Here is a 122,587-nt window from a genome sequence, read left to right as displayed (position 1 = left end):
AGTGGCTCAGAGCTCTCTCCACCCTGCGATCGCTGACGCCACCAGCTGCCCATGCGTCCCCCTCTCCTGGTGCCCCACCCCGCAGCGGTCAGGCTCCTCCCACGGTGCCGGCGCGCCCCTGTCTCCATGGCTGGAAGTGGTCAGAAGGCCGGCACGGGTGCACGGGGCAGGGACGCAGCCTGGGCAGGGACGGCACAGACGGGGGTTCACAGTCTCCCCACCCCCTGCTGCCTTCTACGCGTTCAGTGTTGTAAAAGCATGCCCCGCCCAGCACTGCCCCTGCTGTGCTACAGGGGAGCTGACCCCGGGCTCTGGGCCCAGGCCACGGGAGAGGCCAAGTGCCCCCACCCAGCCCCAGGCTCCAGGTCTGGCGCCTGCTCCTGGTGGCGGCGTGTGTGGCTAGTGTCTCTGCCCCAGGCAGGCAGTTGGTGTGGGGGCTTCTATTTGCATAAACCGGGGGAGGGACCGGCTGCAAAAACGCGGCGCACATGCTCTGAAGGCTTAAAATAAACCCCGGCTGGGCAGCAGGCCAGCGCCGGGAAGCCGTGACTCCCCGTGGTCATTCCAAAGTCACGGTCAGCTCTCAAGACCTCTCAGTGGCCGCCCGGCGCGGCTTCTGAACTGGGCACGGAGTCTCCGCTGGGCGTCCACTCTGCCAAGGCGGGCACCCAGCGTCCCCACCTGCTCTGGGAGTGGAGGCAGCGTGGGGAGGTGGGGAGCCAGCGGGGATGCACCGAATGCCACCGCCTCCCACATGCCACAACACATACGCCACAACACACATCCATGTACGTGTCAACATGTACATGTCACATGTACATAACAACATGTACATGTCACAATACACGCCACAATGCACACACAACACATGTCACAACATGCACGCACAACACACGCCACAACATGCACACGTAACACGTACATGTCACAACACACACGCCACATCACACATCACATGTCACAACACATATGCCACAACACACATCACAACATGCACACATCACAACATGTACATGTCACAACACACGCACCACAATGCGCACACGCCACAACAGCCGAGATGGTCAGTTTTCTTTTGTGGGCACAGTCGTCCCTCGGTGTCCACGGGAGGCTGTCCAGGACCCCCAGGGAGGTAGACTCTGTGGATGCTCGGGTCCCCCCACATCCTGCCTCCCTCCTGGTGACGTGAACGCCGGGCAGACAATGGCCACGCAGTACTGATCAGCGCATCACGCGGAGACCCTCAGCGCACTGCTGGCTCCTTCCCGCACTGGTGTGAGCCTGCCGCGAGAGGCCAGGTGCGCCCTCGAGCCGGCCAAGCCCGCGTTCCTCTCTCTGAGGCAGGGCTCCCGACCCCTCTCTCCCAGCCAGGGACCCCTGGAGTGTCCGGTGAGAGCCCCTTGCCAGGAACACTCCCAGCTGCTGGCAGGAAGGGCCCTGCCCACTCGGGATGGTGGACCGCCCCACGCCACGTCCCGGGCCTTCATCCGCAAGGCTCCCAAGGCAGGTGGGGGCTCTCAGCAGCAACCGTTCCAGACTATCGTCTCTGAGAGCAGCCAGGCCCTGGGGATGGAGAAGGCCGGGGCCCAGGAGCCCCCGTGTCCTCCCCGGTCCCTTCCCAACGGTGGCCTGAGCAGCAGGGGTCCCTGGGGTCCCTGGGGCAGGGAGGCCTAGGCCAGACACGGCTCAGGTCACAGCCGTGCCAGGAATCAGCGAGCCCCTGAGCCTTTCCCAGAGCCAGAGGGAGGCAGGTTTGGTAAGGAGACACAGAAGCTTCCAGAACGTTCTAGAAGGACCCCCCCCCCCCCCCGCCTCCCAGCCTTGGGCTGTCTGGCTTGCTCTCCTGGACCCCGGGGGTAGAAGTCCACACCCCTCAGTAAAACTTGGGCCCTCATTCTTATGGCGGGGGTGGAGGGGGGCAGACTGCGCTTCCTCCACATCCACACCCCCCCCCCGGAACAGGTGCCCAAGGAGTTAGGAGAAAGTTGGGTCCCAGGCCCAGCCAGCATCCCGCCCGGGGCTCCCCAGGCCCTTCCCTTCATTATCGGTCTCTCGAGTGACGCCCGAGGCCACTGTGGTGTCAAAGCCACAGCCTGGCCCTCCTCTGGTGGCTAAGTCCCTGCAGGGGGCTGAGGTGACCACATCGTCCGGGCCTGGCTCTGGGGACCCAAGCAGCGCCCTTGGAGCTGATGGCGTGGGGACCACAGCACGGAGTCAGCCGGTGGGGGCCTGGGGAGTGAGCGCCTGAGGAGTCGGCCTCCCCGTCCACACCTCCACTACGCAGTCCCCGTACTGAGGCCACCCAGGGGACCGCCTGCCCGGCCCCATGCAGAGGTCCCCGCCGCCTGTGGCTGCCGAGCACGGAGCAAGACACGAAGTCCTAGGTTTGCTTCCGCCCTGGGGAGCACACGACAGACGCTTCCAACCCCGAGACCCTGAAGGTGAAGGGGCACCCCCACCTGCCAGGGTGCATGGCCCAGCCCCCAGGGGAGCTCAGGAGACCCTTCCTTTCAGGGGAGGCGCCCGGTGAGGCAGGCGCCACGTCCCTCACTGGTGCGGCTGGGGCTGGGGCTGCTCCAGCTGTAGCTGGAGACCCCAGCCCCCCCGCAGCCTCAGCTTCTGGCCCAGGGCGTCTGTGATAAGAGCCAGACACTGCTTCTCTAGGGCCACCCCAGCCACCAGCCGCCCACAAGGCTCCCAGCGGCCCTCCTGCAGCTCTGCGGGTCCCCAGGTCCTTGCTGTCACTCAACCCAGCCTGCCTCACACGGAGCACACACCGAATGTCAGATAGACAAAGACAAGGGGCGGCCGTCCCCAGCCCTGGGCCTCCTCAGGAGGAGGCTGACGGGCTGGCAGGGCTGGGCAGGGCTGGGCAAGGGGGCAGCAGCAGGACCCTCCAGGCAGAGGCTGGGCCCAGGCGCGGGCCAGGCAAGGCTGCGTCCAAGAGCAAATTCAGAGTCTCGCCGGGAGCAGCCCAGGTCCCCAAGGTGCTGTGGGCTCAGTCCAGGGAGCAGCCCAGGTCCCCAAGGTGCTGTGGGCTCAGTCCAGGGCCGTGGACTCCAGAGGCGGCTGAGCCGGAGATGGGCAGCTGCCACAAGTCAGAAACCACACGTTAAACTCGAACCCGTGCACACTGGCAGTGCGCGTGTGCGGCTGAGCGGGTGTCCTGGTGTGCGTGTGTCTGGGGGTGCACTTCTGCCCTCCCTCCTGGGTCTGTTTCTGCCTGTGTTGCGTCTCCATGCGGCTGTGTGGCCGAGCGTGTGTGCATCCAGGTCGCAGTGTGCGCGACTGACAGCGTGTCTGTGTAAGAGCGCCGGTGTCACTACTTGAGGGCACTGTGATGTCCTTGTGCATGTCACTGTGTCACTATGAGAGTCACTGTGTCTCCATGTGTGTCACTGTGTCACAGGTACCATGTGTGCCAGTGCACGTGTCACTGTGTCACCATGCGTGTCACTGTGTGTCACTGAGTATCGTAACACCGTGACTGTGTCAGTGTGTCACTGTGTGTGATTGTATGTAGACCTGTCAGTGTGTCACCGTGTGTGCATCACTGAGCACTGTGTGTCAGTGTGTCACTGCGCACACCCGTGTCCATGTGTCTCTGTGTGTGTGGCTGTGTGTATACCCATGTCAGTGTGTCACCATGTGCATACCCGTGTCCATTTGTCACCGTTGTGTGACTGTGTATCAGTGTGTCACCGTGTGTGTGACTGTGTGCAGACCCCTGTGCATGTGTCACGATGTGTGTGTCACAAGCACCGTGGGTGTCCCTGTGTGTCAATGTGTCACTGTGTGTGTGACTATGTGCATACCCATGTCTGTGTGTCACCATGTGTCACCAAGCACCATGGGTGTCACTGTGTGTCACTGTGTGTGTCACCGTGTGTGTGACTGTGTCAGTGTGTCACCGTGTGTGTGACCTTGTGCAGACCCCTGTCCATGTGTCACCATGTGTGTGTCACTGTGGGTATCACCATGTGTCAGTGTGTTACTGTGGGTGTCACTGTGTGTGACTATGTCACTGTGTGCGACTGTGTCAGTATGTCACCATGTGTGTGACTGTGAGCAGACCTGTGTCCGTATGTCACGTGTGTATCTGTCACTGTGTGTGACTATGTCACTGTGTGCGACTGTGTCAGTATGTCACCATGTGTGTGGCTGTGTGCAGACCTGTGTCCGTATGTCACGTGTGTATCTGTCACTGTGTGTGACTGTGTCAGTGTGTCACTTTGTGTGTGACTGTGTGCAGACCCCTGTCCGTATGTCACTGTGTGTGTCCATCACTGTGGGTGTCACTGAGTGTCACTGTGTGTGTCACCATGTGTGTGACCTTGTGCAGACCCCTGTCCGTGTGTCACCATGTGTGCATCACTGTGGGTGTCACTGTGTGTCAGTGTGTTACCATGCGTGCAACTGTGTGCAGACCCATGTCCATGTGTCACCGTGTGTGTGTCACTGTGGGTATCACCATGTGTCAGTGTGCCACTGTGGGTGTCACTGTGTGTGACTATGTCACCGTGTGTGGCTGTGTGCAGACCTGTGTCCGTATGTCGCATATGTATCTGTCACTGTGTGTGACTGTGTCAGTGTGTCACTTTGTGTGTGACTGTGTGCAGACCCATGTCCGTATGTCACTGTGTGTGTCCGTCACTGTGGGTGTCACTGAGTGTCAGTGTGTCACTGTGTGTGTGACTGTGTCACTGTGCCACCATGTGTGCATCACCGTGGGTGTCACTATATATCTGTGTGTCACCGTGTCACTGTGTGTGTGTCACCATGTATGTCACCGTGTGTATACCCATGCGTGTGTGTCACCATGCGTGACCTCTGGAGCTGCAGCGCCTGGCTGAGAGGAGCTCCCCTGTGCACACCCGTGTCTTGTGTGTTACCATGTATGTCACGGTGTGCATATCCATGTCTGTATGTCACCGTGTGTATACCTGTGTCCGTGTCACCCTGTGTCCATGCGTCACCGTGTGTATACCTGTGTCCATCACCATATGTCACCGTGTGTATACCTGTGTCCGTGTCACCGTGTGTATACCTGTGTCCGTGTCACCGTGTGTCCGTGTGTCACCGTGTGTATACCTGTGTCCATGTCACCATGTGTCCATGCGTCACCATGTGTATACCTGTGTCCGTGTCACCGTGTGTCCGTGTGTCACCGTGTGTATACCTGTGTCTGTGTCACCGTGCGTCACTGTGTGTATACCTGTGTCCGTGTCACCCTGTGTTCGTGCGTCACCGTGTGTATACCTGTGTCCATCACCGTATGTCACCGTGTGTATACCTGTGTCCGTGTCACCCTGTGTCCGTGCGTCACCATGTGTATACCTGTGTCCATCACCGTATGTCACCGTGTGTCTACCTGTGTCCGTGTCACTGTGTGTCACCGTGTGTATACCTGTGTCCATGTCACCGTGTGTCCGTGCGTCACCGTGTGTATACCTGTGTCCGTGTCACCGTGTCACCGTGTCACCGTGCGTCACCGTGCATGGCCTCTGAGCTGCAGTGCCTGGCTCAGCAGGAGCCCCTGTGCTGCAAACGCCCTGCAGGAAGCTGAGGACGAGGAGGGGAGGGGCTGAGGCGGCAGCAGAGGCCCCGCCCAGCAGCAGAGCTGAGTCCCGGGGGCACCCAGCATGGGGGGGGGGCTGTGGCCCACCCTGGAGGGCTCTGAGCCAGCAATCCGGGAGGAGTCACCGGGATAAAAATGCAAACCTCGTTGCTCACAGAACATCACTTGCAGCTTGAAAGCCCTGGTCCCCCGTTGTCATGGAGTTGACGAGCAGATGAAAGGGACCAGAATAAACCCCAAGAGCTGTCTCCCCCATCTCGCCTCCCTCTTCAGAACATTCTAGATGAAGAACACCCTAGGCCTTCTCTGAGCCCAGCCACATGGCCGACAGGCTGACAGCCCTGCCCTCCTCACACCGGCACCAAGAGCAGAGGACCAGGCCCTCCTGGGAGCCAGGGACCGGGGTTGCCGCAGGGGAGGGCCAGAGGGCGCTGACCTTCCTGTCCCTGGTTCCCGTCACTGTGCGGCCCAGCCTCCCCCCGGCCCCGGCCCCGAGTGGTTCCAGGCTCTCACGAGCTGCCCTGGGCCTGGGCTCCCCACGCTGGGCCTGTGTCCCTGATGGGCCCCGCCCCAGCCCTCTTCCTGGCACTGGAGGACGGGCCGGCAGGTCCCTTCCTGCTGGTCCCTGCTGACCCTGCAGCCCGCACTGCATGGCGTCACCCCACATGTCACCACGTGTCACCGCTTTCTCAGCCACAGGACCCACGTGTCACCAGGGGACACTGGGCTCACAAAGCTGCGGGTGGGGGCAGAGGAGAGCGGCCCCCTGACCTCTAGGTCTCTCTTGTGGGCAGCAGGGGCCTGAGGACCTGGGTGTCACCGGAGCCTCCCGGGCTGTGCGTTAGCAGGGAGCGGCGTCAGGAGCAGTCAGGACTCGAACCCGGGCACACCAACATGTGCTGCGGGGATCCCACATGCATCCTAACCACTGTGTCAAGTGCCCGCCCCCAGGGACGGCTCTGATGGGGGTGCAAGGGCCACGTGGCCACTGCTGCTTACGGTGCACACACTTATGGTGGAACGAGCCCATGAACAGCCCCCCCGTGCCCCTCCATGCCTCGGCAAGGGCCCCCAGACCTGCCCCGAGCAGACCCGGTGTGTTGCGCACAGAGGGAGTCTGCATTGCCCTCACTGTGGGCCTGGGGACCCGAGCCCCTGAACGCATAGGAGTCGCTCTCAGGAGCGGGCAGGGCCGGAAGCTCCAGACTCCAGACCCCCGCGACGGGCTCTGGGCCAGGAGGCAGCCGACTGTGTTCCCAAAGGGAGCCGGGGGTCTGGGAGTCGCCAGCACGGGGCATGGGGGGCAGTGCCTGGAGGAGCCGCAGGAAGTCAGTGGCACGGAGAAGGGAAGAACATCTCTGGGCAACCCCAAGGAAACGCCTCCTAGGGCGCTCAGGACAAGGAGACACCAACAGTGGCCAGCACCGTGGCTCGGCAGGTTCAGCCGGCATCCCACGTGGGTGCCGGTTCAAGTCCCGGCTGCTCCACTTCCGATCCAGCTCTCTGTTATGGCCTGGGAAGGCAGTGGAGGATGGCCCAAGTGCTTGGGCCCCTGCACCCACGTGGGAGACCTGGAAGAAGCTCCTGGCTCCCGGCTTCAGCCTGGCCCAGCCCTGGTTGTTGCGGCCATTTCGGGAGCAGTATGCGGAAACGCTCTGCTTTCTCTCTCTCTGGACCTCTGTCTTTCAAATACATAAAAAATAAATCTTAAAACAATGTTTGAAAAATGTGGAGGAGCGAGGTGAGGAGCCGGGCACAGGTCCCTAAACTGTCCCAGGACTTTGCCAGCAAGGAGGCCGCCAGACAGGGCCCCCGACCTTGGACGGAGCCGTGAGCTAAACCTAGTTGCATCCTGACTCCCAACAGATGCCCCCTCCTGCCCCCTTCCTCCCTCTGCCCGCCGAGGCCCGAAACCCACGGTGGCCGCGGCTCCCAGCGCCCCGGCCCACAGCCACACCATCAATTATTCAGCGGCCCTTAAAAGCCCAAGGAAACCGAGGCGGGCTGGGCTGGGAGCTGCCGGACCCCCCACACACACACACAGATATGGCTAAAAAGGGTAAAGTGAAGTCTAGAGAGAAGCCGCCACAGTCTCTCAGCACCCCAGGGTCCCAGTGTGCTCGCGACCTGGAGGGAGGGGCCACTATGACCTCTGACCCCTCCACTCACTTTGGCTCCAAGACAAATGCTCCGTGGAGCCAAAGGAGAGCTTTTGCGGAGCACCCCACCCCACCCCACCCCCACTGCGGATGTCTGTAGCACCTGCCCCCGCGCCCACCATGCAGCGTCCTGCCCTGGAGACGGTGACAATTCACTGCCGCCTTCCTTCTCCCTGGCTCTGCCATCAGCGTGTGCCCCCCCATCCACCTGCCCCGCAGTGGGGGCCAGAGGGGAGCAGGTCCTCGGGACACCACGGCTGTGCAGAGGGACACAGTGGGCCAGGGAGACCTCGCGGGACTGCAATGGGGGGAGACACGCCCACTCACCTCCCTCCCTCTCAGCTCCCTGTGGACTGGGTGTGTTTCCCGGCCGGAAGTCAGAGGCTGCGGGGCCCCTGGTGTGGTCAGCCTGGGGCAGCTCCCCAGGACACAGGCAGGGCCACACAGCCTGATGGTGGAGGCGCCAGGATGGGTTGACCAGAGACACCTGCCTAGTCCCAGCGTCGGGGGGGGGACTGGGGACACTTTGATGGCTGACAGGCATCCACAGCTCTGACAGCTGGATGCTGCGAGTGGCATTTATTGGGTCAAGGCAGGCGAGGGTGAGGCTGGGTCCAGGTGGCCACAGCCGACCAGCTCTTCCTCCATCTCTTGCTCTTGTCGCCATGGCCGTCACGTGACAATGGTGCTGCGCACACACAGCTGCCCCAGAAGGGCTGGGCGAGCTTTCCAAACAGGCACCCACGGCCACCCACAGCCACCTCCCCGGGGACACCCAACCGCTGGGGACCGAGGCCTCCACCCAGCCCAAGGTCACCCAGCAAGGGAGCAGCAAGTTCTTCAAATTCCTCCTCCTCCGGGAAAGCCGAAGCCCATTAAATCCCTAAAGGGCATTAGCAGGGGACGCACACCGCGTCTGGGTAATCCTCCAAACGATTAGCACTCAGCCGCGATAAGCTCCTTCCGCCACCGCCACCCGCCACCGGAGCCACCACCTCCCGCGCCCCACCTCCCCACGCGCCCCCGCCGGCCTGAGCCCCTCCACCGTCAGCCTGGGCATCCGGCCCCCACCAGCCTGCGCACCCCCACCAGCCTGCGCACCCCCACCAGCCTGTGCACCCCCCACCAGCCTGCGCACCCCCCCACCAGCCTGGGCATCCCACCCCCACCAGCCTGCGCACCCCCCACCAGCCTGGGCACCCCCCACCAGCCTGGGCATCCCGCCCCCACCTCCCCGCGCACCCCCGCCGGCCTGAGCCCCTCCACCGTCAGCCTGGGCATCCCGCCCCCACCAGCCTGCGCACCCCCACCAGCCTGGGCATCCCGCCCCCACCAGCCTGTGCACCCCCCACCAGCCTGCGCACCCCCTCACCAGCCTGGGCATCCCGCCCCCACCAGCCTGCGCACCCCCCACCAGCCTGGGCACCCCCCACCAGCCTGGGCATCCCGCCCCCACCAGCCTGGGCATCCCGCCCCCACCTCCCCGTGCACCCCCGCCGGCCTGAGCCCCTCCACCGTCAGCCTGGGCATCCCGCCCCCACCAGCCTGGGCATCCCGCCCCCACCAGCCTGGGCACCCCCCACCAGCCTAGGCATCCCGCCCCCACCTCCCCGCATGCCCCCCGCCGGCCTGAGCCCCTCCACCGTCAGCCTGGGCATCCCGCCCCCACCAGCCTGTGCACCCCCCACCAGCCTGCGCACCCCTCACCAGCCTGGGCATCCCGACCCCACCAGCCTGTGCACCCCCCACCAGCCTGGGCATCCCGCCCCCACCAGCCTGGGCATCCCGCCCCCACCTCCCCGTGCGCCCCCCCGCCGGCCTGAGCCCATCCATCGCCAGTCTGCATGTCCCACCCCCACCAGCCTGTGCGCCCTCCGCGGCCTGTGTCCCTTTGCCAGCAGCCTGTGCATCTCGCCAGCCGCCCCAACCCCCGCCAGCCTGTGTGCCCCCCCCGCCCCCGGCCTGAGCCCCTTCGCCCCCGGCCCCGCCAGCCTGTGCGCCCCACGCCGGCCTGAGCCCCCTCCACCGCCAGTGCCCTCCGACAACTTGCGCCCGCCCCCCGCCCCCCCCCCCCCGTCCCGCCACCCCGTGTCCTCCGCCGGCCTGCTCGCCCTGGCCCCCACCCCTTCGAGGGCCTGGGAGACGAGCAGCGTCACCCTGTCATGTGGCTAACAGGCCGCTGACTGTGGCGCCCACAGACCTCCGCGGAGTGGTGACAGCTCCGGAGGGCGCCTGGGGACACAGGTGTTCTTGGTGGGGGGGGGGGGGCAGCAGCAACAAAGTCACAGGCTCTGGACTGGGGTCAGCCCCGGGGCGAGGGCCCACCACGTCTTCGCGTGTGCACGGAGGTCCCTGCCCAACGCCTCATCCCCTGCCGGCCCCAGGGCTCCCACGGAGCTGGCACCGGCAGGCCCTGTCCAGGCTCTTCCCCGCAGCAGGCAACCCTGGGCCGCCCCAGTCCTAGGGAACACGGGGTTCTTCAGAGCGTGGGGCCAAGGAACCCGGTGCAAGTGGAGCCCGAGGCCCGCACTGGGCAGGTGCACAGCCTCGCCCGCGCCCCCCGTGCCTGGGACCGATTTGCTCAGAGGAAAGGGGGGAGGCAGGGAGCGCGAGCCGCTCCGGTACTGGTGGGTCCGCTCGGTCCTGCAGACCCGGCCTGAGCCCCACAGAGGGTGAGCGCCGGGCCCGGGGCGCACAGCCCCTGGCGGCGGCTGCTCGAGTATTCTCAGCACTCGGGAACAGATGGCTCCAACTCCCACCCACGGAAGCCAAACATTTTCCCTGGTTACGGCGCTAATTGGCTCGCAGGCCTTCCCTTGTAAACAGAGAGTACAAAGGCGCCTGTGCCCGGCGCGGCTGCTGAGTGAGCCTCACGGCCCCGGACGCCCGAGACGGAGCCCAGGGAAGCCCCCAGGTAGGGCCCAGGTAGGGCGTGGCTGGGGTCCAGAGAAGGCCGGGAGGACGGGCACAGGCTCAGGGCCCCCACACTCCGGGGTCTGGGCCCCACTCTGCTGCTCCCAGGCCCTCTGGCATCAGTTTTCTTATCTGTGAAATGGGCGTGCTGATTCTAAGGGAGGGAGCCCAGAGCGGTTGTGCGGGCGCCCAGCATGGTGGGGGCCGCCTCATGCAGACCCCATTCCCACCAGCAACAACACCCACAGGACAGAGCGCAGCCCACCTCCCCAGCCTTCAGAGCTGTGTGGCCGCAGGCGGCTGCTCTCCCCTCTCTGGGCCTTCTCCCTGACTGTGAAGTGGGCTATCGCCCAGTCCCCCTCGGAGGCCACACTGGGACTCCGTGCCAGGGTGCATGACGTCCATCGAGTGCCTAGAAGTCATGGAAGGCTTCCTGGAGGAGGCACCTGTGGTGCTCACAGCTCAGGGACTCATAGGGGCCGGCCCTGGGGCAGCGGCTGCTTCAGGGAGGGGATGGGCAGCGAGGGAGAGGAGGTACTGCAGGCCCAAGGCAGGGTGCTGGTGTGAAGGTGCGTGGGAGGGCTTGGAGCTGCCCGGGAGAGAGGCAGGGCGGGCAGCAGGGCCAGCACCAGGCCCAGGTCCCTGGAGGCTCCCCTGCCCGCCCGCCCCCGCCCGGCTGGCCCACAGCACCTGGTAATGAAGAACTGCTCCAACTAAAAGTCCTTGGAGCCAAGCCAGGCCTCCAGCACTGCCCGCAGCCCGGGGGAGTCTTTATCTTGCCTCTGCCCTGGGGGTGACCAGGGGGCTGGCTCAGAGCCCCCTGCCCCAGAAGCCTGACCTGGGTACGGTTCTTCGCTCCCAAGCCCGGGGGCCTGGGGGTGCAGTGCAACCCAGTGGGATGGACAGATCTGGGGCGGGCCCCGCACTGCTCGGCCTCGCGCCGTGACTGGGGCGAGCGCCCGCACCTCTCTGAGCCTGGCCTCTGCTCCAGGACAGGTCCCCCTCGCAGAGGCCGCTGCCCCCCACCCCCGGGCCGGCGCAGAGCCAGCTCGATGGGCACCGCACCGGCCCGCCCAGCCCCAAGTCCCCGCCCTCCCAAGAGAGGCCTGGGCTGTTTACTCTATTTGCCTTTTGCATCCAGATTGGGGAGAAGGCACGTTTTCCCCTATGGTGCCCAGATGGAGGGGCCGGCAGTGCCCTGTCAGGCCCGCAGCGACCCCAGCTGACCTAGCCCGTGCAGCACCGGACAGGGGCTTCGTCCCCTCTGGGCCTGGGGCTTCAGCGGGCAGCTCTGCCCAGCTCAATGCTGTAGACTTGGTCCCAGGTCCACCCTAGAATAACCAACCGCTGGGAATGTGTCGCCGTGACCATGGCCGGGGTCCAAGGACCAGACATACTGTCCCCTGGGGACTCCCAGCCTCACCCACCTCACCGCTGGCCTCTTCTCTGGACAGTGGGTCCCTGCAGGAAGGGGGGCAGGTGGCGTCCGGGCAGCCCACGCCCTGCACCAGGAGGCGGAAGAGGGGGAGAGCCGCGCCCTGCCGCCCCCCGCCCCCCTGCAGAGGCCTGCGGACCTGGCCCCCGCCCGCCCGCCCGCACCCATCTCTGGCTGGCCAATGGCCGCGGGGCGGGGCTGCTGGGAAAGAGGCTAATGGGCTGTAAGTTAATAAGCAGGGAATAAATCAGGCTGGAGTCCGCAGGAAGCAGATGGCACAGCGCCGCGGCCTGGAACAGCCCCGCCGGAGCGTAGCGGGCAGTGGGCAAGGGGAGGCGCGCCACGGGGCCCCCAGCCCCACCCCTCCGCTGCACGCGTCCCCTCTGCAGCTGCCCCAGGCTTCTGCCAGCCCCGCCCCCCACCGACCCACCTGATTCTTTTTTCCCAAAGATTTCTTTATTTTGAAAGTTGGAGTTACAGAGACAGAGGGAGAGAGGGGGAAGAGAGAGAGAGAGAGAGAGAGAGGTCTTCCATCCACTGGTTCACTCCCCAGATGGCCACAGTGACCATGCTGGGCCCAAGCCAGGAGCCAGGAGCTTCTTCCGGGTCTCCCACGCGGGTGCAGGGGCCCAAGCGCTGGGGCCGTCCTCCACTACTTTGTCAGGTGGATCAGCAGGGAGCGGAGCTGGCAGGCACATGGGAGCCGGCGTCACAGGTGCGGCTCAGCTCTCCGTGCCACAAGGCCGGCCCCTCCAGGTTTTGGGGACAAATTTTACAGAGAAATGCATGACTCTTTGGGGGACTCTGGCGCCCGTGTCAACCAAACTACAGTCAAGACGTGGAGCGCCCGGTCGCCCCGGTGCGTGCCTCCGGCCCTGCCAGGTGTCTCCTCCTGAGGTTGGCTTTTCCTGTGTCAGACGCTTCTGCGCACCGTTCTTCCCCATGTCTTTCGCACTGGGCACAGGGCCTTTGCGATCCAGCATCGTTGCGGGCGCCGCACGTCCCCTCTGGGCGCTGCACCAGGCCGCGCCCTCCAAGGGTTGGTGGCGCCAGCAGTGCCATTCCCCTGAGAACACTGAAGAGGCCCAGGGTGCTGTGGCTGAAACAGGACCCCACGGTGCCACGGAGCCTCTGCTCTGGAAACAGCAAAGGCAGGGCCAGGAGTCCAGCACAGCAGCTCAGATGCCACCCTTGGGGCGCCCACACCCCCAGCAGAGCGCCTGGGGTTTGAGTCCTGACTCTGCCCGCTGATGCACACCCTGGGGGCGCAGAAGATGGCTCAAGTCCTTGGGTCCCTGTTAACCACCTGGGAGACCTGGATTGAGTTCCTGGCTCCTGGCTTCAACCTGGCCCGGCCCTGGCTGTTGCTGGCATTTGAGGAACGAAAGCAGCAGATGGAAGATCTCCCTGCCTCTCTGTTTGCCTTCCACAAAAAAAAAAAGGATAAGGGGCCAGTGCTGTGGCATAGCAGGGGAGCGGTTCGAGTCCTAGCTCCTCCACTTCCGATCCAGCTCTCTGCTACGGCCTGGGAAAGCAGTGGAAGATGGCCCGAGTGCTTGGGCCCCTGCACCTGTGTGGGAGACCCAAAAGAGAGGTTCCTGGCTTTGGATCAGCCTCTGACAACCTCGGGGGCCTTGTCCCCCGGCCAAGGACACACAGGAGTCAGCTCAGAGGGGCGTGTGGATGTGGCGCCCACCAGTGAGGCATCTCACGATCCCACACACGGGAAGCCCACGGAGTTTTTAAAGGAATCTTACCAGCTGGCACTGGGCAGGGCCGATCCTGAGTTCCCACCCGTGGGGCCCAAGGCCTCCCCTCCAAAGTGAGGGCGTGGAGGAAAATGGGGGGCAGGAGTCTCTGGGCTCGGGGCTGTGTCCCCATGGGCACTGAGAAACCCAGAGCGAGAAGTCGAGGGAGACAAACAGCTCTTGGGACGGGAAAGGGCGCCCCGGAAGCCGACCGCAGACGCTGGTGTTGCTGTCACTGCTGTGTTGGAGCACGTGAGGCCGGTGATGACTAGACAAGTGGCTCGGTCCTGGGGGTGGCAGCCCCCCGCCCCCACCGGGCCCCTCCCGAGCCCCCTGCCACCACGCCACGGGCAGGCGGCTCTTCTCCCAGGGACGCGTGCCCACACAGGGAGGACGGACATCCATAACCAGAGTCCTGGCCGCTGGCCGCAGGGCCATTGCTGGCAGTGGCAGTGACGCAGGCCTGGCCCAGGGCCCGGCCCGCCCTGCGCCCCACAGAGAGCGCCCTCCTGGGCCCGCCCTCAACCTCCCCCCACCCAGCAGCCTTGCCTGTCGCCAGGGCGGGGCAGGGTGCCAGCCCTTCTGCTGCTTGGGAGTCCCTCCGGCTCCCTTTGCAGGGAGTGGCCTGGGGTGAAGCTGAGGCTTCCCACCCCGGGGAGACAAGGATCCCAGCAGGCCCAGGCCTCTCTGACCTCAAATGTCTTCCAAAGGCTGGGCCAGGCTGAAGCCAGGGGCCCAGCACTCTGCCCCGGTCTCCCCTGTGGGCAGCAGGGGCCCAAGCTCTGGAGCCCTGTCTCATCGGCTGCTTTCTCCGGCGCATTAGCAGGGAGCTGGATTGGAAGCGGAGCAGCTGGGACTCGAACTGGAGCTGGTATGGGATGTTGGTGACGCCGGTGGCGGGTTACCCTGCCGCACCACAACGCCCACCATCATCTTTCTAACACAGACACTGTGCCTCTCTGAGCTCTGTGAGCTGCAGGCAGGTAGCCGGGGCATCCCCGTGAAGCACAGGTTAAGCTACCCAGGGCCTGCAGCTGGCATGGAGCCCCAGGCCGTGGGATGTGACGCTGGAGAGAGTCCCCCCAACCCGTCTCTGGGGACCACAGGGCTGTTCCTGTGCACTGAGTCTGCTTTTAAAAATATCCCTCGTAAACATTTGGATGTAGATGTTGAACATTTCTGATTAACACTATTCCGGGGAAACCTCTCTTCTAAATTATCAGAGAGAGAGAGGTCTTCCATCCGCTGGTTCACTCCCTAGATGGCTGCAATGGCCGGAGCTGGGCCAATCCGAAGCCAGGAGCCAGGAGCTTCCTCCAGGTCCCTCATGGAGGGTGGGGGGAGGGGTACGCAGGGACCCGGGGCCTTGGGCCATCTTCTGCCGCCTTCCCAGGCACATTAGCAGGGAGCTGGGTAGGAAGTGGGCAGCCAGGGCTCCGCTGTGGGATGCCAGCCTGCCAAGCTGCCCCACGGGTTCTCTCCCTGTCCCACGCATGGCTACTTCCCCAGAAAACCACGCAGTGGAAATGATCTCCAGGATTTCTCCCCAGTTCCTGGAGCTGTCCTTCCTCCTCGGTTTCCTTGGGTCTTGCAAACGTGACAGGCCTGTCCCGTCCCCCGTCCCCCCGGGCATGAGCGACACTGCCGAGTGGTGTGTCTGGGGTACCGGCTCCTTGCAGTGCTTGGCTGTTCCCGTGAGCCCGTTCTATATTTAGAATTAGAGATTTTTCTGGTCCACGGGATAAGCATGTTTTGAGGCCAATTTACTTCCAGAAGGTTGCTCGAATTTACACTTGCACCAGCAAAGGGGTTTTAAAAACTGAGGGCCTGGGGCTGGCGCTGAGGTGCATCGGTTTAAGCTGCCGCCTGCAGCGCCGGCATCCTGTGCTTAAAACAGGTTTGAATCCCGGCTGCTCCACTTCCAATCCTCTTGCTTGTTAATGTGCCCAGGGAAAGCAGCAGAAGATGGTCCAAGTGCTACCCATGTAGGAGACCCAGATGGAGTTTCTGGCTCCTGGCTTTAGCCTGGCCCAGTCCCAGCCATTGTGGCTATCTGGGAGAGTGACCAGCGGATGGAAGAGCTGCGTGTGTGTGCGTCTCTCCCTCTTCCTCTGTAACTCTGCCTTTCAAATAAATACACGAATCTTTACCAAAAACAACAACAACCACCTAGGTTCTCTGGCTGGGGCTCTCCACGGCCAAGACCACCTGGGGACTGGTTTCTGTCCCCCGCCCCCAGCCTTTTTCCTCCCCTCCCCCGTCTGTTCCCAGCCTCTGCCCTCTGCCCAGCGCACCCTGACCACAGGCGCCTCTCCCAGGGGCCCCCGCTGCCCACCTCCGTCCCGTCCATTGCACACCCTTGAAATGACAGCAGGTGGGGAAAGGGACCCCGAGGAGTCCCCTGCCCTTGGAGCAGAGTCTTGCTGGCACAAGGGCCTCGATGCCCTTTCGAAGATGCGCCACTGGCGCACTCCACAAGTGCTCAGCCTGCGCACAATTCAAACAACTATTTGGCGCCTTCTGTATCCCAGGCACAATACTGGGCCTGGAGGAACCAGAGGGCACTGACCCCAGCGATGGGCTGAAGCCACCCTGGGGCTCCCTGGACGGGACGAAGCCGGTCTACTGGACAGCAAGGAGGGGCATCCAGGTGCGGCCGGCAGCTCCTGGCTGACCCCACTCCGCAGTGCTGTCGCAGGGAGGCCTGGCCCAGCAGGGACACAGCCCCTCTGGTGCGCGCACCTGGTTCCCGACCTCACCTTGTGGCTGGGTCCCTTCGCCCATTTCGCCTCTCCTGCAGGAAACGCTCCCTACCCCGAGACCTGGCTGGCACCCGCCACGCATCGCCTCCAGTCCGCCAACCCCTTCCCATCCTGCGAAACTTTCCACCGCGGCGTCATCCGATGTACGGGCCAGGGAGCGTCGGCCTGGGCAGCGAGGCTGGGGGTGGGCAGCAGAGGTGGCCTCCTGGGGTCGCCGGGGACCTCCAGGCAGCCCCTGCCTTGGGGAACCACGCATCCAGACCTCCGCCAAGCCGGTGCGGGTGGGGAGGGGGAGGGACGGGGGCGGAGCCGGGGCGGGGCGCGGGGGCGGAGCCCGGGCTGTGCTCACAGCCGCCGCCGCCGCCGCCGCCGCCGCTGCGCCCCCCGCACACGCTCGCGGACTCCGGGCGGGCGGACCCGGGCACCGGCGGAGGACGCCGGCCGCGCCCGGCCCGAGCCGCGCGGGAAGGGGGAACTCGGGGGCGCGGGATCCGTCACGGGGCACGGCGAGGGCGGGGACCCCGGCCGGAGCCGGGCCGAGGTAAGCGGGACCGCGGAGGTGCGGGCGGGGCGGGCACGAGCCGGGCGCCGGGAGACGCCGGCGGGGACCTGTCGGAGCCTTTGTCTGCGGCGCGCGCGGCCCACGCGCCCCTCCCCCTCCCCACCCCTCCCCCACGTCGTCCCGCCCTCCCACGGCCACGCGCTTCCCTGTCCCGCGTCGGAGCGGCCAGGACCCCCGACCCCGGCGGCGAGCGCTGGACCCAGACCCGGGCACGGGGACGCGCCGGTGGCCCCGGCCTCCCGCGCCGCCTCCTCCCGGGCGCGCCTCGGGGGTCCTGCCGCCTGAAGTTCGTGCCGGACCCCCTCCGCCAGCTCCCTCCGTCCACAGCCCCCTGCCCCGTTCTTGGGGAGGCTGCTGGAAGGGGCGGACCTGGACTCGGGGGGCTGACCTACGCCTGGGGGCGCAGGCCTGGGACCCAACTTTGCCACCGCCGCCGCGCGGACAGGGCTGCGAGCCCCGGGAAGGCGCGGGAGCGCAGGCCGCGGAGGGCGCCAGCCCGGCCTCACGGGCCCTGCCCAGCCCGTGGCCCCCGCCTTCCTCAGTGCCCTGGGACCAGGGGGTGGCCCGGGAGCCCCTCGTCCCGCCGAGGAGAGCTGGGCCGGCGGGGAGCCCCGGCTGCGGGAGAAGCAGCGGAGCGGGGCCTGGGCAGGGGGTCCGGGGGCGTCCAAGGGCGTCCCGCCAAGCGCGTGCGACCGGGCAGAAGTGCGAGTCCCTGGAGGACGCGCGGGCCACCTTCCACACGCGCTCCCGCGGCCGGGACCAGACGCCGTGCGTCTCGGCACGAACCTGGGGCCCCCTCCACCCCCGCGCAAACGGGAACAGCCCGGCCGGGCTCTGTATTAGCGCAAGACCTTGGACTTGGCCAGTCCAGCACCCTCTGACCCACACATCTCAGGTAGCAGCTTGTGCAACTGCTGAGCACCTACTGTGTGCGGCCACGCCTTCCTCCCGGCCACCTGCCCCTTGCCCTCTTCCTCTGCAGGCCGCCCCACAGTGAGGTGGGGAGGCCCACTGGGTGCCCCAGGGCAGAGAAAGGCCCTGTGTGAGCGCAGCCCCTGGGCGTTGGGGGGGGGGGGGCGGGCGTGGAAGTCCTGACCTTTTCATTAAAGGGAGACCCAGGAGGGAAGGCTACGGCCCTGCCCAGGCTGCAGCCTGCAGTGGAACCCCGACCCTCCCCAGGGGCTCAGGCCAGCAGTGTGGGTGGCACTGCCTGTGTCCCTGGCGGAGCCGGTGGAGTCACGTCCTGCCATGATGCACCGGCAGCCACGCCCCAGGGGATGAAGCCCCTCCGGGCAGGAGCCCTCACTGGACACATGCCAGGCCTGTGGGGTTCAGAGGCCCTCCAGGGCCCAGCTCTCGCCTAGCGGGGCTCCTGGGGGCCATGGTTCTGCAGCTGCCCCCTGCCCCCAACCCTTCCTGCTGGGGCTGAAGCAGGGGCCCCTGGGTCTCCAGACCTCTGGTGACCCTCCCATGTCACCCAGTGACTCTTGGGGTCAGGCTGGTGTGTCCGTTCGACAGAGGGCAGTGCCCGAGGCGGGCCCCCGTCTCAGGCGAGGCCAGCTCTGAACCGGGTGCCCCAGCTCCAGCTGCGGCAAGAGGGCCAGGGAGAGCCTGGGTCAGCAGGCCCAGGGCCCAGGAGGAGCCCGGATCTCTGCTGGCTGGTCGCGGGGTGCCGGTCACCTGGACAGGGCAGAACTTCCCCGCCTACCCCAGGTCCTGGATGCAGGGAGAGCTCTGGGCTCCCAGGCCCCAGGGAGGCACCAATACAAACTTGGCAGCAAGCTAGAATAGGGGGCACCCCGGGCCCAGGAGGAGCCCCGGCGCGGTCCGTGGTCAGCACAGCCCACCTGGGGACCGGGAACACGGTCAGCCAAGGCAGGGGGGCTGCAGGAAAGGGGGCCCAGGAGACGGGCCAGGTGCAGGCGCGCTCCTCCCCGGTGCTCCCGGCACTGGGGAAGCTGAGGACCACACCTGGCGCCCCCTCATCTAAAAGTCCCTTTCATGAACGCGTGTCCTTTGGCATCAGATAAATCAACCGATGTTGTCAGAGCCATCGACTGGTAAACGTCTTAGGGGAGAGCCAGACTCCCTCCCTGCACACAGCGGGCACTGGCACCGTGGGGGTGCCTCTCCACTAGGGAGCGCTTACCCCTGCCCTGCTTCCCCGGGGGAGGGGGGCGGCGCTTCTGCATCAAAGCACAAAACACTGAGATGAGACCAGAGGAAGGACTTCCAGGACGGAGGGAGGGCTGTGTGGCTGCGCGAGTCACGTAGACCTGGGTTCAGGTGACCAGAGTGGATGTCATTCGCCCCCAGCCGCACCCCTTCCTCAGCTATGGACACATGAGACAACGCAGGCCCTCGTGCCCCGCGTCCCGCAGTGTCACCTGTCACTTCTGACTGGCCTTCCACCTCCAACATAGTCCCCCACCACACCCCTTTCTCCAGGTGCCCACAGCCGCCACCCTCAGGCAGGCCAACGTGGTTGCATCCCGCAGCACCTCTGAGCTGCACCTCCTGCTGGCCAGGTCCCTTCCCCACAGCAGGGCGGGGGTGTCCTCTCGCCCCAGGCTCCCTCTCCCCCAGCACCTGCTCTGCTCTCCCCACAGCGCCTGCCGCCATGGGCTCCCTGCGGAGCCAGCGTCTCCAGGAGCCCGGAGTGCCGGGCACGTGGGAGCGGAGCCTGGGCGCCGGCTGTGGCTTTGACAGTTTCCCGCTGGAGGCCGCTCAGGGCCAGGGCGTCAGGGCCAGGGCCGTGCCAACTTTCACGGACTCGGGTGAGTGCAGGTGCGGGCCAGGTGTGGGTGTCCCAGGGCCACGGGGCCCCAGCGGAGGGCAGGGGAGCGTGGGCAGGACCTGTCGGGATGGGACCCCACTGGGGGCTATGGGTCCCACCCAGGTCACTGGGTCTGCTGTGCCCAGGGGGCAGTGTGCTCACTGGTCAGCAAGTGGATGGGAGAGCAACCCGGGGAAGGGGCAGCGCGGGGTTCAGAGACCTGACTTTGAGCCCAGCTGTGTGGCCTGGGGCAAGGGGCCAAGCCAAGGGCGGGGTGCGGCTCCCCCAGGCTCGGGCCGCACCCCAACTCCATTCATCTCCCACCTCTCGCCCTTCTTCTCTGACTCTGTTTGTTCATCGGGGAGGGGGGATTCTGGTCCTCCCCTCAAGGTGCTGGCGCCCACCCCAAGCACACTGCTCCGGTCGATGGGGCCTGTGAGTGACAGCTGTCCGTCAGGCAGATGAGCGGCAGGGGGCGCTGCTGTGGGCCTGGGGGCCCATCTGGGGTCAGTCCTGGTTGTGAGCAGTGGTGATTTTAACTGTGCTGGCCATGGTGACATGGCTGGATCAGTCAGGGTGGAACCCGAGCAACAGCACCAGGGGGAGGCGGGCAGGTGGGCAGGGAGGTATAGACAGACGGTGTAGACACCACACCGGTTCCTGGAATGTGGGGCTGGCTGCACCCGTCGTTACCCATCCTGCGTGGCGATAAGCAAACACCCCCCACTGGTGCCTCACACCCACAGTTCTGGACGTCTGAGGACACAGCGCTGCCTTCGGGGACAGTGACACAGTGGTGGGACTGGGAGGTAGGCGGCTGGCACAGGCAAGAGGAGGAGCCCCATCCGTGCCAGCCTGCCGCCTGGGGACCCGAAGTGACAGTGGGGACGCTCTCCTGGCAGAGAGCCAACCCCGGCCCCGGCCCCCAGCCCCCTCCGCGCGGCCAGGCGGTGCACGGTCGGCCAGGCAGCCAGAGCCTGGGAGCCTGGTGGGGTCACGGCCCTCCCACTCCCCAAGGAGTCCCCGGAGGCGGGGCTGTAGCCTGCAGACCCCTCCCCAGCACCGACTCAGCTGGCGGCGCCCACACCCCGTGTCCGGGTGTCTGCTCAGGTCTCAGCACTTCTGTTTCCAGTCCCGCTCCCTGCTCACGCATCCGTGGGCTTGGGCCCCTGCCGCCCACGTGGGAGACCCCAATGGAGTGCCCAGCTCCTGGCCCAGCCCTGGCTGTTGTGAGCATCTGGGAAGTGGGCCAGCCAATGCAAAGTCTATCTCGCTGCCTTTCAAGTCGATGACAATAAATATTAAAAAAAACTGATGGGTGGGCATTTGGCCTCGTGGGGAAGATACAGAGTAAGACCCCGGGCCCCAGACGGCAACGTCCGGGTCTGACGGCCCCAGCTCCGGCTCCCGCTCCCTGCGAATGCCCCCCCCGGGAGGCAGCAGGTGACGGCTCGTCCCTGGCACCCCCATGGGAGATCTGGACCACGCTTCCGCCTGGCCCTGCCCTGGCTCTGTGAGCGTGCGTAGAGTGGACACTCACTCTGTCTCTCGAATAAAAAACACCAAAAGGAAACTTGAAAAACGCCCACCCACGATCCTGCGTGCGGTGCACATCACCGTGGCCGCGCGAGCCCCCAGCTGGCGACAGTGCCCAGGGCTCCCACCCTGCCCCCGAAGACGCACGGTGCTCGCGAGGTCCCCCTCGGCGCCCTGCGTCCCACCCGCCTGCCTTACCATAAGGGGTCAGGCGTGGGCAGCAGCTGGGCCTCTGTCTCTCACACACGTGCATGTCAACACAGAGAAACACGCGAGCTCGTGGAAAGATGCCATCCAAGGGTGACCTCACGTTGGTTTGAGAAAACGGAATTCACGCCCAACTTTCCCGGCGTAGGTATTCCCCTGCGCGTGGGCTGCAAATTATTTCTGGCACCCAAACAAGCTGACGCGTGGGCTGCCTCCTTCCATGGGTATGTGGGGGCCCTCCCCCACGCGCGCTCGCAGCCACTGCGGTCCTGCCCGGGTCCCCTGGGGCCGTCAGCAGGGCCCTCGACGACCACTGGCCGGTTTTCGCCTCCGTGCCGGGCAGGGCTGGGCTGCTGCGCACTGGCTTGCACTGAGCCATTTCAGTTTTGGGTTTGCGACGCAGAGAGAAGAGCAAGCTCCCATCCGAGCAGCCAGGGCCGGGCCGGGCCGAAGCCAGGACTCCATGGGGGTCTCCCACGTGGGCGGCAGGGACCCGGTCCGTTGAGCCATGGCCCCTGCCTCCCAGGGTGTGCCCCGGAGGCAGCTGGAGTGGGGAGCCCAGGCTGCCCCTTCCCGGCCCTGGGCCCCGGGCGTCCTCGGAGGCGCTGCCCTGCACAGTCCACTCTTGTTGGCCGCCGGGGGCCGGGTGGCCTGCGGAATCCGTGTCTCCGAGCCCTGCCTCCCCCGGGAACCAGGACCCCCGGACGGGTGGAGCCCGTGGGCGCTGCGCTGATGGCGGCCCTGGGGTGGCAGTGGCCGCCGTGGCGCGTGGGCGCTGCCGGGGCCGGGCGGCGTGGCCCTCACCGGCGTCTCCCGGTTTAGTGGTGGAGGAGCCGGTGCCGGATGACCGCTACCACGCCATCTACTTCGCGATGCTGCTGGCCGGCGTGGGCTTCCTGCTGCCCTACAACAGCTTCATCACAGACGTGGACTACCTGCACCACAAGTACCCAGGTGCGCCCTCGCCCCGCGCGGGACCGCCGGGCCGCGTGTCCGCAGCCAGGGACCGCCCGAGCACCGCTGTTGGCCGCCCCCCCCACCCCGCAGGGACCTCCATCGTGTTCGACATGAGCCTCACCTACATCCTGGTGGCGCTGGTGGCCGTGCTGCTCAACAACGTGCTGGTGGAGCGGCTCACGATGCACACGCGGATCGCGGCCGGTACGCACACCCCACGCTGCAGCGCTGCCCCGCCCCCACAACGCACGCCCTGCCCCGTAGCTCCTCCCCACGCCGCAGTGCTGCCCCGCCCTGCCCCGTAGCCCCGCCCCACGCAGCAGTGTTGCCCCGCCCCGCGCAGTAGCCCCGCCCCACCACCCCAAGCAGCAATGTTGCCACGCCCCCACAGCCACGCCCTGCCCCGTAGCCACGCCCCACCCAGCAGCGCTGCCACGCCCACAAGCCACGCCCCGATGCCCGGTGCCTTGGGGGCTTGTGTGGCTTCCCCTGCCCAGGACCTCTGCCCGGGCGCCTCCCTCTTGCCAGGGTGCTCTGCCCTCGCCTTCCTCCCCAGGGTACCATCCAGCTTCAAGGCCCTGCTCAAGTAGCGCCTCCTCCAGGCAGCCTTCCAGGGTGCCCCCTCTGACCTCTAAGGCACGCCCCCACACACAGGCTACCTCCTGGCCGTGGGCCCCCTGCTCTTCATAAGCGTCTGCGACGTGTGGCTGCAGCTCTTCTCTCACGGCCAGGCCTACGCCATCAACCTGGCCGCCGTGGGCACGGTGGCCTTCGGCTGCACAGGTAGGGACTGGGGGCCGGGGCGGGCTGCACTGTCCCCCGCAGAACTGTCCCATGCCAGCCTGCTCGTGTGCTGGTGGCTCACCGGGTCATGTGCTCACACGTGCACACACCATGCCTTCACACGCATGCACACTGCATTCCCCACGCGCACACGGCACACGCTGCACATTGTGGGTTCCGTCCCACTTCCGCGGAGACTTGGCCTGTCCACCACGGCCACGCAGCAACACGTGGCCTCTTGTCTGGCGGAACAAAGGCTGGGGGGCCCTTCGGACTTCTGGCTGACCCCCACCCCCACGAATAAGGGATGTCGTCTCTGCCTGCCCGGCGTTGGCCCGAGCTTGGGAATGACCGTGGCCGCCCCCAAGGCGGGGTGGGCACTGCCTGGCAGGCAGCTGCTGCGCGGGACCCCCATTTCTGGTGACAAGGGGTGTCTCACAGTTCCCCTCTCTGTCTCAAGTGCAGCAATCCAGCTTCTATGGGTACACGGGGATGCTGCCCAAGAGGTACACGCAGGGGGTGATGACGGGCGAGAGTGAGTATCGGGGTGCCGGGCTCCGGGGCTGCTTCCGGGAGCACCCTCGCTGTGCGCCCTGGCCGCGTGCTGGGCTGGGCAGTGGGGGCTGGGAAGGGCTCTTGCCCAGAGGGGCCATGCATGCACACGCGTGTGTGTGGCGTGTTTCTGGAGTGTGCGATCCTCTGGGTGGGAGACCCTCTCCTGCACCCTCCAGCACCAAGCTCCCCCCGGGCCCCCCACCCCACTGGGCACCCCACTTCACCGGGCAACTTCTCCCATGCGTTTCTCTCGGGCCACACTCCCACTTAGACGAGCACAGGCCAGGGACCCCAGGGGCTGTGCTCTGCCTAGCCCATTAGGAGGTTGACCAGTTGTCACTGTCTGGCCCATTAGGAGGTTGACCAGTTGTCACTGTCTGGCCCATTAGTGGGTTGACCAGTTGTCCCACAGTGACAGTGTGGGGTGGAGTGGGTTGTCAGGGTGGGGTCAGTACACTGATTGGGGAGGGGGTGTTCATGCCACCCAGGAGCCCTGCCCTCCCCAGGGATGACCCCCAGGACCCATGGCCGCCTCCACCTGGCACTTCCGTGGGGACTGTTGGTCACGGTTGGACATCCTGTCCCCCCTCCCTCTAGACCCCATGACCAGTTCACGGGGGTGCCAGCCCAGTGCTTCCAGGGGCTCCCCAAGCCCCAGCTGCTGTGTCCTGCAGATGCCACGCTAAGTGTCCCCTCCCACACCTGCACACGCACCTGACCCCGTGGTCTGCCCCAGGGAGGCAGGAGCTGTGTGCTGTCCCCAGAGGCCTGGCAGGACCGTGCCAGGCACACAGCAGGCGCCAGATAAAAGGCTTGGGTGTGTCTGTGTGCAGCCCAGGGCGGGGCTCCCTCGGCGGGGGTCTGGGCCTGGCTGGGAGGCGAGGTGGGGGCGGGGCCGGCCCACGCGCCCCTCACCCGCAGGCACGGCGGGGGTGATGATCTCGCTGAGCCGCATCCTCACCAAGCTGCTGCTCCCGGACGAGCGCGCCAGCACGCTCATCTTCTTCCTGGTCTCCGTGGGCCTGGAGCTTCTCTGTTTCCTGTTGCACCTGCTAGTGCGGCGCAGCCGCTTCGTGCGCTACTACACGGCCCGGCCCCGCGACAGCCGCCGCGCCGGCCTGGGCTACCGCGTGCACCATGACGTCGCCGCCGAGGACGTACACTTCGTAAGTCCCGCGGGCCCTAGACGGCTGCCCTTGGCGGTGCCCGGCGTGGACCCGCGCTGTCCTGGGAGCTGGGGCGCCCCCTGGGGCCGGTGGAGCCGGGGAGGCCAGGCTGGTGCCGGCGTCAGCAGTGCACACCCACTGGAGCGGGTGCCGCGCCCACGGTGGTCCCCGGGAGGCAGGGGGCTTCTGGCTGAGGCCTGACGCCCAGGGGGGTCGGGGGCGGGGAGAGCAGCACGCGCAGAGGCTGTGGGGGCCCGGGGTGCCCGGCGACGCTGTGGGTGAGCGGTCGCAAGCCACTCGGGGTTTGTGCGAGCGAGGGGGCTGGAATCCGAGGGGCTCCGGAAAAGGGAGAGAGGGGGTGTGTGTGCATACAGCAGGCGCTAACTAGAGGCCTGCCCGGCCGCACCGCTCTGCCCGCCCTCCAGGAGCACCCAGCCCCGGCCCTGGCCAGCGGCGGGTCCCCCAAGGACAGCCCGGCCCACGAGGTGACAGCCGGCGGCGGCAGGGCCTACGTGCGCTTCGACGTGCCGCGGCCGCGAGCCCAGCGGAGCTGGCCCACCTTGCGAGGTGAGCGCGGGCCGGGGCGCGTGCGGACGGGCCCCGGGCGCCGTCCCCACCCCTGGCCCTGACTCGGCGCCGCCCCCAGCCCTGCTGCTGCACCGCTACGTGGTGGCGCGCGTGATCTGGGCGGACATGCTGTCCATCGCCGTGACCTACCTCATCACGCTGTGCCTGTTCCCCGGCCTGGAGTCCGAGATCCGACACTGCGTGCTGGGCGAGTGGCTGCCCATCCTCCTCATGGCCATCTTCAACCTCTCGGATTTTGTGGGCAAGGTGCGGGCGGGGTCCCGTGCAGGGTCGGGGGGCGGGAGAGGAGTGGGGGCAGCCCAGCTGTACCGCGTGCGCCTTTGGAGCGCAGGGCCTGCCCCGGGGGTGGACCTCGGGTGGATATGCCACACGGCTGCTGTCCTCACTTGCAGGGTCTGGAGCCCCACCTGGAGGCGAGGGGGTGGGGTCACGGAACCAGGGGGTTTGCAGGGAGGGAGGCGGGGCTCTGGCGGGTGCCCCTAGCTGCCCTGGCTCCCCACAGGTCCTGGCGGCCCTGCCCGTGGACTGGCGGGGCACTCACCTGCTGGCCTGCTCCTGCCTGCGGGTGGTCTTCATCCCGCTCTTCGTCCTCTGCGTGTACCCCAGCGGCGCGCCCGCCCTGCGCCACCCCGCCTGGCCCTGCGTCTTCTCCCTGCTCATGGGCGTGAGCAACGGCTACTTCGGCAGTGCGCCCATGATCCTGGCCGCTGGCAGAGTGAGCCCGCGGCAGCGGGAGCTGGCTGGTGAGCCGCCTTTGCGCGCGGGACAGGGAGGCCGGGGGGGTGTTTGGGTCTGGGGTCCGGCCAGCACCGGGGAGGTGCTGTGACATTCTAACGTCGCTCATTCGTTCACTCATTCCCCAGCCACCTGTTCCACCCTCCTGTGGGCCAGGCGCTGTCCTAGGTGCTGGGGACAGAGTGCTCCCTGCACTTGGGAGGCTGATGGTCCTGGGGTGGCATCAGCCAGGTGACAGAGGAGGAGCAGGTGTGACGTGTTGGGGGGAAGCCGGTCGTGTGGAGGAACCGCAGTGGGATGGGGGCTTTGCAAGCTGGGAAGGCCCTGTGGGGGAGTGAAGACCTTGGGGAGCCGTGAGGGGCCGGTCACGCCAAGGTGCCAGGGGGGAGTGTCCAGGCCATGGGGGTGGTCCATACAACAGCCTTGGGGCAGGAGCAGCCACGGGTGGGTGTGTCTGTGCACATGCATGGGTGTGTGTGCAGGTGTGTGCACACTCTGGTGTGTGTGCACCTGTGTGTGCAGGTGCATGTGTGTGCACCTGTGTGCAGGTGCATGTGTGTGCACCTGTGTGTGCGGGTGTGTGGGTGTGTGCACGGGTGTGTGTGCAGGTGCACGGGTGTGTGCACGGGTGTGTGTGCACGGGTGTGTGTGCAGGTGCACGGGTGTGTGCACAGGTGTGTGCGCACAGGTGTGTGTGCAGGTGCGTGGGTGTGTGTGCACGGGTGTGTGCAGGTGCATGGGTGTGTATGTGTGCAGTCTGGTGTGTGTGCAGGGGCACAGGTGTGTGTGCAGGTGCGTGGGTGTGTGCACGGGTGTGTGTGTAGGCGCGTGGGTGTGTGTGCACGGGTGTGTGCAGGTGCATGGGTGTGTATGTGTGCATTCTGGTGTGTGCGCAGGTGTGTGCACACCCCTGTGTGCAGGTGCACGGGTGTGTGCGTGGGTGTGTGTGCAGGTGCGTGGGTGTGTGTGCACAGGTGTGTGTGCGTGTGTCCCCAGCGTGGGGGTGGAAGCAGAGGAGGGGTCAGGTCTGTCTTCCCAGGTGCCCTCCGGTGGGGCAGGGAGGTGGGGCATGAGCTTCTGCCAGGGTCCAGGACACAGGGACAGGGGCTTGGACCCCGTGGGCAGGGGCCAGCTGCTCTTGGGACGAGGTCAGCGTGAGCCTGGGACACACCAAGCAGGTGGCTGTAGGCTGGAGGTCAAAGCAGGGCATTTGGGCTGGGGAGGTGGGTGAGGGAGGCCTGAGGGGCACCCAAGCTCTCTGGGGAGCAGCGGTGGTGGCGGGCTGTGGCCCTGCCCCTCACTCGGTCCTGTCCACAGGAAACACCATGACCGTGTCCTACATGTCGGGGCTGACGCTGGGCTCGGCCGTCGCCTACTGTACCTACAGCCTCACCCGGGACGCCCCCAGCAGCTGCGTCCACACGACCACCAACGGCTCCAGCCCCCCCGGCCTCTGAGCCAGGTCCTGCCCACTGCCCCCTCCCACCCCCAGAGGGCTGCCTGGGTCCTGGACCGGCAGCCCCCTCCCTGCCCCCGCCTGCAGTGCCTGTGGGGCCCCGGGCCTCCTTCCCGTGCCAATGACACCACCTCGCTGGGCCTGGGCTCTCTGCAGCCCAGGCCCTGCCCAGCACCAAGTCCGTCTTCATCTCACTCCGCCTCCATCTGTGCCCTGGCCCGCGCTGTGTGGTGGACTCAGGCTGTCCCTGGCCAGGGCAGCCGGCCTCCTGTGACCCCGCCCTGGGCTCTGTTCCGAGGGCCCCCATGCATGGCCCCCAGCACATGTCCAGGGCACCGGTCTGGGTGCAGCTGGCCCCAGGCCCTCCTCACCAGAGACCCTCTGGACGTAAGAGGTCCCTGGAGGAGACGGGCAGCCCCCAGCCTCGTCGCTTGCACCTCTCCCCTCCCCGTGTCCCCAGACTCTGGCTGCCCCCCTCTGCCGGGACCTGCCATCCCCCCAGTCCCAGCTCCTACAGGGAGGCAAGGCTGAGCTCTGCCACACGTTGGCCAGAGCCAGCTCTGGAAACAAGGCCACCGTCCCCATCCTGTGAGACGTGATGTGGCGAGCAGGACAGAACTGGGGTGCTTCAGCCCGGCCCTCCCGGGGCAGGGGGCCCCAGCTGTGACCGCCCTGTCCGTGCTGTTGTCTGTCCACCTGTCTGTCCACTGACTGTACCGCACTGGCCATTAAAAGAGGAAGGCAGAGAGACTGCTGCCTCTTGCACGGTGTTTGTGTGGGTGGGGGCCCTGGTGGGGCCAGGTCCCCTGTGCCCCATGTGGCCAGGGAGGAAGGGGAGTCGGGGGCATGGGGGCTCCTGCGGCGGGTTTGAACCCCCTCAGCCCCTGGGAGGGTCGGGGACAGCAGCTGCATCTAGTACACTGGGAAGGGGGGGACCGGAGAAAGAGCGACAGCTTGGACCCCAGGCCAGGTCCTAGGGGTCAGCCTCCCGGCCTCAGAACTGGTGCAACTTAGACACATTCCGCACTGTTCTCGGCCTCCGTTTCCTCAGGGGGTGCGGTTGGCTCGCTTTCGATGTGGGCGACTCCAGAGAGCGGTCTGAGCTCACCGGGGGGCGGGCACCTCCCTGCGAGACCCAGGTGGGCGCCCAGGAGCCGCCACATGGGCCGAGACGGTGCAGGCGATACCTGAGAAGGCCGCCAGGTGGCGCCAGCCCGCAGCTCCCCGCACCCGCCGTAGCTCCGGCCGCTCATTCTCTCCCCAGTGCCCTCCCGTGGGGATGGCGGGGACCCCCGGGGGTCCGCACCTTAGCGTGGAAGAAAAAACGCGCGCCCCGCCTGCGGCCGCCGCGAGCTCCCAGGAGCCCCCCCCCCCCATTCTCCCCACAGGCCCCCGGCCCCACAGAGCACTCCAACCACTGGTATTTTCCAATTAAATCTTTTTCTTTTTTTTTTTTTTTTATGAAAAAGATCACACAGAATTTGCCAACAAACAAAATGCCAAAAAGAAACTTAAAAAAGGAAAAACAATAATTTCCCCACCCCACCCCCCACCCAAAAAAAAAAAAACAAAAACACAACACCTTAGTCTGGCTTTTCCTTCCAAGATTGTCTGGCGAGGCCGCCGCCGCCCGGGAAGGCGCGGGCCGTAAGTGCTCGGGTCCCTGCCTCCTCCTGCGCCAGCCTGGGGTCGGGTACAGGACGGGGCGGGCGCCGGGTGCTAGACACTCACAATCTAACAGGAAATAAAAAATAATATTCTGCACGTGAGAATGTGTTCGCTGTTGGGCTGCTGCTTTTTTTTTTATAATTCCATAGCTATTTTTTCACAGTTTTAAAAAGTTTATATTTATATATATTTATATATATTTATCTTTATATATATAATTAAAAAGTTGACTCCATTTAAAGGCGTATGATACAGGGGAGCACGAGTCTCATGGGAGAGAAAAACTGTACAGGGGGAGGGGCCGCCTCCCGGCGGGGCGGGCGTCAGCACCATTGGGGGTTTCTGTAGTGTGAGGGTCTGGGCCCCGCGCTGGGGGCCCCTCTCCACCTGGCGCCGGGCCCGCACATCTGCGTTCCGCTACCCCGGGGCCCTGCGCCAAGGGGCGGGCAGCCCCTGGCAGGTGCCCGGAGCAGGTCCCTGGAACTGGCCGGTGCCCCGAGGTCCACGGAGCTGGCCGGCGCGGGCGCCCCCGGCAGGTGCCCCAAGGTCCACGGAGCTGGCTGGAGTGGGCACCCCCGGCAGGCACCCAGGGCAGGTCCCCGGAGGTTCATAGAGCTGGCTGGCGCGGGAGCCCCTGGCAAGTGCCCGGGGCAGGACCACGGAGCTGGCTGGCGCGGGCACCCCCGGCAGGCGCCCAGGGCAGGTCCCCGCAGGTCCATGGAGCTGGCTGGCGCTGGCGCCCCCAGCAGGTGCCTGAGGTCCACGGAGCTGGCTGGCATGGGCACCCCCAGCAGGTGCCCGGAGGTCCACGGAGCTGGCTGACACGGGAGCCCCAGGCAAGTGCCCAGGGCAAGTGCCTGGGGCAGGTCCCTGAAGCTGGCTGGCGCAGGCGCCCCCAGCCCGCAGTGGGAGGTCTCGGCGGCTCCGGAACCCGAGCAAGCGTCAGACTGGTTCCTGGGAAGCCCCCTCCCCTGCGGCTGCAGGGTCCGTGCCCTCCCGCGGGGCCTCCCGGCGCTCAGCAGAGCACGGGCACGCCGTCCGTGGAGAAGATCATGCCCGTGGTGGGCTCGTAGGTGCCGGCCAGGTAGTACAGGCCCTCGCTGTCCTGGTACTTCTTCGTCTTCACCATCTGCTCGTACTGCTCCAGGCCCACCACCAGGCACTTGTGGGACACGGTCTGCACGTCGTTCTCGTCCACGTGCGACGACTGGTACAGCGCGCGCTGCGGGCACGGCGGGCGTGTGAGGGCGGCCAGGGCCGCGAGCCCCGGCTTCCCGACCAGAGGCTGGGCAGGGCCGCGGGCACGGAGGCGCGACGCAGAGGGCCCGGGACACGCGGGGCTGTGCAGGGGCCCCCGCCGCGCTCCTACCTCCATGAAGTCCTTTCTCTGGCTAGAGGCCCGCAGGGCTGCGGGGAGGCTGCGGCCGGACTTCTGGTCCCAGTGCTGCGGGGACGGACAGGCGTTGGCCGGTGGGCCGGCCGCCCCACCAGCTCACCTGGTCCTGGCGCCACGACTGGCCAGGGCTGGTCTCCACCCCCACCCTGGACCCAAACCGCCCGGACAGCTCACCTGGTCCTGGGGCAGCTGCGGGCCGGCTCACCTGGTCTCCGCCCCCGCCCCGCCCCCTGGTCCTGGGGCAGCTGCGGGCCGGCTCACCTGGTCTCCGCCCCCGCCCCGCCCCCTGGTCCTGGGGCAGCTGCGGGCCGGCTCACCTGGTCTCTGCTCCTAACCCGCCCTGGACCTACTCTGCCCAGCCGGCTCACCTGGTCTCCACCCCCCCCCCCCGCCCTGGCCCCACCCCTCCTGGCTCACCTGGTCTCCACCCCCACCCCGCCGGCTCACCTGGCCCTGGTGCAGCTGCCGACCGGGGCTGGTCTCCTCGGGGTGGTAGAACCACTTGACCCGCACCACCATGTTGTTGCCCCACGACTCCCACATGCTCTGGATGCGGCCGATGTAGGGCAGGTTGGGGCGGCCGGCGGACAGGAAGACGGCACAGTCGCCAATGCGGATCATCTCCTTGCCACGCACGATGGCCTTGTAGAAGAGCTTCCGCGCCTTGCCCTTCATGCCGCGCCGCTGCGGGACACGCACGAGTCACCGCGGCCCGGCCCCGGCCAGAGGCCGCCCGAACCCCGCCGGCCCTTTGCCTCGCTGGGCCTGGGGGTGCAGCCCCTCCTTCCCAGGTCCACGGGGGTGGGGGTGGGGCTGCGATGCTGAGACGGGGCGCTGGAACCGACTCCCCTGCGTGGGCTCCCGAGGGCAGCAGGAGGGGCGTGGGGGTGAGACCCCACAGGCCCAAGCAGCACTGGGCCCCCACTGGGGCAGGCGCACCTCGCCCTGCAGGGGCTCCGGGCAAAGCGATTCCCACACCTAAACCCACACTGGCTGCCAGGCTGTCGTCTTCCTGATCCTGGTGCACTGGTGTGTTCATGCATGTGGGTGCCCCGTGTGTGTGCACGTGAGAGCCAAGGGATGTGTCCGTGTGCACACATGTGCATATGCCTGCATGAGGACCAGTGTGTACATGTGTGCCTGCATGGGGACCAGGGTGTACATGTGTGTGCCTGTGTGAGGACCAGGGTGTACATGTGTGCCCCTGCATGGGGACCAGGGTGTACATGTGTGTGCCTGCATGGGGACCAGGGTGTACATGTGTGCCCCTGCATGGGGACCAGAGTGTACATGTGTGTGCCTGCATGGGGACCAGGGTGTACATGTGTGCCCCTGCATGGGGACCAGAGTGTACATGTGTGTGCCTGCATGGGGACCAGGGTGTACATGTGTGCCCCTGCATGGGGATCAGGGTGTACATGTGTGTGCCTGTGTGAGGACCAGGGTGTGCCTATGTGAGGACCAGGGTGTGCCTGTGTATATGGGTGCCTGCCATGGGTTGCACGCCCAGTCACTGGGCAGCCGTCCTGTTTCCCTGGCCTCCAGCCACTGCTCCCGGGGGCCCCGGGGGCTGACCCCACCCTGCAGCAGGCACAGCGTGGGGTCTGGCCGTCAGCTACTGCTGCTCTATTGCTGGCCACTGTGACCGGCTCAGGGCTGAGTCCAGGACCCATTTACTTGAAGGCCTGAGTGGAGGACACACGAGCTAGAAGCTCCAAGCTCTGAAGAGACACCCCAAGCCTGTCACTGTCGACCCCTGAGTGCCTAAGCCTGCCCTGGGAGCTGGGCCCTGAAGCACAGAGGCGGCCAGGGTCTCCGGACCCGCTGTGCGGGAGAAGACGCGGCGGCACTCCTGCCCACAGGACGCCTGCCAAGCCCCACCCTGGGGTGTGCGACGGGCAGGGGACCACGGGGGCTGGTCCCCATGGAGAAGTACGCACACGTGTGTGCCAATGTATCCTGCGGGAGCTGTGCACACCATACACGTGATCGCACCTACGCACGTGTGCTCACAACAGCACACGTGTGAGGGCACACACACGTCCTCATGTGTGCACACACGTGCAGACAGCACACGGCACAGGCTGGCCCGAGAGGGCTCCTTGTGGGTGACTGGGTTCCCCACTCCCTGATGCTGGGGTGCATGCGGGACCCAGTTCCAGCACACAGAGCTCTTTCCAGCCGCAGTGAGCAGCCCAGGGTGGGCAGCTGGTCTCAGCCACACCAAGGAGACTGAACTTGGAACCTCTGTGCCAGAGGGCAAGGGGTCCTTGCTGCTGGGACCACCACCGTGGTGGCTGAGGGACCTGGGTGCGCAGCCTGTGGAACCAGTGGCTGAACATCGTGACAGCAAGGAGAACCAGCTGTCTGGCTGGCACCTCTGAGGACCCTCCACGTGGGCCGGAGCCCCCTGCCAGTCCCTGGCACCTCTGAGGACCCTCCATGCGGGCCGGAGCCCCCTGCTGGGCCATGGCACCTCTGAGGACCCTCCATGCGGGCCGGAGCCCCCTGCTGGGCCATGGCACCTCTGAGGACCGTCCACGTGGGCCGGAGCCCCCTGCTGGGCCATGGCACCTCTGAGGACCCTCCATGTGGGCCGGAGCCCCCTGCTGGGCCCTGGCACCTCTGAGGACCGCCCACGTGGGCCAGAGCCCCCTGCCGGGCCCTGGCACCTCTGAGGACCCTCCACGTGGGCCGGAGCCCCCTGCTGGGCCATGGCACCTCTGAGGACCCTCCACGTGGGCCGGAGCCCCCTGCTGGCCCTGACACCTCTGAGGACCGTCCACGTGGGTCGGAGCCCCCTGCTGGCCCTGGCACCTCTGAGGACCCTCCACGTGGGCCGGAGCCCCCTGCCAGTCCCTGGCACCTCTGAGGACCATCCACATGGGCCGGAGTCCCCTGCTGGCCCTGACACCTCTGAGGACCGTCCACGTGGGTCGGAGCCCCCTGCTGGCCCTGACACCTCTGAGGACCGTCCACGTGGGCCGGAGCCCCCTGCCAGTCCCTGGCACCTCTGAGGACCCTCCATGCGGGCCAAGGCCCTGCCAGTCCCTGGCACCTCTGAGGACCATCCACGTGGGCCGGAGTCCCCTGCTGGCCCTGACACCTCTGAGGACCGTCCACGTGGGCCGGAGCCCCCTGCCGGGCCCTGGCACCTCTGAGGACCCTCCATGTGGGCCGGAGCCCCCTGCTGGGCCATGGCACCTTTTGGCAGTCCCTGGGCTCTGCGGTCACATTGGCTTCTGCAGCTCAGTGCTCCCATCTAGGAACCCGGGTGTGGCTGCCCCACAGCTAACCCTGCCTAGGAGCTGCTGGGAGGGCAGAGGGGAGGGTAAGCCAGGGTACCTGGGTGGGCTTGCCGAACCACTTCCAGAGCTGCCGGGCCGGCAGGAAGGCGGCGATCTTGGGCCGGTTCTCCACGGACGGCAGGCGCTGCCGCTTGGCCAGCTCCTTGGTGGTGGGCAGGTGGACGCCCTCTCTCTTTTTGGGGCGGTTCTTGGTGCCCGCCCCAGCCTGGGCCTTGGGCTTCAGAGGCTGTGAGGGCTGGGCCGGAGGGGCTGGGGCCGGCGCCGCGGGCGCCTTCTTGCCTGGGGAGTGGGCCGAGGAGCGCGCCTTGCCTGCCTGCTTGGGGGCCTTGGTGGGGAGGGCCGGCTGGGCAGAGGGGCCGGCTGCCGCGGCGGGGGCGGCCTCGTCATCCGAGCTGCAAGAGGAGTCCTCGTCTGTGGTGGAGGAGGAGGAGGAGGAGGAGGAAGAGGAGGAGGAGGAGGAAGAGGAGGAAGAGGAAGAGGAGGACGAGGAGGAGGAGGAAGAGGAGGAGGAGGAGGAAGAGGAAGAGGAGGACGAGGAGGAGGAGGAGGACGAAGATGAGGAGGAGGACGAGGAGGAGGAGGCAGGAGACGAGGCCCGGGAGCTGGAGGCGCTGCAGTCGCGGCCGCCGGCGCCCCGGCCTTCCTCCCTGCTCTTCTCGCCTTCCTCTTCGCCTTCGGTCTCGGAGCCGCTGCTGCTGCTACTGCTGCTGCTGCTGCTGCCGCTGCTGCTGCTGCCGCCGCTGCTCTCCGACTCCTCGGCCCCGTCCTGCTCCGCCTGCGCCTTGTCGGGGCTCTTGGGGTCTCCCGAGCCCTCCAGCGCCAGCCCCGACGCCGGCTCCTGCGCGAGGTCTCCATCCAGGGCCTGGGGCCAGGCTGTCTTGGGCTCACTGCTGCCGGCCGCCGGGGCGTAGCTGCCCAGGCCCAGCAGGCCCTTGGGCTCCTGCCAGCCCCCGGCCCCCGGGTCTTCCCGGAGCAGCAGCGCCTCTTTGGCCTTCTTGCTTTTGGGGGACGTGACCCCCTCGTGGTCCAGTTTGACGAGCAGTTCCGCCTCCTCCCCCGGCCTCCGTGGGCCCTTGGTGCCCGACTCCTCGGCAGTGCGCGCCTTCTTAGGCTTGGGGCGGGTGGCGGGCATGGTGATGGGCACGGAAGGCAGGGGCGGCGCAGCCAGGCCTGTGGCGGGGGCTGGCAGCTCCCCGAACGGCTCAGGAGCTGGGCAGCTGGCGAAGGTGGATGGTGCCGGGCTGGGCTGGGGAGGCGCTGGGCGGGACTTGGGGGCTTTGGCCCGCTTGTCCACAGACTCTGGGGGGTTCTTCTTGGAACTTGGGGTGCTGATCGGCTCCAGGGACAGGGGGGCGCTGGGGACCTCATCCGTGGAGCCCCCTTCCTCCAGGACAGCAGCCCTGTCTAGGAGAGAGAGAAGAGGACACATGGAGGCCAGGGACGGGCAGACCCCTCAGGGTCAGGAAGGGGCCCTCACTAACAGTCCTCCGTGCTGGCCCCAAGGGAGCTGCTCTCGGATGGTAGCACCTCCCACCCGTGGGAGATGGGTGTGACTTGTGCACAGACCCCAAGCCGCCCCTGCCTCAGCACCCCCGTCAGGCCCAGGCCAACCTACCACCCTTGGCCTTGGCACTGGGCTTCCGGCCGCGCCCTCGGGCCCTGGACCCCGACTCTTCGGACCCCGCCGGGCCCCCCTCTTTGCCTCCCCCGGTGTCTTTGCTGGTCTTCCGGCTGCGGCGCTTGGCACTGGGCACCAGGAGGGCCGGGGAAGGCTCGGCACCTGCGGGGCAGAGCAGATGGGCTCAGGCCTGGTCCTTGTCTTTGAGTTTCTGGGAGGGCCCCTCGTCAAGGCGAGCAGGAGGGGCCACGTTTGGGGCTGAACCAAGGTCTGCTGACTCTTAGGCTGCACTGAGGAACCCTGAGAAGTCGGGCAGCACCGGGGCCACGTCCTGCTTCTGCCTCTTAGCACAGGGGCCTGGGGGAGTCGTCAGGGTCTCCGAGCCCCAGCGTCACCACCACGCCCGGGGAGGCAGCACCAGCCACACGGGCCTGGGCAGGAATGGTTCTTGTTGGGCTCCTGGGTCTGGGGCCGGCCTCCTGGCAGCTGTGAGAGTCCCACTTCCAGCCCCCATCTGAGAGTCCCCAGCCACGGTTTCTTAGGCCCACTGTGGGTCCCAACAGTGCAAATGGCAAACAGAGCCCAGGGCCAGGGTGCAGAGAGAGGGCACAGGCCTCCGGGGCGGCCCCGGCTGGGGCACAGGAGTGGCAGGCAGCACCCGTCACTCACACTGGATCTTGTAGTCAGGAGGCAGGAGGCGGATGTGTGAGAGGGGGATCCTTCCCGTGTCTCCGTCGTCGAACTCCACGGTGATCAGGTCCCCGTCGTCCTCCATGTCCAGCAGCCCTGGAGCGGGACAGACAGGTCTGTGGGGCCACACCTCTGGGCAACGGGAGGCAGGAAGGGGCCCACGTACAGGTGTGGGGTGGGGGGAATGCCAGTGGGCCTGGGAGCCACGCAGCGGCTGGGCGGCCTCGCCTCGCAGGTGCCAACTTTAGTCCTGACTCCTTGTCGGAAGCTGGGTTCATGAGACAGCCCCATCCTGGCGGGGTGCCGGGGACCCCAACAATGAAGGGGCCGAGGGGTGGGTGACGGGCCTGAGTGGGGAGCTCTGCCCAGCTCTATGCTAAAGGATGCTGGGCGCAGGCGACTCCTCAGGTGTGCATGGTGACAGCTAGCCCCTCTCCCGAATGCCGGCCCCTCCGCCTATGTCCCCAGACACAGGCTGCAGGGAGTCTGACAGGCTAGGGGAAAGACCCGGAAGGGCTGGCACTTGGGGTCTGCCCTAACAGGACATCTGGGCTCCCCACAGCCAGATCTCCTCGTGGTCCTGCCCAGGCTCTCCTACACTTCCACTGTGCTACGGCGTGCACACCCCGCCCCCCGATGCCAGCACTAAACCTGCTCGCTGTGCCTAGCTCGCCCCATGGCAGCACCCTCCACGGCGGCGGCAGCCATCTCCGGGGGACACAGCTCTCCCCACAGCAAAGGCAGACCTGCGGCTGCACCTGCCTCCTGTCTGATCCCCACACCCACACACGCTTCTGGGGCACCTGCTGTTTCATCTGCTAGGGGCCCCCGACGTCTTGGAGGAGCCCCTTCCCCACCTCCGTCAGCCCCTGTGTGAAAGGACGCCGGCCTCACTGCGTCACGTTACGGACAAGGTGGCCCAGGCCCCTACAACAGGCTCTCCAGAAACCATGGGACCCAAGTCTGTTCACCCCAGAACTTGTGTGGGAAAGCGGGGAGCAGAAAACTCTCTGCTGACAAATTGGCTAAGATGGTGCCCTGTGCTCCCCACAGAGCCGGTGTGACACCAGCAGGGGTGACAGTCCTGTGAGAGACTGGCGAGCACCTGGATCAAGCCATGCCGAAAGGCCCCACAGTTTTCAGCTACGGACGTCTTCACACTGACATCAGTTCCACCTGGGTTTGGGTGAGGCAGTGAAGCCACAGGGAGTGGCACGGAGGCCTGGGGGGACAGTCGCTCACCTCGGACCACGGTGCCCGGGTAGAGGCAGCGGTACTGCTGGCTCCAGTAGGCTGCGATCCTGGTCCCCTGCGGCAGGAAGCGCGTGGAGGCCGGCCTCACGTCGTTGATCTGAGAGGGGGCGGGGTTAAGCACCAGGCAGTGGCCTAGCAAAGCTGGGGCCACCGTCTTTGGCGCCTCCCGTCCGGGGTCCGCCCACCCTCCCCACTCACTGCCTCCTGCAGCAGCTGCTCCAGGCAGTAGATGTGGGGCCGGTTCCCACGCTCACCCTCCACCACCACGCGGTATCTGTAAGGCCAGGACAGAGGCTGCGTGAGCAGGTGGAGGCCAGAGACCTCCAGAGAGGGGCCCACCCTGCCCTGCCCCAGCCAGCTTGGCCTCCCAGACGGCTGGGATGCGGCACCAGGACGGGAAGGTGGGTTCTGCCCCCTTCTACCTCAGTTTCCTCCTCACTAGGAGCCCCACCAGACCCCAAGAGGCCAATGCACTCCCTCTGGCCCATCCTGGTGAGCCCCCTGCGCACAGGGCGGGGACGGGGAGTGGAGAGGCAGCCCGGCCCGGCCCGGCCCGGCCCACTCACATGTCCGGCGAGTGCAGCGTCTGCACGTGCCCAGCGTACAGCAGCTTGTCGTCCATGGGGATCAGCACGCGCAGGCCGTCCCTCAGCTCGTCCTTGTCGATGACGCAGGAGCGCGGGGCTGCGGGAGGGAGCAGTGAGACGGGGCTGCAGCCGAGCCTCTGGGAGACCCCGCCTCCTCCCCAGGCCTGCGGGCCACCCCTGCTGTGCGTGTGGTGCGTGTGCATGTGTGTGCGCGCGTGTGTGTGCCTGCACCAGCTCCAGGTGGCTGGGAACCCAGGGGCGGTGGCCTGCACAGCCTTGAGCCAGAGCAGGAAGCCCAGGTCACCCACTGCCACCCCACGCTCAGGACGCCATCGCTGGCCCTGGCGTCCAGCCGCCCCCCCCCCCCCACTTCCCACCTGGGCTATGGAGACCGAAATGCAGGCAACCTCACGGCCACCCCACCCCACAGTCCCGCGCTTCCTTCCCCATCACTGCCACCCTGAGAAGGACTTTGGGGCTCAGGGGGGGCCAAGGGCCCTCTCCAAGGTAGCCTCGTGCGTGGGCAGAGGGCCTGGCTGTGCCACCCCGTGTGCAGTAATGGCGGAAGGACCGCAGGGGCCCTGGCTGCCACGCCCCCTCTCAAGCCCGCAGCATCGCAGGAAAACAGTGGGGAGGGCCCAGTGGCTGAGTCCCACAGCCCTGCATGGTCGGGGCTCGGGACAGCCACTGCGCCCTGCAGGCCCGAGGACCACATGTGTCTGCACGGCTGGTGGCAACGCTGCACCAGCGGCCCCCATGCACCCTCAGGGAGGGCCCAGCTCCTGCGCTTGCTGTGTCCGCTCTACCCCCCCAAAACTCGTACCTGAGATGCCTCCCCAGAGCTGCAGACCCCTGGCCCCAGTGCCTACTGGACGTGAACCACCCACCAGAACTGCAGCTACCTAACCCCGCTGCGAGATCTCCCCGCTCCCTGCAGGACCTGGGTCTCAGGACAGCTCCCCCCAGCGCCAGTCTTCACCCCTCCTCCTCCACACTCACCCTGACACCCCGACATCACAATCACTCTCTGGCCCTAACACACCCAAACCACCCGCCTCTCCCACCTACTGGTAGAATGGCGGCCACAGGCCACTACCAGCTCTGCCTGGGAGGCGACAATGGGACCCTCTCTGATCCGTAGGAAGCACCAGCAGCTGTTTCAAAACCAACCTGACCACGTGGCTCCCCGTGGACAGCCTCCCGGGGCTCCCACGGGGTCTGGCCTTGTCCTCAGGCACAGCTCAGCTGGCCTCCTTTCCGCCTGCTGCAGCTCCTGCGCTCTGGCTCACCTCAGGGCCTTTGCACGTGCCCCTCCCTGCCCACACCCCCCACTGGCTCAGCCAATGCCTTCGACTTCCCCAGGAGCCCTGGCGCAGCCCCTCCGGCACATGGGGCTGTGCTGCTCACCGGGAGTCAGCGGCCGCTCCACGGCCCCTGCCCGAGGCAGGTGCTCATCCTCGGAGAAGCTGGAGTCCTGGTTGGGCTCGAAGTCCTCCTCGGCCGCCATGCTCTCCATCAGCTTGCTCACGGCGCCCCCCTTGCCCCGGTTCTGAGAACAGAGCAGGGCACCCACAGCTGAGGACGGGGCACAGAGGACCCTCCCCGGAGTCCTGGGCCATGGCACGGTGCGGGTCCCGGCGGGGTCCACCCCAGAGGCCTGTGTGTACTCAGCACAGTACTCCATGCTCAGTACTCTCCCTACAGCCAGTACCATGGCAGACAGCTCGGCTCTCTCCTTAGGGAGACCGAGGTAGCACTCCCAGCCGTGGGCAAAGGGCTGGAGAAAACCAGCCTGGGCAGTGACCACCAACATGCCCTCTTCCATCACCTGAGGGCAGCGTGGAGACCCTCACGGGGCTGGCCGCCACCAGGCCTCTGGGCAGTGGTCCAGATGCCCCACTGTGCCCACGAGGCTGGCGCCTCCTGGTCCAGGGGGACTGCCGCTGCAGTTAGGAGCTGTGACCCCCACCCTGGCTCAGGAGCGCAGACAGGGGCCACGGGGGGCGGGGGGCTCGGAGCCAGCAACCACCCCCCCCGCCCCGCACAGCCCACCAGGGAGCAGGGCCCGGGCAGCCTCACCTCCTTCTTCACCTCCTTTCCTTTGGCCTTGGCCTTGCTCCTCTTGGCGGTGGCCAGGGCGCTGGCGTGAGGGGCCCTGGCCTCAGGGGGCAGGGCAGGAGCGCGAGGCGGCTGGGCAGCGGCTCCCGAGCAGGCCTCTTTCCCTTTCTTCTTCTGCAGGGGGAAGCGGCAGAAGGCAGCCATCAGGAGGGGCGGACCCCACCCCATCTGCCCCAGCCCCTCACTCCGGCACGGGCCACCCTGAGCCAGGACACACGTCCGCTCCCCCTGCCCTGGGTAGCTCTGCTTTGAGCCCTGACCGGTATATGATGGCCGGACGGTAGCTGCCGTCCCCCCACCAGAGCCAACGCTGCCCTGAAGGCACCGGCTGCCTGCCTGAAAGGTATTCACACGGCAACGTGTAGGGCTAAGGGGCACAGCCTCATCCCCGCCGTGGGGCAGAGACCACGGAGTCTCTCCTGCGTCTGACGCCAGCAGAGCCTGCGTGCCCTCCTGCGCAGGGCAGGGGCGGGGCAGGGCGGCAGCCACAAAGCTGTCTCCTCCCGGGTTTTCCTCTCCTTCCTTCTCTGTACCTTCCACGTTACCTCCCAAAGCATCTTCCACACAGAGCTGGGAGCTGATTATTTCCTCTTTAACTACAATACCCATTTCTGGGAGTCCCTCCCCTTTATTAAAAAAAAAGAAAGAAAGAAAGAAACTATCTCCCAGTGTGACAGAGGCCCCACCCCAGGGACGTCTATGGCTTTGATAATGACAATGGCAAAATACCATCATCAGCCCAACCGAGCAGCCAGCGCAGAGGACGGCAAGGAAGGACGCCCACCTAGGGATGGCCGCTGCGCCAATGCTCCCGCCATTTGAACGTGGGCACAGAGTAAGAAGTGAAAGCCCTGAGGCAGGCACAAGCACAGGACATAAGACTACGCCGCCGCGCCCGACACAGGCATCCGTATCAGAGGGGCTGCTCTCCAGCTCCCTGCTAACACGCCTGGGAGAGCAGCGGCCAACGGCCCAAGTGCTTGGGCCCCTCTCCCCACGTGGGAGACCAGGAAGCAGCTCCTGGCTCCCGATTCTGGCTTGGCCAGTGCTGGCCATCGCGGCCACGTGGGGAGTGAAGCAGCAGATGGAAGATCTTTGTTTCTCTGTCCCCCTGCCTTTCAAATAAATAAATAAATCTTTTTAAAAAATAGTCAAAATAAAAACATCTCAAAAAAGCTATTGTGCAGTCCATGGAGTGATCTCCACGGTGGCTGACGATGAACCTGTTGGTCCGTCTCAGCACGCTGTCAAACACTGGCCTGGGCGGGCCCTGGGCCTGGCAGGTAAGGTGCCACTTGGGATGCCCACATCTCACACCAGACAGCACGCATTCAAGTCCCAGCTCCGCTCTCCATTCCAGCTCCCTGCGCAGGAGGCCAGTGAGCGCCGTGGATGGAGTGTGTGTGTGTGTGTGTGCGCGTGCCTTTCAGAGTGAAACAATTTATGAAAAACCCGAGACTGAGTGAGCGTCTGGTCCTGTCTCCCAACAGCCCTGGCTGCTTGCACACCAGGGTGGGTGGAGCCAGGGGCTCCAGCAGAGGGCACCGTCTTGGGAAAGGCCCAGAGAGCAGCATGGCCCCGTGGTTACAGCCCAGGGTGTGAGAACCCACACTCAAGGCTGGGCTCTGGTGCTCACCGGCGGGGGTGGCCCACGGGAAAGTGCAGTAAGCAGCGGAAAGCTACCTCACGTGGGTCTATGCCAGCTCAGGAAATTAAACACAGGCTCCTCTCGCCACGGTGCCCAGTTACTGGTGTCCCCGCAGTCCGCGAACATTAACCGGGAAATCCCAGGGATGAAGCATCATTGGTTCTAAGCCGTGTGCCGTCTCTCACCACCTGCACTGCCTCACCTGGCACTGGATCACCGCTGCCCCACACACCACGCTGCCTACCCCCTCCTGCCCCGCACACTGCGCTGCCTACCCCACCCCGCCCCGCACACCGTGCTGCCTCCCACCCCCGTCGCCGCCCCACACACCGCACTGCCTACCCACCCCCCACCGCTGCACCGAACACCGCGCTGACTCCCCGCCCCGGCCCAAGCGGCTGAGCGGCATCTGCGTGACCAGGCCACACTCTGGCATCACCGTGCTTACAGAGGGGCTCAGAGCTGCCTGCCGTTTGAGGCATCCGTGGCAGGGACCACAGGGGCAGGGGGCGGACCACCAGCTACCTGGACTGGAACACACCTCCCTCCCACGGGGGCCACCTGGGAATGCCAGAACACGTCCGCCCGGCACGGGGTTCCTGGACCGTGCCGGCACCTTCCCCCCAGGCCCTGAGGACCAGGAGAAGGCTGAGCGGTGGGAGGTGAGGGGGGAGCACACGCCCAGGTGCCTGTGGACGCCACCCCACTGCAGCCCCTTCCTCACGCTGCCTCCCGGCCCCTGTGGTGGTTCTCTGCACAGCGGCACTGGCACGGCTATTGAGGGCTCGGCCTCCACCGGGGACTCGGGGTGGAGACGCTGGAGTCAGAACACCACCAGAAAGTCGCCGTCAACCTGGATTCAAGCACGCAGGTGGGGACGACTGGCCACCAGCTTCCCAGCAGCCAGTGCAAAAAGGGCAACAGGACTAACGGCCAGAGCTCCTGCCGACCAAGCTTCCCTAGTCCAAGGGGACAGCTCAGGGAATGTGTGAACTGGGGGTGGGGGAAGGGAGTCAACGCCCCTTCAGGCCAGAGTGCTGGCCGCGGCGCCGAGGCCTCTGCCAGCGACAGAACCCACAGTCTCACGGCCTCAGACCGCGGCACGCACTGGACCGGGACCAGGGGCTCTGAGAGCACAGGTGCTCCCGGAGTTCTGTCGCGGGGCGAGGGCTGCGACTAGGAAGGCACGGCTCCCCCAGAGGCTCATGGGCCTGGAGTTAGGTGCTTCCCAGGCTGGGCGCACCCAGGGGCCCCACCCGCAGCCTGCACACTTGTGCCGACCCTACCTTCCTGGGGTCCTTCCTGTCCTTGGCGCGGCCGGTGTCCTTGCGTGGGCTCAGCGGGCCGCTCTTGCCGCAGCGGCTGGGCTTGGCAGCCGGCGTGGCGCTGGCGGGCACGGGGGTGGCGGCTGAGGCGTCGTGCAGGAAGATGCGCTCGCTGCGGCGCCGCGCCCACAGGTCGTCGTCGCTGGCCTCGGGTCCTGCCTCGAAACCGTGCTCCCTGGGGCCCCGCAGCTTCCTGGCCTTGCGTCCCTTCTCTGCCACCAGCTTGGCCTTGTCTGGGCTGGAGGGGCCGGGCCCCCGGGCGCTGGGCGTGGGCACGGCCAGGGTGGGCCCCGGCTCCCCCAGCCCCTTCTTGGGCCGCAGCAGCCCGGCAGGTGACTGCTTGCGCACCTTGACCTCGCTCTCGGAGTCCGTGTACTCAAACTCCGTCCCTGCGACAGGAGGGGGAGGGGCTCGTGGACAGGCTCTCCGGGACCTCCGCTCCAACCCGCCCCGCCGGCAGCAAGACCACAGGCCCGTTCCTCGCCGGGAGCCTGGCTGCCCGTGTGGGCGCCTCTCGTGGCTTCCAGGAGAAACAGCGGCCCAGGGACGGAGGAGGACCAGTTTGGCCTTTCCTGCACCCCCTCCGGCTGCCCAGAGCACCTGCTGTGCGTGCAGAGGCCCCGACCACCTGGGCCCTCCCAGCGTCTCCCGTGTGGTCCGTGGAAATCCCAGAGGCCAGGGCAGGTGAGCCGGGTGGGGCCCAGCCTCTGATGAGGCGGGGGAAGCCCACCGAAAATCCCCAGCCTCGGCCCCCCCCCGCCCCGATGCTGTGTCTCAGAGCAGGCAGGCCCTGCCACCACCCGGCCCGAGCCCCTCTGCAGGCAGGGCCACACCAGAGCCCAACCAGCCCCGGGCCCAGCCCGTCCTCCCACACCCAGGCCACTCTCCATCCTTTCCACAGCAGCACCACCTCCCCCAGTATCCACTGCCCAGAGTACCTACTGCCCTCACCCAGTATCTACCGCCCGCAGTACCCACCACTCTGACCCAGTACCCACTGCCCGCAGTACCCACTGCCCTCACCCAGTACCCACTGCCCGCAGTACCCACTGCCCATAGTACCCACTGTCCACAGTACCCACTGCCCGCAGTACCCACGGACGTCACCCAGTACCCACTGCCCTCACCCAGTACCCACCGCCCGCAGTACCCACCGCTCTGACCCAGTACCCACTGCCCACAGTACCCACTGCCCAGAATACCTACCACTCTCACCCAGTTCCATTGCCCACTGCACCCACCGCTCTTACCCAGTACCCTCTGCCCACAGTACCCACTGCCCAGAGTACCCACCGCTCTGACCCAGTACCCATTGTCCACAGTACCCACTGTCCTCACCCAGTACCCACTGCCCGCAGTACCCACCGCTCTGACCCAGTACCCACTATCCACAGTACCCACTGTCCTCACCCAGTACCCACTGCTCTGACCTAGTACCCACTGCCCACAGTACCCACTGTCCTCACCCAGTACCCACTGTCCTCACCCAGTACCCACTGCCCACAGTACCCACTGCCCAGAATACCTACCACTCTCACCCAGTTCCATTGTCCACTGCACCCGCCGCTCTTACCCGGTACCCCCTGCTCTCACCCAGTACCCACTGCCCTCATGCCCACCACGGGACTTTTGCCTCTGCTGTGCCCCCGTCTCACTCGGAAAATGGCTGAGCCCTGTGATGAGACCCGTCACCTGTCGGGCAGCGCTCCTGGGCCCGGGCTCTGTCCTCACAGGGCCACACTGCCGAGGCACCTCCCCCGCCCGCCCCTGGAAACGGGGTGAGTTCTCCAAGCCCGCACGGCTCAAGGCTGGCACACGGCTGTGCCCGGGGGGAGTACATGAGCGAGGGGCTGAGGGCACCCCTCCTGGACAGGGCCCGGATGTCCTCACGACCCCAGCAGCCCGAGCTGAGAGGCCTGAGGCAGCGCCCTATGCAGAAGGACCAGAGCTGTGGTCCTGCCGTGGGCTCTCCCAGTGCGCGAGCCGAGAGGCCGGGGCCCCCCAGGCTGCGGGCCAGGAGGGCTCCTGAGGGCGGCCCAGCCCCACCGCCCTGCCAGAGGCAGCTGCTGCAGTAGGGGCCGACGGGAAACCCGGTGGGAAGGAGTCAGCGGCAGCACTCGACAACCCTTCCCTAACAGACCTCCTGTTGCACTGGCAAACGCGGGCTGGAGGGGTCCGGGTCGGAGCGGGGGCACCCGAGGACAGCCGACAGCCCCCCCCCCCCCGGAACCCTGGGCGTGCATCACCGCCCGCAGACGCACCATGCACACGGCAGATGCGGGGTGGATGGGCAGGATGCAGGGAAGGCTGGGCTCGAGGTGCGAGGACCAGGACCAGGTCCCGTCCCTGCACTAGCCACCCTGCTGCTGGCCAGTCTTGTCACACGCAGGACAGCAAGGGTGGGACACGCGTGGCAAAGAACCAGGGAAGGGAAGTCTTGAAACAGCAGACAGTGCCACGAAAGACCCCCTGCTGCCTAGCCACCCCTGCACAGAGCAGGCCTGGAGCAGCCCCAGCGACGGCAGGAGCCGATCTCGACACGACCAGGGCAGCCACCTAGAAAGAGGCCCTGGGCGCCCGAGCCCCGGCAGGAAGTAGTCCAAGGCAGAGAGAAGACACAGGAAGAGCAGGAAGGGGCAGAGAATGAGAAAGACGAGCAAGGAAACAGGGCCGCCCCCTGCAGCGCCGGGTCCCATACGGGAGCCAGCTCAAGCCCCAGCTGCTCCGCTTCCGACCCAGCTCCCTGCTAACGGCCTGGGAGAGCAGCACAGGATGGCCCGAGTGCCTGGGCCCCTGTACCCATGTGGGAGACCCAGAAGCAGCTCCTGGCTCCAGCCAGGCCCAGTCCCTGCTGCTGTGGGCATCTGGGGCGTAACCAGCGGATGGAGGATCTCTGTCTCTTCCTCTCTCATTAACTCTGGCTTTTAACTAATAAAATAAAATAAAATAAAATAAAATAAACAAATAAATAAGAAGAAATCCTCGAAGAGACCTCAGAGCTGAAGGGATGAAGAGAGGAAGGGAGGAAGGGAGGGCTGGCGTGTGGCGCAGCAGGTGAAGCTGCTGCCCACCGGGCTGGACGCCTGCCCCTCGTATCACGGTGCCTGGGATCAAGTCCCACCTCTGCTTCCGACCCAGCTTCCTCCCAGTGTGCACCTGGGAAGCAATGGCTCTCGTGCTTGGGCCCCTGCCACTCACGGACGGAGTTGCTGGCTCCTGGCTTCAGCCTGGCCCAGCCCTGGCTGTTGCAGGCATTTGGGGAGTCAACCAGGAGATGGAAGCATGCTCTCTCTCCCCCTCACCCCTTGTCACTCTGCCTTACAAATAAATAAGGGGAGAGAGAGAGAGAGAGAGAGAGAGAGAGAGAGAGAGAGGGAGGGAGGATAAGGAAGGCCTGCCTGAGAGCTGTCAGATGGTAACAAGGGTGGGAAACGCCTGAGGCTGGAACGTTCCCCAGGCTGATGCCGGAAGTGTGCAGACACAAGGGGGGAGGTGAGCGCCAGGCAGGACAAACCAAGAAGCCCACGAAGAGGAACTCCGCCGGCGAAGACCACGACGAGCCCACCAGAGCCACAACGCTCGCTCCGCCCACCACTCAGGGGACATCTGGACAGAGGGCCTCCACTCATCACAGACAGAGCGCAGCAGAGAGCACACGGCTCTGAGCTGTGGGGAGAAGCGAGCGCCAAGCCTAAGTCCTCACCCAAGGGGAACACCGCTGGAGAACCATGGTACAGGGGCCCACGGCGCGGTGCGGAGGGCGAGCCCCCAACTGCGGCGCCAGCGTCCCAGCTGCTCCCCTCCCAAGCTGGATCCCTGGTAATGCGCCTGGGAAAGCAGGATAAGATGGCCCGAGTCCTTGGGAGACCCGGATGGAGTTCCAGGCTCCTGGCTTCGGCCCAGTCCAGCTCTGGCCATTTGGGAGCGAACTGGTGGACGGAAGATCTCCCTGTCTCTTTGCTTTTCAAATAAGTAAATAAGTCTTCAGAGAAGAATGAGGGTGGAGAAATATTTCCAAATAAAAGAACACCGAGAAAATCCAATCACCAACAGATCTACAACGTGGCAACGCTGCCGGACACCCTCAAGCTGGAACAACGGCGGCCTCAGGAAAGAGCGGGGAGCAACAGCAGAGGCAAACATCTGAATAAACGCAAAAAGATGAGTTTTCCATTCATTCTCTTTCTAGAGTGCCGATCTGAAGCCAGGAGCTTCTCCCTGGTCTCCCACGTGTGTGCAGGGGCCCAAGCACTTGGGCCATCTTCTCCTGCTTTCCCAGGCCACAGCAGAGAGCTGGACAGGAAGAGGAGCAGCCGGGACCAGACCCAGCACCCATAAGAGATGCCGGCGCCGCAGGCGGAGGATTAACCTACTGCGCCGTGACGCTGGCCCCTCAAATAAATAAATCTTTAAAAAAAATAAATCACGGTGAGATGCCCCGGATGCCTCTTCACACCGAAAGGAGACAGGGGAGCTGGTGAGGACGTGGGGTAATGGCGCCTGGGGCAGCCGCCTGGGGTGACCCCTCCAAAGGCCACACGAGGTCAGCACCCCACTGCTGGGCGCACACCCAGGAAGACTGAAACCCTTCCCCCTCACAGAAAGCTCCACACAGAGCCACAGGAGCGTTACCATAAACGCCTAGGAAAGGAAGCAAATGAGAACACCCACCGACCGCTGATACGCGGCGCCTGGCACAGCTGCAGAACGGGTGTTTCTCGGCCATAAAAAGAAAGGAAGCTGAGACACGGCGCGGCGTGGGCGAGCCCCGGACCAGCACGCCAGGTGAGAGAAGCCAGACGCGGGGCCTCCTGGCACGGGGCTCCATCTGCGCGGCCCGTCAGCACCCGTGCACCCAGGGACAGGGAGAGAGGGGCTGTGCGGGCCGCGGGCCGGGAATCGGGACAGACTAGGCGGGCAGGTCTCTCTGCAGAGAGAGGGGTGTGAAACCACAGCGTGCTGACGGCTGTACACTGGACACGTTCCGCCAATCTCACGGAACTATGGCTCGAAGGGATATAGATACACACACGCATTGTAAAGATTTACCCATTTATTTGAAAGTCAGAGCTATACACAAGAGACAGAGACAGAGAGAGAGAGAGGGCGGGAGGGAGGGGTGTCTTCCATCTGCTGGTTCACTCCCCAGATGGCCAGAACAGCTGGGGCTGAGCCAGGCCAAAGCTGGAAGCCAAGAGGTTTCATCAGGTCTCCCATGTGGGTGCAGGGGCCCAAGCCCTTGGCCATCTTCCACTGCTTTCCCAGGCCATTAGCAGGGAGCTGGATGGAAGTGGAGCAGCCAGGACTTGAACTGGCGCCCACAGGGGATGTCGGTGCTGCAGGCGGAATCACAGCACTATCCCAGGAATACGTTTTATGATATAAATTAAATCTTAACAAAACTGATTTTTAAGGGGGTAGATTCCAACTCAACCCTTCCGAAAATTACATCAAATGTCAATAAACGCTCCAATGAAGAGACAGAAAATTTCCGAAAGAAGTTTTAAAAAGACGCAACTAGGAATGAACTAGCAGATGGAAGATCTCTGTCTCTCTGCCTTTCACATCAAAAGATGTATTTTATTTATCTGAAAGGCAGAGTCAGAGAGAGAGCGAGAAAGAGAGACAGATCTTCATCTACATCATCACTCCCCAAACGGCCGCAACGGCTGGGGCTGGGGCTGGGCCAAGCCAAAGCCAGGAGCCAGGAGCTTCCTCCAGGTCTCCCACATGGGTGCAGGGGCCCACGCAGTTGGGCCATGTTCCACTGCCTCCCCAGGCGCATTGGCTGGCAGTCTGAGTGAAGTAGAGCAGCTGGGACTTGAACCAGCACCCATATGGGAGTCAGAGCTGTAGGCGGCTTAACCGCCTACATAACGCCGGCCCCTAAAACTTAAAAAAAAAAAAAAAAAAAAAAAGCAGACCTGATGATGTGTGGTCTACAAGAGACTCACTTTTAATACGAAGACAAAGATGCACGGATGGATAGAGATCTAACGTGGAGACGGCGAGCGTAAGGTTGGAGTGATCGTTCAACACCACGCGAAACGGATCGGAGACAAGGCGGATTACCAGAAAGGGGAAGGGAACCTCCCGACCACTAAAGGATCCTTCAGGGGGAAAGCAGCAATGGCCTGTGTGCGTGTGCCCGCGGAGCTTACACACCAGAAGCCAGAGCTGGCAGCAGCCGTTAAAAAGAGAAACCAGAATTGTGTCATCACACCTGAAGCTTCTTTTCTGTTTGTTTTGTTTTGGAAGATTTATTTACTTGAATGTCACAGCTACAGAGAGAAAGGGAGACACACAGAGAGATCTTCCATCTACTGGTTCGCTCCCCCAGATGGCCACGATGGCCACCAGGAGCTTCTTCCAGGTCTCTCACATGGGTGCAGGGGCCCAAGCACTTGGACCGTCCTCCGCTGCTTTCCCAGGCCACAGCAGGGAGCTGCATCGGAAGTGGAGCAGCTGGGACATGACCCGGCGCCCATATGGGATGCCGGCGTCACAGGTGGAGGATTAACCAGCCCCCAGAGCTGGAGACTTCAAATGCCTGTCTCAGCTCTGGGGAAACCTGGACAAAAACCCAGAGGAGACAGAGATCTGGACACGGCACGGCACAGTGACGTGGTGTTTGTACAACCCTGTGCTCAGCAAAGCCAGGACACACGCGATCTACTGGGCACTTCCATCTTCAACCCCAAATCACTGAGCGTGTCTGAACCCCAGCCCAAGTTCAACGAGAAATCAGGCACAACAAGAAAACCAGCTAACTTCCCCCAGATGTTTGGGAAGTAAACAACCCTCTTCCACATAATCACCCGGTCAACGGAGAAACCACAAGAGAAATTAGAAAATATTTGGCATCTGGAACGAAAACTCAACAACCTGTCAGAATCTATGAGACTCAAACCTCAGAAAGTGAAGAGGGAGGTTTAAAGGCCGGAACATCTCTGTGAGGAAGGAGAAGGCGGCTACCAATCAGTGAGCTAAGCTTCCGGAAGTGGCAGAGAGAACGGAAGCAGAGAGGGGGAGCAGGGATCGGTGACACCGACAACAGCTTCCGGCCGGGCTGATGAAGAACCCACAGTGAGAAAGGAGACATCACAACCAACGCTTCAGACCTGACACGCGTGAGACAGGCGCCCTCCGCACACGCTGCAAGCTGCGTGGGCGCTGTGCAACATCGGGACAGCAAGTGCTAAGCTGAGGCTGCCATCATGGCCGGGGGACTCGGGCCAGGATGCTGCCGGCTGAGGCTGCAGGACAGGGGGCAGCCAACCCCGGCCGTACTGGCCAGCCAGGCCTGAAGCCCAGGGCTGGGCTGGGCCTGGAGGTGGCAGAGGGTGGGAGGGCAAGAGGGGGAACAGGGGAAGGTAGGCGCAGGGCCTGGAGCCTGGGGTGGCGCTGTGGCTTTGGTTCTGAGCCTGTGGAACCATGAAGCCAGGCGCGGCTCAGGGAGCCCTGCGGGGCCAGCAGGGCAGTGCCGTGGTGCCCAGGAGGACAAAGGACACCAGAGAAGTCAGCAGAGCCCCTGCCCCACTGCGGCCCAGTGAGAGCAGGAGCGGGTGAGAATGGCACCAGGGTGAGCCCTGGGCGGCTGCCTCAGTTTGCCCGTCTGCAGTGGGCTGGGTAAGCCTGGCCCCAATCTTGGACTCCTCTGGGCCTCAGTCCCAAGCCACGGTGGGCCTGCCCCTCTCCACCACCACTGAGCTCACTCGCTGCCCAGCCCAGCCCAGCCCAGCGCCCGTGGCCAGGGAGGGAGATGCACCTCCCGTTCCCTCACTCAGCCAGGGCGACACGTCAGCGGCCTCCCTGATGACCCTGGCCAACACAGGACCCTCCTGGGCTCCCACACCTGCTCCGCACAGCGGTGGAGACCCTGCCCACTCCCCAGCTCTGCCCTGTCTTGTCTCAGGGCCTCGGTTCCCTCCCTGCAGCCGGGGAGGGTCGACACTCACCCATCAGGCTCTGCCGCTCTTCCTTTTTCCGTGCCTTCTGCTTGGCCTCCAGCTGCACCACGGACAGCGACGGCCCCACCGTGGGGCTGGGGAGGGCGCTGGCCGCAAAGCGAGCCAGCAGGCCCAGGCCACTCTCCTCCAGGCCTGGCGACAGGGCCCGCTCCCGGGCGCCCAGCCGATAGCCCCCAGCGGCCTCGGCTTCCTGCTCCTCAAACTCTTCCTCGTCCTCCTCCTCCTCCTCGGAGCTCTCATCTGGCGTGCAGAAAACAGGGAGCAAGTCAGACCCCGGCCTCGGTGCGTGCCATCCCCACTCGACTCCAGCCTGACCCTCGGTCCTCACCAGGGGCCACCAGGGGAGGATCCAGCCCTAGCCCATGGTCCCGCCCACAGGCCCCACCAACAGAGTCCTGGACAAGGGCCTCCTGCTCAGCCCAGATTGGGCGTCAGGGTGGGCTTCACAGGGAGTCCCAACATGCACCTGTGCTGTGGGCAGGGGGACAGACACACGACAAGGACTGGAGACAGCGCTCTCCACAGTCTCACACGCACACGCACACGCACACACACACACGCACACGCCCCGACATAAACATGGAGGCTGAAAAGGAAGCAGGAGAGAAGGAAAGGAGGCGGAGGGAGGTTGGGGCTGGGGGCACTCAGGCTGGGGCTCTGGGCAAGGCGCCTGGGGGCTGGCGGCAGGCGAAGGTGGAGTCCGGGCTGTTGCTGGGGGCGGGGCCCCAGGAGCCCAATGCTAACTCCGATTGGCATTCTCGTGTTGGGGAGTCCCTCGTTGGGCAAGTTCTCTGCCCTCAGCCCTCAGCCCTTACTATCGCATCTGTGGCTTGGTGAGCTCCCAGCCCGCTGGCCCAGCTACAGCAGGGTCTCCCGGGATCCCATGTATGCTGGACAGTGTTTTGCAGGCTTCAAGAGGATCAAACAGGAAGTAGCACCACCCCCTGTGACCTGCAGAGAGGAACCGTGTGGTCCTACAAGCTGGCTACCTACAAGATCTCCCCCAGTAGCTAGTCCTGCAGCTCCCTCCCACCGCCCACTCCCTGAGGCGGAGTGGGGCAGAGCCGGCAGGGAGCTGGCAGGGAGAGCTACCTGCACAAGGACCAAGCCCTCTGCCCAAGAGGACATAGCCCAACTGACCCCTGCGGGGGAGATGCCGCAGCCAAGGAGCCGCCAAAGGGCAGGGGGCCCGGGGCACCCATCCACCTGCGGGCCTGACTGCTAGGGAGAGTGCCCTGGGCGGCTGGCCTGGGCGCGGAGGGAGGGCCACTCCGGCCAGCAGGAAGAGGCAGGAGGCCACACTTCCTTTCCAGGCAGCCAGCAGTCTGGGCTGTGGGACGCAGCCTGGGGGTACACACGGCCAACTCCACATTCTCCTGCCGACACCCCACTCAAGTGCAGCCAGAGGGCAGAGGCTCTGTCTGCCTACCCATTCGCAAGGGAGCCTGCCGGCCCCCGCTGGGCGGGGGAGGCTGGGGTGGGGGGTGGGGTCTGTAATAGGGTGGGAAGGGAGGAGGCAGGGAGAGGGAGGGTTTGTTACGAGCGGTGACAGGCGGGACACTGGCAGGAGCGATGGATGAAGCAGGCGGGGGGCAGCAGGGGCAGGCAGGCAGCGCACACTTGCGACCATTCACATGGCGACGTCACATGGCTGTCTCCGCCCCAGCGGGCCACAGCGGCAAAGCAGGCTAAGTGTAGGCAGACTTTCCACAGCGCCTGGGTCCCCACAATCAGGCCTCCCTGGGGTGGGCCAACTGGAGCAGGGTGGCGGGCAGGGGGCTGGCCGGGGTGGGGGCACGGGGTTGGATGCGGGACAGGGATCTCCCCTCCCCCGCTAAGACATCCTGCCCCGGGCCGCTGGGGTGTGAAGACTCCAGGACTCGCAGCCGGAGGGCGGGGGGGCGGGGGGGGGGGTTGGCTCTGCGCTTCCAGGGGTCGGCAATGCCCACATCAGACTCCGGGAAGCCAGCGGCAGGCCGTCCTGACACCTCGGAGTAAGTAAAACACTCAGAAGGCAAAAGCCAAAAACAAAAACAGGTTCCTCCGCGCCTTCCCCTCCTCCCTGCTGCCTCCCACGTGGCCCGTCTGCCCGAGGCCAGGGTCCGCAGGGGCAGGGGGGGACACAGGGCCACGAGGATGGAGAAAAAAACCTCCCAGGAGTCCTTCACACCTGAGCCAAGGGAGCTTTGCCAAGGGCAGGGAGGGGGAAAAAGTCCCGGCAAAGCAGCCCATGGAAATGCAGAAAAACTTTTACTGTGGGTGAAAAAATGTTTTAGATCTTGGCTCATTTCAAGGGGTTGGCGGTTTCGACTCGGTTTGGTTTTCCCAAAACCCGGTAAAATGCGGAGCGATCTGCTGCTGCCAGACCCGGCGGGGGCGAACCCCGGGGAGGGGAGATGTAGAGGGGGCACAGAGAGAAGAGGGTTTTGCCTACCTACGGAGCAACGAGCCAGGCTCGCACCCAAGCTCAGTGACCCGCTGCGCCGTCTGCCCTACTCCCAGCCTTCGCTTTGCGTCCAGAGTGCAGCGTGAGAGCAAATGCAAGAGACCGAAACAGACATTCAAAGCATCATGGGTAGGGGTCAAGGGTGAAGGTATGGTCAAGCTGCTGCGAGAAAGCACACACTGGAAAAGCCAAGCCAATTAAGTGTTTTAGTACCGGGGTCGGCGAGGCCCTATTACCCAAATATCCCTTTGGAGACCTGACCAACGGTCTGCTCGCTCGCAGGGGCAGGCGGAGCGGCCGAGCCCCCTCCCCTCCCCCGTCTGGGCTCTGCCCCCTGACACGGCTGTAATCCAGCCCTGAGCCCAACAGCCCCTTCCTCAGTGGGTCTGGGGGCTGCCTGCCTCTCGGAGCTAGGAACACCTGGGAGCTAGAACCCTGGCTGAGGGCAGCGTGGGGAGTGGCAGGGGGCCCCAGCCCGGCCCAGGCGGAGGGAGCAGGTGGGGAGGGGTGGGCGGACGGTGAACCGACCAGCTCATCCACGGAGGGCTGGCCGGTGGTTAGTGGCCTCTTCTCGCTCAGGAGACCGTGAGCCCCAAAGGGCATCGGCCTCCCTGCGGCGCCATCTCCCGGTCACCCAACTGGGAGGGAAAATGGGGGTGAGGAGGTGGACCAGGAACTAGAGGGCAAGGTTGGAAAATGAGGGCGCTGTTCCAGGTCCAGGGCCTGGGCCTGGTCATGTCCAGGTTTCCCAGGATACCGCAGGCCTTCCTCGGGGGGCAGCTGACGCTGTGGCACTGGGGATCCCCACGGGTGGGCCTGACGGGCACTCGGCCCCAGAGCAAACCCTGAAGCCGGGGCCGGGAGACCTTATGAGGATTCCCTCGCTCCCCTTTCTTGGGCCTGGGGGGCTCGGCCGCTCCTAGCTCCACAGCACAGTTCTGATGTCGGGGGGGCAGAGGCAGCACGTGCCCAGGAGCTGGGGAGCCTGACCCCTTCTGGGGAGACCGCCACAGGCCTGGGACTGGCGGGCCAGCGCCCTCAGCGTGGCAATGAAGCCAGTGCTTTCGGACGCAACCAGGGTGTCTGCGGGGCTTGGCCCTGCGCCACCTACGTGAGAACACAAGGGCTCGTCAACGGACATTTTCCAAACACAGGCGAAAAAAGAGAGCTTTTAGAAAATAAGACACACAAGCAGCTTTAAAAAAAAAATGCTGCTGCCGTGACAGCAGCTGACTTTAAACCTGAAAAATGAAATGAATGCCAGCAGCTACCAGGGATATTTGAATAATAGAGAAAAGCATCTCTACTCCTGGGGGAGGGGGAGGGGAGGGGAGGGGAGGGGAGGGGAGGGGAGGGGCGGATGAGGGGAAGCGTCACCTAACACCTAGTAAGGACACAGCAAGAGAGACAAGGCACACGGGTTTAGTTAAAAATGAACTCGATATGTTTAATAGAGCTTGGTATTACCAAAATTGTGGTACAAACATCAAGTCACACGCCCACACGACAGAATTCCATTTACAGAACGTTCCTCGGGAGGCCTCCCGCGGGCCCGTGCCGAGGGGCCCGGCCCAAGCCTGTGGTCTGGGTGGGCAGAGAGGGGAGAGGGACACGGGCAGGGGAGGAGGGCGGAGAGGAAGGCGAGAGCGGAGGAAGGCAGAGGCCCGAACCCGGTCCACGTAAAAGCTCCAACAGAGCTGCTCAGTGACATCATCACAATGATACAGTACAAATAAAAAACAAAAATAAAAATCAGTAGGCAGTAAGGCAGGCTACGCTGCCAAGAACCCAGACGGCTGCCTTCCCGCGGCCCTCCGAGCGGACGGCCGCGGCGCCCGCCATCTCTCCTGCACGCTCGCTCGCTCTCACTCACTCTCGCTCGCTCGCTCTAGAACAGGAAAGGTATTTTGTGTTTGGAGCTAGTAACCTTGGTCAAACGAGTCCTCCGAGGAGTCGCTGAAGGAGGAACGGGCCTCGGCCTCCCGGAGCAGCAAACAGAACGGCTGCTTCCTGCCGCCGGCCGGCTTGGGGTTCAGAGTCCGGGGGCCCGCCAGGCCCCGCTTGCTCAGCTTGGGGCCTGCGGCCGACTTGCTGCTCTTTGTCACCATGCCACACAGGATGGACGACGTCAACTTGGAGCTGGAGGGGCCCTGGGCCGACCACTCGTCCTTGAGGAGCTCCTCGTCTTCCTCGGAGTCCGTATCTGTGGTCAGAGCAGTTGTTAGAGGTGAGGCGCGGGCGTGGGCGCGGGCACGGGGCTGGCACTGCGCCGCACGCAGCAGTTCAGAGAACACGCAGGCAGAGGCCACACGAAGGCTGCCATGCCCTCCCTGGCCTGGGCTCTCGCCTTCACCGGGGAGGCCTCCAGGCTGCGGGCCCTGCCCAGCATCACCAGCAGCCACGGCAGCCTGGGCAGGCCCCGGGCAAAGCGGGCACTGCCACACGGTCCCTGTCTACCCTATGGGATCGCACGTGGGCCAGCGGCTCCTCTGTGGGAGAGCTGTGGCCCAGGGCTCCGAGAACCAGTCACACCCATCTCGGTGCAACTCCCCGCGTAGGTAGCCTTCCAAGGACGAGGAAGGAGCGGGCAGAGCGCTGACACCAAGGAGGCTGACAAACGGTGCCACAGCTGGAGCCTTCCACGCCAAGGCCACGGGTGCCAATCCTCCCGGACGGCAGCCATCATCTTCAGAGAGGGAACCGGGCAAAGGGACACAGCCATGGCCCCTTCCAACCCCAACCCAAACATACACCATCTCCACCTGTCTTACCATCGGGCTGCTGAGCAAGACGGGAGGAAGACGCCACAACCAACGACTGTAACCCTGCCCTGGTAAAAACCCACTCCACACGGCAGACGTTAACGGGCACAGCTGCCGCTCCGGCAATGCCACGGCCGAGAGAAACTACACCCGGCGGGCGGGGGAGGGTGGCTGCCCCCACATCTACACTTCCCACTACAACCCAGATTCCCATTCTAGGAAGGCCTGGTAACCCGGGGGGTAGGACAAGGTCAAGTCCCACCAACCTGCCAGCCCCTGCCGGCCTCTGGCCATCGCTCTCCCTCCCATGCTCCTGTGTGCGAGCCCTGGGGCACATCCAAGGCCACAGAGCCAGTGTGAGACGCCAACCACAAAACCCACCGGGCACACCACCCACCCCCTGCAACCCAGGCTCAAGAGGCAAGAGGGTGCCATTCCCTCTTCCATCGCAAGAGGGCGCCATTTCCTCTTCCATCGCTGCCCACACAGCTTTGTGACCAGGAGGGGACGCGCACTCCCCGCAGCTAGGCACATCCACCGACCAGCTGGTGAGGGCCCGCTCACTTCCTGGCTGCAAGGTTCGCCTGCTTCTCTCCCCTGGCAGGTGCCGACCAAGGCACGCTCCCTCTCACGCAGGAGAAAGCCCAGGCACCGAGCTCAATCAGGCCCCTCCACACCACCTACAGGTTGGGGGGACGAGGGAAGACTCTGCCAGCCACCAACCAGGCCGCGCTCACAGACCACCACCCCCTTTGGAAAAACCCAAGGCACAGTGACCCCCTCGCCCGGCTTTCTAACCGCAAAACTAGCAGCCGGCAACGAGGCCCTGACCCTGGCCGTCTGCTGTGCCCACACCCGGCCAGGCCCCAGCCAGGCCCCTGACCCCGGCCATCCACTGTGCCCACACCCGGCCAGGCCCTGGCCAGGGCCCGGCCGGCGCTCCCGGCCACGCTCATCTGCAACACAGGACCAGAAGCCGAGACCACCTCCCACGGCACCTCCTCCCAAACAGGCCGCCTGACCCACGCCCACCGGCCCACCAGTCCTGGGGGCCCAGGAGCCCAGGGCCAACCCCCACCCCCACAGGCACTCCCCAAACAGTAGCTGAACCCCGGGCCAGCCACCCCCGGAGCTCGCTTCCAGCGGCACAGCAGGGGGTGCCTGCATTCCAAGTCCATACACTCCTGTATTTTCTTAAGAACACAGGCCCTTGGCCAGCGCCGTGGCTCACTAGGCTAATCCTCCGCCTTGCGGCACCGGCACACCGGGTTCTAGTCCCGGTTGGGGCGCCGGATTCTATCCCGGCTGCCCCTCTTCCAGGCCAGCTCTCTGCTGTGGCCAGGGAGTGCAGTGGAGGATGGCCCAAGTGCTTGGGCCCTGCACCCCATGGGAGACCAGGAGAAGCACCTGGCTCCTGGCTTCGGATCAGCGCAATGAGCCGGCCGCAGCGGCCATTGGAGGGTGAACCAATGACAAAAAAGGAAGACCTTTCTCTCTGTCTCTCTGTCCACTCTGCCAGTCAAAAAAAAAAAAAAAAAAAAAAGAACACACGCCCCACTTTTTTGCACCTGACATTCAAACGCCTCTTCCCGGCCTTCCCCAAGGAACTGGACAGGGCCCATGACGGCGACGGCCAGGGCCTGGGCGCCTCCCGGAACACACAGGGCTGGCAGCCCCGAGCCGGCCACACCCTCCGCACCTGTCCACCCAGGCCACAGAGCGCCCGCCCCCGGAATGGGCCGATCTTCCAGGACGGTGCCCCCCCGGGGACCCCCAAAGTCCGCGGAAGCCGGCGGAGCCTGGGCAGCAAAACCACCCTGCACCAAGGTAACTCGTTCACGCGCTCCCACCCCACCGGCTGCCCGGTCCGGGCGCCTCGCACGCAGTCTCCGGGCGACCGCACCGCACTCGGCCCCGGGGGGGGGGGGGGGGGGGGGTCCACGGGAAGAAGGTTCTAGACGCCGGCGAGCCTGACCCGGCCCGTTCCAGGACAAGTCTCCCGCGACCTCAGCTCCTCAGCAATGGCGGCGAGCTACCGTGCGATAACGCCCCACGCACGCTCTTCCCACTAAGCCCTGGCCGCCTCGCCGCGCGCGGAGACAACAGCCAGCCTCCTGAGGGCAGGCGCACGCCGTCATCTCTAGGACCCCCAGGGGCAGTCGCACTCCGGGACTCTCTAGGCCCCGTAACGCGCACTCTATGACACCTAAGGCCTCCACACTGACGGCTTCCGGCAGGTGAGCGGGCGGGCACGCCCCCAACAGGTGAACGACCAATCAGAGGCGTCCGCCCAGCGCCACACCCACCAACCACAGGCACCGCTGCTCCAGGACGCCCGGCTCCCTCCCCCCCACTTCCGGCATGGCGGCCCCGGAGCGGAGCGAGAGGAAAGGGGAGGAGAGGGAGAGGTTCCGCGGCCCCGGGGCCGCGCGGCGTCCGGCCGCTACTTACTGTAGGAGTAGCTGCTCACTTCCGAGGCGAACGGGGAGTGGGCCGACTTGGTCTGGCCTCTGGCCTTGAAGCCCAGCTCCATCTTCCTGGCTTTGGCGGCCCTTTTGTGTTGACCCTCTCTGGCGGGCTTGAGAGACAGGCCGAGGCCTTTGGCCAGCGCCTTCCGGTCCTTGCCCAGCAGGCTGTCGTAAGGGGTCAAGTACCTGCCGCAGCCCCCGCTGCTTTTCGACTTGGCCCCGGAAGTGTCCGAGAACTTGAAGGGGGACTTGAGCTTGTCCTGCTTGGTGAGGGACAGGGCCTTGTCCAGCTTGCTCGCCAGCTGCTCCTGGTCGCTGGCCATCTTCTTCTTCTTAATCTTCAGCTGGGGAGGGAGGTCGGGTCACACATGAAGACGCACGCGCGCCTCTCGGGAGCCTGTCCCCCCGCGGCTGATTCACGCCTCCCCGGCCTCAGTCTTACGCCCTGTGAAATGGGGCTGCTTCCTGAGCTTCGTGGGGCTGATCAGAGAGGAGGCGCGCGGAGCCCCCGCAGCAACGCCTGGCCCAAAGTAACCGCTTACTACATGGCCGTCCCCGTGGTTCCAATGAATTCCTGGCACTGTCTGGCAGCTGCCAAGCCAGGCCTGGAGGAGGGTGGAAGGCAGCAAGACGGCAAACCCAGCGACCCGCTTATCTCGGGCGCCTAGAGCAGCTGCCGGGGCCGGCTGCACGGCTAACCCAGCCCAGCCAACTACCGGCACCAAAGCTGCCAAGGGAACGCCTGGAGGGCGCCTCGGATGCCTGAGGCAGGACGGTTAGGATTTGCAGATTCCCGCTCCCACGGCTACCGTCGCCGAAGCGAACCCAGTGCAGTTCCAGAGCGATGGCTGCCTCGCCTTCCAACATTTTCTGTTTTCTCTAACCAGGTTGCGTTTCGGGGCAGGGGGGGTCAGGACAGTGCCACGGAAACCACGGAAGCATCCCGGCATCCCTCACCACGACTTGATCCTAACGTACTGAGAGTCTCCCGCGGGACCCCGGTCGTCCCACTACACGGAGTGTCCAGGGCCCTCTGATGGCCGCATCAGCCAGGGCTCCCGGCTTTTGGGGGGACAAAGCACGCCAGTCTTTAGACGGGGGGCTTTCGTGGACCGTGACCTCCATCTCTACAGAGGCGCTCAGCCCATCATCACCCCCCGGAGAACTCAGGAAGCGCCAGCGCCAGCCAGAGCTGCCGAATGGCGATGCTGCTCTTTGAACGGTCACACCACTCAACCACACAGCAGCCGCGCCGTCTGGCTGAGAACCTGCAGCCACCCCGCCGGGCTTCCACGGGGCCCAGGAACGCCCTGGCTCCGCCCCCAAGGCTGTGCAGAAGAGCAGGGAGGAGGCACTCTGGCACTGAAGCAGCCGTGCCTACTGCGTCCCAACGGCCCTCCCCCCAGTGTCGTTGCTGACCTGGCTCATGAAGTCAGCCGAGGCTTCCTGCTCTTCCCAGCTCTGGTTCCTCCCCCTGGCCTTCCCCATGGCGACGAGAGCTTCGTGTTCCTCCTCGGGCCCCTTGTGTCTCTTCCGTATCCCTGCTCCCAGCTCGTAGTCATCGGACGCCAGCAGGGCCTTGCTGCTCAGCCTGCAACCCAGAGGCACCGCCGGTCAGCACCCTGGCCGGGCCACACCGGAGGGCCGGGGGCCAACCCTCGTGGCCCTGGACGGGCAGGCTCCGCACGCCGCTACGCAGTGAGTGAGGCCAGAGCGACGCCCCCGGGGAAACAGGGCGCGGGTGCCAGAATTCTGGGCTATTTGTGAATGAGGCAGAATCAGAGTTCACCGTGAGAGGAGGAGAAACCGTCAAGTCAGCATCCCCTGCTGGCCTCTCTCGTACCCCATGCACGCCTCACAATCGCACAGACACACGCCACCGTGCACGGGGAGACACCAGCTTGCCCAAGACGCGCCCAGAGCAAGGATCAGAAACGCCCAGGAGAGCCACCAGGAGGGGAGGGGAAGTCAGGCCGAGAGCTGACAGGAAGCCGGAGCTGTCCACTGATCTCGGGTGTCCCTGGGAGCGCGGGCATGGAGGGACAGCTGTCCCAACCGAGGCTTCACTTGCTTGCTGTGAACCTGCTGCCTTCCCGAGCGAGCAGAGAACAGCTCGAGGTGGAGGAGCCCTGGGTGAGCCTCGCCCTCTGCTCGCGCTCTGGCCTGTCGTCACAGAACGCCACCCAGTGCTGGGTACTGCTCCCCAGACAGGAGGCTCAGGAACGCCAGCTCCGGGCCCCAGGTCAGAACTAGGGGCGCGGCTGGGACTCGCCCGGCCACTCGCAGGGCCACGCCCAGGCCGCTGCTGGTGGCCCCTGCTGCCTATGCTCCTTGTCCCCTCTGCCGTGGCCACACGTGCGTCCTCCCTTCAGACAGGAACAGCCACGGCAGGTGGAGGGTGAGATGCGGGGGCCCTGGGGCCATCCCACTGCCGCGCCGGAGCCCTCTGACGCCCCTCTCTAGTGCAGAACCAGGTGCCTGGAGGTCCCCAGGCCCGGCGCCCCAGCAGAGGAGCACATAGCCCTCTCCGTGACAGCCTCCCGGGCCAGTGCTCCGCCCCCTGCCCTCACGAGAAGCGCTCCCGGGCAGCATCCCAGGACACCTGAGAGGTGCCCATCCCCGGGACAAGGAGGATGTGGCCCGGAGCAGGAGGGGGCCCTGGTCTCATCCAAGCCAGCAGGAAGCGCCGAGGGACATGTCGGACAAGGAGGGACCAGGCCGCGGCACGAGGGCCCATTCCGGTGGGGCTGGCGGCTCGGCAGGGAGGACGGGTGGGTGCAGCTCGGGTCACGGCCTGGGAAACCTCACTGGGCCGGGCCGCCCGGCTCCAAGTGCTGCCTCACTCCTCCTGGCCCCAGCCACGGGAGCCCCCGAGCGGGGGGTCAGAGCCCGCGGGACTGGAGGTCCCAGGGCGCCCGGACGCAGGCACCACTGGGCCCCGTGCTACTCCCCACCGAGGGGCGGCCTTACTTTCCGCTACTGGTGCGGCTCTTCCCTCTCTTGCGGGGGGGCGACAGGGCGCTCGGGGCGTGGCTCCGTTTCCGCGGCCTGCCAGGGCCTCTGCGTGCCAAGCTTCTATGGGGTTCCTCGTGCCTGTCCCTTAAAAAGAATCACAGGCTGGGCTGTGAACCTGCGGGGCAGCCGGGGCGCGGAGCTGGGGCACAGGACGCGCACACACCACTCGGGTCCACACACACCTCTGACACCTGCCACTGCCTGCCGGCTGGGGGCGGAGCCCCGGGGCGGGGGCGGGCACTCACTCGCAGTCTCGGCGGCGCTGCAGCTTCACCAGCTCTCGCTGCTTCTCCTTGTACTGCCGCTGGACCTCAGCCAGCCGCATCCGGAAGTCCAGCTCCAGGGCGTCCATGTCCTCCAGGGACGACTTCATGGCGTACATCTGGGGGGCAGGGGGTTGGGGCAGGGGGAGAGGGATGAGCGCTGCAGCCGCCACCCCCACCCCTCAGACGGGCCCGGGGAGGCTCAGTGCTGTGGGATCATAGGCCCCTGGCTCACGTCTGTCGCCACCCCTGACAGCTGCGGCCCCGGCCTCGTCCGCACTCTGGGGACCCCGCCTCCCACGAGGTGAGGAAAGCAGAGTGTGCTGCAGCAGGGGGTAGCGGGGGCTCCACCCCGAGCCCCCCCCCCCCCCCCCCCGTGGAATGACACAGGGAGGCTCCGAGGGCCCGAGGCCCCAGGCTGTCCTCCCGTGCTGCCCACGGGAAGTGGCTGCTGCGCTATCAGACGGACGGACTAAAGCCCACAGGTGGGAAACCCACGGCCTGGCACCGCACAGCAGGTGCGTGGACGAGGCGGGACGCGGCTCAGACCTCTGCGACTCCAAGGCCCCGCCCACAGCCCCTGGGCAGGGCGAGCTCCAAGGCCCCGCCCACAGCACGGGGCAGGGCGAGCAGCCACGGCTCACCCGCTCCTCTTTCTTCTGCATCCAGCTGTATTTCTTGTGAGGCTTCAGCTCCCGGGGGAGCCGCAGGTTCTTGAGCGGGTCCACGAGCGGGCTGTCCAGCACCTCCTTCAGCATGTGGCTGCTGGCCGCCAGCAGGCTCTCCAGCGACGGCCGCACAGCCAGGCCCGGCTCTGCACCTGCACGCGGGGGGAGACGCGGCTGAGCCCACACAGGCTATGCGGGGGCTGGCGAGGCTGCCGTACCCGCCCAGCCCAGCGCTCCCGGGGCAGGCAGGGCTCATGGCACAGGAAAGAGAAGGGGCCCAGAGTAAATGTGGGCCCGGGAGTGCCCGGCCCCCACCCCAAAGCGCTGAGGCAGGCAACAGGTGTGTGAGCACAGGGCACTCTGGAACACAGCAAAACCTCAGGAGTCACCGGAGGCCGACAGAAGTTCCTCTGGGAGCGAGCCTCCCAGTCTGCTTTAGCGCGACGGGGGAGCTTCCCACGTGAAAATGCACAGTGGACATCAGAACAAAACAAAAAACCAAAGGAGCCCGGGATAAAAGCACAGACCGGGAAGTGCAGGAATCCAAGCCCCCAGCACGCAGGTCCCCCCCCCCCGGGGGGAGGCCACTGCGGGTGCAGTGTCTGCTCGATGGTGCCGGAGCGTTCATGCACACTCACACGCGAGTGCAGGGAGCACGCCTGGCACCCTCGAGAAACCCGGACACAGCGGCCGTCGACAGACGCCACGGCCCACTTGGCTTTGTCTACCGCCTTTTCACACTTGTCCGGAATACACCGATCGGCCTCCTTACTGGCCTGGACCGTAGGAAAATCACCATTGCCTGGGGTCTACAACACTGGAACGCCGGCAGCTCTAAACCCAACAGCACCGTGGCTTCACTGGCGTTGACGCGTTCCGGTGACCCTACAGGCCCCTGGGCACCGGCACTGAAGGTGCCTCCTCTTCACTGCTTTGCTGGGCAGTGGGGAGAAGCACAGGGCTGTGGCAGGTGTGCGTGAGAAGGCTGCCGCCGTGGGGTTAGCGTGTGCGTGTGTGTGCGTGTGTGTGCGCACATGTGTGTGGCGTCACAGACGTTCCTGTGGCAGGTGTGCGTGGGAAGGCTGCCGCCGTGGGGTTAGCGTGTGCGTGTGTGTGCGCACATGTGTGTGGCGTCACAGACGTTCCTGTGGCAGGTGTGCGTGGGAAGGCTGCCGCCGTGGGGTTAGCGTGTGCGTGTGTGTGCGCACATGTGTGTGGCGTCACAGACGTTCCTGTGGCAGGTGTGCGTGGGAAGGCTGCCGCCGTGGGGTTAGCGTGTGCGTGCGCACATGTGTGTGGCGTCACAGACGTTCCTGTGGCAGGTGTGCGTGGGAAGGCTGCCGCCGTGGGGTTAGCGTGTGCGTGCGCACATGTGTGTGGCGTCACAGACGTTCCTGTGGCAGGTGTGCGTGGGAAGGCTGCCGCCGTGGGGTTAGCGTGTGCGTGTGTGTGCGCACATGTGTGTGGCGTCACAGACGTTCCTGTGGCAGGTGTGCGTGGGAAGGCTGCCGCCGTGGGGTTAGCGTGTGCGTGTGTGTGCGTGTGTGTGTGCACGTGTGTGTGGCGTCACAGACGTTCCTGTGGCAGGTGTGCGTGGGAAGGCTGCCGCTGGAGGGGTTAGCATGTGCGTGTGTGTGCACGTGTGTGTGGCGTCACAGACGTTCCTGCAACAGGTGTGCGTGGGAAGGCTGCTGCTGGTGGGGTTAGCGTGTGCGTGTGTGCTTGTGTGCACGTGTGTGTTAGTGAGTGTGTGTGCACTTGGAAGGCTGCCAATGGTGGGGTTAGCGTGGTGTGTGTGTGTGCGTGTTAGTGTGGGTGTGTGTATGTGTGTGCACTTGGAAGACTGCCAATGGTGGGGTTAGCGTAGTGTGTGTGTGTGCGTGTTAGTGTGGGTGTGTGTATGTGTGTGTGTGCACTTGGAAGGCTGCCAATGGTGGGGTTAGCGTGGTGTGTGCGTGCATGATGTGTGTCATAGACGTTCCTGCCACCTCCAGCTGGTGGGGTTAGCGTGGGAATATATGTGGGTGCAGGTGTGTTAGTGTGTGTGTTAGCGTGTGCGTGCGTGTGTCACGGACATCCCTGCCACCTCCAGCCGGGAACCTCAGCAACAGCAAAGGGGAACTTGTTTTGGTCTCCACCAAACCACAATGAGTGGGATTTTAATTTTTTTTTAAACTGACATTTTCTTTGAAAACTAAAACACGACCATTCTCCGGGCAGGACCCCATGGTGCCTGGTCCCCTATCCGAGAGCCCAGGTTCAAGTCCCAGGCACTCGGCTTCTGATCATCCCTGGAGGCGGCAGGCAGCGCTCCCACCCACGGGGGACCCAGCTGGAGCTCGGGGCTCCTGGCTCCCACCCGGCCCAGCCCCGGCTGTTGGCAGGCATTCGGAAGCTTGCTCGCTCGCTCGCTCTCTCTGCCTTGTCTCTCTGTCTCATCACTCTTTCAAGTAAACAAGAGTACACAAACAAGACTATAAAATTATAAAATTAAACTTTTTTTGGAAGTTCCACGTGCGCCGCACCCGAGCTCTGTGCTGCTGTCACTGGGCTGTGCAGGCTAGAACTGCCGACCTGCGGGCCCTCCCAACCTTCACAAACGGTGAGCGTGGAAGGTGCGAGCTGGCCAGAGGGAAACGGACAGATGTGTCCCGAGCGAGCACGAACGAGCTCTGACGTCGGTGGACAGAGCCCCTGAGGCCCACGCCAGGACCCTGGCAGCAAGGTGGCACCGGCCTGGCCTTTGCCCACGAGGTGTCTCCCGTGTCCATGGAAGACGTTATCGCCAGTGTCCCCCAGGGGGCACCAGTTCACTCTTCCATGCCTTGGGGAAACTGAGGCCACCAAGCAGCCCAGCCCGTGGGCTTCTGGGGTGGCTCCTCCCCGGATTCTTAGGTGTCGGGTAAGACAAGAACAACGTGGAGACAAAGCCACGCACAGGGGTAAGGGCACAGAGAAGACAGCCACCGACAGGGCTGGCACACCCTCCCGCTGCAGCCCTCCGGCCCCAGAACCGCCCAGTCCAGCCTGTGGCTTCACCGCGGGGCGGGGCGGGGGGCGTTGCGGCACAGCGCTTGGGACACCCGCATCCGGCAACAGGGTGCTGGCTCGAGCCCCTGGCTACTTTGCCTCAGATCCAGCTCCCTGCGACTGTGCCAGGGAGGCAGCAGGTGGCAGCCCAAGTACCCGAGTCCCTGCCACCCACACGGGAAACCTGGATGGAGTTCCAGGCTCCTGGCTTCCGCCTGGCCCAGACCCACGTCCGTTTGGGGAGGGAACGGCAGATGGAAGGGGTCTCTCTGTCTCTGTGTCTCTTTCAGATGACGAAACATTTAAAACAAGAAAAAGGCTGATGCAGGGGCCCGGGTGACACCTAAGCCTGGACGGAGCCAGGTCCGGCATGGCAACACCAGCCGGCCCCGGACGGGGAGCCCACAGAGGTGACCCACAGGACAGGTCTGGCCGTCTCTCTGAGCCCAGGGCCCGTCCCGCCACGTGCCCTCCAACCTCACCCCTCTTCAGTCCCCACTGACACCAGCAGCCGGCAGGGGATTTTTCATGTTCTGGGCGGGGGGGACCTCTCGTGTACTGAACTACCTTAGAGAGAGAAAGAAATCGGCAATGAACTCTAGAACAACAGCACCAAACCGAGGGGTCCCGGTGCAGCCACGCCTGGGACCACAGGAAGCCTTGTGGACGTGGACTCTGACCCCACAATCCCACTTCTGGGATAATCAGAGCTACAGCAAAGAACTTTCTCCAGGGACGATCACCCTGCTACTGGCAACAGGAAAGAAAATAAATAAATAAAGCAGAAATGACAGCGTAGGACTGCATCATCGAAAGCCAGGGCCTGCATGGGTAGAAAAGGGGGCGGCCTCTTCAGAACACATCTTCCAGGGGCCGGCGCTGTGGCGCAGCGGGTTAACGCCCTGGCCTGAAGCGCCGGCATCCCATATGGGCGCTGGTTCAAGACCCGGCTGCCTCACTTCTGATCCAGCTCTCTGCTGTGGCCTGGGAAAGCAATGGAGGATGGCCCAAGTGCTTGGGCCCCTGCACCCGCGTGGGAGACCAGGAAGAAGCTCCTGGCTCCTGGCTCCGGATCGGTGCAGCTCTGACCGTTGTGGCCGACTGGGGAGTGAACCAGTGGGGGGAAGATTCTCTCTGCCTCTCCTTCTCTGTGTAGCTCTGACTTTCAAATAAATAAATTAATTAAAACACACACACACATGTGGAAACCCACACCTGGGGAAGATGTCTCATACAGATTGCACTGAGTTACAGAGCAGGCTACAGAACGCTGTTTACAAAGCGACCTTAATTTTAGATGTCACGTGTGTGTGCACAAAGGTTCCAGAGGAAGCACACAAACACCAGCAGGGATATTATTACCTCCCGGCCGCTGCGACCCGCGCCCTCCTCTGAGCCGGGTTCCGGGCCGTGGCCACCGCGGCACCTCCAAGTTCTACACTGAACACCAGTCACCGTGTGCCCAGCCTCTCCTGCCAGAGCCACCCCGTTCTCTCTCGAGGGACACCCCTCCCTCGACACACACCCTCCAGTCCACAGCTCGGCTCGGCTCGGCACGGCACCGGCGGCCTGAGCCATCTCCCCGGCCATGTGAACCCCAGGCAGCCAAGGAGGGCGGCTCTCAGCACTGGCGCCGGAGCCAACAGGAAAGAGGGGGCCTCTTCCAGGAGGCTGCCGAGCCTGGGAGGCCCACGGGCCCAGGAGCTGCCGGAGCCTGCCTCGAATGAGGTCAACCGAGAGAAAAGTGGAACGTGGAGAGGGAGGGAGGGGTAGGACGGGGGAGCAGGTGCTTGGGAAGAGAAACGCCCGATGGCGCGGTCTGCGCACCTGGGTGCAGCCGCACCTGCAATCACTGTGGGCCATGGGCCATGCAAACCTCCTGCTGCCTTTTCCTAAGTCAGTTTGCAGGGGGGAGGAGGGGCCCCTCCCTTCAAATCCAAAGACAAATTTTCACCACCACCAGGAAAACCCACAGGTCAGCTGTCCAACAAGCTCAAGACGACGGACCACACGATCTTCCCATGGTTTCTAAGAAACACGGATGGAGAAACCATCCGAATGTGGGGAGGGGGGCGGGGGCGGGGGCTCTCAAGCCTGAAAAGCCCCAGCAGGGTGGGAGCAGGGCCCCGCAGCCTCACCTGCGGCCTCCTGGCCCCTGCGTTGCAGCTCCAGCTCCGCGATCTCGCTCAGCAGGGTGATGCCATGCAGGAAGCTCTGCTCCAGGCCCAGGCTCGGGGCCGCGGCTTCTGGCTGCTCCAAGGCCGGGGCCGTGTCGGCCGGGGACGGCAGAGGCCTGGCCTGGGGCAGCTCTGCGGCCGCAGCCAGGGCGTTCATGCCGGCCAGCGGGTCCTCCAGGCCAGGCAGGAACTGGTCCGAGCTCACCTCTTCCAGGTAGCAGCCGCTGCCGGGCACAGGTGCAGCCTCCTGAGGCTCCAGGCCCAGGCACTGCGCCTCCCTGGCGGGCACGTCGCAGTCTGACAGTTCTAGGTCGGCCCGGGGCTCGCTCAGGCCTTCCTCGGGCCCTGCCTCCGCCGTGGGCACCTCCACCGGCTCTTCCTTGGCCTCCACCAGCGTCTCGGGTGTCAGCCGGCTCCCCAGCTCCAGGGCGGCCGCGCAGGACTCTGTCCGGCCCGGCAAGTCCACCTGTGCTTCGGCCCCTTCCGCAAAATCTGGGCACTCGGGGGGCTCCACACGGCCCTGGCCGGCGGCACTCAGCGCCTGGGCCTCCAGCAGGCCGCCCCCACAGCTGCCCGCGGGGCTCGCGGCCACCATGGCGTCCGCGGCGGGCAGGGCCAGCGGCGACTGTAGGGGCGGCAGCTCAGCCGGGCCCTCGTCTTCGTCCTCGACCTCGGCCTTCACCTCCCTCTCGGTCAGGGTGTCTTCCTCCGGGCTCTCCCGCAGCGGCTCTGGCATGGCGGAGGGTGACAGGCGGATGGGCTTGTCCTCAGGCGAGAGCGCCAGGCGCTCGGGCCCCTCGGCGGGAAGCGGCACATCGGGGGCCAGGCCGTCTGCGTCGGCGGCCGCCGTGGGCTGCAGCAGGAAGGGGTAGGGCCTGCCGTAGTGTGGAGGCAGGGCTTGGAACGGGTACCTGGGAGGGATATCTGTGGAGGACACAAGGTCGGCGTGTCAGGGGGCTGTCTCTACCACCCCCCACCCACCCCCGCCACGCGACAGGGACCAGGCTGCAGCCTGGCTGTTGCACGGTACAGCTCTTCCCCAGCGCTGAGCTATGCATGTCTGGGCCCCAGGGGTCTCGCACGCCCCAGGGCAGAGACTGCCCCCTCCCCACTCAGGCCGAGCAGGAGCAAACACAACACTTGGTCTGCCCCAGCCTGTGTCCCCGGCCTCCCACCAAGATACGTGGCCAAAGCCTAGGGCCCCACAGCCCCCAAGGCAACCGTCACCCTGAGAGCAAGCTGCCCCGTTGTCCCATGCCCAGTCGGGCTCACATTCGGAGGGGCACCTGAGGATGTGGAGCGCGAGGTTGGACCATCCCCCGGGGCCAGGCACGCACCCAGCGCCCAACACCAGCATCACGCCACATCCCACAGGGACGGGCGGCCACCTGCCTGAGCCCACGCGGCGTGGGTGCCGAGCTGTGCCGAGCACACACTCCCGCGAATACCCCCGGAGAGGAGGACACACAGCCCTTGGACCGGGCAGGCAGCACGCGCGGAGGGGTGGGATCACTGGGCACCAACTGAACGCCGAGTGAGTGACAGGCCTAGTTTGGTTGAAGCAGCACACGGGCCCGCTGGGGTGGGGGCTAAGGCGATCCCTAGGTTCCCTGACCCCAAGCAGGGCTACAGAGACCCATGAAGGCCCCCTGAATTCACTCCACAGCTAGGCAGCACGCCCGGTACACAGCAGGTGCTCAGCAGAGACCACGGATCGGCCTCGCTGGCAGCCAGAGCCGGGCCTGGGGGGGGGGGGCAGACGCAGGCCCCCGGGGTCCCAGCCCCGCCCCTACCTGTGAACAAGGCCTGGAAGGGGCTGGGGGCTTCCTTCTCCAGTTCCAAGTCTTTCTTCTCCACCACGTTCTCCGGTGCCTCCTCCTTGCGGGTGATGCCAGGTGCCGGGGGCGGGGAGGCGGGCGGCGGGCTGCTGGGGTGGGAGCTGGGCGTGGCGGGGTAGGCGTAGGTGGGCGGCTTGGACACGTCCTCCAGCTTCTGGATGACCTTGGCCTTGAGGGCGGCCACAGGGGACGCGCGGGGAGACGGCGGCGGGCTCACGGCTTTGCTGTACGCGCCCGCGGGGCCGGTGGCCAGGCCGGGGGGCTTCCGAGGCAGCAGCCCGGGCCCTGCGGCGGCCAGGCCGGCCTTGCCCGCGGCCTCCAGGCTCCGTTTGCTCACTTTCTCTTCCATCTCGGCCCGGTGCTCCTGGGCCTTCAGCCGCTCCTGCTGGGGAGGGACCGGCGGGCGGGGTCAGGAGCCAGCAGGCACAGCACAGCGCCTACTGGGCCCCAGGGTCCCCACACCCGGGGCAGAACCTCAGGGCAGAGCCCGGGGGGCTGGGCCGCCCACCCACACCCAGGCCCGGGATGGCCATTCCGTCACGGCACACGTGTAACAAGGACGGTGTTCCCTGCGGAACCCCGACGGGCAGGGGTGGGGGTAGGAGTGGGGCACAGAGTCCGCAGCTTCTGGGTGGTGGGGTCTCGTGGCCGGGGCGGAGACGTGGGCTCCCTGAAAGACCACGAAGCTGCCCACTGCCCCGGTCCCTCCATGGCACTAGGATCCCTGGCCTGGCCTGGGTGCAGGGCTCACTGCCTGCTTCGCTGTACCACCTTGGGAATCAAAGAGGCCGAGGACGGGCCAGGTGCGGTGGGTCCAGCTACCACCTGCAAGGCCAGCGTCTCCTATGGGCGCCAGTCAGAGTCCTGGCTGCTCCACTTCTGATCCAGCTCCCTGCTAAGGCGCCTGGGAAAGCAACAGAGGATGCCCCAAGTGCTGGGGCCCCTGCACCCGCATGGGAGACCCGGCTGGAGCTCCTGGCTCCCAGCTTTGGCCTGGCCCAGCCTCAGCATTGTGGCCACTTGGGGAGTGAACTAGCGGATGGAAGACCTCTGTTCCTCCTCCTCTGTCATTCTGCCTTTCAAATAAATCAATCTTAAAAAAAAAAAAATGTGCTTTGACGAGGCATCGGGAGTAAGCGAGCTGGGCCAGGCCCGGCAGAGCTGAGATTAAAACCCAGAGCCGGCGCCGCGGCTCACTAGGCTAATCCTCCACCTGCGGCGCCGGCACCCCGGGTTCTAGTCCCGGTTGGGGCGCCGGTTCTGTCCTGGTTGCTCCTCTTCCAGTCCAGCTCTCTGCTGTGGCCAGGGAGTGCAGTGGAGGATGGCCCAAGTGCTTGGGCCCTGCACCCCATGGGAGACCAGGAGAAGCACCTGGCTCCTGGCTCCTGGCTTTGGATCGGCACAGCACCGGCCGTGGCGGCCATTTAGGGGGTGAACCAACGGAAGGAAGACCTTTCTCTCTGTCTCTCTCTAAGTCTACCTGTCAAAAAAATTTAATTTAAAAAAATTTAAAACCCAGAGCCGGGGGCCCTGAGAACTGACCCGTCCGTGGCCACGGCACCCGGCAAGGGGGAACAAGGCCCAGCAAAAGGGGAGTCCAACTTCCCAAGGGGAGCCCTCGTGTCCCCTCTCTCATGGGATCAGACAAGTTGGTGTCCCCTGGAGACAGGAGGCCAGGCCAGGGTCAGGCAACAGCAGGAGCCCACTGGCTCCCCCAGTCCACAGGGCCCCTGTGCCTCTGTTTCCCTGTTGCTCCTCAGGCCCTACCCCTGAGCCTTTGCGCACACTGTTCCCTCTGCCTGAAGGGCTGTTCCATGAATGACTGCTCCGGTCTCTGCTCAGACGTCACCTCCTCCGGGAAGCCGGCCCTGCCTCCCAGGTCCCCCCGCCCCATGCTGCCGCTGTTCAGAGTTCCCGCAGGCCACGGACAGAGGCCCGGGTGGGGGGCTCAGGCGAGCCCTGACTCACCACCAGCTGGGTGCTCCGCTGCAGCTCCAGGGCCTGGGCCGCCTGCTGCTGCAGGTACAGGAACTCCTGCTGCCGCAGGAAGTGCTGCTGCGAGAAGAGCTGCAGCTGCTGGGCGTGGTGCAGGGGGCTGCGGCCAGGGGGGTACAGGGCGGGCCAGAGGGGCGGCACCGCGGCCCGCTCCATCAGCTCCGCTGCGGGAGACACACAGGGCTGGACACCTCCCGCCCACCCCAGCATCCCGCGCCACAGAGCCGGGGCCCAGAGGCAGGGACACGGGGCAGCCCCAGCCCAGGTCCAGGAAGCAGCAGGTGTCGCCTCGGGGGAGCTCCTACAAGGGCCAGCTCCCAGCAGCCCCCGGGGTCTGCGAAGTGGGCTCGCCAGGGGAAGGCAGCGCGCAGTAGGGGGCTCAGGTCCCGTTGACGTTCAGAGAAATCGGGCCCCGCCCACCACCTGAGCACCCTCTTACCAAAGTGAGGCAGGTGGTCGCTGGGGATGACCACCAGCTGGCCCGACTGGGGGTCCCGCACAAACTGGTAGGCCGAGGGCAGGGAGCCCCCCAGGCCGGGGGGGAACGCAGGCGCCACGCCCTGGTGCAGAGACGGGGGGCCCAAGCCTGGGAGGAGAGACTCAGGTGAGCGTCAGGGCTAGGAGGGCCCACCTCCCACCCCTGTGTCCGGCCTCACCCCCAAGGCCAGCTACTGCCCATCCCTCAACCCCCTAGGGCCACCGGCAGGGAGCCGAGGGGTCGGGCACTGGCTGACAGCAGAGACCCGCAGGGCTACCTCCTGTGGAACAGATGCCACTACAGCCCCGCCCCCACCCCCAGCCCGGGTGGGAAGGCCGGAGGCCTGGGCCAGGCCCCAGCTATGGGGACCCACCAGGAGGCAGCTCTGAGCTCCGTTCCTTGCACCCAGCACCTTCCCCGCCCGCCGCCCCGCGAGGGGCCCCACGCTCACCATAGGGGTGTCCGGCGAGCCACATGGGCGTGCTGCCCGAGCGGGGCAGCCAGGGGTGTGCAGCCAGATGGGCCGCGGGGTCGGTGGACCAGCGTCCGGAGCCCGCCAGGGCAGGGCCGCCGGTCACCATGAGGTTGGGGTTCAGGCCGTTCGGGGCGCAGCTGGTGGGGTGCAGGCGGGCCAGGTCGGCCAGCTCCTTGCTTTCTCTGGAGGGGGGACAGAGGCATCAGAGATGGCCTGGTCGGCCCCAGGAGTTGGAAAGGTGACAAGGGCGTGGCCCCTAGGACTCAGGCCCGCCCCAGGGCGGGCAGGAGCCGCCTGGCCCGATGCACGGGACCCGAGCCCTGGGCCAGGCCGGCAGCAGCTCTCAGGACCACCCAGCAGTCAAGGGACCAAGGGGCCAAAGGGTCAAGGGGTCAAGGGGTCGGCCCCCACCCAGCCCTCACCGGAGCAGTTTCTCCTGATCCCGGTCCAGCCGCGCCCCCAGCAGCCGCTCCTCACGGTGCCTGGCCCGGTCGTCCCCGCAGTCCTCGTCGGCTCGGCCGTGCCCTGCAGGGGGGCCCAGTGACGGTGACCCCCAGCCGGCCGGAGCAGTGCAGGGGCCCCCAGCTCCGCTCGCCCTGCCGCCCCCACCAGAGCCCCCGAGAACCTCCCACCACCAGCAGCACCCTGCAGCTCACCAAGCCCCCTCCAAGCCCCACGAACAAGTCCTCAGCACCAGGACGCCCCGTCCACCACACCCCCCGCCGAGAGCCTGACCATCACCCGTGGCCGTGACAAGGTATCTATCATGCCCTATACATCTACGGAACATGAGGCCGGCGTCGCTCCCCGGCACTGTTTCAATGGCAAGAGGGGCTTAGGGGGCACGGGCTGAGGTTCCCCAGAGCCCAAAAACGCGGCACCACCTGCAGCGCAGCCAGAGCCGGGCCACGGTCAGCACCGCCAGCCGCGCAGGTCTGCCTGTGCGTGACGCTCACTGCTCAGGAACCGAGCCACCCAAACACCGACCACAGAGGGGCAGTGGCCGCGGCCCCAGAGGGAGACGCCACCCACTGTCCCGTCCCTGCCCCTGTCTGCGGCCAGCCCTGCTGCCCACCCCCACGAGCAGAGACCTGGCCAGAGCCGGGTACCAAAGGGGAGGGGACGGCAAGCAGAGGCAGCACAGAGCCCACGGAGACAGGGCACGTGTCGCCCACTGTCCCTCCAGGTCCCTCCCCGGCTCCCTAACTGGGCGTGAAGTCCACGAGCCACAGTGCCCGCAAGCCTGGGAGGCAGGGCCCGCTCGTCGGCTCCACGGATGGGCTCAGCGGGAGCCCCCACCGGCCTGGGCAGCCCTGGCCCGAGGGCCTGGCCAGCCCCGCGAGCAGCTGTCTTGGGAGGGAGACGTGAGGCTGCTGCCAGGGCCTCCACACATGACCCTCGTGGGCAAAGACCCCACGGTGGGCTGTCACGCAGCGTTCTGCCCCTCGCCTCGCCATTCCTGCAGAGTAGAGCCCCCCAACCCCAGAGGCCAGGCCTCTGCTTCTCCCTCCAGGAAGAGAGAGGTGCAAACCAGCAGTCCCAGGAGCCGACATCAGAGCAAAGGCACAGCCATGCCAACCCAGACACCCGGCAGGGCAGCCGTGTGCGTGTGGGCTGGGGGCAGTGCCAGAGGTGGCCAGAGCCCCCAGGGCCTTCCAGCCGGGGCCCTGGGGTCCCTCTACGCAGTGCCGGCGTGCTCAGCGGGGCAGGGCGGGTCGGGCAGGCGAGGGAGCCGTCTATCTCCGTCTCCCCTGGGGGCCGAATCGGGGCGAGGGGCACCCCCGGCTGCAGACTGCCCCCTTCTCCCACAGGCCACGGCCAGCAGGGGCGCAGGGCAGAGGCGCCATTGGCGCCAGCACGGGTCGGACAGAGGAGGCAGGAGGAGTGGGGGCAGGTGAGGCCCGGCCGGGGCGCCCCTCGGCTCCAGGCCTCCACGAGGGCAGGGCTCGAGCCCACCTGCCCCCTGCGGGTAGGATGACCATGTCCAGGCACGGGCAGGACGAGGAGGGACCCCGGGGGGAAACTGGGGAGCAGAAGAGCAGCGATGGCTCTCAGGCAGGGCAGGGCAGGGAGCCCCCAAATCCCCCCCCACACACACAGCTGGGCTAAGAATCCAGAGCCTGGACCAGGGGAGACGGCAGCCCCGGGCAGTGGATCTGCCCGAGGAGGTTCTGCCTGGGCCCATTGCGCCCCCTGCAGTCCAGTGTGTCCCCTGCAGTCCAGGACAGCTTTGGGTCCAGTGTTCCCGGTGTCCCTGTAAGTAGCAGCACAGCTGGGCTGGGCCCCCAGCCCTCTGTCCTCCCTGCTGGACTGGCTGTCCTGGCACAGGCTCCAAGCACCTGCCACCCTGGGGCCACTCAGGCTGGGCCCCGAGCCGCTCCCTGCAAACCTGCTTGGCCTCCCAACGGGACAGCCGGGCTCCCCTCCAGCTCGGCTCAGTCCAAGCCTCTGTGCTAGCCTGGCTCGGGGCCGCGACGGCCTCTGGGTAACACACCTGCAGCGGGGGTGAGGCCCAGCCAGGGCAGGCTTCACCTCCACCTGCTCGGCTCCCAGGACGAACAGTGTCACAGGTGGCACTGGGGTCTGAGTGGGTCTCCCCCACCTTGGGACCCCCCCACATGCCATTCCCCTCACCCAGAGTGCCCTTCCCTCTGGACGACTCAACCTCAGCTTCAGATGCCACCTCCTCCAGGCAGCCCTCCCTGACCAGCCTCCTCCCCCACGGTCTCCTTGCTGTCTCCCCTCACAGCACACTGACTCACTCCCTCACTGACCGTCCTGCTTGTTGGCTGTCTGCCTCTCCCCGACCCCTGACACAGAGGGACAGGAACTGGGCGAGGGAATGGGTCCCTGTGGGCATGAGGGAGACAGGCAGAGGGAACCGTGGCAAGGAGCAGCACAGAGGCCACGCGGGTGGCAGGGACAGGAGACGAGGTCACAGAAAGGGTGCAGGGACGTGGCTCAGACTTTGTCCAGGGTGACACGGGGGCCCGGGGCACCTGACCGAGGCTTCCGGCACCTCTTGTCCCAGCTGAGTCTGGGCTGGGTACCAGGTGCCCTCCCCGGAACCCCTCCACGGGGGAGCACCCAGCCTGGCAAGGGCCAAGCAGCCAAAGCCTGGTTGCCATGGCAACCCCCGGCCAGCATCCCGGCGTCGGGACAGCTGTGGCTGCTGCGTCTCGGGCCTCCTCCGTCCGGGGCAGTGGACAGAGGCCGTGGGATGGAAACCGATGCATCGCCAGCACCTGTGCAGTGTCCCCTGCCCTGGCTCTGCCCAATGGACTAGCCCGGCGGGGACACCCTCAGCCCATGCCACCCCCCGGACCTGGTCCCAAACCCGCCTCCAACCACAGAGGTGACAGAAAAGTAGGGGTGAGGAGCAAGCCCCAGCTACAGGTCGCGCTCCGGCCCGCCTCAGCCCCACCGGCCTCAGTCTCCCCATCGTGAAGGGGGAGGGTCCTCGCGGCGGGCATCCACGGCAGGGGCACTTCACGGTCTGCTAATTGGCTTCTTGGCGGACCTGGGGCTCCCAGGGGCAGGTGACTCACGCCCAGAGCCCAAGGGACACCCCAGCCTCTCTCCAAAAGGAGGGCCCAGGGTTCCTGCACCGTCACACGCTCTGCACCCCGACACCTGGGAAGCAGCGGCCTGGGGAGGCGCCTCCTGGGAGCCGTCAGCCGACCCAGGCCCAAGGCCCAGGGGGTCCCAGCCTCCTGTTCAAGGTCACCCAGCCCCACACGGTGGAGCCAGGGTTGGAGTCCACGGATGGAGGCAGAGGGCACCCCTAAGACCGCAGACGTGGGGAGACTGGGAGGAGGCTGGGGGAGGGGCGGGCCCACGCTAATCAGGTGTCCGGAGCCTCTAACTCCTTCCTCCCTCCAAGGAGGGGCCCAGCGGCCTGGAGAAGCAGCGGCCCTGAGGCGAATTCAGAATCCAGCCACTTCTCCAGCATTAGCATCAGCAAAAGCAGCTCCGAGCAGAGCCCACGCCTTGAGGGCGGGCACGCGATGCCCGCGCCCCACATCGCAGGGCCTGGGTTCCAGTGTGGCCTCCTCAGCCTCAGGTCCAGCTCCCTGGTGATGCCCATCCTGGGAGGCAGCTGGTGATGGCTCAAGTCCTTGGGCCCCTGCCACCCACATGGGAGACCCGGAAGGAGTTCCAGGCTCCTGGCTTCCACCTGGCCCAGCCCCGGCTGTTACAATCACCTGGGGAGTGAACCAGCAGATGAAAGGCATCTCTCTCTCATTCACTCTGCCTTTCAAATAAATCTTTAAAAAGAAAGAAAGAAAGAAAGAGAGGGAGAGAGAAAGAAAGAGAGAGAGAGAGAGAGAGAGAGAAAGAAAAGGAAAAATTTGGAACATACCCTTCCATTCCTCTCTCTTACATGTTCTCCTGCGCACACGTTCCCACAATGCCATGGGCACAGGGACTCAGGGCCCCAGGATGCCTCTGGATGCCATGAGCCCCCAAAAAAGGAGGGCACCATCCTCGCAAGAGCATCCACCCCCAGGGAGGCACGGACCCCAACCTCCAAGCCAGAGGCCTGTCCACCACTGAGCTGGCCACCTCCAATCAAAGAGCTGTTGCCCACTCTTCCCATTCCAGAGTAAGGGAAAGCTTTGTGCACGACGCCCACGGACAGAGGGCGGGGCTCCCCTGGCTTCAGGGGACCCTGGGCAGGGCGATGGGGTCGTTCAGCCAATCAGCAACCTTCGCTAAGCCTCACTCACCCTGAAACATTTAGGCCGAGTGGAAAGTGTGAGAACGATGGGGCAGGCGGGGTCCCACCTCCCAACTCAACATCCACGCACCTGAAGGCTGCTGCCGGCTCGGACAGGCACAGGCCACATCAGAGGCTGCTCTGAGAAGAGGCCCCAGCCGGGCACCAAGCGCTGCCGGTGGAAGGCACAGCACGAGCGGGGGCATCAGGTGGGTGTGCCAACGACAGCACGAGGAGGAGCGGGCCTGAGACCCCTCCCCAGAACGGGGGTAGGGGGAGGCGGCAGCACGAAGGGGCAACCAGAGGACGTTCTGCAGCCACCGTGGGCATGGCACGGGACAGGGCAGCCCGGGCCTCACGGGGCCCTTCCAGGAAGGAGGTAGCCAGGGCTGCGCAGCAGGGACCAAGGGCAAAGCCCAGGAGCCAGCATGGGCGGACACAGGGCCAGGCCCAGAGAGGTGGGAACCCAGGAGATGTGCACCCCAGGCGCCCAGGCAGCAAAAGGAGCGCACTCGTGGGCCAGGCACGCGCTCACAGCCCGTGGCCACGGGGACAGAGGCCCAGCGTCAAGGAGCCACCTGAGCAAGGAACAGCCGGCCCCGGTCTCCCAGGCCCTAACCCCGCCTGCCGGCCACATGCGCCAGCACACGATGCGCAGCCTCGCCCCTGGGCCACGGCAGCCTCAGCAACAGGCTCTGTTCCGGGTACACCAGGCCCCGCGTCCCAACAAATGGGCCCAAAAGTCAACTCCCCAAAGTCCCAGGAGGGACCCACCAAGGGAATGTGTGCCGCCTGGGACCCAAAACCCAAGCCAGCCACCAAGGTCTGGAAAAAACAGCCAGCCTCACGGTCACTCCGGCCAAGGCCACTCCTCCTCGCTGAAAGCAATGTTTAAACACACGTGTGTGCGAGCACACGCAGGAAGCATGTGCAGGTCAACACAGGCGGATGCTGCTCACAGGTACACGAGGCCCCTGGCCAAGCGGTCACTCAGGCGCTCCAGGTCAGGACCCCGAGGGATGACCAGACCCGGCTTTCCCCTCGTTTACCCGCTCACCCGTTTCTCATCTACTCCGTGCCAGGTCTCGCACCTGCTGGGCTCTGGCGGCACAGACACGGGTATGGCACAGCGGCCTCCCGCGGCACTCAGAACCGAGGCCTGGGTCTACTCTACTCCTAGGAACCACCATCCTCAGGAAATGACTCAAAACACAGCCAAGCGCCGGTTCGAGTCCCAGCCACTCCGCTCCCGATCCAGCTCACTGCTACAGCCTCAGAAAGCAGTGGAAGTGGCCCAAGTCCTCGGACCCCTGCACCCAGAAGAAGCTCCTGGCTCCTGATGGGCACAGTTCCCACCGCTGCGGCCATCTGGGGAGCGAACCAGCAGATGCAAAACCTCTCTCTCTGCCTCTCTGTAACACTGCTCTCCAAATAAATAAACAAGTCTCCAAAAAAAAAAAAAAACACACACACACACTCATCCACTCATCGCGACCCTCGGAACACAGACCACCACGAGGCGGGAAACCAGAACACCCACGGCCTGAGCTGTGGTACCGGCGCTCAGCAGACTATTTGCAACCGTAACACACGGTGCTGCTACCACGTGTTTGCCACGGCCCAACACACGTGTGCACGGCAAGACAAACTCAGGGAAAGCCGGCAAAGCGCCCAAGGTGTTGAGGAGATGGAATGTTCTAGACCATTCCGGCATGTTCTGCGCCGTTCTAGTTCCAAACCGCACTGAACTTCCCATCGCGGCCACAGCGCACGGATAGGGCCAAAGCAAGCCAGGCCCAGCAGCCAGCCGGCCAGCCAGCGTGGACGTACCTTTGACGGTGCTCAGCGACAAGGATCGCTCCTGCTCGCCCAGGCCGGGCCCCAGCCGGCTACTGCCGCCACTGTCCTTCTGCCGGGCCACGGCCACGGCGATGCCCACCGGCGGGTGCCGCACTTCGGCCTCGCCCTGGGCCCCAGAGCCATCGCGCCCGAAGGCCTTGGTGCTCTCGGGCCTCTCCGGGTCCCGCTTCAGCTGCCGGCCGCTGCCCGCCGCGGCGGGGCCGCCGGGGTGCGGCAGGCGGGCCTGGGCCCGGGGTGCGCCCGCAGACGTGGGCGCCGGCTCGGGCTTCATGGTGCCCAGGCCTCCAAACGGGCTCTTCTTGCCGCAGCCGCCGGGGCGCACGGCCACCGCCTCGCGCGCGAAGCTGCCGCTGTACTTGATGAGGCTCTGCATGGCCGAGGCCTCTCCGGGCGCGTGCGCCGCGGGGTGCAGGTCGGCGCCGGGCCGGCCGCAGGGCGCCGAGGCGCGGGGCAGCGCCGGCCCCGGGTCCAGGTAGGCCTTCTTGGAGGCGGCCCCCACGGCCTCGTCCTCGGCGCGGCCGGCGTGGTGGTGCTGCGCGGCCAGCACGGCCATCTGCGTGGTGGCGAAGTTGCCCAGGTCGAAGGGCTTCCACTTGGGCTCGGGCCCCGTGGGCGCGGGCGGCCGCCCGGGCTCCAGGCCGAAGAGCTTGGCGGCCTGCTGGGCGGCCGGGCCGCGGGGCGCGCGCTCGCAAGGCCGCGGCTCGGCCTCGGGCCGCAGCAGCTCCTTGGCGGGCAGGTAGGCGCGGGGGTCCGGGGAGGCGCGCGCCGTGCGGGCCGGAGGGGCGTCGGCGGGCGGCGGCGGCCGCTTGAGCGAGCGGATGACCGAGTTCTTCTCGCGCAGGGCCTCGGGCCGCTCCAGGGGCCGCGGGGAGCCGGGGGGCGCCTGCAGGACGCCGGGCCGGGCCGCCTCGCGCTCCCGCGCGCGGGCGTGGGCGTCGCGCGCCTGGGACGCGATCTGGATGGGCCCCGCGCGCTCGTCGAAGGCCTCCACGGAAGGCACGAAGGTGGGCGCCACCACGCGGTGCTCCCGGCCCGGCTCGCGGAACACGGTGTAGACGCCAGCGGGCGCGGAGGCGGCGGGCGCGGGCGGGCCCTTGGGCAGAGGCGGCGGCGGCGGCGGCGGCGGGGGCAGCGGCGAGGGGCAGGGCCGCGGCCCCGCGGGCAGCAGGGCCTCGGCCCGCCGCAGCAGCCGCGCGCTCTCGTCCTGCCGGGCCGCCTCCTTGGCGCCGGCGCGGCCCGACTCGGCCACCAAGGCGGGCAGCCCCGGGTCCCCCGCGCCGTTGCACAGGTTCAGCGCGCCCTTGCCCTTGGCCTCGGCCAGGAAGGGGGACAGGCGCTCGGCTAGGCGCGGGGGCGCGCGCTCCTGGCGGCCGTCGGCGCGCGCCTCCTGGGTCAGGTCCACCACGCGCGCCGCCTCCTCACGAGCCCGCGGGTCCTTCTTGCCGAAGAGCGGAGGCGGCTCCCCGCCGCGGCCCGCGCGCTCCTTGGCAGGCCCTTCCCGGGAGGACGATGACGAGGAAGAGGAGGACGAAGAGGAGGCGGAGCCTTTGGCTGGGGCAGCCGAGGAGTGGCCCCCGGGGGTCCTCGAGGAGGGCGCGTGAGAGTGCAGGGCGCTGGGCGCTCCGGGGGCAGCCAGGTAGAAGCCGTCTGCAGAGAGGGGTCCCACAGTGAGCCAGAGGACGTCACCCCCAACCCATCCCGGGGCCCCAAGAGCAGTGCCGCTGCCTGCGAACCTTCCCGAGGGTCCCCCATCCGCCAAAGGACAGAGGCCTTTTAAAAGCTGCCCAGAGGCCCAAGCAGGGCTCAACAAGGAAGGGAAGTGTCCGAGGTGCCCGGAGGCCATCGGCAGGCCCCCAGGGAGGCTGTGCGGGCCCCTTGGGGCTGGGGTCTCCAAACAGCATCGCAGAGAGGGTCTAGGAAAATACAGCTGGGATCTGAGACACGCCCCCCCCAGGAGTCTCCGCAGCCCCCCTCTCCCATCCCCCCAGCCCCCCTCTCCTGTACTCCTGCCTCTCACCTTTCTGGGCATCGAAAATGCTGGGCTGGCCCAGCTGGCTGAGGAGGGGGCTCCCACTGCTGGGGGGCTCCAGGTGGTTCAGGTGGAGGTAGGATGGGCACAGCCCGCTGGGCATGTGGGAGAAGCCTGCAAAAGAGGGGGAAGCCGGGCTGGTTTCACAGCAGCTCCCCGCTGCCACACCTATCTGGCTCCCAGCCCTGCCTCGGGTCCCAGGCAGCCCCTGGGGGCTCAGGTTCTCAAAACCCCCAGGAGGGGATCGGAGGGGGTCCACCCGGGAGGGGCTGGGGGCAGCGGGCCAGACACCAGTGCCGCTTTGCCGCGTTATTCTCATGAAAACCTCGAGACAGAGGTAGCAGCTCCACTGTGTATCCTCGTGTCATGGAAAGCCGAGGCTCAGAGGGGACCCCGTGTCCAGGGTCACTCAGCGGAGGAGCCTGGCTTTGAACCCCAGGTCCACCGACCCTACAGCCTGGACTCGGCCCAACTCGGCCCCCCGCCGACTGGTCTGAACAGGGCCCCTTCTCTGCTGTGTGACCTGGGCTCGTCGCCTGCCTTCTCTGAACCTCATCGCACCCAGCCTCTCTGGCTGCCGGGAGGAATTCCTCCTGCTAAGGGTCCTTCCCAGCCCCTCACCAGGGCTGCGCAGAATCAGGGCACTGTGGGACAAAGACAGGAACAGAAGCAAGCCCTCTAGGGACATGGGGAATGACAGCTTTGGAAAGTTAGGTGGCCAGGCACCCAGGCAAGGGTCCTGATGCTCTGCGCCTAGGCACAGGGAACCCCGGGGCCCACTGGACACCCCTAAGGGACCCAGGTACCCCAGGCCTCCAGAGTGCCCTCTGAGGCTGGGGTCCTCTCCCCCAGCCTCATCTGACTGCCGTCAGCAACAATCACAGAACGCAAGAAGCCCCAGACAGAGGTGTTCCGATGCGCGCACACAGGCAGCGGGCCTCTGCCATGTCATCTGTCCAGTGGGTACAACAGTCCCCACAGTGTCCCGCAAGCTCATCAAGTCCACAGCACCTGGGACGAGGTGGCGGGGGGAGGAACCTCAGGGCTTGATGGTGGCACAGCAGCGCCCTGCCCCTGGCTAACAGGGCGAGGTCCAGAGGGGACCCAGGCCAGGAAGGCCTGGCCAAACCCCACCTCCTACAGAGGCAGGCCCCGTGCAGGGGGCCTCCACAGGACTTCCCCAGGGAGCCGGGCAGAATGGCCTGGGGGCTTTCCTGTTATGGGAGCAGTACTTCAAAGACCAGGCAGAGACCCCGGCCCAGGGGGTGCACCCAGCCCTGCAATCTGGCAGAACCTAGCGGGGCCCACAGGAGGAACCCGAGAGACCTGAACCTGGGCAGCCTGGATGCACAGCCAGGGGAGAGGTGGGGGTGGGGAGCAGGGCCTCCAGGGTCTTTCCCCAAACAACGGGGAAGGAGACTCCAGGAGCACAGAGTTCAGCGACCCCCACAGAGACAAGGCTGCAGCAAGAGGGCCCTCTGCCCCCAGGGTTAGTAAATAACCCAGCCTCTAAGTGAGAAGGTGGGGCCAGCACACCAGGCCCTCAGGGCTCACACGCCTGCCCGGAACAGGGTGGGGAGAGGAGCAGGTGCACTGAGCGGGCCAGCAGGTGGGTGGAGCTGCAGGCAGGAGGGTAGCTGTGCAAAGGCCCAGTGACAGCAGGGAACAGCAGTCAATGGAGGAAGGGCAGGGAAGTCAGGTGACCAGGGCTGACCCCACCACCCAGAGAGGAGGGGTAACCATGCTGGGGAGGGGGAGGCTGGCAGACCTGAGACGTGCTGGGGGGGGGGGGGGGGCAGTGCTGTGGCATAGCGGGTAAAGCTAGTATCCCATATGGACGCTGGTTCAAGTCCCGGCTGCTCCACTTCCAACCCAGCTCTCTGCTGTGGCCTGGGAAAGCAGTGGAAGATGGCCCAAGTGCTTGGGCCCCTGCACCCATGTGGGAGACCTAGAGGAAGCTCCTGGCTCCTGGCTTTGGATCGGCGCAGCTCCGGCTGTTGCAGCCAATTGGGGAGTGAACCAGCAGATGGAAGACCCCTCTCTCTCTCTCTCCCTCTCTCTGTGTCTCTGTGTAACTCTAATTTTCAAATACATAAAATAAATCTTTTAAAAAAAAAAAAAAGTGTTGGGGCAAAAGGGCCACAGTGGTGGGGATGGCACCAGGCAGCCCCGTCCGCCCGCCCGCCCACTCCTTACCTTCATGGGCGTGGGCCGCCCACAGCTGCACCATGGGCAGGTTGCTGGGGGTGGGCGAGCGGAAGGAGAGGTCAGAGGGCAGGGGCACCGGGCTCCCATGGGATGAGGCTGAGGGGCCCATCCCGCTGGCCACGAAGCTGCCCAAGAAGGCCTCGCCTGTGGAGAGAAGGAGGCCGTGAAGTCGCCGCCCCGAGACCCCCACCGCCCCCAACTGCACGGAGCTGACACAGGCATGATGGCCAGAGACGTCCCGCCCCCACAGCCCTGGCCCGCTGCCACCTCGGCCACGCCCCCAGGGAGGGCTCTGTGAGCCCGGATCCCCTCCCAAGTCAGAGGAGGCGCCTACTCCCCACCTGCAAAGGGAAGTCTCAGGCAAGTGGGGGGCAGGGCTTCCCGGGGCCACAGAGACCAGGGAGGACACCCGGGCCCACAGAGTGACTTCCGTGAGCTAGCCACGGCAGCCCTCAGCCAGCCCACGTGCCCACTGCACAGCCCAGGAAGGTAAGGCTCATGGATGGGTGAGCTCACTTGTGGACAAGGGTGCACAGGGCAGGAGCCATGCCCAGAGGGGAGGGGCCCATCCCTCCAGCGAGCCAAGGTCCCCGCTAGCAAGGGCCGAGCTGACCAACTGCCACTTGGGAAGGCGATCCCGATAGGCTGGGGCCCGGATGGGAGCCACACCCACCTCGTCCAGCCCAGCTGACTAACTGGCCACCCACACTCAACAGGACACCTCCCCGCTGCCACCAGGGGCTCCGCCCCACCGGCTCCAAAGCAAGACGCAGGCAGGCCCCGGGGTCAGGGGCCAGAGGGAGACCTGGGACAAGGAGTTCCCTTTCCAGGCCTCAGTTTGCCAATCAGCAGAATGGGCATAAACACGTCTGCCTTTCAGAACCGAAGAGGGGAGCCCGCGCTGGATGATGGCAAACGACGGTAAGAACGGGCGGTGTATGACAGAAATGAGAGTCACCAACAGCGGCAGTGCCACTCACGGAGAGCTGCCCCGCAAGCAACTTCCATCCTCTCACCAGCACCCTTGGGAGGAGGTTGCCGAGCCCCAAACACAGGACTGGGCCCAGCGTTCACCCAGCCCCCACGGGGCCCCCGTGTGCCGCCGGAGACACCCCCTCTGAGGCGCTGGCTGCAGCTGGCACACGGAAGGCAGGTGGCCTGGCATGTGGGGCTCTAGCGCCCAACCACCCCGGTCCAGAGCGCAGAGGGCTCACAGACCCCAGCCCCATCTTGGGGTGTCCAGAAGCCCGGCTTGCAGAGCCCACACAACACAGATGCGAAGCGACCCCCTCCTGGGACACGGGACCCCAAAACGCCCGACCTGGCACCACCAGGGTATGCACGGGGAACCCAGGCCGTGAGGGCCAGGGGCTCCACCCCAGTCCCCCAGAACAGAGACGGAAGCAGGCAGGACAACAGGGGGCCGCCGCCGCCCGCCCCATCCGCCCCAAGCCACCCCCGGGCCCGCCTCCCGCGGTCCAGCCCAGCCCCTCACCGGACTCCGGCGCCAAGCCCTCGGGCCGCAGGGCCGTGGTGGCCTCTCCGTCCATCCATGCGGCCCACGCTGGGCCAGCAGGGCCTCTGGGCCCTGCCCAGCCCAGGCTTCCTCCTCACCGTGGCGGGCAGGCGGGCGGAAGGCTCCGGAAGCCGGCAGCCAGAGGTTTGCGCAAGGGCTTACATCAGCAGCCAGCTCTTCCTGCCCCGGGCCCACGGAAGCCCTGCAGCCGGGGCCTGCCCTGCCCGGGCTTGTGAAACCCGCCCTGAAGCAGCACCCGGGCCGCCGGAGCGTTGGGCCCAGATGCCACCAACGGCCCCCGCCCACCACAGGTCCCAACGGTGCGAGAGCTCCCTCCTCCCTGGCTGGGTCAGGCGGCGGGGGGTCCCCGGGGACAGGGGCAAGGCAGGGCCACTCTGGGCCCTGTTTACAGCTCTGCAAAATGGGCGTGTGACCCCTGCTGGCCTGGCTTTGAGAACGGTGGCACTGATGGCCATGAACTGCCCGCCGGCCACGGCTGGACAGCGGCTGCCCAGTGCAGATCAGACTTGGCCACTCAGGCACCTGCTCCACCCCTCCCCACCTCCTTCTAGACCCCGCCTCGCTCTGCTGCCACCGTCCCTGACCCCCGGTGGTCCCGGCAGACCCGGAACCAGCCTGTGACAACGTGCAGGCACAGATCTGTGCGCCTGGGTGCTTACTGTCCGCCCCTCCCACCCGAGCCACTTCCCTCCCCAGCAGTGGGGGCTCCGTGGCGTAACAGCGAGGATGTGTCACTTATGCACACAGGCCCAGGGCAGTCCGTAACACAAGAGGACTCAGAGGAGAGAGAAAGGTAGCCCCTGACCCCCAAGAGGGGCCCCATAACCTCAATGGGGCTTCAGCAGCCTCAGGCTGTCCCCGCCCGTCTCCCCAGGCCAGGAGCAGACAAGCGGCCACCACCTGCCCCTGCCACCAGGGTCTCCAGGCTGCCGGCTGAGTGGCCACAGTGGCCAGCCCCCACCCCAGCCTGAGGCTCCCATGCAGGGGCTACCCAGCTTGACCCAGAAGGTAGCGACACAGGGGCCAAAGCTCACCTGCCTGCCGGACCGTGTGAACCCCCCAAAGCTAAGCTGATGAGCTGAGCCGGGGGGTCTCGTCCCCTCCCCGCTCCCACCCTGCCCCTTGGTGACCAGGGCTCTCTGTGCCACCTCTTTCGCCCTCTTGACCTGGGCACTGCCACACTGCGCCACACCCCACATCAAGAGGGCCTGGCTCCCGTCCTGGTTTCCGCTCGGACTCCAACTTCCTGCTCACACACACCCTGGAAAGCAGTGACGATGGCTCAAGCACCTGGGTCCCCGCCACCTACATGGGAGACCCAGGAGTTCCGGGTGCCAGGCTGCAGCCTGACCCAACACCTGCTGTCGCGGGCTCTTGGGGGATGAACCAGTGGGTGAACGAGCTCTTCTCTCTCTCTCTCAAATAACGTTCTTTAAAAGACTTATTTATTGGGGCCAGCATCGTGGCATAGGGAATTAAAGCCGCCTCCTACAGCGCTGGCATCCCACATGGGCGCCGGTTTGTGTCCCGGCTGCTCCACTTCCGATACAGCTCCCTGCTCACGCACCTGGGAAAGCAGTGGAAGAAGGCTCAAGTCTGTGGGCCCCTGTACCCATGTGGGAGACCCAGAAGACACTCCTGGCTCCTGGCTCCTGGCCCAGCCCCAGCTGTTAGGACCATTTGGAGTGTGAGACAGCAGACGGAAGCATTCATTCTCTCTCTCTCTCTCGATCTGTAACTCTGCCTTTCAAATGGCTAAAACTGTTTAAAAATATATGTATGTATTTCAAAGGCAGAGTTAGAGAAGGAGACCCAGAGAAAGCGAGCTTCAGTCCACTGGTTCACTCCCCACACAGCCGAACAAGTCGAACCCAAGCAGGAGCCAGGAGCTCAGAACTCCACGCAGGTCTCCCCCACGGGCGCAGGGGCCCAGGGACGTGGGCCATCTTCTGCTGCTTTCCCAGGCCATCAGCAGAGAGCTGGAATGGAAGTGGAGCAGCCGGGATTCAAACTGGTGCCCATGTGGGATGTGGGCATCACAGCAGCTTAACACACTGGGCCACGGCGCCAGGGACCAAAATAAATAATTTTTCAAAACTAAAACCCAGGGCTGGCACTGTGGCGTAGCGGGTTAAGCCTCCACCTGTAGCACCAGCAACCCACAAGGGCGCTGGTTTAAGCCCTGGCTGCTCCTTTTCCAATCCAGCTCCTTCCTGCTAATGGCCTGGGATAGCAGTGGGAGATGGCCCAAGTGCTTGGGCCCCTGCACCCGTGTGGGAGGCTCGGAAGTAGCTCTGGGTCCTGGCTTCGGTCTGGCCCAGCTCTGGCCACTGAGGCCATTTGTGGAGTGAACCAGTGGAAGGAAGCTAAAACCATTGGCTGTGGACACCACACACACACATACGCGTGCGCACACACACACGTTTCTGATGGGAATGAACGCTGACCCCACTCCACAAGCCCCGGCACAATGCAGGCTTAACCACCGCCCACCGGCTGAGACTGATCTCCACCCCAGCCTTTGCTGGAGCAGACAACCGAGCCACACAGGCCTGCGGCAGGGGCAGGACTGGGAGGGGCTCCCCAGCTGCAGAGCCCAGGGACCAGCCTGCCGTGGGGGAGTCCCACAAGGGCCACCAGGAGCCAAGGGGAGGGTCTTCACCCTCGCCCCTTCATCCCCACCAAACTGGAGACGGCCTTGTGTGTCCACCACGTGGAGGCTGTGTCAACAGTGACACTGAGCAGGGCTACCACCAGTGGAACCCTGGGATCCGAGCTGTGCCACACGGGAGCCGCTCGCCCCCTGGGGAGGAGTGAGACAGAGGGTTCCCGGGAGAGGGCACAGACACGAGCCCGGCTGGGACACTGCGTGCCGGCGTCTCGGGGCAGCTGTCTGCGTTTCCCCGGGCTGTGGGACGCGGCCGATGTAGGCGATACGAGCTCCTGTTTGCAGAGTGCGGAGCGTGCGGCGCGCGCCACGTAGCGCCGGCTATTTCATTACTGCTCTTCCCTTTATCAGCGGTCTCGGCTGCCGGTGGTCAACCACAGTCCGAAAATATTAAATGGAAAATTCCACCTCTCAAGAGAAAGAGGGAGGGCGATCCCGTCCGGCTAACTTTTATTAGGGCGTCTTGTAACGATCGCTCTGTTGCGTCACTCACAGCTGTTCTCCGCCCATGGGGGCTCAGCACAGGCACACAACAGCGGGATCTGCAGGGGTCGGCATCGGCTGAGGCTTCCAGAGTCCACGGGGTGGGGGAGGGGGGGCTTACCATGCGCTCAACGGGCTGGGGGGAGGGGGTACTGACTTACAAAAGCTGGGGCTCAGAGCAGCTAAGAAAGGGGTCCGAGGAAGACCACCTCCCAAGTATCACTTGTCCTCTTGTGAAATAAAAATTTAAAGTCTGGGCTGGTGCTGTGGTGCAGCCACGGCCTGCAACCCCGGCATCCCATACGAGTGCTGGTTCAAGTCCCAGCTGCTCCACTTCCAATCCGGCTTCCTGCTAATAACCTGGGAAAGCAGTAGAAGACGGCCCAAGTCCCTGGGCCCCTGCACTCACACGGGAGACCCGGATGAAGCTTCTGGCTCCTGGCTTCGGCCTGGCCCAGCCCCAGCCTTTGCAACCATCTGGGGAGTGAACCAGCAGATGGAAGACTGACCCATCTCTCTCTGTGTCTCTCTCCTTCTCTTTCAAATAATAATCTTTTTTAAAAAATTGTGTGGGCTGGCATTGTGGCGTAACTAGCTAAACCACCACGTGCAATACAGGCATCCCAAATGCCCCACTTCCGATCCAGCTCCCTGCGAAGGCGCCTGGGAAAGCAATGGAAGATGGCCCAAGTGCTTGGAGACCGCAATGCTCGTGGCCTGTGAGTCCAGGGCTGGGTCTCTCTGCCCTTCCAGATCCTGGCACGGTCACTTGCCTGCAGGCTCGGGCGGACAGCAACTTCTTACCCACTCTGCAGACCCAGAAGCTGCGATGGGAGGAAACCCAGCGCCCTCCCCGGCAGCACACGGCCTGCCGAGCCCACCTAGGCTCCCGCCCCACCCACGGCCCCCCATCCACGTCTGGGCTTTGCTTCTGCCTCATTCTCCACCCCAGGTCCCCAACAGTAGCCCGGGAACAGCAGGAGGCAACCAACCACGAGGGTCCCCAGAAAGGGTCCCCCACACACCCGAGCCGCAGTTAGCAATGGTGGGCTGGGTGCTGCGCAAGCCCTTCCAGCACACGCCCAGGCTTCTGTCTGCCCTCTCCCCTGGGAGGCAGCAGGCGGTGGGGGCCCCTGCCACCCACGTAAGTGCTAACCCGCTGCACCACAGTGCCGGCCCCCAAAATAAATATTTTTTTAAAAAAATTGAAACAGGTCAACAGCAGCAAAGGCGACGTGGCGGATGGAGAAGGTACTTGGGGACATCAGAACGGGTAGTGTGGCTGACGGACACCAGCACCTGGCCGGCGCGGAGAAACAGGCCAGGCCTCGGCAAACAATGCTGCTACCCGGCTTGTGAAAGCCACGGCAGAGAGAGAGAGAGAGAGAAGAAGAAGGAGGAGGAGGAGGAGAGAGGGAGAGAGAGAGAGAGAGGAGAAGGAGAGAGAGAGGAGAAGGAGAGAGAGAGAGAAGAAGAAGAGAGAGAGAAGAGGAGAGAGAGAGGGAGAGAGGGAGGGAGGGAGAGAGAGAGAAATGAAAAGGAGAGAGAGAAAAGGAGAGAGAGAGAGGAGAGAGAGAAGAGGAGAGAGAGAGAAAGGAAAAGGAGAGAGAGGAGGAGAGAGAGAGAAGAGGAGAGAGAGAGAGAGAGAGAGAGAGAGAGAGAGATTTCCACCTGCTACTCCCCTCCCCCAAATGGCCACAAAACCCAGGGCTGGGCCAGGGCAAAAGCCACGAACCTGAAACACCATCGTGGTTTCCCAGGTGGGGGACGGGGACCCCAGCACTTGAGCCACTGCCTGCTGCCTCCCAGGGTGCTGCCAGCAGGAAGCTGGAGAGGAAGCAGAGCAGCCAGGACTCCACCCTGGCATTCCGACGTGGGATGTCCGTGTCCCGAGCGGTGATGGCTCAGGCGCTGCACCAGGATGCCTGACCCCGCTGCTTCCCGCCACTCCGAGAGGCGTGGAGCCTAATGGTGAAAGGCAGGCCAGCGCCGCGGCTCAACAGGCTAATCCTCCACCTGCGGCACTGGCACCCCGGGTTCTAGTCCCGGTCGGGGCACCGGTTCTGTCCCGGTTGCCCCTCTTCCAGGCCAGCTCTCTGCTGTGGCCAGGGAGTGCAGTGGAGGATGGCCCAAGTGCTTGGGCCCTGCACCCCATGGGAGACCAGGAGGAAGCACCTGGCTCCTGCCTTCGGATCGGCCGCAGCAGCCATTTGGGGGGGTGAACCAACAGAAGGAAGACCTTTCTCTCTGTCTCTCTTTCTCACTATCCACTCTGCCTGTCCAAAAAAAAAAAAAAAAAAAAAAAAAAGGCAGAACCACCCAGGTTGCTGAAGATGCCTGTGGGGGAAACGCCTCCGTGGGCGGAGGGCTGGGACTCCTCCAGACCCTGGAAAAAGCCTGCAGGTGGGCGGTCAGACAGGGAAAGTTGGTCAGTGCCGTGGGTCAGGTGACAGTGCTGTGGTGTGGCAGGTAAAGCCGCCTGTGACGCCAGCACCCGATATGGGTGCCGGTTTGTGTCCTGGCTGCTCCACTTCCCACCCAGCTCCCTGCAGAGGGCCTGGGAAAGCGGCAGAGAACGGCCCCGCTCCCGGGGATGAGGCTCCTGGCTCAGCCCTGACCTCGGGGCCGCTCAGGGAGTGAACCAGCAGATCAAGGAGCTCCCTCTGTCTCCCCACCCCTACCGCAACTCTGCCTTTCAAATGAATAAATAAGTCTTTAGGGGACCGACGCTGTGGCATAGCGGGTAAAGCCGTAGCCTGCAGTGCCAGCATCCCATGTGGGCGCTGGTTCGAGTCTCGGCTGCTCCACTTCCCATTCAGCTCTCTGCTGTGGCGTGGGAAAGCAGTAGAAGATGACCCAAGTCCTTGGGCCCCTGCACCTGCGTGGGAGACCTGGAAGAAGCTCCTGGCTCCTGGCTTCGGATCAGCGCAGCTCCAGCCATTGTGGTCATTTGGGGAGTGAACCACTGGGTGGAAGACCTCCCTCCCTCTCTCTCTCTCTCTCTCTCTCTTTCTCTCTCTCTCTCCTCTGCCTCTCTGCCTTTCAAATAAATAAATAAATCTTAAATAAAATAAATAAGCCTTTCAAAGTTTCCATAAAATCGGGCTACCAAATGTACCCACAGCAACACCACACCCTGAGTCACTTGCAGATAACCTGACACTGACAAAATTTACAGGATCCAATGCATAAAAATACATACATACAAACGGGGGGGGGGGGCCGAGCAGGAAAAACCCACACACCCCCCAGCTCCAGGCCAGGCCGCCTTCAGGCAGAGCTCAGCCTCACTCCCAGCCTGAGCCCTGGCAGGCACCCCAGCCCCCGGGCCTCACCTGCGTCCACGATGCGGGGCACTAAGGTCCTGAGACCCCAGAGCTGGAGGCTAGCGGGGGGCCTCACCCCATGCATCCTTGTCACTACTGCTGGGCCCCGTCACCTGTGGCCACGGCCCCCCTTCTCCAAGCTCCCATGCGGCGGCGGCAAAGAGGGGACTGTGCTTCCAGTCTGTGTCAGGCAGCCCCGCCCCACCATGAGGGCCCAGCCCCACCACAAGGGTCTCGCTGGCCCCCACCTCCAGCCTCACCTCTGCCGGACCCTCCCGCCCCCCGCAGCGGCCTAGCAGTGGTCCCTCTGACTCGGCTGGCAGGGACTTTGTCTTGCCCCAGCCCGACCCCAGCCCACAAAGCAGGTGCTCAAATTTACATCCAGGGCGTCCTAAAAGGGAGCCAGGGAGCGGGGTCAAGGCCTGAGCCCCAGGGGTGAAATGCAGGTGCGTGTCCACCTCAGGACCCCCGGGACATGCCCAAGCCTGAGCTTGCAGCCAAGGCGCGCGGACCGAGAGCGGAGAGCAGTGTGCCCAGAACCGGCTACATCCAAACCCTTCCCAAAGGCCACGGCCCCACAGGAGTGGCCCTGCGGAGAGCGGCTTCCACCCGAGAGAAAACCAAGTTAGAGAGAATCACGCAGGGACAACGTGCGGGGCGGCATGGGGAGCGAGCGCGGGGATGGAGATGCGCGCTTGGCCAGGGCGGCATGGTGGGCAGCGGGCAGCCAGCCCCCCCCCCCGGAGCCCTGCTTTCTGGGAAAAGAGGGGGAGCCCTCTGATGGCGCGAACTCAGGGCTGGGGACCAAAAGGAGCCTCCGTGCGCGCACAGGTCGGGGTGCGCGTGGGCTGGGTGCTGGGTGCTGGCCCAGGAGGGCGGGCCACACACAGAGAATTCCTCCTTGGGTAACAAGCCCCGCCCTTGCTGCAGAGGACCCCAGGGGGACCCCCGTACGTCTCCGAAGCCGAGAACCCACGGAGAAGACAAAGCGAGGAGAAAATGAGAACAGATGCACGCAGCAAACAGGAACAAGACACCCCCAGAAAAACACCCAGGTGATAAGAACTGATAGGCAAATTAAAAAACTGATTTGAAGGATTCCAAGAGACTCTGTCCTCAAAAACAGAACAAAGGGGCCGGCAAAGCCACCACCCGTGACACTCACATCCCATATGGGCGCCGGTTCGAGTCCCGGCTGCTCCACTGCGGACCCAGCTCTCTGCTATGGCCTGGGAAAGCAGCGGTAGACGGCCCAAGGGCCTGGACCCCTGCACCCACGCAGGAGAACTGGAAGAAGCTCCTGACTCCTGCCTGCCCAGCCCTGGCCGTGGGAGCCATTTGGGAGCGAACCAGCAATGGAAGATCTTTGTCTCTCCCTCTCTAACTCGTTCAAACAAATAAGTCTTAAAAAAAAAAACAAGGCACACCCTGGGAGGCCGCAGTGCACACTCCAACACTGGGCCCCTGCACCCACGTGGGAGACCCGGAGGGAGCGCCTGGCTCCTACCTGTACCTGGCCCGGCCCTGGCTGTGGTGGGCACGGGAGGAGAGACCCAGCAGATGGAGAGCTCCCTGTGCCTTCCGAATCATGTGAAATATTCATTTCCTGGGCACTGCGTTGTATCTACTTATACTTTCTTTTCTATTTAAAAATTGCTTGTTTTCCGTTTTTAAGAGTAATTTAAAAATCTTCGCTAGTAAGACTAACAAAAGTTTCCCCACTGATGTGGATGCTGGAGCACCCCCACTGGACCCCCACAAGACACTGGAGCACCCCACTGGACCCCACAATAGGCACAGCAACATGGACCTGCACGACGGCGATAAAAACAAAGACAGTCACAGCTCCGATTTTCCTCGGTGCCAGGCGTTCGCCTGCAGAACCCGGTCCTCACACAACCTTAAGGCGTACGTACTATTATCCTTTCTTAAAAAAAAATATTTATTTATTTGAAAGGCAGAGTTATGGGGGTGGGGGAACAGAAGGAGCTCTTTCATCTGCTGGTTCACTCCCGGAGTGGCCGCGACGGTCAAGCCTGGGCCAGGATGAAGCCAGGCGCTTCTTCCGGGTCTCCCATGCGGGTGCAGGGGCCCAAGCACTCGGGCCATCTTCTACTGCTTTCCCAGGCCATAGCAGGGAGCTGGATTGGAATAGCGCAGCTGGGACTGGAACCAGTGCCCATGCGAGACGCCTACGCTGCAGACGGTCGCTTAAGGCACCGTGCCACAGCACCGGCCAATTTTACGTAAGAGAAAACAGAGGCAGAGAGGGTTAGGTAGGATGCCCGAGGCCCCGTAGCTAGAGGTGATGGAGCGTGTGGTGGTGCTCTTCACAATTATGAGGCTCCAAAGATGTTAAGTATTTTGAAAAAGGGGGAAAAGACGGTTTACACATCAAAATGGCATCATATTCCTCAAAAGTAGCACTGGAATGTGACAGGTAGTGTTGCAATCCCTTCAAGACCCTAAGGCCACGCACGTTATTTACAAACTCACTGGAGCACGAAGGCAGCACAAGCGGTTTTCCAGACATTCTAGGCTTCAGAAAATTTGCCTCCCAACATCCCTTCTGCAGAAAGCTACTGCAGGATGTGCTCCACCAAAACAAAGCAGACCAAGCCACCGGGAGGCATGGAAATCGAGAAACAGGAATTCAACCAAGAGAGAGGGGGCTGGGAGGACGTTGCAAGGGGCCAGAGCAGCAGGCAGACCAGGCCGGAGAAGGAAGACAGAACAGCCAAAGGACATTTCCAAGAAAGGCACAGTTCATCTGACTGATACCCCCAAACGATACACATAACGAGCGATCAAAGTCCAGCAGATGAAAAGCAGAGGCGATTAGTAACTGCAGGAAAATAAAGAAACGAAATTCACTCTTCCACCTGGCTGAAATGCGGACAACGGTTTACAAGGCCGTAACAACAAAAATAGTTTGAAATGTACTAACTACTCAGTCTCCACCATGACCTCAGGAAGTTGGCTATTACTGTCCATTTTGTAGATGAGAAAATCAAGGTACGGAGGTGAAGAAATCTAACAAATCAGAGACCCAGAATTAAGTCTCGGGCAGTCCGTGCCAGTCCTCGTTGTCCTTAGAAGTCACCAGAGAATCTCAGAACAGAAATCACCAGTGGGAGAAGCAGGTTCTTCCCTAGAAATAGAGATGAAAGGGGCTGGCACCGTGGCATAGTAGGCTAAGCCTCTGCCTGCGGTGCCGGCATCCCATATGGGCACAGGTTCGAGTCCCAGCTGCTCTTCTTCCAATCCAGCTCCCTGCTGTGGCCTGGGAAAGCAGTAGAAGATGGCCCAAGTGCGTGGGCCCCTGCACCCGCGTGGGAGACCCGGAAGAAGCTCCTGGCTTCAGATCAGCTCAGCTCCGCTCCAGCCGTTGGGGCCGTTTGGGGAGCGAACCAGCAGATGGAAGACCTCTCTGTCTCTCCCTCTCTCTGTCTGTAACTCTACCTCTTAAATAAAATCTTGAAACAAGGAAGGAAGGGAGGAAGAGGGATGAAAAAGCCAAGAGAATGAAAAGTGCAAGGAGGAATGGGAGAGGCAGGCGGGGGCCAGAACTCTTCCTAACCATCCCACATTGAAATGTTACTCTGACTTTAAGATGTATTGTAAGCACAACACAGAGCACTACACTTTTTTTTCTTTTTTAACTTTTGACAGGCAGAGTGGACAGTGAGAGAGAGAGAGACAGAGAGAAAGGTCTTCCTTTTTGCTGTTGGTTCACCCTCCAATGGCCGCTGCAGCTGCCGCACTGCAACCGGCGCACCGCGCTGATCTGAAGCCAGGAGCCAGGTGCTTCTCCTGGTCTCCCATGGGGTGCAGGGCCCAAGCACCTGGGCCACAGCAGAGAGCTGGCCTGGAAGAGGGGCAACTGGGACAGAATCCGGCGCCCCAACCGGGACTAGAACCTGGTGTGCCGGCGCCACAAGGCGGAGGATTAGCCTAGTGAGCCACGGCGCCGGCCTAGAGCACTACACTTTCAATGAGCACATTTTTCTGTACATAAAATATCCCTTAATAGTTAAAAAAATAAATCACATAAAAGCTCAAAAATTCACACACAGGGGCTGGTGCCTGGGGCTGTGCCACAGCGGTAAAGCTACCATCTGCAGTGCCAGCATCCCACATAGGCACCAGTTCGAGTCCTGGCTGCTCCACATCTGATCCAGCTCTCCAATATGACCTGGGAAAGCAGTGGAGGATGACCCGAGTGCCTGGGCCCCTGCACCTGCGTGGGAGACCAGGATGGAGCTCCTGGCTCCTGGCTTCAGATCAGCTCCAGCCGTTGTGGCCATCTGGGGAGTGAACCAGCAGATGGAAGACCTCTCTCTCTCTCTCTCTGCCTCTTTCTCTTTGTACCTCTGCTGGTTTCAAATAAATAAAATTTCAAATAAATAAAAAATTTCACACACAACTAAATCCTACTACATACCTACTATAATGAATAAAAAAAATTAAGAATTATTTATTTGAAAAGCAGAGTAATAGAAAGAGAGAGAGAGAGAGAGAGAGAGTGCTTGCACCTAGTGGCTTACTCCCCCCCCCCCCCCACCATGCCTCCAACAGCCAGCACTATGCTAGGTTGAAGCCAGGAGCCAGAAACTCCATGAGGGTCTCCCCCGCAGGTGTCAGGGACCTAAATATTAGAGCCACCATCTGCTTCCTCCCAGGCACACTGGCAGAAAGCTGGGCTGGAAGTGGGGCAGCTGGGACTCAAACCAGGCACTCGGATGTGGGATGCAGGCACCCCAAGTGGTGGCTGAACTTGTAGCACCACAGCGCCTGACCCAGAATGGATCATTTATGATTTTTTTTTTTTTTTTTTGACAGGCAGAGCTAGAGAGAGTAAGACAGAGAGAAAGGTCTTCCTTCCGTTGGTTCACCCCCCCAAATAGCCGCCACAGCCGGCGCTGCGCCAATCCGAAGCCAGGAGCCAGGTGCTTCTCCTGGTCTCCCATGGGGTGCAGGGCCCAAGCACTTGGGCCATCCTCCACTGCACTCCTGGGCCACAGCAGAGAGCTGGCCTGGAAGAGGGGCAACCGGGACAGAATCCAGCGCCCCAACTGGGACTAGAACCCGGGGTGCCGGCACCGCAGGCGGAGGATTAGCCTAGTGAGCCGCAGCGCTGGCCTGGAATGGATCATTTAAAAACCCTGACATCACATATTGGCAAAGATACGAAGCCACGAGAATTTAAAACAGTATAAGCACTGGAAAATTTGGAGCTACTGATGCTGGACCTACGCGTACTTTGTTCCTTCTCATGGACCTCAGTCCAAAGAAACACATACGGCCGGCGCCGCGGCTCAGCAGCCTAATCCTCCACCTAGCGGCGCTGGCACACCGGGTTCTAGTCCCGGTCGGGGCGCCGGATTCTGTCCCAGTTGCTCCTCTTCCAGTCCAGGTCTCTGCTGTGGCCCGGGAAGGCAGTGGAGGATGGCCCAAGTGCTTGGGCCCTGCACCCTATGGGAGACCAGGAGAAGCACCTGGCTCCTGGCTTCGGATCAGCGCGATGCGCTGGCCACAGCGGCCATTGGAGGGTGAACCAACGGCAAAGGAAGACCTTTCTCTCTGTCTCTCTCACTGTCCACTCTGCCTGTCCAAAAAACAAAAAAAGAAGAAAGAAAGAAAGAAAGAAACACATACGTGCATACGTGTGGGGTCGGCGCTGTGGCGCAGCGGATTAATGCCCTGGCCTGCAGCGCTGACATCCCATATGGGCGCTGGTTCAAGACCCAGCCGTTCCACTTCCCATCCAGCTCTCTGCTGTGGCCTGGGAAAGCAGTAGAAGAAGGCCCCAGTCCTTGGGCTCCTGCACCCGCATGGGAGTCCCGGAAGAAGCTCCTGGCTCCTGGCTTCGGATCGGCGCAGCTCCGGCCATTGGGCCAATTGGGGAGTGAACCATCGGATGGAAGACCTCTCTCTCTCTCTCTCTGTCTCTCCTCTCTCTGTGTAACTCTTTCAAATAAATAAATTTTTTTAAAAAAAAAAAGAAGAAAGAAGCACATACGTGTGCACACTTGCACACTGTTCTGGCAAACACTCGAAGCGGTCTGAATGGCCAGGAGCAGACAAACAGGTAAGTCACACAACAATCACGCTGGAATACTACACAGCAGTGAAAAACCGCAGATGAGCGCTACGCACAAGATACGGATGGAGCTCGCCACAATATTCTATTCGCCGGGAATAGAAGACAAGTTGTATAACCCCATCCACTCGGGACACAGGCAAACCTAGATGACACTGCAGGGGAGGGGGGTGTGCAATGACTGGAGGGAGCCCCCAGCTGGCGGGAAATGCCGCCCCCCCCCCCCAAGTCTGGAGCTGTCCTGTTTGTGACAGCGCCCTGTTCATTTTGTAAAACTTCAATGAATTCCAGACTGAAGCATTTTGCCCTCAGCTGCATGGAGAGAGAGAGAGAGAGAGAGAGAGAGAGAAGGCAGTGCTGAGTCAGGCTGGACGCCTAGGACGGCTGTGGCCCAGCCCGAGGACTTAGTAACCGACGCAGAGGCTCCGGGAGAAGCCGGGACCGGCACGAGGGCCCTGGGCGTCCCCAGCCGACACTCGCTGTCGGCACAGCAGGGCACCACCACCGGGCTAGGGCCCCTGCTCACCCAGGCCTCCGAGTGAATCCAGGACCATCAGCGGACCCATTCTGCAGGTGAGAAAATCAAGGCTTAGGGAGAAAGACATACACCTGAGCCCCTGGGCCAGCGTCTCCAGCAAGCGTAAGGACCCTGGTCCCGCATGACCACTGGCCAGGGCTCCCCGCAGGCCCTGGGAAGGCCCCAGACCCGTTCTCAGAGCACTCCAGCTGGGCGGCCGGCGTTGTAGCACAAGGGGTTCAGCCGCAGCCTGCAACGCTGACCGTTCAGGTCCTGCACCGGTTCAAGTCCCGGCCGCTCCACTTCCAATCCGGCTCCCTGCTAACAGGCCTGGGAGAGCAACAGATGGTGTCCAAGTACTTGGGCCCCTGCACCTGAGTGGGAGACCCGAGTGGAGCTCCTGACTCCCAGCTTTGGCCTGGTGCAGCCCTGGCCATTGTGGCCACTTGGAAAGTGAACCAGTGGGTGGGCGATTTTTCTCTCTCTCTCCTCACCCATGCCACCCCCCCTCAACTATGCCTTTCAAATAAGTAAAATAAATATTAAGAAAAAAAAAAAAAAAGTTGGGCTGGCGGGCAGGCCTTGTGGTGTGGCGATTAAGCTGCACTTTGCAACACCAGCATCCCAGATCGGAGCGGCCGGTCAAGTCCCAGGAGCCCTGCTTCCAGGCCAGCTCCCTGCTAGGAGCAAGCAGCAGACAAAGGTCCAAGTCCTTGGGCCCCTGCCACGGGCTTTGGCCTGGCTCAGCCCAGGCTGTTGTGACCATTTGGGCAGTGAACCTGTGGGCGGAAGATCTCTCTGCCACTCTTTCAAATCAATCAATCTTAAAGAAAAAAAGGGGGGGGAGGGCGTGGAGAGCTGGGCCAGCAAGCCTGCATGATGGCACTGGAGTCCGGGTTTAAGACTGGGTGGGACTGGGTCAGGCCAGGAGCCCAAGAGCTTCCCCAAGCCAGCCCCAACGCAAACGCCTAATCCCCGCCCCTTCCCCAAGTCTGTTCCTCCCCACCAAGGGGTCACGGCCACCTCCCCCCTCCACAGGCCTCCCGGTGCACATGGTCACCTTGCTTCTAGCCCTCCCGGTCTCGGGCCAGGAACCCAGCTGAATTCTTTTAAATGCTCACTTGAAATAATTCTGACTTCAGAGAAAGTTTGAAGTGGCATGACCAACTGTCCTTCTGACCGTCATCACTCGCCACCGGTGACCCCGGTCTTTGAAGTCGCCCTCCCACTCTCCCCAGGCGATTCCCAAGAGCGAGCCGCCCTGGCCACGGCGGCCCTCGCCCCCAACGTGCTTCCGTATTCTCACATCCTTAGAACGAGGACGTTCCCTTACATAACGGCCCTGTCATCCACCCGGTGAAACCTAATATTGATCTGTGATTCCCCTCGGCTGATCTCCAGTCTACACCGCCCCGACTACTGCTCCTCACGCCGGTTCTGCCCCATCCCAGATCCAGCCAGGCCCTGCGTGGCCTTGTATTCAACCACAGTTCTCGGCCTTTCTTTGTCTTGTGTGCCACGGTCATTTTTTTTTTTTTTTCTTTTTCTGGAAGTCCAGACCAATTCTGCAAAACGTCCCTGGCCAGGAGTGGTCACGCCCCCCCGCCGTCTCCCCGTGCCCGTTCCCACAGTCTCACGTCTGGCCTTGGGGGACCGGCGGGGATGCACCTGCCCCGCGGCATGGCCCACGTCCTGGCCCCTGCAGCACAGGCTTCGCGGCCCTTGTGACAGCGCCCTCGCCGCTCGGCCAGACCAGACCAGACCCGGGCGTTTCATTTTCTCCTCGGCTGCCTTGTGTGTCTGCTGCAGCTCCCACGCCAGCAGCGAGCTCCGAGCTGCGAGGAGGCCAGGGACTCGGCCGCTGGGTGCGCCGCGGCTGGCAGGCGCGAGGAGCGCTTGGATTATTTGCTGAGTAAATGAACGAGTGAGGAAAGGAGAAGGCGCCAGAGGTGGGGAGCTGCAGAACCAGGCTGCGCAGAGAGCCAGCAGGCCCGAGAGGCCCCGGCAGATTCCAGAACCTTCCTCAGGCCGCCCCTTATCGATTCCAGAACCTTCCTCAGGCCGCCCCTTATCTCCGGGATCCCATCAGCGGGGCCGGCTAGTCCTGATTGCTCCTGCTAAGTCAATCCCAGTGGGCCGACCGGCCGGATTCCAGAGCCTGGGCGACGACGTAACCATCTGATGGGCCCTGCAGAAGGCCCAGGCCCCCTATTGTCCACGGCCAGGCCAAAGCACAGGGCCTCCCCTTGCTGATCCTGGGGCCCACCCTCCCCCACCCCACTCAGCCCCGGCTGTAGGGGCAGGGAGAATCAATATCCAGATACCAAACTGTGCTAATCGCCCTTTAACTGCGTGAGGGGCTCAGTGCAGGCCCGCCAAGCCCTCAGCTGAGAGCCGGGCCCACCAGGCGCTCCCCACTCCCTTGCCCCTTCCAGTAGCCACGGCTCGGGCTGTGCTACCTGTCCTCAAGGTGACAGGAAAGGTAAAAGCCACTCTTCCCTCGATGCAAACCCCTGTCCCCCCCCTCTTCTGCAGAGAAAGGGGCTGAAGCCCGAGGCGGCCGGTGCCCCACAGCCACTCCCAGATCCTCCCCCATGGGAAGGGGCTCCACCGGGGACCACCTCTCACTCCCTCCCGGTGTGACCCGGGCACAACGGCACAGGCCCTCGGCTTCCCAGCCCAAAAATAAACAAATCAAGATGGAGCTGATAAGACTGGCACAACCCAGGGAGCTGACAGCTAAGAGAGACAGGGTGCGGAGCTGGAAGCCAAATGCTGGCCCTGCACCCCACAAAGAGAGCTGGGGAGTGCTGGGCACCGCCCCAAAGACCGAACACGGCAGCTCCCCCACCTCCTGGCTAATGGGATTAGCCAGGGCTAGGCTCTGGGCGTCGGCCTGGGGTCCGAGGTCTCCCGGAGGCCACTGGAAGCGGGGGTGGGGACAGCGAGGGGGCAGCACTGGCCCTCACGAGGCCCAGAGAGCAGCGGTGCCTTCCCGCCATTTCCTCCACACCCTCAGCCGCCAGGCACCCAGAAGCCAGGCAGCTCCGGGCGCAGGAGGCAGGGAGAGGAGGCTCACTCCAGGGCCACCTCCTGCTGGAAGGAGTCCTGGGCTGGTCACTCCGCCCGAGGCGCGCGGGAGGAGGTGAAGGTGCGGCCTGAGCAGCAGCTGTCCCCACTGGGCGGCATCAGGACACACTCCCCGCACCCGGCCCCCGGGCCAGATCCACCCCCTGAGCAGCGCAGGGGAGCCCCTTCCAGCCCCGCACAGCCTGCCGGTGGGGAGGGGGGCCCCAAGTCTGACCCCAGACCCCTGAGCCGCGTCACTACCGCGGGCCGACCAAGTGACCCGCAGAGCGCAAAACGCACACACGCACAGAAGCGACCACACGCGGACGCACAGCCACAGTAACCTAGGCCGGGAGCGCAACAGGGCAGGCCCAGACGGCATCTGTACCCGTGGGCCTCTCCCAAGTCCTTGAGGGGGCTCCAGCGCCCCTCACTCCAGGGAGAAGACCCCGGCCCTACACGACCCCCAGCTCCCAAAAAGCACATTGGAACCCCCGGGCCCACCTGGCCCGCTCCAACGGGAATCTCCGCCACCCCCCCACCGCGCGCCCCGTGTGCCCCTCCCCCGCCCGGCGCCGCACAAAGGCCCTTTGTCCCGCTGAGCCCCCCGGGCCTGGGTTCCTAAAAAGTTCCCGGGGAGAAATCAGAGAGAAGCCGCCGAGCGGGCGAGTGCGCCGGGCGCGGCGCAGGGGGAAGGTCGGGGGTTTCTCCTGGAAGACCCCCAGGACAAGGGGTGCGCCGGGAAACCACGTAGTCCTAAACTACAGTTTGGAGACGACGACTTTTTTTTTTTTTTTTTTTTAATATATAAAAGCCAAAGCGTGGGCCGCCAGGCAGACGCCGGGGGAGGAGTCCCGGGGCGGCCGCCGACCAAGGCCCCCGCGTCCCCGGCTTCAGCCGCCACGGCCCGGCCGAGCCTGCTTCTGCCTCCGCGGCGCTCGCCCTCCCGGGTGCTGTCCCCATCGCGGCCGGGCAGCCCCTCTCGGGGAATGGCGCAGACCATTCCGGCCACCTCCTCCTGCGCGGTTCTATGCCAGACCCAGGGCTTCCCCTCGGTCGCCCGCTCCCCGCTGCGCCGCGCGCCCTCGGCGCCAGAGAACCCGGGGACGCGGGTCGGGGACGCTGGCCACCTACAGGAGCGCGGGCTGCCGGGGGAAGAGGACACCCCCGAAGCCCGCTGCCCGCCCGCCAGAGGCAAGGCCCCAGGACTGGAGTCCCCGGGCGCCCGGAGCCCGGCTGGCCGCCGAGCGGCGGGGCTAGGAGCAGACCCCGAGGCGCACGGGCGTCTGCCAAGGTCTGAGCTCAGGGAGCGGCGGTCTCCCGGGCACTTGGTCTTCCGTTCGCTCGGATTTTGAAAACTACAGCCCCGGTGCCGCCCTCCCCCCCGCCCCAAATTCACGCTCAGGGGCCGGGGTGCGGGGCTGTGGAGGGCTGGAGTCGCCCCCCTGGTGGCTCCGAGACCGGCAGACGCTCGCGCCTCGGTGCGGCTGGGCCCGGCCGGCCGGGGAAAGCGAAGCCGCATCGGGAGACCCTCTCCGCCGGCGCCGCCGGCCCCAGCGGCTGGGGCCCCGGTCCCTGGAGCCGAGGCCGCCCGTGCCGCCGAGGGCCTCCCTCCCCGGGGCCCCGGGCCCCGGCACGGGAGCACTTACCCGGGTGCGGATGAAGGTTGAGGCCGGCCATGTACTTCCCGGGCGGCAGCGGGCCCGGCAAGCCCGAGGCTGGCAGGCGTCCGGCGGTGGCGGCGCCCACGCGGTGGCTATCCATGGCCAGGCCGGACAGCAGCGGCGGCGGGGGGCCGTGCACGGACCGCGGGGGCCCGAAGTCTCGGCCATCCATCCTCCGCGCGGGTGCCGCGGCCAGCCCCCCACCCGGCCCCGCGGGCCTCGCTCAGCGGGACCTAAAAGTTCGGCCTCGACGTAGTCCCAAGGTCCCGGGGCGGCGAGGGCTCCGCGGCGTGCATGGCGGCGGCCAGCGGGGCCCGCGGCCGGCGGCGGGGCCGGTCCGGGCGGCCGGGCGGAGTAGCGCGAGGCGGCGCACGCAGGGTCTTGGTAAGGAGAGGCGAGGAGCCGCGGAAGACACCGAAAAGAGAAAAAGGAAAAAAAAATAAAAATAAGAAAAATCGACACGTTTCGGAAAGTCGCCTCGCCTTTCGGGCGCAGGGGCGGCTCGGCCGGGGCGGGCTCCGCAGCCGCGCCCGGCCCGGGGCACCGCGCACCTCGCCAGCGCGTCCGGCTCCCGGGCGGCCCAGGCTGCGTGAACCCGTCCCCGCCCTCGGGTCTCCCAGGACCCCGCGCCGCTATCTGATCCGCAAAGTTTAATATTTAACCTCCCTGGGCCCTGGCCTCTCCGGAGGCGCCAAAGGAGTATTTTACCGTTTGTTGTTTGGTTTTTTTTTTTTTTTTGGTTGTTTTTTTTTTAATCCGGGGATGGAAGGAAGGTGCCAAAAAAGGTTTCCTGGTTTTTTTTACTTTTTTTTTTTTTTTTAGGAGACCTGCGCCCCCTCCCGCAGTGCCCCGGCCGCCCAGCGTCCGAGCCCCAGGCCCCGAGACGTGGCACTCTCTCCCCGGGACTGGGAAGAGCGCTTCGGTTTCAGTTTCCAAAGCCCTGGCCCTGGGGCTCCCGCAGCCCGAGGACGTGGCCAGGTGCGGGAGGGGGGCGCCGGAGGGTAAGAGCGGGGGCGGGGGTCTCGCTCCTACCCCAGGTTTCTGCCCCACCACCAGCACCTCCGCCCCCAAAAACCTACAAAGCCAAAAAAAAAAAAAAAACCTTCGGGTCGGCGCGGGCCGCCCCAGGGGCGCCTCCCCCAGCGCTGCGCAAATCCGCCTGTAGTTCCAGTTTAAAGATGTTTGTTTTAAAGACTTGTCGGCGGCCGACCCCCGTGGGGGCGGGAGGGGGAGGGGGTCTGGAGCCCACCCTCCCTCCGACACCCGACTCCGGGAGGCCCCGGCGGTTCCGCGCGCCGCCGCCCCGGCCGAAGCCCCCCGCGCGCGCAGCGCGCAGCCCCCCGAGCCGCGGGCCCGCTGTCCCCGCCGTCCCCGCGTCCGTGCAGGGGGCCTGTGCACCAGGGTCCGGCTGCAGACACCCCCTCCTCCCGCCCCGGCGCGCGCGCGCTCGGCCTTCGGGCTCCGGTTACCAGATCCGCCTTTACTTTGGAAAAAATCTAAGATCGCCACATCCGAGGAGACAAGTCTCGAGCAGGCGAGGGCTTCCCGTGATTTTTTTTTTTTTTTTTCCTTTCCAATGGTCTTTGGGCAGCTCGCTGCGAAAAGCCGGCGCCCCGGAGCGACGGGCAAGCGCGGCGAGAGCCCCCGGCGCGCACGGGCGACGGAGAGCCGGCCCGGCCAGCTGCGGGCTCCGCTGCCTGCTCCTTACTTTTCTCCCCTCTTCTTAAACGCAGCTAAAATGGCTGAATTCCGGCTTTTAATTAAAAACAGCCTATAATCGAAAACGTCTCGGCGTCCGCGGCTCCCGCGCCGCCTGCAGGGAAGCGAGAGGGGGAACCGACGCCCCTCGGCCGGGGGCGCGGGTGGGCGCCCGGGGCGCAGGGCCCGCCCCCGCCCCCCAGGGCGCCCCCTCCCCGCCGGCCGCGGCCACCACCACCCCCCCACCCCCCGGCGCGGCCCCCGGGGACCCCCCGGCTGCGCGGACCCCGAGGGGCGGGTGGGGGTGGGGGCGGCTGGAGAAGTTTGGAGCCCGTGGCGCGCGGCGTACCTGGCGCGGCGGGGCTCCCGGCTCCGGGCTCCGGCGACGGCGACTCCGGCCCCCGGCGCGGCTAGGCGCCCGTGCTGCCCGCCATCCCGCGGCCGCCGCTCCCCTCCGCCGCCCGCGGCAGCCTCACACTTTTTGCCCGCCTTTCCTTTTTTTGGTAGAAAACCGCTCCCCGGGCCGAGCGCTCGGCGCGCCAACTCCTCCGCCCTCCCGCGGCCCGGCTCCCGCAGCCCCCGGAAAAGCCAGCTTTCCTCCCGCCGGGCTCCCCGCTTTTTAATAAAATCCAGGTAGCGCCGGTTTAAAGAATCCCAAATCTCCATATACAGCCCGGGATTGGAAAAGGTACATTACACAGCCCCCCTTTCAAGTTCCTCTCGCTGGATCTAAAAAAAAAAAAAAAAAAAAAAAAAAAAAAATTCAGCGGGGGGGGTGTGGGGTGGGGGTGGAGGGAGGGAGTTGGGGGAGGGGCGCGCTCGCAGCCGAAGAAACACGCATTGTTCCCGGGCGCCCACCCCCCCCCGGGCCCGCCCCCGGCCGCTGCGCATTGGCCGCGCGCGCCGCCCATCACGCGCATGTAAACACCTTGGCCCACAGCCATTCCTATAAAACCAATTACGGACCTCGGGGCTCCGGCAGTTTCCAGGCTCCCCTCGGCGGGGCTGAATGATCAAAACCGGCGGTGAGAATTTTTCCGAGCCGTTTCTAGGCAGCCCTCCCCTCCCCCAGCCCCGACCCCCCCCTTCCTCCTCCTCCTCCTCCTCCTCCCTTTTCCTCGCCCTCCCCCCCGCGTCTGGGCTGAGTGATCAAAATAGAGGAAGATGGTTGTCGCCGCAATCCAGGGCTTTGCAAGGCGCGGTTTAATGGGCCGCCTGTCAGCGTCCTGCGCGCAGGAGGAGGTGACGAGCCGCGCCGGCCGGGAAGGGTCCGGGGCCCGGCGGGCTGCGCCCTGCGCGCGCCTTCCCGGGGCTGCGCCTCCAGAACGCGCGGCGCAGGCGGCCCCCCAGACAAGGGCTGCTTTTTCCTTTTTTTTTTTTCCTTTCCTTCCTTTTAAAACAAAGCGGCGATTCATCCCCTGTGCCCCCGTCGGGTGGGATGGGCAGGCGGCAAGGCCGTTCCCCCAGCCCCGGCCTGCGGGTCCCTCCCCGAGTCGCGGTGTCAGACGGTTATTGATTAATATTTTGGAGAGGCCGCGGCGGCGGGCAGCGGGTGAGTCTCTACTCTTCTAAAAGGGGTTCCTATAGAAACGCGGACCCGGGCGCGCCCCCCGCGCGGCCGGGCCCCGGGCTGCGGCGATGCGCACGGCTCGCCCCTCCCCAAAGCCCCTCTCTGCGTGGGCGCCCCCTCCCCTCCTCCCCCACCCCCCCCCCAAAAAAAAAAAAACAGAGCAGAAAAAAAGGATTAGAGCGGCTGAGCGCGAACCGAATCCCTCTCGATTCTGACATTTCAGCCTATTAGCATTTCTCCACGGGGCCTTCTGAAACCTATTAAAGTGTAATATTAAAAACCGCTTGGCTGGGGGCCTCTCTCGCCTTCCATCCGCCGCGCCCCCTCCAGGGAGGGCGAGACCGGGAAAGAAAAAGAAAAAAAAAAAAAAATCTGTTGAGCTCGGAGGAAGCAGCAGCAGCCAAGCCCAAAAAGTGCTTGGCTGGCCACGGCGGCCGTGGTGGGGAGGGGAGCCCCAACCTCCCCCCCCCCCCAGACTTTGGACTTCTTTTTTGCGCTTTCAGCAAAATCCTATCTGGGCTGAGTCGCCGGGAGCTGCCCAGGGCAGATGTCTACCTGGCTAGGGGCTGGGGGCGGGGGGCGCGGACCCCGCCGGACGGACGGTCCCGGGGGCCCCGCGCCCTTTTCCGCAGCGCCGCGGGTGCCCGAGCTGGCTGGCGCGCAGGTCGTGCGGTCGCTGCCTGGAGAGGGGCCTTGGCGATAGGATTTTAATCAACGCCCGGGAGGAGCCCGCTCTCTCGCCCCGCGCTGCGACTCAGCATTTCCACGTTGCTTTTTTTTGCATTTTTTTTTAAATCCATATTTAAGGCAACTTTTTTGGAGAGGGGGAAAAAAATGAGCTGGTTCTCGCCCATTCGTTCTATTTTTCTCTTCTCCACTTTTAGAAGAAAAAAAAAAATAGCGGAGGGGCGGTGGTGGTGGTGGTGGTTAGGGCTTTGAGGAGCTGGCGGGGGAAGGGGAGGGCGTCTTTAATTCCAGGATAAATTTGAGGGGGAAAAAAAAAAAGTTTAGCCTCTGGAGGGCAGTTTCAAGTTGCCCTTTCCGGGGCCTCCTGCGCTGGTTTCTAGGCTGCCCTCGTTTGGAAGCTGGAGGAGGGAGGAAGAAAGGCCCGCAAATAGCCGGAGCCGAGGGGAGCGAGCGGCGGTGTCCGCGCTCGGAGTCGGGCGCGCGGGGCTCCGTGGCGGCCTGGGCAGCCGGTGCAGCGCCGGGAGCGCCAGGACGCGGAGCAGAGGGGGGTTAGAGAAAGGAGGTATTGTGTCCGTGTGCCGCAGGGGAGGGGGCGGCTGCAGAAACCGCACGCTGCGGGGAAGGGTCCGCGCGTGGGGGCACCGAGCGCCCTTGAGCCGCGTGCAGAGGCCTCTGTGGGTCCCCCAGTGAAGCCTCCCACGCCCGCGCCCCCCAGCATTCGGCGACATCCCGTGGTCCCCCGCCCCGCCATCCCGCCCCGGGACCTGGAATGTTGTTTTTTAATTTTTGTATAGTTCCAGGAGGGGTGGGGGTGGGGGCGGGGGGTGGGTGGGGAATACAAAAGGCTCGCGGGGTGGAAAAAAACAAAGGCCTATTTTTATAAATGTTTAATGTTTTCACCCCTGGATGCGCCAAGACGCCGTAATTGTGGCGGCGGGGGAATGTGCGCCATAAATCATTTAGTTGCTAATAAAAAAATTCTGCCTGTTTGCCCTGGATTTGCCAATGGCGTGTGCATTTTTCCAGCGTGTGCCTCGTCGGCGTGGCGAGCCGAGCCCCCTCCCTCCGCGGCTTTGTGCGCCCCCCGGGGCCGCCTGCGCGCGGCTTGAGGCCCCTCTGCGGCTCCCGGTGCCCACGGCTACCGGCCGGGGCGCGCAGGGCCGAGCCCGTGCGCGCCGGTCCTCCGGGGGCTGCGGCGCGCGCACGGGCAGGGGCCGCCCGCCCCGATCTTTGCCCGGCTGCTGCCCAGCGCCCCGGGGCCCCGGACACCGCCGAGCAAACCGCGATGCGGAGCCATCTTGGGGCGGGGGACGGGTCGCTGCCTCCGGGGCTCCTGGGGAGACCACCGCCACCATGCACGGCGGGAGGAGGGGCGGCCTCCAGGACACCTCGGCGGGGCTTCGGGACCCCCCCTCCCCGCCCTGGTGGGCCGCCTTCGGAGCCTAAAAAAAAAGGAAAAAAAAAAAAAAAAAGGTCTGGGCGCGCGTGCCACCCGCACCGGCTGCCCGGGGCCAGCCGCCATCTTCCGAGCCCCACCCCCCAACCCGCGCACCCCACCCCCTCGTACTTGTGTTTACCCGGCGGGATCGGTGTCCAAAAACAGTGTTGACGCAGTGGGTGTGTGTGTGTGTTTTGTACTGACTGGGCGGAAAATCGGGGCTGGGGGGGGGGGGGGGGCGCCTGCTCGCAGCCCCGAGCCGCAGTTCCGGGAGAATCCGCCCCGGCGGGCCTCGGCCAGGCTGCCCAGCGCAGGCCTTTTGTGTGTTCCCGGGCGCCCGGCTCCGGCCTCGGCCCCCGAGACGCGCCGGGGCCGACGGAGGTCGAACCCCCTGGTTTCCACCCCAAAGGACAGATCCACCTGGAGCCCGCTGGTTCGCCCTTGCTCGCCTTTGTGGGCGCAGGCTCGGTCCCCCGCCTCCCAGCTCTTCCCGGAAAGTGTGTGTTGCTGGCCGCGTAGACACGTTCTCCCCTTACCTTCTCCTCCAGGGGGGAAAACAAAAACCCGCATCCTTTCCTAGGCGCGGAAAACCCGAGCCACCCCGGAGCCCCGCACTCCCCGGCGAGCCCACGGAGGGGCTTCCGCCTCCCGCCCCGGACGCCGGGTCTCTGGAGCGCGCGTCTCCGCCAAGTCCCAGGCCCGGCAGCCGGAATGATCCTGGCCCGGGCGCCGCTAAAACCCGGAGAGGCCCAGCCGTGCCGCCGGCCCCTGCGGAGCCGAGGACGCGGCGTCGGCGCCCCACGCGCCCACGGAACCCGGGAGCGCGGCGGGCAGAGCCTCGGCCGAGGCGCCAGTCCTGGGCCCCGGCGGATTCCAGCTCCTCCCGCCCCGCCTCCGGCCCTGGCCTCTTCCTCCGGCCCGGGTCGGGTCTTCCATTTCGCTGCTTGGCTAAGAGAGGACCAAGACGCGCTGGATGCGCCGGGGGCCTGCTTCGGCCATAAATCTCGGCGCGGGCCCTCCTTGCAGCCGCTAACGGGCTGGGGTCCCGAGCCGGCCTCGGGGCTCGCGCCCCCCACGGCCTGGGGGCCCCGAGACGGCGCAGGGAGTCCAGCCAGGAGCTCCCCGTCCGCCGAAGACAGGGGCCGGTTTCGCCCACTCCGTGCCGCCCCCATCCAAACCCGCGGGCGCCGGGACTCCGGGGCGGCCCGGGCCTCGGCGCGCGATCACCGCCCGCGATAGAGGGACCGCTCCCGGCACTTCGCGGCAGGAGGACTCCGTGAGGCCACCCACATCATGGACGGGCGACACCAGGGCCCCCCCAGAGTCAGAGCAGCCTGCCGGCCCCCTCCGCGGACCCTAGGCCTTGTGCGGGAGCGCCAGGGGTTGTGTGTGTGTGTGTGTGTGTGTTGCGCAGCGAGGACCCAGCTGTGTGGCTGTGGGCCCGGGGCCGCCCTAGTCCTCCCGCCACGCCGCCGGCCTACTCCGAGCCTCCTAAGCCCCTCACCGTGCGCTCCGGGCCCGGCACCCTGGTGGGCCGCCGGGCTTGGACGCAAGGAGCAGAAACACCGGGAAAGCAGGAACCGGTCGCGCGCTGGCGGCGGCCTGGGTGGGGGCGGTGGTCTTTGTACCCAACAGCCATGGAGCCCCCGAGGGCCCAGAGAGGGTACATTTGCAATAACAAGGATCCCGGTCACCAGCACAGTTCCATCTCTGCCGGAGAGGCAAGGAACATTCCCCGAGGGTGCTCCGCGCCGGCCGTGCGCGCGATCGGGGCCGACCCTCCAAGGAGAGGGCTTTGCGCACGGCTCAGCCGCGGACCAGGGAGGCCTTCACCCCCTCCTGGGCGTCTCCCCAAAGCCTCCCCGGGCCAGTGGCAACGACTGCGCGCCTCGGGGTGTTCGGAAACCTGGCTCTCGGCCTCTTCCTAGAATTTCTAGAAGTAGGTCTGCAGGGACCCATGGCTTCCGGCCGGGCGCACAGGAATGCGAGCGCTGGCCCCGGCGGCGGCGGCGGAGCGAGCCCGGGGAGTGGAGAGGCTGTCCAGCCACATTCCGGCCGAGCCTCCCCGGCCCCTGCCCTGCGCGGCGCCGCAGGAAGCGCCTCGGAAAACAAAGCGCTGCGGTGCGAGCCCGAGGTTAAAGTCCACCGCGAGCGTTCTTTTCCCCGGAACCGAAGAGCGATAGCGCTTCTCCAAATAAACCGCCAATAAATCAGCTCCGGCGGCCGCGGGCTTCAGAGATCTGGTGACCTTGGGGCTGGTCCGCCTGCCAGCCCAGGCCGAGGACAGGCCCGGGGGAGAGGGCCCAAGGTCAGCCGCTGCCCCCTCCGGAGCGCGGCGGATGGAGTGGGGGTGGGGGGAGCCGTCAAGGGCGTCCGCGGGCGTTGGCTGTGGAATGCGTGCCCCGGCGGGGTGGGGCGGGGCCTGCCGGGCCGGTTGTGGGGGTCGGTGGTGGCGGGCGAGGCTGCCGGCGGGTCCCCCACGCCCCCGCCTGCGCGCCGGGCACTGCGCTGGGCGCACACACACTGGGGCTCCCTGGGAGCGGCGGCCTTTGTCTGGGTGCGTGCGGCGGGCGCGCTCGCGCGGGGTGTGACTAATGGGATTTCTGTGTGGCAGTGCCAGGGTGACTAATGGAGGGCTTGGCAGCACGTGTGTTTGGGGAGGGGCGCTGCGCCTAGGTGGGGAGTCGCTGCCCGCTTTCCTCGCTTCCCGACCCCTCCCCCAGCCCGCCGCGAGCCTGCCGTGGGCCTGCGAACCCCTCCCTGGCAGGCCCGAGCACGCCCAGCGCTCTGGAGTACATTCCTCTGCCCTGCCCGGTGCCTCCCGCCGCCTCCGTGTCCCACGTGGGGCCTCCAAACCCAGGGCCGCCCCGCTCGGGGCCAGAGCCCCTCCTCCCCCGCCCGTGGGTGTCCGCTGTTTCCCTTGGAAAGTTCCTGGCGGTGCGCGCACCGCGAAGCCCCGGCTTCCCTTGGGCCGCCCTGGGAGTCGGGTACAGTCAGACCCATTTAACAGATGATAAAACAGGTGCGCGAAGGCTAGGAACGGGCAGCAAGCAAGCAAGCAAGGTCAGCTAAGCCAGGAGGGTGCTGGAGAGACAGGTGAGGCCCAGCATCCCTGGAACCCACCCCCACCGACTGTGGCCCGGCTCACTCCCCTCTCCCTGCCATCCATTGGGGGCTTTCTCCTGCCTTTGCCCACCAGTGGAGGTCAGAGATCAGTGGGAGTCCCTGGCTTGGCGGGGCTGGGCAGGGGGTGCTGAGGTCGGGCTGGTTCCAGCCCCTCCCCCCTGAACCTGCTGGTCCATCTCCCCTCTGGCTTGGGGTCTTCTGATTCCTCACCCCTACACCCGGGGACCCCACAGGCGACATTTGTGATTCATACGCTCTACACGCTCATCAGAAGGGTGCCCGAGCCCCAGAGATGGGGGCCACCCAGCCAGGTGCGCGCCGCAGGCCGGCCCAGACTTGCTCAGCGCCCACGATCCCTCCCCACCCCCATGACACCCAAGGGAGGGGATGGCAGGGCTCCTTCGAGGAGACTGCTCCCAGGGTCTCCCCCTCACTCCCACGCTCGCTCCATCCCACTCACGCACACACAGCCCGTCTCCTCACCTCCCTCACGCCCGCCAGCCCGCCCGCCCTGGCTTTTTTTTTTTTTTTTTTTTTTCTTTTTTCTTTTTATTCTTTGGTATTTTCTTTGAAGCAGAAAATAAAAACATTTCCCATGGCAATGGCTTTGAAAGTTTCCCTCTGCTTCCTCTCCACCCCCCCCCTCCCGTGTCAATCCGTTTCTCAAGTCAGCATAAAGTCAGAAACAGGCCCTCAAGGACCCGAGCTCCAAGCCCCCCCCACCCCGGCAGCTCCCCGCTCTTCCAGGCTGCTTCTACCTTCACCGCGGTGAAAGACAGGAGGCAGGAAGCCCCCAACAGCTGCACTCACACACCCCGCTTCTGTAGCCACAAAGACACCCTTCAGGAACCTTCTAGAACTGCTCCGGCCACAAGGACCTGCTCAGTTGTTTCCTTCTTCCGGAAAAGTCCGGCCCAGCCCCACTCTCCCTCCTGGGGGAGCCCACGTGGGACTGGCTGAACAGCAGGTGCTCCCAAGGCGTGTGTGAGGCCCTACGCCCCCCCCACCCCCCATGCCTGGGGATGTGGCCTTGGGAACTAGGCCCGCTGCACGTGCCCATAGTTAGGGTAAGAGCGTGGGTCCAACGACTGGCTGCAGGGGCAGGGGAGGGGCCGAGTGTCCTAAGACAGGAGACTGCCATCAACCAGCCACGGGGAGGTCCTTCCAAGAGGGCCAGACACCTTGATCTTGAACTTCAAGGCTCTAGAAGAAATGTCTGTAGAGGCTGGAGGCCTCTCCCATGAGAGAGCGCGCTTAAAAAAAATATATCAGGAGCAGGTGCTGTGGCCCAACGGGTGAAGCCACTGCTTGCAGCTCCACTTCTGATCCAGCTCTCTGCTGTGGCCTGGGAAAGCAGTGGGAGATGGCCCAAGTCCTTGGGCCCCTGCACCCGCATGGGAGACCTGGAGGAGGCTCCTGGCTCCTGGCTTCAGATCAGCACAGCTCTGGCTGTTATGGCCATCTGGGGAGTGAACAGCGGAGGGAAGACCTCTCTCTGTCTCTGCCTCTCTGTCACTCTGCTTTTCAAATACAGAAATGAATCTTTTAATTATTTCTTATTTGAAAGGCAGAGTGACAGAGAGAGAGGGAGAAGCAGAAATCTTCCAACTGCTGGTTCATTCCACAAATGTCCACAATGGCCAGGGCTGGGCCAGGCTGAAGCCAGGAGTCAGGCGCTCCATCTGGGTCTCCCACGTGAGTGGCAGGGGCCCAAGGACTCGGGCCGTCACCTGCTGCTTCCCAGGCACGTTAGCAGGGAGCTGGATCAGAAGCGGAGCAGCTGGGACTGGAATCAGAGCTCCAGCGTGGGATGCCGGCGTCTCAGGCCGCCCTGCTGCCCCCCAAGGAGAGCTGGCGTCAATGCCAACCCCATTCCCTTGGTAACCGGGTAATTCATGACTCCGTGAATGGATTAATCCCCTCGGGACGGCAGATGGCCCAGTCACGTCCCCCACATCCCATTCACAAATCAAGCTGAGGGCTTCAGCTCCCAGCGTGGGATTGGGGTCACATTCAAAGCGTCACCCTTGGGCGGCTTCCACCTTGTGGCGACTGACAACCACAGCTGTGGACCTGGGTGTGGCAGTGAACCGCTGACCACGTGCTGATTCTGGGGGTCTGTGGGACCCCCGGGCCGAGGCTGCTGTGGCTGTTTTGACAAATTTTTTTATGCATGTGAAAGGCAGAGAGAGAGAGAGAGAAACAGAGAGAGCTTCCATCTGTTGGGTCACTCAAATGCACGCAGCAGCCTGAGCTGGGCCAGGCTGAAGCCAGGAGCCAGGAGCTTCCTCCAGGTCGCCCACGTGGCTGCAGGGGCCAAAGCACTTGAGCCATTTTCCGCTGCTTTCCCAGGCGCATAGGCAGGGAGCTGGAGGGGAAGTGGAGCAGCCGGGACTCGAACCAGCGCTCTGATGTGGGCTTAACCCTGACAAGTAGCGACCCTGACCAGGCTCTCACGGCTGCTGGACGATTTCTTTGGAGACACATCTACTTGAGTCCTACTTTCCAATCAGCCCATTGGGGTTTTGTTTGTTTGTTTGTATTTTTGTCCTTGGCACTATTTTGAACACTCTCCAACCAAAGCAACACCCAGGAGGGGGCCACCAGTGCAGCCCACCTGGTGCAGTCCACCCCCGCCCGGCCCCACCTCTCCCCTTCCCTGGACTTCAACAACCTCCCCCCACCCCCACCGGGCTGGCCCTGTGCGAGACCCTAAGGGTCATGTGGTGAGCGGGACAGACCAGGGCCCAGTGCTCATGGCAGTGCACGTGAGCGTGAAACTGCACGTGACCGCTGTCCGCAGCCAGGGTCTTATCTGCACAGCCGAGGGTGACTCAGGGTGGACGTGTCCCGTCGCCCTGCCCGGGGCAGAACCTCCCACAGAGGCCGCAGATCCTCTGCACCTTCTCTCTCTCTCTCTCTCTATCTCGGCACAGTCCACCCACGCCAGGCCACAACGCCAGGCCCAGGCTTGAGAACACGCATGGGCTCTGGCCAGGACACTCCCCCACTGCAGCAGGAACCTTGCGTGCAAGAAGTGACACCATGTGACGTCCAAGGCCAGGGCACGAGAGGGTGCAGCTCCGGCCCTGTTTGCTGGGTGCATGCGTTAACCAAGCCCGAGCCCGAGTCTCTCTGTTCTTGTCTCTTGCTTGTTCACTCGTTGCAGGGGCCACGTCCAGGCCAAGGTGCCCGCCACCCACATGCAGGACAGCAGGGGAAGGGGTGGTTCCCTCCTCAGAGCCTCAGGGCTTTGGTGACATCCCCGGGTCATCAGAGTGGCCGAGCTGGGGCTGGTACCCTGTTCTGCCACCCCACCCCTGCCCCGGCGTGCGACTGTCCCCCCGGGAGCCCCAGAGAGCGCAGGCAGCGTGATTCAGTTCACAGTGACGTGGTCAGCAGGGCTGCTTCCTCCCGTGGCCGTGGTGGCCGCCGGTCCGTGGCACTCGTGGCCTCGTAGCAGCGTCACCCCCGGGGCACCTCCCTGTGCGTGTGTAGCCTCACGTGGGGGCCTCGCTTTTCTCCTCCACGGACCACAGTGGTGCTGGAGTGGAGCCCCGCCCCCCCAGCCGCTGACCTCACCCCAGCCAAATGCGCGGGCAGTGACCCCCTCCCAGGTCAGGTCCCTGGAGGGCTTTGCAGTAGCTTTCCCTAGGACAGGACTCACGAGGCCAGCCTCAGGCCCCCTGCCCGCGACACAGGACACGGAGCCCCTTCCTCACACAGACGGGGGTCCTCTCGCCGCCTCCAAGGACGGAGGGGGCATCCCGGGTCTCCCAGGGGACGCAGGACAGGGACAGTGTTGGCAAAATCCTCTCGGTGCCAGGAAATGGAAATTAAAAGATAGAGTAAAATTAAGAGATAAGATTAAAAAAGGAGAGAATAAGTGAGATAAAACAACTCAGAAAATGCACATTAAAATACGATAAGATTAGTTTTCTGAGAGGGGCTCTCTTGTGGGTTAAGCCGCCTCCGCCAGCATTCCAATGAGTCCCGGCTGCCCCACTTCCGATCCAGCTCTGCTGTGGCCTGGGAAAGCAGTGGAAGATGGCCCAAGTGCTTGGGCCCCAGAACCCGTGCGGGAGACCCGGAAGAAGCTCCTGGCTCCTGGCTTCGGAACGGTGCAGCTCCGGCTGTTGAGGCCAACTGGGGAGTGAACCAGCGGATGGAGTATCTTTCTCTCGGATGGAGTATCTTTCTCTCTCCTCTAATTCTGCCTTTCAAATAAATCAATCTTTTTAAAAATTTTTCCAAAACAAGGCGGGTGTTGGGTGCAGTGGGTTGAGCGGCTTAGGATGTCTACGTTCCCGTGTCAGAGCGCCTGGGATCCAGCTCCCTGCTAACACACAGGGGGCAGCTGGCTGGTGGCCCAAGTGCTTGGGCCCCTGCACCCACACGGGAGACCTGTGGATGGAAGCCTGCGCGCTCCCCCTCCCCCCTCTCTCTGTTCCTGTCTCTTGCTTGTTCACGCACTGCATGTGTGTTTCTCTCTCTCTTTCTCTGTCATTCTGCCTTTCAAAATAACTAAATAGATCTTTAAGAAAACGTTTGCAAAGGGCAGCATTTGGCACAACAGTTAGGCCACCACTTGGAAGCCCGACGCCCACGTCCGAGGGCCTGGCTGGAGTCCCGTCTGCTCCGTTCCCATTCCACCTCCCTGCCTGGCACAGGGAGCAGCAGTGTAAGGGCTTGGGCTCCTGCCCCCCCCCCCCAGGAGGCCGGCTGGGGTTCTGGGTCCCGGACTTCGACCTGGCCCAAACTGGGCTGCTGCAGTCATTTGGAGGGTGAACTAGCGGATGGAAAATGTCTCTCTCTCCCCCATGTTTCAAATAGAATGAGAATAAACTAATAGAAATTTAAGAAAAAATTTCTGAAGTTCATATACAAAAATGATACATGGATTTCAAAAGTTTTTGCAGGGGCCAGTGCTGTGGCACAGAGGGTTAAAGACCCAGCCTGCAGTGCAGGCATCCCATGTGGGCGCCAGTTTGAATCCCGGCTGCTCCACTTCTGATCCAGCTCTCTGCTGTGGCCTGGGAAAGCAGTGGAAGATGGCCCAAATCCCTTGGGCCCCGGCCCCAGCATGGGAGACCCAGAAGAAGCTCCTGGCTCCTGGCTCCTGGCTTCAGATCAGCCTAGCTCCGGCCGTTGCAACCATTTGTGGAGTGAACTAGCAGATGGAAGACCTCTCTCTGTACTCTCTTTCAAATAAATAAAATTAATCTTCTAAAAAAGTTTTTGCAGCAAAATAAACTTGTCTTTTAATTCCATTTTCCACAAACTTTTTTTTTTTAAGATTTATTTACTTATTTGAAAGAGTTACACAGAGAGAGGAGAGGCACAGAGAGAGAGAGAGAGGTCTTCCATCTGCTGGTTCACTCCCCAGATGGCCGCAACGGCCGGAGCTGCGCCGATCTGAAGCCAGGAGCTTCTCCCAGGTCTCCCATGTGGGTGCAGGGGCCCAACCACTCGAGCCATCTTCCACTGCTTTCCCAGGGCATAGCAGAGAGCTGGATCGGAAGTGGAGCAGCCGGGACTCAAACCGGCGCCCATATGGGATGCCTGCACCACAGGCTGGGGCTTTAACCCGCTGTGCCACAGCACCGACCCCTCCACAAACATTTACAGTTATTTTCATTTTATTTGAAAGACAGAGAAGGGAGTCGGGTGGAGAGATTGATCTTCCATCGGCTGGTTCTCTCCCCAAATGCCCACAAGAGCTGGACCTGGGCCAGGCTCGAGCCAGGAGCCCAGAAGTCTCCCGCAAGGGTGGGAGAAACTTTGCAAGGACTTGTGCCATCACCGGCTGCCTCCCAGGGTGGGCACCAGAAGGAAGCAGGGGTCAGGGGAGACTCAAACCCAGACCCTCTGCTGGGGATGTGCCAAATGCCTGCCCCTCTACCAACTTCCTGGAGTCCCCTCACTCACCCACCAGAACCTCCAGGGTCCAGGGTCCCCAGGGGACTGCATCCCGGTTGCCCACTTTGGTAGCCAACCTGTCCACACCCCAAAATCTGCCTGCACCTGCGACCCCATCTACTCGGCCTGCCTTCTCAGAGTCACCCCCAAACCACCGGTCCTCAAGTCCAGGCTGTGCACTTTAATCCCGGGGGAGACACAGTGTGCGACACACGGCAGGGCCAGCCCCGACCCCAGCATCCCCTCGCAGCACGCCTGCCCCAGCCGGCTCAGGCCGGCTGCCAGAACAAATCGGCATAGACTGATAGACTTCACGTCCTGCCCACGGAACTGCCTCCGTGTATCGATCAGCCACGTCCCCTCCACACCCAGCCCCACGGACCTCAACCAATGAATGAAGGGACACCAATTCGGTAGGGTTTTCAAGGATGGATAGGAGCCCGGGCAGAGGAGACCCCGAGGGGCCCGGGGCAGGGGAGGGAACCACAAGGCAGCCGGCAGAGGGCCCACCCCTTCCCCAGCACCAGCATCGGCAGCGACCCAGGCTGCCTCCGCCCGGCCCCTGACCTGCTGCCGGTGAGCCGGCCTCGGAGGCGGGCCTGGACAATAGTGGGTTTTTCTTCTCTCTTCAAGCCCAGGTGGCGTTTGTTGAAAGCACAGGAATTATTCACGGCTGGCCTCGGCTCGCCCCGGCCTGCCGGCGTCTGGAACACAAGGTACAAATGAGGTGTCAGCTCGGTCACCGTCGCTCAGTGGCTGCCGCCCAGCCCCCATGCAAGCGAGGCCCCCGGGGGGCGTCCTGGGAGCCTGGTGGGGTACAAGTGGCAGGGCCTGCATGGGTCACAGTCCCCAAAGCCACTCCAGACGGGGGACACGGACAGGAAACAAATCCCACCCTGCCCCACCCTGTGCGATGCTGGCCAGGCAACCTGGCCACCGGCCATTTTCTCATCTGTAAAATGGGCATAGTGTGCGTGCCCTGTGCTGGCCTCCAGGGAAGGGGAGCCGAGCGAGCAGAGGGAAGCAAAGGACTGGCCTGGACGTGGTGGAACCCAGTCCAGCTTCCCCAGCCCCCTGGGCCCCGTCCCTAAAGTCCTGTGACTCTCCTGTCGCCGGAAGACGGGGTCTGTCTCCCCTAGGGGTGCTGTGGACTCCCCGTTTAACTCTCGCCGCACGGCAGCCTCTGCCTTTCGTGTCTTGGGACAACCCCAATCCCGGGAGCCCCAGCTGAGCCCCCTCCCCAGCCTGCACCAGCCGCCTTGGCAGGGGTCTCCCAGCCCCATCACCACACCCCAGCTGCAGCCACAGGGAGCAGAACCCACGTCTCCTCAACCTGTGGCTCCCGGAGCAAAATGAGCGGCTGTTCGGAGTCCCGAGAATCCAGGGGGTTTGTCTGAGCACAGACAAGTCCCGGGCTGGCCTGCACCTCGCCCGCACGCCCCCCAGCCTTGCCGCCCCGTCTCCGGGCTAGCGGGGGGGGGGGGGGACAGGTGAGCATCTCCCAGCGCTCGGGTCATCAGCTGCTGTTCCCACAGGCTCAGTACTGGCAGGGAGCTGGATGGACGCAGCCAGGACGCAACCTGCATCATGATAGGGATGCCGGGTCAAGGGGGTGGCTTCCCCTTGCTCAGCCCGGTTTTCTTTTCTTTTCTTTTTTTTTTTTAAAGCCAGGCCCCAAGCCTCTGAGGCTGTTGGAGCACCGGCCAGTCTCTCTCCTTGTCTCTGCCTCAGTCTCTTCGAGCGAAGCCGCGGCCAGGGTGTCCGGTCCCGGGGGACGGGTCCGGTGCGCTGTGGCGGCGCACCCTAGCGTCCCGCAGTTTGCCTTCACGCAACAAGCAGTCCAGGGGGCCATCCCCGCTGAGACCCAGAGTGGGAGGAGGAGGCTGCCAGCCCGGTTTTCACAGAGACAGGAAAAAAAGCCCTCAGGGGCTCTCTGTGGCCCAACCGAACTTCCACCTCAATGCTAGCTGCCCATTACTGTTGGCCTCGGGGCCGGCATGGAGCCAGACAAGGGCGCCTGTGCACACGCGCCTGCTGCTGAGCCGGCTGCTGGGAGACCCCGGGGAGGCAGTCGGGGGTCTTACATACGGGCACTCTGCACGGAAGAAGTTTGGTTAGCTCACAGCCTCGTGTTTTGTTTCTAAGATCTCTTTATCTGAAAGGCAGAGTTACAGGAGATGGAGACAGACAGACAAACAAATCTTCCATCGCCTGGTTCACTCCCCAAAAGGCCACAACCACCAGAGCTAGGCCAGGCTGGAGCCAGGAGTTTCCTGTGGATCTCTCACATGGGTGCAGGGGCCCAAGTACTTGGGCCATCCTCTACTGCTGTCCCAGGCCCATTAGCAGAGAGCTGGATCGGAACAGGAGCAGCCAGGACTGAAACTGGTGCTGGTGTGGGATGCTGGTGGCACAGGTGTGGCTTAGCCTTCTATGCCACAATGCCAGCCCCTCCATTGCATATCTGCTGAATGCCAGTGGCCACTGGGAACTGAGACCGCGGCTAAGGAGGGACCTAGCTGCCACCCACGGGGTGGGGTGCCCAGCAACGGGAGGCAGGCAGCCACCGAGTCTTGCGGGGTGATGAGGAAGGGGGCCACAGAGCTCACTCCAGCCAGGCGGCAGCAAGGGCACAACCCTGCCAGGGTCCCTCGGGCTGCGGCAGCTGCCGCCTCCCAAAAGGAAGCCCCTTGGGGCTTGGGGGGGGGGGCAGGTCCCCTCTCTGGATTCTCTCCACGCCCTTACGGCAAGCCCTTGGGCCATCTTCTGCTGCTTTCCCTGGCACATTAGCAGGGAGCTGGATCAGAACTGGAGCAACTGGGACTCGAACTGGCGCCCACTTGGGATGCCAGCATTGCAGGTGGCGGCTTCACCTGCTACATCCTTGATCTCTTTTATAAAATAAACATTTAAAAATAACTAAAAGGGGCACCGCAGGGCGTCTGGGTGGGTGCTATGTCCTGGGGTCTCAGTGTTCCGGGCAGTCACCCACAGCCACAGCTGAGAGCCACGTCCACCGCTGGGGCGTGGTCCAGAGGCCCGCGGCACGGGGCGCAGCTGGGCCGCCACAGGAGTTTAATCCGCTTCCTCACCGCCTGGAACCTGGGTGTCCCCAGAGACCTCATCCCTTCTGGGATCTGACTCAGCCTTGCCAGACAGAGGCTGGTTCGCTCCCCAGACGGCCGCGACAGCCGGGGCTGGGCCAGTCTGAAGCCAGGAGCCTGGAGCTCCATCCTGGTCTCCCACGTGGGTGGCGGGGGCCCAAGGACTCGGGCCAGCACCTGCTGCCTCCCTGGGTTCACCCAGGCACGGAGCTGGGATGGAGGGCAGAGCCAGGACCGGGCCCCGGGCACCCTGAGGTGGGTGCGCAGCCCATCCCAGGGGCAGCAGGGACTGCGTCCCCCAGGTGGAGCCGAGCAGCCTGCACCGCCATGAAAAAGTCTTTTCTGAGTTCCTTAGTAGGATAAACGTTTCAGGGGAAAAAAAAAAAAATGGTCCCAAAATAATTTTGCTTATTTCTTAAAATTTTTAGTTTTATTAAAAGGCAGAGCGATAGAGAGAGAGAGAGAGAGATCTTATATCCATTAGTTCATTCCTCAAATGGTTGCAATGGCTGGGGCTGGGCCAGGCCAAAGCCAGGAGCCAGGTCTCCTGCATGGGCAGCAGGGGCCCAAGGTCTCAGCTTGGCCTTTCCCAGGTGCGTTAGCGGGAAGCTGGATTGGAAGCGGGGCATCTGGGACTTGAACCGGTGCTCTGATATGGGATGCCAGAGTGGCAAGTGTGGCTTCACCCACTGCGCCACATGCCTTCCCTACTCAGTTTCCAGAGAGAGAGAGCTTCCATCTGCTGGTTCACTCCCCAAATGGCCACAACGGCTGGGGCTGGGCCAGGCCAGAGCCAGGAGCTTCATCCGGGTCTCCCACGTGGGTACAGGGGCCCAAGCACTTGGGCCATCTTCTGCTGCTTTCCCAGGTGCATTAGCAGAGAGCTGGATCGGAAGTGGAGCAGCCAGGACTCGAACCAGTGTCCACAGGAGATGTTAGCATTGCAGGTATCAGCTTAACCTGCTACGCCACAGTGCCAGCCCCAAACCACTTATTTTTTGAGCTTAGGACATGCTGGCAGAATTAGGATTCACCCTTACTGTGGTGTGGCCTTGGCAGAGCCTGCAGGGTTTTTCTGACAGAGCTGAACAACCCCTGGCTAGGGAGCTGCAGAGTCAGCCAGCAAGGTCCCCGGGCAGGCAGGACGCTGGGGAGAAGTGCCCTGGCCTCCCTCTGCCCCTAACGCAACCTTCCCTTGGCTGAATCCCACTGGGAGCTAGAGACCAAGGGGCCCTGGGGACCCAGTCTGCAGGCGTCAGCTCTCCGGGGCACAGAGCAGGGCAAAAACAGCTTGAGAAGAACACGTATCTGCTCACAGGCCCGGGGGACCCGGGGGCCGTCAGGCACCGTGTGATCCAGGCTCTTCCAACACCATCATCTGCTCTGGGCTTTCCCCCATCTGCTCTGGCCTCTCAACCCCCTAGGGCTGGGAAGGCGGTACAGGCCCTGGTCAGCCTGGGCCCTGATGCTAGCAGGAGGGGGTGTGGCTGCCTGCCGGGCGGCCGGGCACTGACCCAGACACAAGAGCTGGCAGCCCTGGGTGGAATGTGGCCCACCCTCTCTGACACCCAGGTCCGGATGTGACTGGCGTTGTCGTGGGGAAGGAGGTGGGGCCTCTAAGGTGGGTAGGCCGTGAAGAGGGATGAACCCCGGTCTCTCACAAAGCCAGGCTCCCCCTCAGGTCCCCCCACGGCCACCGTCCGCGTTCTACCACAGGGTGCAGCGGCACGAGACCCCGCCAGGAGCCG

At 64.6% G+C, this 122,587-nt stretch overlaps 2 protein-coding genes across 3 annotated transcripts; one reads left to right on the top strand and one right to left on the bottom strand.

Moving 5' to 3' along the window:
* The first annotated feature begins 16,992 nt into the window (after positions 1 to 16,992).
* SLC29A4 (solute carrier family 29 member 4) lies at positions 16,993 to 28,664 on the top strand. The gene is made up of 11 exons (XM_062180520.1): positions 16,993 to 17,136; positions 19,767 to 19,934; positions 22,499 to 22,630; positions 22,724 to 22,837; positions 23,288 to 23,416; positions 23,877 to 23,951; positions 24,893 to 25,137; positions 25,563 to 25,704; positions 25,784 to 25,971; positions 26,228 to 26,468; positions 27,778 to 28,664. The coding sequence occupies exons 2-11, from the start codon at positions 19,778 to 19,780 to the stop codon at positions 27,915 to 27,917; spliced, it is 1,563 nt and encodes a 520-aa protein (XP_062036504.1). The 5' UTR covers positions 16,993 to 17,136; positions 19,767 to 19,777; the 3' UTR covers positions 27,918 to 28,664.
* A 780-nt stretch (positions 28,665 to 29,444) lies between these two features.
* On the bottom strand, positions 29,445 to 103,608 carry TNRC18 (trinucleotide repeat containing 18). Of its 2 annotated transcripts, XM_062180448.1 has the most exons (29): positions 103,283 to 103,608; positions 83,919 to 84,074; positions 81,711 to 81,836; positions 79,664 to 81,340; positions 73,536 to 73,638; positions 73,090 to 73,295; positions 72,600 to 72,746; positions 72,134 to 72,324; positions 70,121 to 70,550; positions 68,289 to 69,251; positions 63,097 to 63,272; positions 62,435 to 62,571; positions 62,145 to 62,273; positions 60,594 to 60,765; positions 59,158 to 59,518; positions 55,872 to 56,147; positions 51,487 to 51,738; positions 43,490 to 43,917; positions 40,517 to 40,669; positions 39,845 to 39,986; positions 38,417 to 38,534; positions 38,049 to 38,124; positions 37,839 to 37,947; positions 36,576 to 36,692; positions 35,904 to 36,068; positions 34,326 to 35,692; positions 31,428 to 31,664; positions 30,954 to 31,028; positions 29,445 to 30,806 (listed from the first exon to the last, which is right to left on the bottom strand). In XM_062180448.1, the coding sequence occupies exons 1-29, from the start codon at positions 103,467 to 103,469 to the stop codon at positions 30,600 to 30,602; spliced, it is 8,883 nt and encodes a 2,960-aa protein (XP_062036432.1). In that variant the 5' UTR covers positions 103,470 to 103,608; the 3' UTR covers positions 29,445 to 30,599. The 2 variants fall into 2 exon arrangements, with proteins under 2 accessions (XP_062036432.1, XP_062036433.1); XM_062180449.1 differs by lacking the exon at positions 62,145 to 62,273 and having other exon boundaries at positions 70,121 to 70,547.
* Between the last annotated feature and the right edge of the window lie 18,979 nt (positions 103,609 to 122,587).

This window comes from Lepus europaeus, chromosome 21 (assembly GCF_033115175.1).
Source record: "Lepus europaeus isolate LE1 chromosome 21, mLepTim1.pri, whole genome shotgun sequence".
NCBI classification, from domain to species: domain Eukaryota; kingdom Metazoa; phylum Chordata; class Mammalia; order Lagomorpha; family Leporidae; genus Lepus; species Lepus europaeus.
Note: the sequence above shows the minus strand (reverse complement) of the source record. Positions and strands in the feature narration are given on the sequence as shown.

Excerpts from the sequence above, each read along its gene's own strand:
- SLC29A4 (XM_062180520.1), top strand. The coding sequence starts at position 19,778 with ATGGGCTCCCTGCGGAGCCAGCGTCTCCAGGAGCCCGGAGTGCCGGGC. Across the intron at positions 19,935-22,498 it reads GCCAACTTTCACGGACTCGG|TGGTGGAGGAGCCGGTGCCG; the intron begins GTGAGTGCAGGT and ends CTCCCGGTTTAG. Across the intron at positions 25,138-25,562 it reads CCGCCGAGGACGTACACTTC|GAGCACCCAGCCCCGGCCCT; the intron begins GTAAGTCCCGCG and ends CCCGCCCTCCAG.
- TNRC18 (XM_062180448.1), bottom strand. The coding sequence starts at position 103,469 with ATGGATGGCCGAGACTTCGGGCCCCCGCGGTCCGTGCACGGCCCCCCG. Across the intron at positions 38,125-38,416 it reads ACGCTGCACTCGCCGGACAT|ATACCGCGTGGTGGTGGAGG; the intron begins GTGAGTGGGCCG and ends CTGGCCTTACAG. Across the intron at positions 31,029-31,427 it reads GGCAGCTGCACCAGGGCCAG|CACTGGGACCAGAAGTCCGG; the intron begins GTGAGCCGGCGG and ends CCGTCCCCGCAG.